At 43.0% G+C, this 118,339-nt stretch overlaps 3 protein-coding genes across 3 annotated transcripts; 2 read left to right on the forward strand and 1 right to left on the reverse strand.

The window, feature by feature from the left end:
• Positions 1–33,660: 33,660 nt before the first annotated feature.
• Positions 33,661–40,248, forward strand: ercc4 (excision repair cross-complementation group 4). Its single transcript, XM_014179670.2, has 11 exons — positions 33,661–34,139; positions 34,422–34,602; positions 34,857–35,052; positions 35,194–35,401; positions 37,176–37,356; positions 37,535–37,660; positions 37,864–37,968; positions 38,115–38,685; positions 38,797–38,889; positions 38,991–39,103; positions 39,232–40,248. Exons 1-11 carry the CDS (start codon positions 33,963–33,965, stop codon positions 39,963–39,965), a joined length of 2,685 nt encoding a protein of 894 aa, XP_014035145.1. The 5' UTR covers positions 33,661–33,962; the 3' UTR covers positions 39,966–40,248.
• A 3,183-nt stretch (positions 40,249–43,431) lies between these two features.
• On the forward strand, positions 43,432–99,298 carry mrtfba (myocardin related transcription factor Ba). Its single transcript, XM_014179672.2, is given in 16 exon segments — positions 43,432–43,587; positions 60,896–60,985; positions 66,637–66,844; positions 68,507–68,740; positions 78,747–78,812; positions 78,913–78,968; positions 79,066–79,303; positions 79,800–79,984; positions 81,026–81,166; positions 85,071–85,321; positions 88,063–88,337; positions 88,340–89,163; positions 89,352–89,510; positions 89,684–89,824; positions 95,951–96,011; positions 96,210–99,298. Coding segments are annotated over 13 exon segments (3,051 nt in total). The 5' UTR covers positions 43,432–43,587; positions 60,896–60,985; positions 66,637–66,844; positions 68,507–68,586; the 3' UTR covers positions 96,710–99,298.
• A 3,054-nt stretch (positions 99,299–102,352) lies between these two features.
• On the reverse strand, positions 102,353–110,406 carry LOC106589203 (cell death-inducing p53-target protein 1 homolog). Its single transcript, XM_014178926.2, has 5 exons — positions 109,899–110,406; positions 104,811–104,957; positions 104,457–104,567; positions 104,155–104,296; positions 102,353–103,629 (listed from the first exon to the last, which is right to left on the reverse strand). The coding sequence occupies exons 1-5, from the start codon at positions 110,248–110,250 to the stop codon at positions 103,521–103,523; spliced, it is 861 nt and encodes a 286-aa protein (XP_014034401.2). The 5' UTR covers positions 110,251–110,406; the 3' UTR covers positions 102,353–103,520.
• Between the last annotated feature and the right edge of the window lie 7,933 nt (positions 110,407–118,339).

A 118,339-nucleotide genomic window follows, 5' to 3' on the forward strand; every position in this document is an offset into this window, starting at 1 on the left:
AAAATGGCAGATTTTCTAAGGCCTACCTGTGATTTGGCCGGCGGAATGGGAGAAGGGAATATACTGTACATGCACAATGATCTGCATGTCAGTAGCTTGGTTTCCATCCAATTTGTGACAGATTTTCATGCAAATATTCTAAAATCTGCCTAAAACAATATGCACATTTTCCCACCAGAGCTGTGCTTCCATCAAAGTGACTTTTTGCGGATAAAAGACTGAGTAATGTTACCAGAATAACATACTCAATATTTATTGAAAAGGAGCATCAAGCTCATCACCTTGCACATTCACCACCCTGTGAAGTACATCATAAATTATTTAATATGTAGCCTAATAACCTGCATGCTTTCCCAACAAGTCATAGTGGGAGGACCACACAACATATCATATCATAGACTCCATGTCTACTTCGATATGATGGTTATTATACTGAACAAAAATATAAACGCAACATGCAACAATTTCAAAGAGTTTACTTAGTTACAGTTCAAATAAGAAAATCAGTCAATTGAAATTAATTCATTAGGCCCTAATCTATGGATTTCATGACTGGGCAGGGGTGCAGCCATGGGTGGGCTTTGGAGGGCATAGGCCCATCCACTGGGGAGGCAGGCCCAGCCAATCAGAATTAGTTTTTCCACCCAAAATGGTTTTATTGCAGACAGAAATACTTGAGAGAAATAATTTCTTTGTGCGTACGAAACATGGGACCAACACTTTACATGTTGCGTTTATATTTTTGTTCAGTGGTATATCAATATTTGAGCATAAAGGTGTTTCCACAGCCAATTCTAACATAGTACATTTTACCAACACAAAAAGATCCCACCATGCCGAATGAACAAATTGTCTGTTGGCATTTCATGTTTCCATCATCCCGGTTGTCATGTCCTGACCATAGAGAGCTATTATTTTCTATGGTAGAGTAGGTCAGGGTGTGACTGGGGGGTTTATCTAGTGTATTTATTTCTATGTTGTGTTCTAGTTTCTTTTTTCTATGTTAGGGTTTTTGTATGATTCCCAATTAGAGGCAGCTGGTCATCGTTGTCTCAAATTGGGGATCATATTTAAGTAGTTTATCCCACCTGTGTTTGTGGGATCTTATTTTGAGTTAGTGCATGTTGCACCTCTGTCGTCACGGTTTGTTGTTTTGTTTATAGTTTATTGTATGTCTTGCGTAGTTTCACATATTAATAAAGATGTGGAACGATACACACGCTGCGCCTTGGTCCTTCTCTACAAACGAACGTGACACCGGTTGTGATTTTTTTTTTTCATGCGTCAGGTAATTAATCTGCATGAAATTGTTGGATGGGAACACGGTTGGTGTGGCAGTAAGGAAAAAACACTGCCTGAAACCTGCTCACTTTCGCTCTCTCACTTAAAAACACACACACACCACTCTCTCTCCCACAAACACACTTCTCCCAACTTTAAAAACGTGACGTTAGACACCAAACAGAATGTAAGAAGCACAAGAAAGAGATTGATTTTGATATACTCATAAGTTAGGCTTACAGTGCTTTTGGGAAGTATTCAGACCCTTGACTTTTTCCACACTTTCTTACATTACAGCCTTTTTATTCATTAATTAAAAACAAATCCTCAGCAATCTACACACAATACCCCATAATGACGAAGCGAACAGTTTATTTTATTTTTTTTGCACATTTATTAAAAATCTAAAACAAATACCTTATGGAAATAAGTATTCAGACCCTTTGCTATGAGACTTGAAATTGAGCTCAGATGCATCCTGTTTCCGTTGATCATCCTTGTTTCTACAACTTGATTGGAGTTCACCTGTGGTAAATTCAATTGATTGGACATGATTTGGAAAGGCACAGGCCTGTCTATATAAGGTCCCACAGTAGACGGTGCATGTTAGAGCAAAACCATTCCATGAGATCGAAGGAATTGTTTGCAGAGCCCCGAGACAGGATTGTGTCGAGGCACAGATCTGGGGAAGGGTACCAAAAAATGTCTGCCGCATTGAAGATCCCCCAAGAACACAGTGGCTTCCTTTTCCTCTCTGGCACTGCTGCGTGACGGCGATCTTGCAAAGCCTACTCAGACTGGCCTGTGCACTGGTTATACCAGGGATGAATTTATATACAATGTATCATCTTTGCTCACTCTCCATGCTGCTCCTACAAATGTAACAGAATACTGATCAGGGTCTGCATCCCCACTCGCCAACACAGCTAAATTATATTTTAGAAACTGATGGAGGAATGGATGAGCAGGAAGAGTGGATGGAGAGAAGCAGGTGAGTGATGGCTGGAAGTGGATGCTGCTAGCTGATTACAGCTGCGCTGTGATATGCGCATGAAAGTGAAGTGGACGTTATTGGACCAGTGCATACAGGAGACTAGTTGCTGTTAAAATTTTTACTGAATTTATAAACAAAACTGACTTTAGAAAGAGCTAGTTCTTTAGACTAATTTATCTGAACGGGGAAAAACACATCACCCAATTCACTGAGAATACATGGCATAGGATGAAAAAAACTACTCTGAACTGCAGCTCCATACTACTTGTCAAACATACAGAACTGATACCATATACTCATTGTTGGGGTGGGATTGATATGGGTGTGGTTGGTGGCTTGCATGACATGGAACACACCTTATGTCTTACAAAGTCACTGTCTGTAACACTCATTATGCAAACTAATCCAATGACCATGTCTTGTGTTGTCATTTGTCTGTATTTTTAATATCAAGCCTGAGAAATCGCTTGGGGGAGGGGGGGATATTGTTTGTCTAGTCTAGTAGCAGCACTGAATGTCTTTACTGATGAGGAATACTAGTCAGTGGAGGCTGCTGAGGGGAGGACAGCTAATATCATACTAATGGCTGGAACGGAGCGAATGGAATGGCATTAAACCATGTGTTTGATGTATTTGATCATTCCACTAATTTTGCTCCAGACATTACCATGAGCCCATCCTCCCCAATTCAGTTGCAACCAACCTCCTGTGGTAATATTATGACTCTCTATAGCCCTGAGACGACTCCCTGTATGGCTCTATCTTCAACCCCACTCATCCAATCCTCAACTCAACAAATCATCATGGCAACAGCCGTTGTCCTCCTTGAATGGGTTTGATGGTGGTGCTGGGTGGGGCAACAACTACTCATGACCTCTGCAATGAAAAGACTGTAGTAAGATAAACAAGACTTTTTAGTTCCCTTTACAGCAATGTCCTGTCTGTGAAAGTGATGTTCTGTACTAATTATTTTTTCAAGTCTTTCCTCTTGACCTCATTGAAAATGTGTTATAATTAGATTTGTGAATTGATTTACTACTTAATAAGATGGGGTTTGGTCAGGATAATTCCATTACAAGTTCGTTTACTCGCACTACAATTACATTTAATGTTCTGTTGTATTTTTATAAATAAACATTGGAGTTTAACTATTGCAATGATTATGTAATTGATGTTGCTGAATTGTTGATCATCAGTCCATATCTGCTACACACATACACACACGTTTTTTGCACCGTCCCCTCCCCAGTGCACCCACATATCCCCTCCCAATAAAGGTATTGTACTGTGTTTTGTATTGATCAGGACTGGCCTGTCTCTGTGCCCCAGACCCCCTAAACACATCACACATGAATCACTGGACCAAAACATCACAGCAGCTTTTACCTGAACCTGTTAGGCAAATTGCAAATGATGAACCTAAGAGCAGACTCGGACAAGGAGACGGGGATGAAGTAACCAAGGTATTTATTGGAACACGGGGGAAGATGGAGTGCAGGTCAGGGGAATTTTGGGCGGGTTTCTGGAGATCAGGTGCGGAGGCTGAGGCTGGAGCGAGAGGGGTTGAGACAGGGTAAGCAGGTCCGGGGATGAATCCAGGGGAGTAGTGGAGTGGGGAATCCAGGACAGAGTAGCAGGATGACGAGACGTGGGACTGGAGACAGGGACCAGAGTCAGAGCAGGCAGAACTGTAGTGGAGAGGAAAACAGCGTCAGGCAGGGAAACAGGATCTGAGTAGTAACAAATAGCTAGATGCGTAGACTGACTGAGCAGAGATTACGATCTGGCAGTGTGGAAGTGGCAGAACTGAGTATTTGTAGAGGTCTTGATTATGGAACGGGTTGCAGCTGGTGGGGATCTGCTCTGACTCCAGCACACCTGTCTCCGCCCACACAATCACATACACAGAGAGAGGGAAAGAGCACTGGGGGAGGTGGCAGGTTAAAAGCGACAGAGGATGACCAGTAGAGGGCGTTGCAGGAGTAGATGTGACAGTACCCCCCCCCGACCAGGCTTATCTGGGTGTGAGATATAGAAATCCCATAAGAGGGAGGGGTCCAGAATGTGGCGGCGGGGCACCCAGCAATGCTCCTCAGGCCCGTATCCATCCCAGTCCACTAGATACTGCCAGCCACGACCTCAACGGCGCACGTTCAGAAGCCGCCGGACAGTATAGGCAGGATGGTCATCGATGACCTGGGGGGATGGAGGAGCTGCAGCAGGAGGAGACAGGGGACTGGAGCAGACAGGTTTAACCTCTCTGGGACCACCTCGCCAACAGCAAGTGAAATTGCAGGGCGCCAAATTCAAACAACAGAAATCTCATAATTAAAATTCCTCAAACCTACAAGTATTATACACCATTTTAAAGATGAACTTCTTGTTAATCCAGCCACAGTGTCCGATTTCAAAAAGGCTTTACAGCGAAAGCACACCATGCGATTATGTTAGCTCAGCGCCTAGCCACAAAAAACCATACAGCCATTTTCCAACCAAAAGTCAGAAATAGCGTTAAAATTAATCACTTACCTTTGATGATCTCCATCTGATGGCACTCCCAGGTCTCCATGTTAGAAAATAAATGTTGATTTGTTCGATAAAGTTCATCTTTATGTCCAAATACCTCCTTTTTGTTCGCGCGAGCACAAAAAAAGTCCAAAAAGTTCCATTACAGTTCGTAGAAACATGTCAAACGATGTATATAATCAATCTTTAGGATGTTTTTATCATAAATCTTCAATAATATTCCAACCGGACAATTCCGTTGTCATTAGAAAGGAAAGGGAACGGAACTCGCGCTCATGGCCGCGAGCGATAAACAACTAAAGGCTTTCAGCTGAGCCACTTACTGTGAGTGGTCTTATTCTCTCCCCTTTCACAATAGAAGCCTGAAACAACTTTCTAAAGACTGTTGACATCTAGTGGAAGCCTTAGGAAGTGACCCCATAGACACATTATATTGGATAGGCAATCACTTAAAAAAACTACAAACCTCAGATTTCCCACTTCCTGGTTGGATTTTTCTCAGGTTTTTGCCTGCCATATGAGTTCTGTTATACTCACAGACATTATTTTAACCGTTTTTGAAACTTTAGAGTGTTTTCTATCTAAATCTACTAACTATATGCATATTATAGCTTCTGGGCCTGAGAAACAGGCAGTTTACTCTGGGCACGCTTTTCATCCAAACTTCCCAATGCTGCCCCCTATCCCAATGAAGTTAATTAGGGAGATGTGGAAGGTAGGATGGATCCTGAGAGAGGCTGGGAGTTTCAGGCGCACCACAGAAAGGTTGATGACATGGTCAATCTCAAAGGGACCAATGAATCGGGGGTAAAGTTTCTTTGATGCCACCTTCAATGGCAGGTCCTTCGATGAGAGCCATACCTTTTGCCCCGGGGTGTAGACTGGGGCTGAGGCCCGGCAACGGTTGGCTTGGGACTGAGTCCTGTCAGAGGCACGAAGCAGGGCAGTCCGGGGCTTCCTCCAGGTATGGTGACAACGGCGCAGATGGTCCTGGACAGAGGGAACCACAACCTCAACCTCTTGGGCGGGGAACAAGGGGGGTTGGTAACCCAGAGCACACTCGAAGGGTGACATACCTGACGAGGCATTGGTGAGGGTGTTGTGAGCATATTCCACCCAGGGTAGCTGAGCGCTCCAGGAAGAAGATTGGCAGAGGTCACGCAGTGTAGTCACGCAGCCCGTTCGGTCTGGGGGTGATATCCAGAAGAAAGACTGACATTCATACCAAGAACTGAACAGACGGATCTCCATACCTGGGAGGTAAACTGGGGTCCTCTGTTGGAAATTATGTCAGTGGGGATGCCATACAGATGAAATACATGGGCCGCAGTCTCCCTGGAGGACGGTAGCTTGGAGAGGGGAATGAAGTGAGCCATCTTGGAAAACCTGTCAATAATGGTGAGGATGACGGAGTTACCGTTAGATGGGGGAAGGCCAGTGACGAAGTCCAGAGCTGTGTGTGACCAGGGGCGACTGGGTATGGGAAGAGGGAGGAGCAGACCGGAAGTGGGTTTAGTGGAGGTTTTGTTCCGGGCACAAACCGAACAGGCTGAGACAAACTCCCGGACATCTCTCTCCATGGTGGGCCACCAAAAGCGCTGATGCAGGAAGGCGAGGGTCCGGTTCATACCAGGGTGACAGGTGAGGTGGGTAGAATGGCCCCACTGAAGAACATTAGAACAAACACAATCTGAAACAAACAGAGCATTACTAGGACTGTTACCCCGGTCAAGCTGGTTCTGCTGAGCCTGGCGGATACGGGACTCAATCTCACAGGTGACGGCGGCAACGATGCAGGTAGATGACACAATGGATTCTGGCTCAGTATCCGTGTTGTCGGTGGTGAACTGGCGAGAGAGGGCATCAGGCTTGGTATTCTTCGAACCGGGGCGATAAGTGAGTGTGAAACTGAATCTACCATAGAACAAGGCCCACCTGGCTTGCCGGGAGTTCAGACGTTTGGCGGTCTGGATGTAGGTCAGGTTTTTATGGTCAGTCCATACGATGAAGGGGGTTACAGAGCCCTCCAGCCAGTGACGCCATTCCTCCAGAGCCAGCTTAACTGCTAGGACACCCCGGTTTCCAATGTCAAAATTCCTCTCTGCAGGTGAAAGCTTACAGGAAAAGAACGCAGAAGGGTGGACCTTCTGATCAGAGGGTGAACGTTGAGACAGAACAGCACCTACCCCGGTGTCAGAGGCATCCACCTCCATGATGAACTGGAGTTCTGGGTCGGGTTGAGTAAGGACCAGAGAGGAGGTGAAGCGACGCTTGAGTTCCAGGAAAGCTGTCTCTGCCTCAGGAGTCCAGTGGAACGGAGAAGAGGTGCAGGTGAGAGTGGTGAGAGGTGCTGCTAGATGGCTGTAGCTGTGGATTAAACGTCTGTAAAAATTTGCAAACCCCAGGAAACGCTGTAGCTGCTTCAGGTTGGAGGGCGCAGGCCACTCTGTGACTGCCATGACCTTGGCGGGGTCCATACGTAACTGTCCCTGTGCAATAATATAACTCAGGAAAGACACTGTGGCAGCATTGAACTCACATTTTTCAGCTTTAACAAAAACGCCAACAGCCCATGAAGAACTTGGCGAACGTGTTGCTGGTGAGCCTCAGAGTCCTTGGAAAAAATCAGGATGTCATCTAAATAGACAAAAACAAAGTGTCCAATCACATCCCTTAGCACGTCATTGACTAGGTTCTGGTAACCCAGCGTTGTGTTGAACGCAGTATTCCGCCTCGTCCCCCTCTCTTATGCGGACAAGGTGGTAGGCATTCCAGAGGTCGAGTTTGGTAAACACTGTGGCACCACTGTTCTTAACAGTGATATTATTCAGCCCACGGAAGTCTATGCACAGCCTCAGTGACCCATCCTTCTTTACAAAGAAAAACCCACCATCAGTTAAACTGGCCTGACACTAGTGGTGATGGGTGGGATAAACAAGACTCTTCAGTTCAGTTTTGTCCTGTCTGAGAACTTGATGGTCCCTATTACTTATTTATTTATGTCTTAAATCTTCTTGACCTAATTGTGAACGTGTTATATGAAGCCCTGTTAGGCTTTAACTAGTGCTAGCATGTGTCCTTTGTCCTGATCTTGTCCACATTACATGCTGACTACACGTGCGCCATCACACATGTTGATTTTATCCATCCACACCAGACGCCATCTTAACACGCAGATTAAAATATCAAACCAACTGTGAACCAACTATATTAATTTGGGGGCATGGTGAAACATTAATGGACCTTTATCTTGCTATTGCTAACTAATTTGTCCTGGGAGATGAACATTGTGTTATTTCACCTGTAATGTATATTGTCCTTTTTTAGCTGGATCTTTGTAAAAGTTTGACCCAAAGTCATACAAAATTGTGTGTTTCTCTACTCCAACTATTTTAACACTAGAAAATATGGAAACTGAGCAATCCCGTTCTGAACCAATGCATTCTAAAAATATAATAAATATAATCATTTGGTTGTGTCATTTGGTTGTGTTTATGTTAATGAAGGTCTTAGGTAACATTATAATATGAAGAAAAATGCATTTTCAATCATTTATGTTACTGTAGGTGGGGTGACCAAATGTCAAGGATTGTGTGGGACAATCTAGCATTTTGGCCCTTTGTCCCAGAACCAAACAATAATTTCCCTCATTTTATCAACAAATTCAAACCCCTCATTTAGAACAAAAGTTTGATTTGTCCTGTATTTCAGTCAGACAGTCCGACCTGTCTTTTGCAATAATGTTGCATTTATTAAAATATATACAGTAGCCTATATCATAAGGATGTGGTAGCCTAAGCCTACTGGTGATGTTAAACACTTCTCCAATGGTTGTTGAGATCTGATATTCTGCGCAGCGCAAGACAAAATGTAGGCCAATGTCATAGGCCTATTCAACCAATCATATTTCTCAAATCCTTTCGGGCAAAATTCCAGTTATATCTAACTACTTACATGCTTTTGATGAAGAGCTACAAAAGTAAGTAAATAGCAATATTAGACTGAAATATATAAGTTAATTTCGTCAAACTTGTGAGGCTCTCCACGTTCATTCATTAGCTGCACATTACAACATATTTTCTGCTACTTCAGTCAATCTCGTTTTAAAAGTGTCCCTTCCTGTTTTACATTCGATGAGACCAACTCCAGGGGTGTAGTGCTGCCAAAGCTTCACCCAGCCACTTCTAACAATGGTGCTGAATCAATGTCTTCGACGGTCACATAATGATTAATTAGTATTTTACATAACATAACAAAATATTATAGCATAACGTTACTGTTATTCCAAAAACACAACTAGGCAGAATGTGTTTTGATTGAAACAAAAAATGGGAAGGCTATATAGTTTCTTAACGACATCTGCTCTAATTTGCTCACGAAAGAGTAATTCAAACAGGTCTAAATGCATATTCCATGAAACTGATTGAGATCAAATGATTGGTATGTAGACATAGTTTGGACATTTCACTGGTAAAATGTGAAGAATTATCATTCATGATTGACAGTGATGTTGCCATGGCCTGTTTTGAAATTAGGTATGCCTAACTTGGTGTTTGAGGGTATTAAAAATATTAAATGTTCTGAGACAATATCTGTGGGCATATCAGACGTTGCAATTGGAGAGTGCATTTTTATGCACATTCTATAATGATATTCAATAGACCCCTTTCCACGACACACTGACGTCACGCACAGATGCGCACAACTCTTGGCAGCAGTAAGAAAACCATTGCCATCTGCACACTTTCAACATAGCCTAGATTCACGTTTTTATTACTTCTAAACAAAATTACTTTTTAGGTTCTCATACGCAGTGGCGATTTTAGCATGTAAATCTTGATGGGGCAAAAAAATATAGATTGTTTTTGATGCATGCCAGCAAAGCCACTACACAACTCAACACTAAACAATGAATGAATTGCACTAAAAGGTAACAAACGGTGCCCACAAACTGTTTGGGCCTACATAAAGCTGTCCCAACAGCAGAGTCCCAACAGCAGTCCCAACACCTTACCACTGCTGGAAGCAAAACCGTTCATTCTGCCTCATTTACTGCCTTTTGAAAAAAAAACAGCTGATATGGCTGACTTGCTTAAAACCTCTTATGGACAGGCGTTCCGCTAGCCAATATCCAATGGTAGCGCCTGGCGCGAAATACGAAAAACCTTAAAAATGCTATAATTTCAATTTCTCAAACATATGACTATTTTACACCATTTGAAAGATAAGACTCTCCTTTATCTAACCACATTGTCCGATTTCAAAAAGGCTTTACAGTGAAAGCAAAACATTAGATTATGTCAGGAGAGTACCCAGCCAGAAATAATCACACACCCATTTTTCAAGCTAGCATATATGTCACAAAAACCAAAACCACAGCTAAATGCAGCACTAACCTTTGATGATCTTCATCAGATGACACTCCTAGGACATTATGTTATACAATACATGCATGTTTTGTTCAATCAAGTTCATATTTATATCAAAAAACAGCTTTTTACATTAGCATGTTTTGTTCAGAACTAGCATACCCACCGAAAACATCCGGTGAATTTACTAAATTACTCACAATAAACGTTGACAAAAAACATAACAATTATTTTAAGAATTATAGATACAGAACTCCTTTATGCAATCGCGGTGTCCGATTTTAAAATAGCTTTTCGGTGAAAGCACATTTTGCAATATTCTGAGTAGATAGCCCGGCCATCACGGCTAGCTATTTTGACACCCACCAAGTTTGGCACTCACCAAACTCAGATTAACTATAAGAAAAATTGGATTACCTTTGCTGTTCTTCGTCAGAATGCACTCCCAGGACTTCTACTTCAACAACCAATGTTGTTTTGGTTCGAAATAATCCATAGTTATATCCAAATAGCTCCGTTTTGTTCGTGCGTTCAGGTAACTATCCGAAGGGTGACGCGCCGGCGCGTTTTGTGACAAAACATTTCAGAATATTCCATTACCGTACTTCGAAGCATGTCAAACGCTGTTTAAAATCAATTTTTATGCGATTTTTCTCGTAAAATAGCGATAATATTCCAACCGTGCGACGACGTATTCGTTCAAAGAGAGAAAGAAAAACATGGAGTCGTCACATACACGCGCGCGCCAGTGTCATTATTCTCAGAAGGACCACTCTCCAAAACCCCTGCTGTTTTTCGCCCAGAGACTGCAGAGCTATCATTCAACGTTCTGGCGCCTTCCTAGAGCCAATGAAAGCCTTAGAAAATGTCACGTTACAGCAGAGATCCTGTATTTTCGATAAAGAGGCTAAAGAAGGACAAGAAATGGTCAGACAGGGCACTTCCCGTATAGAATCTTCTCAGGTTTTGGCCTGCCATATGAGTTCTGTTATACTCACAGACACCATTCAAACAGTTTTAGAAACTTTAGAATGTTTTCTATCCAAATCTACTAATTATATGCATATTCTAGTTACTGGGCAGGAGTAGTAACCAGATTAAATCGGGTACGTTTTTTATCAGGCCGTGAAAATACTGCCCCCTATCCCAAACAGGTTAAACAAATGTGGTTTCTACTGACATATGAGATGTGCAAACTATGGCAAAAGAGGACGATGAGCGCATACGAGGCGATCAGTAATTTCGATTAAGACATTAATGAGCGAGCTAGGACGGACATAGTCAATAGAACTATTTGTTCAGCACATTTGTTCAGCACTTTGTAAATGTAATGCAATAGAATTCAGAACATGGGCCGTTCTTACTGTATTCTCCCGGTACACCAAGTCAGAGCCCTAGGATAAATAAAGGGGGCATATAAGCAGACAATAAAAGCTCTTACAATATTCAATGATTACATTTCTCTAAAACAGGCCATAGGTTACATGTGCACCACCAAGTCAGAACAGTAGGCTAAATTATGAGGGGAAAACTGACCAAATGATTAAGGTGAAGGACATGGGCTACTAACCGCTTACTACACAACATACACTTAGTATTACTTTCCTAGCTTCGGTATACATATCTCCCTGGCATATTACATCATTTGTGCAGCAGCATACAAGACACTTTTGGACTCACCTTGTTATGCTGTGCTCACTTGAACAGGAAGGTGTCGCAGCGGTCCTTCGTTGAATCATGATGACGTCAGGGATCTTCAGATCGGAGCTCTAGAAAGAGGCCCGAGTTACCGAATTGCAATTCTGAGATGGATGACAGTTGAAAATATATTTTCCCAGTCAGAGCTCGTTTTTTTTCCGAGCTCCCAGTTGTCTTGAACTCACTGAGGTCTGAGATTTCCCAGTTCCTGGTTTCCAGTTGTTTTGAACGCGGCAGAAGCCATGCTGGATTGACAGCATGGCCAATGTTGAATGTTTATCCTTTTAAGCTTGGAAAATAGACCGTTAAACCCAGACTTGGACCACACACCCAATCTACTGAATAGCAGGCTAGTGATTGCTTTGAAATGCTTGCAGTTAGCCACTGATTCCTTCCAAACCACTCATTGTTGAATTTGAGATTTCCAATTCGTTGTGTAATGTTTATGTCCAATGGCTGATTGATAAGTTTTACCTATAATTTCTCTTCATTATTTCCCTTCATATGACAAGGATCAAAAATAATTTGCCAGTAGATTGTCGACTTCATTCATGATGATGACTGCTAGCTTGCTAGCTAAGATTTTTAAAGTATGATGTTGACATGATCAGTCCAATCAAAGCTACTGTAGATATAACGTGATCATTTTAACTGTGGCCAATGACCTTGAGCCTTCTTGGATAGGAATTTCTAATGTAACCTTATGGCAGCACCCAAGGGGCTTGAATGTTTTTGCTCTACCCGTAGATTTTGCGTTCACGTGGTGTCCTCATGAGTGACAGAACACTGAGCCAATCACGGCGCAACTAGAGAACATTACCAACCCCTATGCTCCGTATTTTACGCTGGCTGCCCCACCACCGCCACAGAAAGCACTGAGCTAGGCTGAAACACCTGCATTTTGGAGCAGCCTTACTCAAGAAAGCAAAAATGTATGCGGCTTTATTAACTCAAAGATTATTTTAAAAATTACATTGTATGCACACTGATATGTGGCACATATTAATGCCAAAATAACGTGCAAAACAGGCAAAAGAAATATGTATATACAGTGCATTTTGAAAGTATTCACACCCCTAGACTTCTTGCACATTCTGTTATGTTACAGCCTTACTCTAAAATGGATTAAATAGTTTTTTCCCCTCATCATTCTACACAAAATACCTCATAATGACAAAGCAAAAACAGGTGTTTAGAAATATTTGCAAATTAACTCAGTACTTTGTTGAAGCACCTATGGCAGCGATTACAGGCTTGAGTCTTCTTGGGTATGACTCTACAAGCTTGGCACACCTGTATTTGGGGAGTTTCTCCCATTCTTCTCTGCAGATCCTCTCAAGCTCTGTCAGGTTGGATGGGGACTGTCGCTGCACAGCTATTTTCAGGACTCTCCAGAAATGTTCGATCGGGTTCTAGTCCAGGCTCTGGCTGGGCCACTCAAGGACATTCAGAGACTTGTCCCGAAGCAACTCCTGCGTTGTCTTGGCTGTGTGCTTAGGGTCGCTGTCCTGTTAGAAGGTGAACCTTCGCCCCAGTCTGAGGTCCTGAGCACTCTGGAGCAGGTTTTCATCAAGGATCTCTCTGTACTTTGCTCCATTCATCTTTCCCTCAGTCCTGACTAGTCTCCCAGTCCCTGCTGCTGAAAAACATCCCCACAGCATGATGCTGCCACCACCATGCTTCACCGTAGGGATGGGGCCAGGTTTCTTCCAGATGTGACGCTTGGCATTCAGGCCAAAGAGTTCAATCTTGGTTTCATGAGACCAGAGAATTTGGTTTCTAATGGTCTGAGAGTCTTTAGGTGCCTTTTGGCAAATTCCAAGTGGGCTGTCTTGTGCCTTTTACTGAGGAGTGGCTTTCGTCTTGCCACTCTACCATAAAGGCCTGATTGGTGGAGTGCTGAAGAAATGATTGTCCTTCTGGAAGGTTCTCCCATTTCCACAGAGGAATTCTGGAGCTCTGTCAGAGTGACCATCGGGTTCTTGGTCACCTCCCTGACCAAGACCCTTCTCCCCTGATTGCTCAGTTTGGCAGGGTGGCCAGCTCTAGGAACAGTCTTGGTGTTTCCAAACTTCTTCTGTTTAAGAATGATGGAGGCCACTGTGTTATTGGGGACCTTCAATGCTGCAGGCATTTTTTGGCACCCTTCCCCAGATCTGTGCCTCGACACAATCCTGTCGCGGAGCTCTACGGACAATTCCTTCGACCTCATGGCATGGTTTTTGCTCTGACATGTACTGTCAACTGTGGACCTTATAGACAGGTGAGTGCCTTTCCAAATGGCCAAGGAATTGAATTTACCACAGGGTGCCTCTAATGAAGTTGTAGAAACATCTAAAGGATGATCAAAGGAAACAGGATGCACCTGATCTCAATTTCTAGTCTCATAGCAAATGGTCTGAATACTTATGTAACAAGTATTTAAAAATGTTTTTATACATTATACTCCAGGGTTTTTCTTAATTTGTACAATTTTCTACATTTTAGAATAATAATGAAGACATCAAAACTATGAAATAACACATATGGAATCATGTAGTAACCAAAAAAGTGTTAAACAAACAAAAAATATTTTATAGTTGAGATTCTTCAACGTAGCCACCCTTTGCCTTGATGACAGCTTTGCACATCCTTGGCATTCTCTCAACTAGCTTCATGAGGTAGTCACCTGGAAAGAATTTCAATTAACAGGTGTGCCTTAAAAGTTAATTTGTGGAATTTCTTTCCTTCTTAATGTGTTTGAGCCGATCAGTTGTGTTTTGACAAGGTAGGGGTGGTATACAGAAGATAGCCCTATTTGGTAAAAGACCAAGTCCATATTATGGCAAGAACAGCTCAAATAAGCAAAGGGAAATGACAGTCCATCATTACTTTAAGACAAGAAGGTCAGTCAATACGGAACATTCCAAGAACTTTGAAAGTTTCTTCAAGTGCAGTCGCAAAAACCATCAAGCGCTATGATGAAACTGGCTCTCATGAGGACGGCCACAGGAAAGGAAGACCCAGAATTACTTCCTGCTGCAGAGGATAAGTTCATTAGAGTTAACTGCACCTCAAATTGCAGCCCAAATAAATGCTTCACAGAGTTCAAGTAACAGACACATCTCAACATCAACTGTTCAGAGGAGACTGTGTAAATCAGGCCTTCATGTTCGAATTGCTGCAAATAAACCACTACTAAAGGACATCAATAAGAAGAAGAGACTTGCTTGGGCCAAGAAACACGAGCAATGGACATTGGACCGGTGGAAAGCTGTCCTTTGGCCTGATGAGTCCAAATTTGCGATTTTTGGTTCCAACCCCGTGTCTTTGTGAGACGCAGAGTAGGTGAACAGATGATCTCCGTCAGTGGAGGCTCCTCAGAGGAGAAAGGGGAGGACCATCCTCCTCAGTGAAATTTAGTTTTTTTAAAATAGTGAAACATTAAAAAAGTTATCCTTTTTAGATAAAACTATACTAAATATATTCATATGTCACCAAATAATTGGTTAAAATACACTGTTTTGCAATGAAGGTCTACAATAACTTCAACAGCACTGTCTGGGCTAGCACTATGGCATAGCCGGAGGACAGCTAGCTTCCGTCCTACTCTGGCTACATTGACTTCAATACAAAACCTAGGAGGCTGGTAGGCCTGACCCCCTTCCATAGACATAGATGGTAATTATGACCACTTCCGGAGGACGTCCTCCAAACAATCAAAGCTTTTGCAGTATGAACTGACATGTTGTCCATCCAATCATAGATATAGGATCAGAGAACAAACCTAGTGTGTTGTATTGGGATTGTGCCACAGAGCATTATGAGGGTTCTATGTGTTGAGAAGCTTGGGGACATTGTTGGATATAGATTAAGAGTGAAAAGTGATAGTTGAGCATTTTTGGGACAGTATTCAATTCAAATTAGTTTTTTCAAATTACAGGAGATGGAGGGGGTACATTATAAGTTGTTTTCTTGGGTTTAGAACTTTATTTTTGTGTCCAGTTAGGGCAATTTATTTAAAGTTGCCTTGCTAACTTCAGTAGCTCACTAGCTACCAGTGCGAGTGTGTAGTTTTCTCCGCCAGAATGGTAGAATGTCCAACGCTGCCAAAGATGTTGGGGACTTTTTGTTGAAGAACCCCTTCCATTCTCTTGGGTAGACGGAAAAGGTGTGAATTAAAAGCGAGGGTCGACCTCTGCCAAAGATCAGTTTCATGAAGAAGGATGAAAAGGTGAGAGCGTTCAATACCAACTGGTATCAAATGTATAGCTGGTTAACAGGGAGCCTATCATCAAGCCGCCTGTAATTGCACGTTACAATGCTTTACATGCTGAACATCTTTTCTGGGATGTCAAAAACAATTCCGAATGATTTGATAGCATCCATCGCATCATCCATTAAACGTTAGATTAAAGAGAGAGGTTGACGCAGCACATTGTTTCGCGTGCGCTGTAGTAGGATTGTCACAGGGGTCGTATTGACTGGACCAAAACGCAGCGGGTAAAGTGCTCATCTTCTTATTTTATTAAAGAAAACACTTAATCAAAAATAAACAAACAACAAAAACAGTCCAGTAAGGTGCACAGACTATACTAGAAACAACCACCCACAAACACAAGTGAAAACAAACACAACTAAATATGGCCTCCAATTAGAGTCAACAACAACCAGCTGCCTCTAATTGGAGGTCATTGCCAAAACTCACCTAGAAATAGAAAAGCTAGATTAAACATAGAAATAAGAAAACTAGAACCTAAACCCAAAATACCCAAACACACAAAACAAACACCCCCCTGCCACGCCCTGATCAACTATAATGACAAATAACCCCTTTTACTGGTCAGGACGTGACAGTACCCCCCCCCCAAAAGGTGCAGACCCCTCCCCCAAAAAAACAACCCCAAACTTAAAGGGAGGGAAGGGAGGGTGGCCACCATCAACGACGGCTCCCGTGCTACACCCCCCCCCAATCCTCCAACTACGGAGGTGGCTCTGGCTCCGGGCTTAGTCCCCATTCTGAAAACTCTGGGCTGCGCGGCGCCGCTGGAGACTCCGGGCTGAGGGGCGTCGCTGGAGACTCCTGGCTGAGGGGCGTCGCTGGAGACTCCTGGATGAGAAGCGTCGCTGGAGACTCCTGGCTGAGGAGCGTCGCTGGAGACTCCTGGCTGAGGAGCGTCGCTGGAGACTCCTGGCTGAGGAGCGTCGCTGGAGACTCCTGGCTGAGGAGCGTCGCTGGAGACTCCTGGCTGAGGAGCGTCGCTGGAGACTCCTGGCTGAGGAGCGTCGCTGGAGACTCAGGGCTGAGGAGCGTCGCTGGAGACTCTCTGCAGGTTCCGGACTGTAGGCCGTCTCTGCAGGTTCCGGACTGTAGGCCGTCTCTGCAGGTTCCGGACTGTAGGCCGTCTCTGCAGGTTCCGGACTGTTTGCCGTCTCTGCAGGTTCCGGACTGTAGGCCGTCTCTGTCGGTTCCGGACTGTAGGCTGTCTCTGTCGGTTCCAGACTGTAGGACGTCGCCGGAAGCACAGGACGGGGAACTGTCGCCGGAAGCTCTGGACGGGGAACTGTCGCCGGAAGCTCTGGACGGGGACTGCACGCTGGAGGCCTGATGCGTGGGGCTAGCTTAGGAGGCGCCAGACTAGTAACCCGCACCACAGGGCTAGTGCGAGGAGCAGGAACAGGACGTACTGGGCTGGGCAGGCGCACTGGAGGCCTGATGCGTGGGGCTGGCTTTGGAGGCGCCAGAACAGTAACACGCACCACAGGGCTAGTGCGAGGAGCAGGAACAGGACGTACTGGGCTGGGCAGACGCACTGGAGGCCTGATGCGTGGGGCTGGCTTTGGAGGCGCCAGACTAGTAACCCGCACCTCAAGGCTAGTGCGGAGAGCAGGAACAGGACATACTGGACTGGGCTGACGCACTGGAGGAAGAGTACGAGGAGCAGGAACAGGATACACTGGGCCATGATCCCCTCACTGGCGGTCTGATGCTTGCAACTTGCATCACCGGTCCTGGCTCGATGCTGGCTCTAGCATGACATCTGTGAGGAGCTTTCACCAAGCGCACCGGGCTGTAGCTGCACACTGGCGATACCGTGCGTATCTCCGCATAACATGGTGCTTGCTTGATCCGTCGCTCCCCATAGTAAGCACAGGTGCTCCTTCGTGCCCTTTCCACCAGTACCTCTCTCCGGAATTTCGCGTCAAGCTCCTCGTTTGATTCCTTGACTGGCTCCTTTTTGCTCCACGGCTCTCTCCTGTACGCCCGGGAAGTTAGGTCAGGGCTCCCCCCTGACTTAGCCCAACTCCCCGTATGCCACCCCCCAAAGGTTTTTGGGGCTGCCTGCTCACCTCCTGAAATGGAGGATATATTTTGTAATAGAGCCCATGCCTTAATTGTTTGGCAAATGTGTGTGTTTTAGAAACCTTAGAACCTGCTTTTTCTGATAGGTTATGAAACTAAAATGTCTTACCTGCATGAAGGATGATTTGAAAAAGTTGCTTTTTGGTAAGCTCCATTCCCATCATACAAAATGCCGCCGACAGAGATGGTCGCCTTGCTTTGAGTTCTTAGGAAACTATGCAGTATTTTGTTTTTTTATTGTTACTCCAGGAAATCTTAAGTCTTATTACATACAGCCAGGAAGAACTATTGGATATAAGAGCAACGTCAACTTACCAACATTACGACCAGGAATACGACTTTCCCGAAGCGGATCCTCTGTTCGGACCACCACCCAGGACAAGGGATCTAATCCCAGTAGCCGACTCAAAACAACGGCGCCGCAGAAGGGGCAGACGGAGCGACCTCCTGGTCAGGCTCCATAGACGTGCACATCGCTCACCGCTCCCGAGTATACTACTCGCCAATGTCCAGTCTCTTGACAACAAGGTAGACAAAATTTGAGCAAGTGTTGCCTTCCAGAGAGTCATCAGAGACCGTAACAATCTCTGTTTCACGGAAACATGGGTCTCTTTGGATATATTGTTGGAATCGATTCAGCCACCGGGCTTCTCCATGCATTGCGACGACAAAGATAAACACCTCTCTGGGAAGAGGAAGGGCAGGGTGTATACTTTATGATTAACGGCTCATGGTGTAATCATAACACCATACAGGAACTCAAGACCTTCTGCTCACCCAACATAGAATTCCTTACGATCAAATGCCGGCCATTTTACCTACCAAGAGAATTCTCGTCAGTTATAGTCACAGCTGTGTACATTCCCCCTCAAGCAAACACCAAGACGGCCCTCAAGGAACTTCACTAGACTCTATGTAAACTGGAAACTATATATCCGTAGGCTGTATTTATTGTTGCTGGGGATTTTAACAAAGCAAATTTGAGAACAAGGTACCTAAATTCTATCAGCATATCGATTACACGACACGCAGGGCTAATACTCTCGACCACTGCTACTCTAACTTCCGCGATGCATACAAAGCCCTCAGCGGCCCTCCCTTCGGCAAATCCGACCACGACGCCATCTTGCTCGTTCCATCTTATAGGCAGAAACTCAAACAGGATGTACCAGTGATGAGAACCATTCAACGCTGGTCTGACTATTCGGAAGCCACGTTTCAAGATTGTTTTGATCACGGGGACTGGAATATGTTCCGGTCAGACTCAGAGAACAACATTGACCTATACACTGACTCGGTGAGTGCATTTATAAAGAAGTGCATTGGAGATGTACCCACTGTGACTATCAAAACCTACCCTAACCAGAAACCGTGGATGGAAGGCGGCATTCGCACAAAACTGAAAGAGCGATCCACTGCATTTAACCATGGAAAGAAGTCTGGAAATATGGCTGAATATAAACAGTGTAGTTATTCCCTCCGCAAGGCAATCAAACAAGCAAAATGCTGGTACAGGGACAATGTGGAGTTGCAATTCAACGGCTCAGACACGAGATGTATGTGGCTGGGTCTACAGGAAATCACGAACTACAAATACAGAAACAGCCCTGTCACGGACACCGACGTCACGCTTCCAGACAAACTAAACATCTTCTTTGCCCGCTTTGAGGATAATACAGTGCCACCGTCGTGGCTCGCTAACAAAGACTACACCCCCCCTCTCCTTCTCCGTGGCTGACGTAAGTAAAACATGTAAACTTGTTAACCCTCGCAAGGCTGCTGGCCCATCCCTAGCCGCATCCTCAGAGCATGCGCAACAGCTGGCTGGTATGTTTACGGACATATTCAATCGCTCCCTATGCCAGTCTGTTGTCCCCACATGCTTCAAGATGGCTACCATTGTTCCTGTACCCAAGAAGGCAAAGATAACTGAACTAAAAGACTACCGCTAGGGAGCACTCACTTCTGTCATCACGAAGTGCTTTGAGAGGCTAGTCAAGGATCATATCACCTCCACCTTACCGGCCACCCTAGACCCATTTCAGTTTGCATACCGCCCCAACAGGTCCACAGATGATGCAATCGCCATCACACTGCACACTGACCTATCCCATCTGGACAAAAAGAATACCATGTAAGAATGCTGTTCATTGACTACAGCTCAGCATTCAACACCATAGTACCCTCCAAGCTCATCATCAAGCTGGAGGCCCTGGATCTCAACCCTGCCCTGTGCAACTGGGTCCGGGACTTTCTGACGGGCCACCCCCAGGTGGTGAAGGTAGGAAACAACATCTCCACTACGCTGACCCTCAATACTGGGGCCCCACAAGGGTGGGGCCTCATCCCTCTCCTGTACTCCCTGTTCACCCACGACTGCGCGGCCAAGCACGACTCCAACGCTATCATTAAGTTTGCTGACGACACAACAGTGGTAGGCCTGATCACCGACAATGATGAGACAAAGGAGGAGACAAAGGAGCAAGACAAAGGAGCTGATCGTGGACTACAGGAAAAGTCTGGCCGAACAGGCATCAACGGGGCTATAGTGGAGCGGGTCGAGAGTTTCAAGTTCCTTTGTGTCCACATCACCAACATACTATTACAGTCCAAACACACCAAGATAGTCGTGAAGAGGGCACGACAACACCTTTTCCCCTTCAGGAGACTGAAAAGATTTGGCATGGGTCCCCAGATCCTCAAAAAGTTCTACAGCTGCACTATCGAGAGCATCTTCACCGGTTGCATCACTGCCTGGTATGGCAACTGCTCGGCATCTGACCGTAAGGCGCTGCAGAGGGTAGTGCATATGGCCCAGTACATCACTACTGGCCATGCTTCCTGCCATCCAGGACCTATATACTAGGCGATGTCAGAGGAAAGCCCAGAAAATTGTCTAAAGACTCCAGTCACCCAAGTCATAGACTATTGTCTCTGCTACCGCACGGCAAGCAGTACCAGAGCGCACAGTCTAGGACCAAAAGGCTCTTTAACAGCTTCTACACCCAATCCATAAGACTGCTGAACAATACACCCCCTCCCCCTTTGTTTTTACACTCCTGCTACTCGCTGTTTATTATCTATGTATAGTCACTTTACAAATTACCTCGACTAACCTGTACTCCCGCACATTGACTTGGTACTGCCCTGTATATAGCCTTGTTATTGTTATTTTATTGTGTTACTTTTTTATTATTTTTTACTTTAGTTTATTTGGTAAATATTTTCTTAACTCTTTCTTGAACTGCAATGTTGGTTAAGGGCTTGTAAATAAGCATTTCATGGTAAGGTTGTATTCGGCGCATGTGACAAATAAAGTTTGAGTTGATGGTTGGCCAAAAATAACTAACCGAAAGCCACACCCCCAATAAGCCACGAATATGACCGCATTGCGGCATATGCCACTGTGCTTCTATGGCTATATGCACCATGCCAATGCCTACTTCATTTGTTCATTTAGCAAACAAAACATAATCACAGTCAACACACCTATATTTTAGCTTTAATAAGCTTTAGAAATGCCAAATGTTCTCTCACCCTCATGGCAAAATGTGTAGAATAGCATGAGATTAGCAATAAAACTGCATCTTTTTATTCTTTGCCCCATGACAAAATGTGTAGAATTTTTCCATATATATTTTTTGGGCCCACACAAATTTCAGCAAATTTCAGCACCAACAAACTTCTGCCTACGCTACTGGTCTCGAAAGCTTCCGTTTTCTCTGTGTGCTCTTTGTAAACAAACATACCATGTGACTGGCTCAATCAGCTGCTTTGGGGAACGGCTTCATAATGAACAAATAATGCAACAGGCAAAATTAACAACACGATCTGCAATATCTGCACAAGGTGACTGCAGGATTTCTTTTTTATCATACCGTGGGTATATATGGTATACTGCTCAAGCCTAGCTGGAGGTGGTCAGTAAGATCAGATCACAATCAGATCACAATGCGTCTTTTAATCGTCTACACCTGTCTAAAAATGTGGGCACAATCAGAATGTGGGCAAGATCAGGACAAAGGATACATGTTAGCACCAGGTATTAACAAGGCGTTTTATTTGCACTTTCCTCTTCACAGTGCGCCTACCCATACCCTCCCAACAGAGGTCTTGTACTGTGTTAATGTGTTGATAGGGAGCCTACTCTGTAGTGATCCATGGGATTATCTCTAACTGCATACCAAATGGCACCCTATTCCCTCCATAGTGCACTTCTTTTGACCAGTGCACATAGGGTTCTAATGATCAAAAGTGGTGCACTGTGTTGGAAATAGGTTGACATTTGGGATGCAAGCCCTCCCTTGGCAGATGAAAGCTAGCCGTTGTTTATTGATCAGACCTGCCCTGTCTCTGTGTCCCAGAGCCCCTAAACGCATCATGAATTACTGGACCAAACCATCACAGCAGCTTTTAGGAAACAACATGTCAATATGAAAAGGAAGCCATGTTTCATATCTCTGTGGTCATCATGGTGGAAGGTAAGTTGATCAGGGAGGGACTTACGGGGTGGACTTCTGTCAGGGAAGTACAAGAGGTACAGTGTAAGGAACAGAGTAGGGAGGGGTGACATGAATCATTCTGTCTCAGAAGTGATCCTGTGGTACCGCTGTTCACTAATCTCACGAGAATGATCTTACATTAGCTACAGTATTTGATTCCTTGTGAAATATAGGCCATTAACGAACAGCTTCCAAACCAAAAACACTTAAAGCATGAGGAGCTACAATACATTGCTGGAGAAGAGAAGTGTTCCAAATTATTTAATGTTACGGATTTAAAGCTGCAATATGTAACTTTTTGGGTGACCCGGCCAAATGCATATAGAAATGTGAGTTATAGATCTGTCATTGTCATTGAAAGCAAGTCTAAAATAAGCATCAGATCTATTCTATGTGCACTATTTCTATGCTTCCGGTTCTTAAAGTCACATTTTTGAATATTTTACCTTCGGTTGTGTAAACCAGCTTCAAACAGCTGAAAATCTGTAGCGGTGCCTAGGTAAAATCAATGAGGAAGCCAAGCCAAGCCAGTAAAAAAGGCATATTACAACCTATGTTGTGATAATTGTGTTTGCTCTATAACCCATTCGTTCATACGCCACCGTGATATACAATAATGCTGTGACAACAAAAAGACAACAGTCACACAGTAGCAGAATAAATTCAATACCACATACATTTGTTTCATCGCAAAACCGGAGAGCAACATCTGTCCAGTGAAGTCCACAACACAAATATTGCATATAACAAACAGTTACATCACCTGCAGCATGGTCAAGCAAGTTAATGTTTGACAGTTTACTAAACAACTACTGATTTAGAACAACAAAGTTACTGTAAGTCAGCACAAAGACAACAGGAGCAATGCCTCGACAATTCAAGCACCATTTCAACTTAAACATGTAAACATCATCAAATCAATAAGACTATATTTGCTCAGCTAGTTTAATACACTAAAAGCCAGAGCTATTTCTGCATAGTGCACCTTTAAGTGGTGGAAAAGAGGAACTCCTTTTTGTTAAATGATTCAGTCTGATAGGCAACATCAATTATCGCCTGTGTAAAATGCTAATGCATTGTTTCCCTCTTAAAATAACAAATGATAGTATCTCATCCTCTAATGCGTTGGCTACTGAAAACAGCAGTGACCCTCCTGGTTTGGTTCTAGACACAGCTGTTATCTCTCTGTAGAAGCTGCAGAAGCCAGAATGAGTGTGACACAATGCTCACCGGAACTAAAGCTCTTTATTTCGTTAAGTTCCACAGTTCTACATTGTACAAAAATATAAACGCAACAATGGATATTGACGGGAACTGGAACACACTATCATACAAGTCGATCAAGAGCATCCCAAACATCAAATCAAACTTTATTTGTCACATGCGCCAAATACAACAACCTTACCATGAAATGCTTACTTACAAGCCCTTAACCAACAATGCAGTTCAAGAAAGAGTTAAGAAAATATTTACCAAATAAACAATCAATGTAAATAGTCCTGGTGGCCCTTTAAGTAATTGTTCAGCAGTCTTATGGCTTGGGGGTAGAAGCTGTTAAGGAGCCTTTTGGTCCTAGACTTGGCACTCCGGTACCGCTTGCCGTACGATAGCAGAGAGAACAGTCTATGACTTGGTCGACTGGAGTCTTTAGACAATTTTTGGGGCTTTCCTCTGACACCACCTAGTATATAGGTCCTGGATGGCAGGAGGCTTGGCCCCTGTGATGTACTGGGCCGTACGCACTACCCTCTGTAGCGCCTTACGGTCAGATGCCGAGCAGTTGCCATACCAGGAGGTGATGCAACCGGTCAGGATGCTCTCGATGGTGCAGCTGTAGAACTTTTTGAGGATCTGGGGACCCATGCCAAATCTTTTTAGTCTCCTGAGGGGGAAAAGGTGTTGTCGTGCCCTCTTCATGCTCAATGGGTGGTGACATGTCTGGTGAGTATGCAGGCCATGGATGAACTGGGACATTTTCAGCTTCCTGGAATTGTGTACAGATCCTTGCGACATGGGGCCGTGCATTATTATGCTGAAACATGAGGTGATGGCGACAGATGAACGGCATAACAATTTGCTTCAGGATCTCATCACGGTATCTCTGTGCATTCAAATAGACATCGATAAAAGGCAATTGTGTTCGTTGTCCATAGCTTATGCCTGCCCATACCATAAATCCACCGCCACCATGGGACACTCTGTTCACAACGTTCACATCAGCAAATGAGCTTCCCTGAGACAGTTTCTGACAGTTTGTGCAGAGATTCTTCAGTTGTGCAAACCCACAGTTTCATCAGCTGTCAGGGTGGCTGGTCTCAGACGATCCCGCAGGTGAAGAAGCCGGATGTGGAGGTCCTGGTCTGGCATGGTTACACGTGGTCTGTGGTTGCGAGGCCGGTTGGACGTACTGCCAAATTCTCTAAAACGTCGGAAGCAGCTTATGGTAGAGAAATGAACATTCAATTCTCTGGCAACAGCTCTGGTGGACATTCCTGCAGTCAGCATGCCAATTGCACGCTCCCTCAAAACCTGAGACATCTGTGGCATTCTGTTGTGTGAAAAAACTGCACATTTTAAAGTGACCTTTTATTGTCCCCAGCACAAAGTGCACTGTGTAATGATCATGCTGTTTAATCAGCTTCTTGATATGCCACACCTGTCAGGTGGATGGATTTTCTTGGCAAAGGAGAAATTCTCACTAACAGGGATATAAACAAATTTGTGTGCAAAATGTGAGAGAAATAAGCTTTTTTTGCATATGGAAAATGTCTGGGATACTTTATTTTAGCTCATGAAACATGGGACCAACACTTTACATGTTGCATTTATGTTTTTGTTCAGTATAGATTAGACTCAGCGTATCCAATCATGGCCCGGTACTAGGGAACCACCCTCCACCCACTGGCCCCATGCCCACAGAGCGCACCATTTGGGGACCACAGAGCCCTCACCTCTACCCCCACCAGCCCCTCATCACCCTGCCCTCAGACCTTCATAGAAAACAGCCACTCAGGAAAAACCATGGTTCAAATTGGATAACAACATGGTTAAGATATGTAAACTCTGTTGATACTTTACTTTTTATTCTGTGTATAGTGTGGATCCATAAAACAATGTAACCATTAATTAAAGCTCTTCATATCTCTGGACAAATTCTGTACTAAAACACAGTCTGCAGGCTGAAGACATACACTCACTAGCCAGTTTATTTGGTACACCACCCCGTTCACGAAAATGGATCGTTCCTACAGACAGTGAGTCACATGGCCGTGGCTTGCTATATAAAGCAGGCAGACAGGCATCGAGGCATTCAGTTACTGTTCGATTGAGCATTGGAATGGGCATAACAAGTGACCTAAGCGACTTTGAGCGTGGCATGATCGTCGGTGCCAAGCACGCCGGATCCAGAATCAGCCGCCCTCCTGGGCTTTTCACACACAACAGTGTCTAGGGTTTCCCGAGAATGGTGCGACAAACAAAAAATAATCATGCAAGCTGACGTGCGGGCCACAAACAGCATGGACCAACATCCCTTTGGAACATTTCCAACTTGTAGAATACATTCCCCCAGAAAAATTCAGGTTGATCTGGAGGCATGGGGGGTCCGACCCGGTACTAGATGGGTGTACCTAATAAACTGTCCGGTGAGTGTACTGTACCAAAGTGTTGCGGCAGGAGAGGTGTTAGCGTTTTCCATTATTTCCTTCCCTCTACTTCCTCTGAATTGTCACAGTGCAGTTCCAGGGCTGATTGCCGCCGGTGGGCATGAACACAACTGACAGGGAGAGAACACACATCCATACACACACACAGGGAGTTAAAACTCTGTGACTTCATCTGTCTGGGTGGGTTGTTGGCCTCCTCCGTGTAAGCTGTAATTCAGTGTGTCATCGCCCCCCTGCAGCACGTACAGTATGACACACTGCACACACACACACACCACAGTGAGGTAAACAACTCTCTGACATGCCTGATCATCCCCATCTCCTCCTAGACTTAGGAGTGGGATGCAGGGCAGCAGAAAAAAATACATTCCATTTGCCGAGGGGCGTTGGAGCTCGCAATGTAAACAGTTTTTCACTGTCACTTTCTGCTCCCTGTCTGAGTAGTAACAAACAGGTAACTATTTGTGAGGTTCCCATATATGTATGGATAAAGGGCTGTCTAGTTGTGGATAAACAGGAGAAGGCATCAAGGGAGAAGGGTGTGAGTTTGAAATAAAGACCTGCCACTCACCTTGCACCAAAAGTTTCAGCAACACAGTTCTGTGCCTGAAGAATGTTCAGTGTTTGTTCAGTTAGTCGGCCTGGGAACAGAAGGCTGAGTAACATTTAACACGTTGTCGTCTTTCACACCACTGACTGGACTCCCACTCTTTGAAAGTCAGTGGGGCTTTTTAACAGCAAGTTATAACAACTTTTTTCTTGCCAAACAACCACCTGTTTACTTAGTTTCAATAACAAATTGTATTTATTTTATTTGAGCTTTTTCAATAGTTTGCTCTTTGTGACTGATTTATGGAAATTATATGGATGTCTTGTCTTGTCTTTGCCATTTCAACCAGCCTAACAAACTGTCACGACTTTCCCCAGTCTTGTATAGACTGCAGCTTCAATAGCCCTATAGCAGTTGGTTTTGCAGTTATGAACTCTTAAACTCTATTAAATGTATTCTTCCTCAGGGGAATAAAAAACACAGAAACAGAACAGGTAGCCTAGGTTTGTTTTTCTAAATCTGTCAGTCATCTCTGCATAACACATGGCCAGCTTGCTGAGTCGCCAGCCCATCTGCATGCCATTACTGTAGGCTTCTTCTGACACTAATGGAGCTATTTCAGAAAGCAATAAACTGTGGGGAACATTAGCTGAGATGCAGAGGGGAACACACTGAAATGAAGAGTAGCTGACGTGCGGCACATCGCTAAGATGTCTCCCCCAGGCCTCCAAGGGGAAATTATTATTCCAAATAATACTATTAAATTGAGAAGGGGGGAAAATGAAAGAAATAAACTACATGTATTCACCAAGAGATAGAGTAACGAGACGGAAGGCAACGGCTCATGTTGAAGACGTGAAAAAAACACTGTGTTGTGATGTAGCCAATCAGGCAGTCTCACCTGTCGTCCTTTATGGTGCTCTGTTTCTTTAATTCTCCCACATTCCCCCCCATCTATGGTGTTTTTACACATGATTGCATGTGCTTGGATGCTGTCACTGACAATTAATTCCTCCATATTATTAATTGAACGAGCAGAAATAGTAGCATGATTTAAAAACGGAAATCCAATCAAATATGCTTATTTAATGCAAGTCCACAGATGAGGTTAACTATTCAATAAAGACGTACAGCACACATTTAGAAATAAATCCCTCTCACTGTTCATCAAACAATCCCTTCAACAATGCTAATTAATCACACTATCTTTTCCCACACTGGATACATCAGCCCTGGCTCCCCTCTTCAATTAGATTTACCTTCATACTGCAATGTTAGTGTTTGGATTAAGTGGAATTACCCAGGAATACTAATGTTTTAAATCCTCCTTAGCCTTTGACTCATCGTGTATCAGCCACTTGACAGCTATCAGGGATTTAACATGCTGTGTTGTGGGGTTTTGTATAGTATGTTACCCAAAAATATGCCACAGATATTAGCAGGAGCTTCCCTGTTGGGTTGGAACCCTAGTCAGTCAGTTCTGTGTTCCAACTCAGAGCAGTGGAATGATTCCATTATTCTGTAGATTCTTTCCGAGTTCCGTCAGAGGATTTTTCTGTCCCTGAATGGTCTCCTTTAGAATCTCCGGATGGTTATTAAAACCAAAGAGTAATGGGGCAGAAGTGAGGAGGCAAAGGAGAAAATGAGGATATCTGGGAGAAGGAAGAAGAGAGAAGAGAAGGAGGGGCGGAAGGGCTATTGTTCTCTGCCTTCTCCATCCTCTCCTACATGATAGGGCTTGATTTTCAAAAGGCAGCTTTGTTATAAAATGGGTCCAAAGAGAGATGACATAGGGACCCAAGTTGAAACACACATTCAACATTTTCCTAGAGCTGGTTGATTCGTCGTGAGAGGAGAGTGACTGTGGAAATATGTAAATGTTCCCTGATACTCTCCCTGAGCGTCTTGCCTCACCCTCACCCCCACCACACACACTCTCCCCCCATTGTAATGAGTCATTGACAAACTGTAGTGTGTAAAGTGGCTCCCATGTAATCCATCATTGCTAACACCCTCCAAACCTTCCCACTCTTGTCTCTTTTTCTGTCTGTCTCTCTCTCCAACTCTGTCTGTCTCGCCATCTCTCTGTGTGTCTGTCTGTCTCTCTGTCTCGTATGTGGCAAGCCTTACTGAATTATTCATACAATATGCTTTCTGATTAGTCCCATCACTGCAGTATTTCAACACTCACTGTATGTATATTCCTTTTTTTCTGACTGGTTTTTCTTTCTCTCCCCTATTCTATGCCCCCAAACACCATATTTCATTCTCCTTATTGCCATTCACTGTCACACAGATTTGCTAAACTGGATGTGACAGGGGAGAAGCTTGTTCATGCCTCTTATAAAAGCCATACATTTGGTTTAATGGACATTTCTCTTCCCTTTCCATTTTCTCTCTCTCCGGTTTTCATGCATTTGTCTTGACCATGAGGATGCTTCTTTTAGTAAGATGTTTTATTTTAGTTTGTCACAGGGATTCAAGGGCTACCATTTGCATATACAGTACCAGTCAAAAGTTTGGACACACCTACTCATCAAAGACATCAAAACTATGAAATAACACATATGGAATCATGTAGTAACCAAAAAAGTTTTAAACAAATCAAAGTATATTTTATTTGAGACTCTTCAAAGTAGCCACCCTTTGCCTTGATGACAGCTTTGCACACTCTTGGCATTCTCTCAACCAGCTTCACCTGGAATGCTTTTCAAACAGTCTTGAAGGAGTTCCCACATATGCTGAGCACTTGTTGCCTGCTTTTCCTTTACTCTGCGGTCCTGTAGGCCAGGTCATCTGATGTAGCACTCCATCACGCTCCTTGGTCAAATAGCCCTTACACAACCTGGAAGTGTGTTTGGGTCATTTACCTGTTGAAAAACAAATTATAGTCCCACTAAGCGCAAACCAGATGGGATGGCGTATTGCTGCAGAATGCTGTGGTAGCCATGCTGGTTAAGTGTGCCTTGAATTCTAAATAAATCACTGACAGTGTCACCAGCAAAGCACCCCCAAACATCACACCTCCTCCTCCTCCATGCGGAGATCATCCGTTCAGCCGAATACAACAGGTGTAGACCTTACAGTGAAATGCTTACCTACAAGCCCTTAACCAACAATGCAGTTTTAAGAAAAATGCCAACAAAAAAAAGAAATAAAAGTAACAAATAATTAAAGAGAGACAGTTTTATCATAGCGCTTGATGGTTTTTGTGACTGCACTTGAAGAAACTTTCAAAGTTCTTGAAATGTTCCATATTGACTGACCTTCATGTCTTAAAGTAATGATGGACTGTTGTTTCTCTTTGCTTATTTGAGCTGTTCTTGACATAATATGGACTTGGACTTTTACCAAATAGGGCTATCTTCTGTATACCACCCTGACCTTGTCACAACACAACTGATTAACTTTTAACAAGGCACACTTGTTAATTGAAATGCATTCCAAGTGACTACCTCATGAAGCTGGTTGAGAGAATGCCAAGAGTGTGCAAAGCTGTCATCAAGGCAAAGGCAAAGGGTGGCTACTTTGAAGAATCTCAAATATAAAATATATTTTGTTTAGTTTAACACTTTTTTGGTTACTACATGATTCCATATGTGTTATTTCATCGTTTTGATGTCTTCACTATTATTCTACAATGTAGAAAATGGTAAGAATAAAGAAAAACCCTTGAATGAATAGGTGTGTCCAAACTTTTGACTGATACTGTATATGTGCAAATGGTAGCCCTTGAAAAGTAAGTATCTTCGTTTTTTGGTAATCAGCTCCTGTTTACATAAACAAAGCAATTAACTTGGAGTGTATCATTGTTTCCCAGCAGCTACTCTCAGGCTGCCTGACTTGTTTGAGCAGCCTAACTCTGCCAATATGCTTTCTCCTCATCTATATTTTAGTGTACAGAGAAAGCAATAAGCTCAATGAATGAATTATAGGGACTTTTTGGTTTGTAGGCTACCATTGTTGAACCAGAGAGGGAGAGTCACTGTGCTTGATACTGTATGTCACTGTGCCCTGAAAAAGTGGGCTGCTTGAAAATTCTAAATCTTCTGTCCTATTTTTCTTTTTTAGCCCTCTCTCTCTCTTTCTCTCCCTCCCTCTCTGTCTCTCTCTCTCCTTCTCTCTACATGAAACATCTACTATAAGTAGCCCAGTATATTTTGGTCCCTTTATCTAACAATGCTCTGCCTATTCAAGACCTACACATCTCTCCTTCTCTGTTGCTCTCATAGAAATGACATCCGATGATCCATTTCTTCACAGGTACTATACATGAAGAAACCTAAAAATTCCCCAGGCATTAGTCATAATGCCTTATAATAACTAGACAGATCTGGAGGCAATACAGTTATAATAGTCCTCAAGACTTGGGGTGCTTCCAAAATGGTACGCTATTCCCTATATAGAGCACTGTTTGACCAGAGACCTATCAACCCCGGTCAAAAGTAGTGCACTATATAGGGAATAGGATGCCATTTGGGACAAACACATTTTCAGACACCCGTTTTAAATGTCTTCCAGTCATATGTGGAGGAAATAATGTAAAATGCCCTATAAAAACCAGCCAGTTCTGAAGGCCATACCGTTATCAGACTTGTAGAGCAGTAGACACCCGTTTTAGCCATCTCCCACAGCTGCGACCTTCCTAATGAGGGTTGGAGGGGAGTGCTGCTGCTGTTTACTCCATCTCTCTGTCTCTCTCTCCCCCTCTCTCTAGTCATCATTAAATATCCTCTTACTTCCCCCTCCAGCCTGCGTGACTTACATTTTAAGCTGTTCCCGTGTCATTTACACTGGCACACAATCAGTAATGATCTCAGGAAACTGCAAGGTACGAGCTGACAAATAGTATTTTTTTTTACTCATCCTATAGGGAGATAAATTTGAGTGGAAAATGGATGTGATAGATGCATCTATCACATCCATTTGCATCTATAACATCCCCTGGGACCTGGGGACCTATACAGTCATAAGTAGCATGTTTATGGATCATTTGATCCCACTTCATGAAACAGGAAGGGAAATGTAATCAAGATGTGATCAGCTGCCTAGTTTTCCCTAGTCTTTCTGTCTCTTTAATCCTAATCACTTTTTGCTCTCATCAAACCCTCATCAAGTCTCGTCATGTTTGACATTACACACTTGAATACATCCTCAGAACAGGAAAAGGGCTTTTAGAGAAGTGCAGACTGTAAACATTAGAGTTCTACAGTACATCGTGGAACAAAGCGGTAGACTAGAGAACTATGGAGATTGAGCAACAGTAAAACAGTGCTCTAGTGCTCTCTAAAGGCCATTCTGGAACAGGGCATGACTTCTCTTACTTTACATACTGTATGCTTTCTATACACATTGCTTACATTGCCTGCTGCTGTATGACCTGGAATCAACACTGAATAGTGATGAAATGGAGTGATATTCAGTTTAGTTTCCAGGTTAACTGCTGACTGAAGCTGACTGAATTTCAATGATGTCATGCGAGAGAAGGATCTCCTGCCAGAAGAGGCCCACAATGACAGTGATGTAACAGACTTTTAGGACACAGTCAGGCAGCAGATAGTTTGTTTACCCTGGAGGATCATATGTTTGACTGCACCACGGAGATTAACCTACTGAAACATTGATGCCTGTGATCCATTGAAGTATTCCACAAGCACAGTTTAAGCCTCACACCTGCCTAAGTTCCGTCTCTGTGGCCACTTCACTTTAAGAAAAACAAGAGAAAGGAACTATCTATTTCTGTGTTGTTAAGTGGAAGTGCTTCACAGCTATTTACCCATATTTTATGGTGAAGGTGAAACAAACTGACTATTCTGAGGATAAATCCTTTTCTGTAGGTCTCACCGTGCACCAAAATGTGAATACCGGTACGAATGTAAATATTAAAGCATGTAAATGCAGGTCACAGTGTTAAATAGCTACAGTACTGAGGTGAGTCATGTCAACAACATCTCCATCTGACTAGGAGAGCCAGGGTTGGAGGAGCAAGAGCTGTGTGTGTGTGTGTGTGTGTGTGTGTGTGTGTGTGTGTGTGTGTGTGTGTGTGTGTGTGTGTGTGTGTGTGTGTGTGTCTGAAGCAGACAGAACCCTCCCCCACTCCTTATCCTCCTCCTCCAGTGCCATTTACAAGCCTGTCCTGTTCTGAGCTACGATTACACACTGCCTCTTCACTGATTATGGAGAAACGTGGGTTGGCAGGACATTGCACAGAACATAGCCCGACTGGGTACAATTTAGCAGCACAACATACACACACTTATGCAACCACTCTACCTTGTCATTGTCTTTTCACTGCTGTGTTCCCCTATGCCTCCCCAGAGGAATCATTTGTGTTTTGTTATTGGTAAATATTGTAGATTTTGTCACCTGATTGCATTTCCCTGCTGGCTCTCAAAATCCCCTGAAGGTGGACACTATGCATGATAATAAGGTGGGTTGTACAGTACATCACAGGTGGCTGGTGGTACCTTAATTATGGAGGACAGGCTCATTGTAATTGCTGGAACGAAATGAATGGGATGGTATCAAACACATCAAACACGTGGTTTCCATGAGTTTGATACCAATCCATTTACTCCATCCAAGACATTTATGAGCCGTCCTCCTCTCACTAGGCTCCTGTGCAGTACATGTCCAGTATGTATGATGGATAATGTACACATTCCTACTGTATATAGTTACTATTCCACTACAGCAGATGGCGCTAAAGATCCTGTAGCTTGTTCCCGCTTCACCGTTACGGTGACCGGATATGCGATTTCCAAAACATTGGTGGGATGTGCAGGCTAATACAATGAAGCTCCGAATAACTCCTCATTTATGCACATGTGGTTACTTTCTTACAACTGATGATATGCAGGTTTACCGAAAGCAGGTTTAGTTAGCAAACAAGTTAAATATATTTTCTTTACCGACTCGTTCTTGCATAATACTTCCATGTTGTATAGCTAGCAAGCTAGATAGCATTCAAGCTATATTGTCTGACTGACTGAGCAACATTATTACGGACAACAACTCACAGTACACGGAGGGAGATGGCTGGTCAACTACTTGAGTTTGAGACGGAGATGTTCCTGAGTTTGTTTGGCTCGGACGGGCTGCTGGTGACTGCGGAGGGCATGGGGATAGACCGCATCCTGCTGCAGTTCATGCGGGTGTACTCCGAGGAGGGGAGTCTGGTGCTGCTGCTGAACACTACCACGCCCGAGCAGGTGGGTGAATAATAGCGGTGCTAGGGGAACGATTGGTCAGGGGCCCAGTTCAGGAGGGGGCAACGTTACACAACGATCATAGGCGGCTACTTGTCATCACCTGCTTGACTTTCAAGCTTGCATCAGGAGGGCTTCAGCTATGATGGAGATCTTGGTTGCAGATCTTGCATGAAACGAACTCTAGGTGAAGTTTGAATAACGTTACATGTCTTTCTATGTAGAACGTTTGTAACAGTAACCAATAACCCATGTTCCTATTTGTGCTTCTATTTCCTCTGCTAGGAGTTCTTCACAGAGCAGCTGCGAGCTGAGGGAGTGAGCCACCTGCCCCAGACAGTGACCAGTGATGTCCAGAGTACAGAGCGCTACGAAGTTTATACACAGGGAGGGGTCCTGTTCGTCACCAGCCGTATCCTAGTGGTGGACTTCCTCACTGACAGGATACCTGCACACCTCATCTCGGGTAAGTATATAGTGTAGGCAAAACTAGAGTTTTGACATACCAGTTATGTTATATTAGTATGGATAATGGTACCAAACGGTCCTGGATACAAATCAGACTGGGATGGGTGAAAATAATGCCCTACGATGGAGTTGCTCAAAAGGACACTCGTATTGCTCTCTCTGTATAAGCACTATCCTTTCTCTGTTTGTGCTGCTTCACTTTATTTATTTACCTTGTTTACATCGACCCACAACTTTCTCTGTTTTCCCCAGGTATACTGGTGTACCGGGCTCATAAGATAATTGAGTCTTGCCAGGAGGCCTTCATCTTGAGACTGTTCAGACAGAAGAATAAGACAGGCTTCATCAAGGCCTTCACAGACAAGGCCACCTCCTTCTCCTCAGGCTTCTGTCAGGTGGAGAGAGTCATGAGGAACCTCTTTGTCAAGAAACTTTTCCTCTGGCCCAGGTAGGTGGGGGAGCCCATTTTATGACATTTTTTTACTCCTTTGTGTGGTAACTTCTTGGATTATTGATGATGATGGATAGTTCTCTCTCTCTGCTTCCACCTCTCTCTCTTTTTCTCTCTCTGTCTCCCCGCCTCTCTCAGATTCCAGGCGTCAGTGAACTCAGTTTTGGACAGACACAAGCCAGAGGTGGTGGAGCTGCATGTGTCTCTGACCCCGGCCATGAGGGCCATCCAGAGCTCTGTCCTGGACATCATGAACGCCTGTCTGAAGGAGCTGAAGCGCTACAACCCCACGCTGGAGGCAGAGGACCTCTCCCTGGAGAATACCCTTGGGAATGCCTTCGAAAAGGTCAGACTTGTTAGCTACATAGGAATTAAGCATCAATACCCACTGGAGTAAACTAACTACAACGTCTTGCAGTTCAGCAATAACCATTGTATACATAACACAACTCAATGTGAATGTACATTTAGCGTTCTTCATATTAGCGTTAGTGATATAAAAATATGACTGCACACTGCTCGTCTCCAGACTAGAGGTCGACCGATTCTGATTTTTCAACGCCTATACCGATATTGGAGGACCAAAAAAAGCCAATACCGATTAATCGGCCGATATTTGTACTAATGACAATTACAACAATACTGAATGAACACTTTTTTATTTTAACTTAATATAATACATCAATAAAATCAATTTAGTCTCAAATAAATAATGAAACATGTTCAATTTGGTTTAAATAATGCAAAAACAACTGTTGGATAAGAAAGTAAAAGTGCAATATTTGCCATGTAAAAAAGCTAACGTTTAAGTTCCTTGCTCAGAACATAAGAACATATGAAAGCTGGTGGTTCCTTTTAACATGAGTCTTCAATATTCCCAGGTAAGAAGTTTTAGGTTGTAGTTATTATAGGAATTATAGGACTATTTCTCTCTATACCATTTGTATTTCATATACATTTGACTATTGGATGATCTTATAGGCACTATAGTATTGCCAGCCTAATATCGGGAATTGACAGCCTTGAAGTCATAAACAGTGCAATGCTTGAAGCACAGCGAAGAGCTGCTGGCAAATGCAGGAAAGTGCTGTTTGAATGAATGCTTACGAGCCTGCTGCCAACCACTGCTCAGTCAGACTGCTCTATGAAATATCAAATCATAGACTTAATTATAATATAATAACACACAGAAATACGAGCCTTAGGTCATTAATATGGTCAAATCCGGAAACTATCATTTCGAAAACAAAACGTTTATTCTTTCAGTGAAATACGGAACCGTTCTGTATTTTATCTAACGGGTGGCATCCCTAAGTCTAAATATTTCTGTTACATTGCACAACCTTTAATGTTATGTCATAATTATGTACAATTCTGGCAAATTAATTACGGTCTTTGTTAGGAAGAAATGGTCTTTACACAGTTCGCAACAAGCCAGGCGGCCCAAACTGCTGCATATACCCTGACTCTGCTTGCACAGAACGCAGGAGAAGTGACACAATTTCCCTAGTTAAAAGAAATTCACGTTAGCAGGCAATATTAACTAAATATGCAGGTTTAAAAAGATATACTTGTGTATTGATTTTAAGAAAGGCATTGATGTTTATGGTTAGGTACACATTGGTGCAACGACAGTGCTATTTTTCGCGAATGCGCATGTTAAATCATCACCCGTTTGGCGAAGTAGGCTGTGATTCGATTATAAATTAACAGGCACCGCATCGATTATATGCAACGCAGGACAAGCCAGATAAACTAGTAATATCATCAACCATGTGTAGTTAACTAGTGATTATGTTAAGATTGATTGTTTTTTATAAGATAAGTTTAATGCTAGCTAGCAATTTACCTTGGCTCCTTGCTGCACTCGCGTAACAGGTAGTCAGCCTGCCATGCAGTCTCCTCGTGGAGTGCAATGTAATCGGCCATAATCGGTGTCCAAAAATGCCGATTACCGATTGTTATGAAAACTTGAAATCGGCCCTAATTAATCTGCCATTCCAATTAATCGGTCGACCTCTACTCCAGACATTACTTAAATCAAGGCATTCACTGTACTCTATTGACCACTTGCAGATTTCCTCTCATATTCTTGTTTGTTTTGCCTGTTTGACCCCCAGACCATCCGTCACTACCTGGACCCTCTGTGGCACCAGCTGGGAGCCAAGACCAAGTCTCTGGTCCAGGACCTGAAGATCTTACGTACTCTGCTGCTCTACCTCACCCAGTATGACTGTGTCACCTTCCTCAACCTCCTCGAGTCACTCCGCTCCAGCCAGAAACACTTTGGAAGCAACTCTGGTAAGAAGTTGTAAGAACTGTCCTTGGAGAGTAAGCGAATATGAATAACTAACTGCATTGCTTAGTTTCATTGGAGAGCTATCATATTAAGGTCTCTGTGTTTCCCCTTCCATTATGTTGGTAGCCCTAGATGCTGATTCAAGGAAAAATGTCACTTGACTGTGGTTCATTTCAACAGGCTGGTTGTTCCTGGACTCCAGCACCTCCATGTTTATTAACGCCAGGAGTCGGGTGTACTGCATTCCTGAGTCCAAGAAGAAACTCAAGGTGGGAGCTGACACAGAAAAACAACAAAGCACTTCAGGTAACTAACTGCTCTCAAAATATACATTCAAGCACAGTCTCTATGGCTATATTATATGTAATTCTATTTCTTTCAGAGGAAGAGCTTCATGAACATTTCGCTACACCCATGATAACATCTGCAAAAAATGTGTATGCGAACAATACAATTTAATTTTATGCTTTCTGGAGCTGAGGAAAATGATTTTTGTGCGTCTGCCCCAGAGGTGAAGAGGGTGCTGGTGCTGGAGCAGAACCCAAAGTGGGAGGCTCTGACAGAGGTGCTGCAGGAGATAGAGAAGGAGAACAAGAGCTCTGAACTCAAACCAGGTCAGCCACTAGCAGATTACAATCTAGATAAAGTATTGTATAGGGACACAGAAAGCGTAACATATTCCTACCAAAGCTATGACATGCGTTGGTAAACTGTTCAGTCCTTGGTGGTGAATCTCACTGTTCTTTGTCTGATTCCCCAGGCCACATCTTGATCTGTGCCAGTGATGACAGAACCTGTGCTCAGCTTCATGAGTACATCAGTCGTGGCTCAGACTCCCTACTCAATAGACTCTACGCTCGCACCATTGGCAAAAGAGATGCCCTGTTCGACCCAGACGCACACAAACAACAGGGCCAGGGTTGGTCCAGGAAACAACAGCCTGAGAAAGAGACCAAAGGCAAAAAAGCCAAAGGGAAGGTGGCAACCAAGCCAAACTCAAAGAGTAAAAAGAGGCCGTCTCTGACCCTGACTCAAATGGTTGGCAACAGAGAGGGGGATGAGGGAGAAGTGATGGGCAGCAGTGGGGATGAGGGAGGCCTGTTGGAAAAGGAGGAGGAGCTAAAGTTAGACTTGTCGTCTGACGCCTACTACGGTGTTCTGAAAGAGCCATTGACGGTTATCCACCCTCTGAGGGGTTGCACTGACCCCTACAGTCTGACGCGGGTACTGCACGAGGTGGAGCCCAGTTTCGTGGTGCTTTATGACGCCGAGCTCAGCTTTGTTCGTCAGCTGGAGATTTACAAAGCCTCCAGACCGGGGAAACCACTGAGGTAATCAAACAAAACCTTTATCCCCTTATTCATTTTACACAGATCTTGTGAATTACATGTTGTTGTTTTTCCAGATGAAGTCACTCATGAAGCATTTCCTCCTCCTCTCAGGGTGTACTTCCTGATCTATGGTGGCTCCACAGAGGAGCAAAGGTACCTGACTGGTCTGGCTAAAGAGAAACAAGCCTTTGAACACCTCATCAGGTCAGACATCTGCTGCATTATATTATGATCATCCTGCAGTTTCCATACCATGTGTTAGTTTGTGAGCTGTGCTGACTGACTGGGTGTCTGTGTGATTGCAGGGAGAAGGCCACTATGGTGGTTCCTGAGGAGAGAGAGGGAAGAGAAGACACCAACCTCGATCTGAGCAGGAGTCAGGAGCCTGCTTACTCTACCACCAACACACGCAAAGCAGGTAAGTGATGTGATGACATTTTATCTGATTCATTACACTGTGGGCAGCTTAGGTCTTACAGTCCACATCATCTATCTGAGTCTGATTGGTTGATGTAATTTAAAGTCATGTCATGTCTCTACAATCAGGGGGCCAGGAGCAGCCCAAGGAGCCGTCCCGTGTGATTGTGGACATGCGTGAGTTCCGCAGTGAGCTCCCGTCCCTCCTCCACCGGCGCGGCCTGGACATCGAGCCTGTCACCCTGGAGGTGGGCGATTACATCCTCACTGCCGACACCTGTGTGGAGCGCAAGAGCGTCAGTGACCTGATTGGCTCGCTTCAGAGCGGACGCCTCTACACCCAGTGCCTGTCCATGACGCGGTACTACCGGAAGCCCGTCCTGCTGATCGAGTTCGACTCGGCCAAGCCCTTTTCCCTGGTGGCCCGCACCGACTTCCGCCAGGAGATCTCAGCTAACGACGTCACCTCCAAGCTGACCCTCCTCACCCTGCACTTCCCCCGCCTCAGGATCCTTTGGTGCCCCTCCCCACACGCCACCGCAGAACTTTTCCAGGAGCTGAAGAAAGGTCGACCCGAGCCGGATGCCGCCGCCGCCCAGGCCATTACGGCCGAGTCGGACACAGTGGCAGAGTCAGCTGACCTCTTCAACCCTGGGCCATACGACTTCCTTCTTCGGATGCCAGGGGTTAATGCGAAGAACTACAGGGCTCTGGTTAAACACGCAGATAGCCTGGCACACCTAGCCAAAATGAGCCAGGAAAGGCTAGCACAGATTCTGGGGCATGCTGGCAATGGGAAGTCGCTCTATGAGTTCCTGCATAATACTGTGGACATCCCTGCCCCTGCACAGAAAAGTAAATAGTCATACACTTAAAAGGATCAGAGGCTATGTGATATCATTAATTTTCTAATTTTGTTATCGAACTTTGACTTTGTAAATCTTTGAATATGTAAATAGATGTTTTGCTTACATGAGCTATATTTAGGATCCTGCTGTGCTCTGTTGTGGTGTTGGATTTGATACTTGCAGTACTGTAGTGGAAAACTGCTGATACAGAGAAGTCAGTAAGCAGAAAGTGTTTTAAATCAGGTGTGAAACATCCGGTCTGTGGCTGGTTTCATAAAAATAAAAACAATTAAATATTTTTTTTTATTTAATTTTTTATTTCACCTTTATTTAACCAGGTAGGCTAGTTGAGAACAAGTTCTCATTTACAACTGCACCTGGCCAAGATAGAGCAAAGCAGTTCGACACATACAACAACACAGTTACACATGGAATAAACAAACATACAGTCAATAATACAGTAGAAAAAGTCTACAGTCGTGGCCAAAAGTTTTGAGAATGACACAAATATTAATTTTCACAAAGTCTGCTGCCACAGTTTGTATGATGGCAATTTGCATATACTCCAGAATGTTATGAAGAGTGATCAGATGAATTGAAAAGTCCCTCTTTGCCATGCAAATGAACTGAATCCCCAAAAAACATTTCCACTGCATTTCAGCCCTGCCACAAAAGGACCAGCTGACATCATGTCAGTGATTCTCTCGTTAACACAGGTGTGAGTGTTGACGAGGACAAGGCTGGAGATCACTCTGTCATGCTGATTGAGTTCAAATAACAGACTGGAAGCTTCAAAAGGAGGGTGGTGCTTGGAATCATTGTTCTTCCTCTGTCAACCATGGTTACCTGCAAGGAAACGTGCCGTCATTATTGCTTTGCACAAAAAGGGCTTCACAGGCAAGGATATTGCTGCCAGTAAGACCTAAATCAACCATTTATCGGATCATCAAGAACTTCAAGGAGAGCGGTTCAATTGTTGTGAAGAAGGCTTCAGGGCGCCCAAGAAAGTCCAGCAAGCGCCAGCAACGTCTCCTAGAGTTGATTCGGCTGCGGCATCGGAGCACCACCAGTACAGAGCTTGCTCAGGAATGGCAGCAAGCAGGTGTGAGTGCATCTGCATGCACAGTGAGGGGAAGACTTTTGGAGGATGGCCTGGTGTCAAGAAGGGCAGAAAAGAAGCCACTTCCCTCTGGGAAAAACATCAGGGACAGACTGATATTCTGCAAAAGGTACAGGGATTGGACTGCTGAGGACTGGGGTAAAGTCATTTTCTCTGATGAATCCCCTTTCTGATGTTTTGGGGCATCTGGAAAAAATCTTGTCTGGAGAAGACAAGATGAGCGCTACCATCAGACAATGCCTTTTCCAGCATGATGGAGCACCTTGCCATAAGGCAAAAGTGATAACTAAGTGGCTCGGGGAACAAAACATCGATATTTTGGGTCCATGGCCAGGAAACTCACCAGACCTTAATCCCATTGAGAACTTGTGGTCAATCCTCAAGAGGCGGGTGGACAAACAAAAACCCACAAATTCTGACAAACTCCAAGCATTGATTATGCAAGAATGGGCTGCCATCAGTCAGGATGTGGCCCAGAAGTTAATTGACAGCATGCCAGGGCGGATTGCAGAGGTCTTGAAAAAGAAGGGTCAACACTGCAAATATTGACTCTTTCCATCAACTTCATGTAATTGTCAATCAAAGCCTTTGACACTTATGAAATGCTTGTAATTATACTTCACTATTCCATAGTAACATCTGACAAAAATATCTAAAGACACTGAGGCAGCAGACTTTGGGAAAATTAATATTTGTGTCATTCTCAAAACTTTTGGCCACGACTCTATATACAGTGTGTGCAAATGAGATACGATAAGGGAGTTAAGGCAATAAATAGGCCATAGTGGTGAAGTAATTACAATATAGCAATTCAACACTGCGGTGACAGATGTGCAGAAGATGAATGTGCAAGTAGAGATACTGGGGTGCAAAGGAGCAAAATAAATACAGTATGGGGATGAGGTAATTGGATGGGCTATTTACAGATGGGCTATGTACTGGTGCAGTGATCTGTGAGCTGCTCTGACAGCTGGTGCTTAAAGTCAGTGAGGGAGATATGAGTCTCCAGCTTCAGGGATTTTCTGCAGTTCATTCCAGTCATTGGAAGCAGAGAACTGGAAGGAAAGGCGGCCAAAGGAGGAATTGGCTTTGGTGGTAACCAGTGAAATATACCTGCTGGAGCGCGTGCTATATGTGGGTGCTGCTATGGTGACCAATGAGCTGAGATAAGGCTGGGCTTTACCTAGCAGAGACTTATAGATGACCTGGAGCCAGTGGGTTTGGCGACGAGTATGACACGAGGGCCAGCCAACGAGAGCATACAGGTCGCAGTGGTGGGTAGTATATGGGGCTTTGGTGACAAAACGGATGGCACTGTGATGGACTGCATCCAGTTAGCAGAGTAGAGTGTTGGAGGCTATTTTGTAAATGACATCGCCAAAGTCACGGATCAGTAGGGTAGTCAGTTTTACAAGGCTATGTTTGGCAGCATGAGTGAAGGATGCTTTGTTGCGAAATAGGAAGCCGAATCTAGATTTAATTTTGGATTGGAGATGCTTAATGTGAGTCTTTAAGGAGAGTTTACAGCTTACAGTCTAACCAGACACCTAGGTATTTGTAGTTGTCCACATATTCTAAGTCAGAACCATCCAGAGTAGTGATGCTGGACAGGCGGGCAGCGATCAGTTGAAGAGCATGCATTTAGTTTTACTTGTATTTAGGAGCAGTTGGAGGCCACGGAAGGAGAGTTGTATGGCATTGAAGCTCGTATGGAGGTTAGTGTGGGAGGAACGAAGTCAATATACTTTGAAATTACTAAAACCAAATAGAAACTGGAGCATCAGAAATTCCAGTTTTGACAGCAAAGAAATATAATACATTTTCAGTGCGGCCCTCCGAACCTCAAAGGTCGAATGTGGCACCCGGGGCAAAATTTGTTTGACACCCCTGTTTTAAAACAAATTAAAGTTTATTTGTTGCGTTTACAGCATACAACAGGTATTACAACTGTCCGGGGAAATGCTTAGTTACAAGCTCTTACTCAACAATGCAGTGTTCAAATGCTAGGTTTTGTTATGATGAATTGTCTGATAATGTTGGTATTGAAACATATTTATACTGTTTGTCAAAACTAGACTAGGGCTCTATTAAAATATTCAGGCATTGAACATCGGCTCTACATACGGTCTCATCGTTTGGTCTTATCTCTTCCAAAATAAACTTACCAGAAAGTGCTTTATGATTTTTAATTCTTTGTTTGGTCAGAGTTATAGGCTATATTGCTGCCAACGATAAGTCTTTATTTACACATTAATGTATGGCTTTGGGGTGTAGAATGATTTGCCATGTAAATTGAAGACTTGAGCGCCCCCTGTGTCCTGAATGCAAGTGAGGTAACACAAAGCTTCGGCTTGACTACGTCACCAAATGTATCGGAACATGTCAGCAGGAGCCATTTTATTCCGGGAATGAAACTTCGATTTCCTAAAAAACACTAGCGATTCTCCTCGACATCAATTGCAGTGTGTCGTTGAATCGAATGGTGAACCTTTTCATAAGGCAATGCGAAGGAATTGGGTAAGACATTTGAACTGGGTAGGGCTGTCTTGTTTTTAACGTGCGAGCAGAACTAGCAGCATGGCTAGTAGCATAGTAACGATGGTGACTGCAGAGGTTGTTGATGCAGTCATGCCATGCAGAACACAGCGAGCTAGTTAGCTACCAGTGCGAGTGTTAAAGCCACAGTAGACAATGTGTAAACTGATTTAAATTACAAGATGACTATTGTTTCTTGTCTTTTCCTTCACCCCCCCCCCCCAGTTTCTTCTGTTTACGTGCTATCTTGCCAGTCAGATAACACCACTGACACGCTGTCTCTGATGTTGGTAGCTAGCTAACGTTAACTTCTCACAAATTAAAACCAACGTCTCGCAGTTAACTGTAGTGCCTTCCCTTTAATCAGTCAGCCTACCAGTAACCGCTAGTGAACTGAACTCAATGTTTTTTTGGTGTATACTGTGTCTCTAGACCTCCCAGTAATGCCACCTGTTACAATGTAACGTTAGCAGTTAGCAAGTCAACTCTTTGATATCCTACCCCATTTGCTTCATCATCAGCAAGTATATCTGTTAAAGGGCTGCCACATCTTTTGTCAACTGTTAGCACTGGGAATGCTTGACTCTGCACAGACACAGGTAACTCGGTGAGGTCAACTTAGGTCTCAGTCATAAATGGGTGAGTGAGGATGAGCCAGCCCCTTGGGATATGTCCTTGGGATAACTAGCACCAAAGAGAGACTGGCAGATCAAAGAAGCTAAAGATGAAAGTGAGGCTGAGAGTGAAGTGGTTGCTGCCTGCAACACATCACTGGATGACACACACAACACAAACACCTCACCTGACAACAGTCTTGCTTGAAATGGGATAAGGTAGATTTGAGATTTTGGCATCGGACTTCGTCAGAGCCACATATGGCTCTGCCTTATGAAGCTAACAGATGGTGAGGAAAACAATAGTGAATTGTTCTGGCATACTACATTGTGATTATAATCTGTCTTGCCAAACGTTTTACTTCTAACTGATGTTGCCAAGTTTTTAAAGCTCCTCTCCTCATCTTGTTTGGTGGTTCATCAGTTGCCAGAGTTAGGTTATGTTTTTCCTGCACACAAAAACATCTCATCCGGTTCTAACCTTCACACCAGAGTAACCTGAACCATCCACCCAATTTAAACCTCTTATGATGTCTCAATGAACTGTAACCTTCGGTCTATATATTAATATATGCCTTCTCCTCTTGGATTTCTGCCTATTTTCTCTGTTTGTTGTGGTATGGCCTCATGGGTCACAGATTAGGTTTGTTGTGCCTGTCTCTCTCTAGAAGTCGGTAGAAGAGTCACAGTCAACTGTCACGTTCCACGCAATAACCTTTTTTACTCTAAACAAAATTACTTCAAGGAGTATGCGGGACGTGAGTGTGCTTTGGTATTTACATTCGTCATTTTACTTATTTGCAGATGATCTTATCCAGAGCGACTTACGGCAGTGAGTTGTACTAGTCCATTGTGGGAGTCGAACCCACAACCCTGGAGTTGCAAGTGCCATGCTCAACCAACTGAGCTACATGGGACCTTTTATCTTGTCTGTATTGATTTGGTGGTGGGGGGGGTGAAAGCAGCTGTCTAGCAGGAAATGGTCTGTCTGGCCAGCTGGCTGAGGTGATAGAGCAGACTTCCATTGTAGTGAACTTTATGCAGTAAAATACTACTTGAGAAAAAGTCTAAACGTATTTGGATTTAAATATACTTATAAATATTAAGCAAACCAGATGCCTCCATTCTTTAAACATTTTTTATTTATGGGTAGCCAGGGGCACACTCTAACATAATTTACAAACAAAGCATTTGTGTTTAGTGAGTCCACCAGATCAGAGGCAGTAGGGATTACCAGGGATGTTCTCTTGATAAATGTGTGAATTGGACCATTTTCCTTGCCTGCCAAGCATTCAAAATGTAATGAGTACTATTGGGTGTCAGAGGAAATGTATGGTTTAAAAAGTACATTATTTCCTTTAGGAATGTATCGAAGTAAAAACGGTCAAAAAGACAAAGATGCCCCAGAAAACTATTTTTACTTAAGTACTTTACACCACTGACTCTGACATCAAATGTATTTATATAGCCCTTCTTACATCAGCTGATATCTCAAAGTGCTGTACAGAAACCCAGCCTAAAACCCCAAATAGCAAGCAATGCAGGTGTAGAAGCACGATGGCTAGGAAAAACTCCCTAGAAAGGCCAGAACCTAGGAAGAAACCTAGAGAGGAACCAGGCTATGAGGGGTGGCCAGTCCTCTTCTGGCTGTGCCGGGTGGAGATTATAACAGCACATGGCCTAGATGTTCAAATGTTCATAAATGACCAGCATGGTCAAATAATAATAATAATAATAATAATAATAATAATCACAGTAGTTGTCGAGGGTGCAACAAGTCAGCACCTCAAGAGTAAATGTCAGTTGGCTTTTCATAGCCGATCATTGAGAGTATCTCTACCGCTCCTGCTATCTCTAGAGAGTTGAAAACAGCAGGTCTGGGACAGGTAGCACGTCCGGTGAACAGGTCAGGGTTCCATAGCCGCAGGCAGAACAGTTGAAACTGGAGCAGCAGCACGGCCAGGTGGACTGGGGACAGCAAGGAGTCATCATGTCAGGTAGTCCTGAGGCATGGTCCTAGGGCTGAGAGAGAGAGAGAGAGAACTTAAATTCACACCGGATGAGACAGGAGAAATACTCCAGATATAACAGACTGACCCTAGCCCCCCGACACATAAACTACTGCAGCATAAATACTGGAGGCTGAGACAGGAGGGGTAAGGAGACACTGTGGCCCCATCTGATGATACCCCCGGACAGGGCCAAACAGGAAGGACATAAACCCACCCACTTTGCCAAAGCACAGCCCCCACACCAGTAGAGGGATATCTTCAACCACCAACTTACCATCCTGAGACAAGGCCGAGTATAGCCCACAAAGATCTCCGCCATGGCACAACTCAAGGGGGGGCGCCAACCCAGACAGGAAGACCACGTCAGTGACTCAACCCACTCAAGTGACGCACCCCTCCTAGGGACGGCATGGAAGAACACCAATAAGCCAGTGACTCAGCCCCTGTAATAGGGTTAGAGGCAGAGAGTCCCAGTGGAGAGAGGGGAACCGGCCAGGCAGAGACAGCAAGGGCGGTTCGTTGCTCCAGAGCCTTTCCGTTCACCTTCACACTCCTGGGCCAGACTACACTCAATCATAGGGCCCACTAAAGAGATGAGTCTTCAGTAAAGACTTAAAGGTTGAGACCGAGTCTGCATCTCTCACATGGGTGGGTAGGCAGACCATTCCATAAAAATGGAGCTCAATAGGAGAAAGCCCTGCCTCCAGCTGTTTGCTTAGAAATTCTAGGGACAATTAGGAGGCCTGCGTCTTGTGACTGTAGCGTACGTGTAGGTATGTACGGCAGGACCAAATCGGAAAGATAGGTAGGAGCAAGCCCATGAAATGCTTTGTAGGTTAGCAGTAAAACCTTGAAATCAGCCCTTGCCTTAACAGGAAGCCAGTGTAGGGAGGCTAGCACTGGAGTAATATGATCAAATTTTTTGGTTCTAGTCAGGATTCTAGCAGCCGTATTTAGCACTAACTGAAGTTTATTTAGTGCTTTATCCGGGTAGCCGGAAAGTAGAGCATTGCAGTAGTCCAACCTAGAAGTAACAAAAGCATGGATACATTTTTCTGCGTCATTTTTGGACAGAAAGTTTCTGATTTTTGCAATGTTACGTAGATGGAAAAAAGCTGTCCTTGAAACAGTCTTGATATGTTCTTCAAAAGAGAGATCAGGGTCCAGAGTAACGCCGAGGTCCTTCAGTTTTATTTGAGACGACTGTACAACCATCCAGATTAATTGTCAGATTTAACAGAAGATCTCTTTGTTTCTTGGGACCTAGAACAAGCATCTCTGTTTTGTCCGAGTTTAAAAGTAGAACCTTTGCAGCCATCCACTTCCTTATGTCTGAAACACAGGCTTCTAGCGAGGGCAATTTTGGGGCTTCACCATGTTTCATTGAAATGTACAGCTGTGTGTCATCTGCATAGCAGTGAAATTTAACATTATGTTTTCGAATGACATCCCCAAGAGGTAAAATATAAAGTGAAAACAATAGTGGTCCTAAAACAGAACCTTGAGGAACACCGAAATTTACAGTTGATTTGTCAGAGGACAAACCATTCACAGAGACAAACTGATATCTTTCCGACAGATAAGATTTAAACCAGGCCAGAACTTGTCCGTGTAGACCAATTTGGGTTTCCAATCTCTCCAAAAGAATGTGGTGATCGATGGTATCAAAAGCAGCACTAAGATCTAGGAGCACGAGGACAGATGCAGAGCCTCGGTCTGACACCATTAAAAGGTCATGCACCACCTTCACAAGTGCAGTCTCAGTACTATGATGGGGTCTAAAACCAGACTGAAGTGTTTCGTATACATTGTTTGTCTTCAGGAAGGCAGTGAGTTGCTGTGCAACAGCTTTTTCAAAATTTTTTGACAGGAATGGAAGATTCGATATAGGCCGATAGTTAAAAAAAAAAATTCTGGGTCAAGATTTGGCTTTTTCAAGAGAGGCTTTATTACTGCCACTTTTAGTGAGTTTGGTACACATCCGGTGGATAGAGAGCCGTTTATTATGTTCAACATAGGAGGGCCAAGCACAGGAAGCAGCTCTTTCAGTAGTTTAGTTGGAATAGGGTCCAGTATGCAGCTTGAAGGTTTAGAGGCCATGATTATTTCCATCATTGTGTCAAGAGATATAGTACTAAAACACTTGAGTGTCTCCCTTGATCCTAGGTCCTGGCAGAGTTGTGCAGACTCAGGATAACGGAGCTTTGGAGGAATACGCCGATTTAAAGAGGAGTCCGTCATTTTCTTTCTAATGATCATGATCTTTTCCTCAAAGAAGTTCATGAATTTATTACTGCTGAAGTGAAAGCCATCCTCTCTTGGGGAATGCTGCTTTTTAGATAGCTTTGCGACAGTATCAAAAATAAATGTTGTATTGTTCTTATATTCCTCAATTAGGGTGGAAAAATAGGATGATCGAGCAGCAGTGAGGGCTCTTCGATACTGCACGGTACTGTCTTTCCAAGCTAGTCGGAAGACTTCCAGTTTGGTGTGGCGAAATTTCCGTTCCAATTTTCTGGAAGCTTGCTTCAGAGCTCGTGTATTTTCTGTATACCAGGGAGCTAGTTTCTTATGACAAATGTTTTTAGTTTTTAGGGGTGCAACTTCATCTAGCGTATTGCGCAAAGTTAAATTTAGTTCCTCAGTTAGGTGGTTAACTGATTTTTGTCCTCTGATGTCCTTGGGTAGGCAGAGGGAGTCTGGAAGGGCATCAAGGAATCTTTGGGTTGTCTGAGAATTTATACCACGACTTTTGATGCTCCTTGGTTGGGGTCTGAGCAGATTATTTGTTGCGATTGCAAACGTAATAAAATGGTCCGATTGTCCAGGATTATGAGGAAAAACATTAAGATCCACAACATTTATTCCACGGAACAAAACTAGGTCCAGGGTATGACTGTGGCAGTGAGTAGGTCCAGAGACATGTTGGACAAAACCCACTGAGTCGATGATGGCTCCGAAAGCCTTTTGGAGTGGGTCTGTGGACTTTTCCGTGTGAATATTAAAGTCACCAAAAATTAGAATATTATCTGCTGTGACTACAATGTCCGATAGGAATTCAGGGAACTCAGTGAGGAACGCTGTATATGGCCCTGGAGGCCTGTAAACAGTAGCTATAAAAAGTGATTGAGTAGGCTGCATAGATTTCATGACTAGAAAAATTGAAATTTGCTATCGTAAATGTTAGCAACACCTCCGCCTTTGCGGGATGCACGGGGGATATGGTCACTAGTGTAACCAGGAGATGAGGCCTCATTTAACACAGTAAATTCATCAGGCTTAAGCCATGTTTGTCAGGCCAATCACATCAAGATTATGATAAGTGATTAGTTCATTGACTATAACTGCCTTGGAAGTGAGTGATCTAACATTAAGTAGCCCTATTTTGAGATGTGATGTATCACGATCTCTTTCAATAATGGCAGAAATGGAGGAGGTCTTTATTCTAGTGAGATTGCTAAGGCGAACACCGCCATGTTTAGTTTTGCCCAACCTAGGTCGAGGCACAGACACGGTCTCAATGGGGATACCTGAGCTGACTACACTGACTGTGCTAGTGGCAGACTCCACTAAGCTGGCAGGCTGTCTAACAGCCTGCTGCCTGGTCTGCACCCTATTTCATTGTGGAGCTAGGGGAGTTAGAGCCCTGTCTATGTTCGTAGATAAGATGAGAGCACCCCTCCAGCTAAGATGGAGTCCGTCACTCCTCAACAGGCCAGGCTTGGTCCTGTTTGTGGGTGAGTACCAGATAGAGGGCCTATTATCTACAAATTCTATCTTTTGGGAGAGGCAGAAAAGAGTTTTCAACCAGTGATTGAGTTGTGAGACTCTGCTGTAGAGCTCATCACTCCCACTAACTGGGAGGGGGCCAGAGACAATTACTCGATTCCGACACATCTTTCTAGCTGATTTACACGCTGAAGCTATGTTGCGCTTGGTGACCTCTGACTGTTTCATCCTAACATCATTGGTGCCGACGTGGATAACAATATCTCTATACTCTCTACACTCGCCAGTTTTAGCTTTAGCCAGCACCATCTTCAGATTAGCCTTAACGTCGGTAGCCCTGCCCCCTGGTAAACAGTGTATGGTCGCTGGGTGATACGTTTTAAGTCTAATACTGCAGGTAATGGAGTCGCCAATGACTAGGGTTTTCAATTTGTCAGAGCTAATGGTGGGAGGCACGGCGTCTCAGACCCCACAACGGGAGGAGTAGAGACCAGAGAAGGCTCGGCCTCTAACTCCGACTCGCTGCTTAATGGGGAGAACCAGTTGAAAGTTTCTGTCGGCTGAATGAGCGACACCGGTTGAGCATTCCTACAGCATTTCCCTCCAGAAGCCATGAGAAAGTTGTCCGGCTGCGGGGACCGTGCGAGGGGATTGATACTAACGTTACTATCTGTACTTACTGGTGGCACAGACACTGTTTCATCCTTTCCTACACTGAAATTACCCTTGCCTAACGATTGCGTCTGAAGCTGGGCTTGCAGCACAGCTATCCTTGCCGTAAGGCGATCGTTCTCCTGTATATTATAAGTACAGCGACTGCAATTAGAAGGCATCGTGTTCATGTTACTAGTTAGCTTCGGCTGTTGGAGGTCCTGACGAACCATGTCCAGATAAAACATCCGGAGTGAAAAAGTTGAATGGAAAAAAAGTTGAGCGAGGGAAAAACTAAAAATATAAACGGTAATTAGAAAGTCAAAACCGTAAAGTTGTCAGGTAGCAAAGTAAGATCGGCATCAAATACGCACAGCAGCACATAAACAAGTCTGTAAGTTGTGACATGAACCATAATAACATCAGCATTGGCCTTATCTCAAGAAAAAGCTGTAATTTTTGTTGGATCAGACTTGTGGGCTATTTCAGTCTCTGAGAAACCAACTTCAAATCGCTAGGATTGAGGGGAAATAATGTCCACAGTACAAGATACTGTTTTCTGGGCTGTGACTTGCTGCAAAGGGACTGGTTTTATATCTGACACACACACACACACACACCAGGAGATTGTGTGTTTAAGTCTGCCAAGAGAGACTAGACCACCCTGACTGAACAGAGAGGAGAATACTGGGTGGGTATTTACCTAAAGACGGTGTGAGGAGGAGTTCCTCCCTGTAGTGAATATGAAGCATGTTACCACTGCAGTAGCCTGGAGTAGCATAACCCCTTTACAGACTGGAGAGGGGCTTGTGTTGTGTATAGATACTTAGCTGACCTATGACCTCTTCTTTGTGATGATGAGGAAGGGGCAGTCCCCCAGACCCTGTGGGGAGAAAGTGTTTAGCTCATCTGTGCTCTTGATATACAGGCCAAGCTGACTTATTGTTTCTTTGATATTCTGGGGAACTATGTTATCCCAGGCTGTAGACTGCTATTATGCAATATTACAATATATTAATTGCAAAGTTATGTTTACTGTTAGGTGTATGTCTCCATCCTGTGTCTGTATGCCCATAGTTGGTGATATGGACCTTGTATCGTTCCTTTAAGACTGCTGGGTCACCACATACTGGATCAGTACGATACTACTAGGCAGGAGCAGAAGGTCATCGATCTGTCATACACACCCTCGTGCATTATCATGCACAGCACACTTAGACCCTTGTAGACTTTGCACCCAACAACCTTCAGTTTTATGAAAACGCAAAACAACAGTATTTTATAGCTGAATTGTAAACACCAGCACATTTACGTACACCTATAATCTCCAAAGCCATCTACCATTAAGCCTAGCTGGGCACCACCTTGTCCCTTCTGTGGGTTTCCCTTGGATGAACACATGGCACTCGTTGCTAATGCCTATAGCAGGACAGAGCAGTTGGGTAGGAGCACGGTTGATATTTACAACACATTGTCTAGTCATGCATGATGTTTGCTCTCCCTCTGAGGGGACCAGGTACTTCCCTCTGTTTGAATGTAAACAAACCTGTTGACCTCGATCTTCAGTGGTCAGTCACCAACTGTGCTCCTGGAGAGCAACAGGTTTTGTGCATGCTCACTGTTTTGTTCCAGCCCAACAATAAAAACTCCTCCTGATTCAACGATCACCAATACCTTGATGAGTTGAATCAGGTGTTTTAACATGACGTGTGCGCGCGCGCACTATGTGTCCTGGGTGCATTGATTGTGGCCATTGGCAGCCCAGGACCTGAGGAGAGTGCACTAGATCCTCTGTAGCTTAGAAACTGAGTTCTGAGGTGTTGTGTATCTTGTTTGAACTGGTTGGTGCTACTGTCACAGTTTGCCTTTCAGTAAAGAGCCCCTCGTGTAGGTGAGAGCTTGTCCCGCTAGTGTGTCTCCTTTCTGTCTCTTTCAATTTAAGGGGCTTTGTTGGCATGGGAAACATATGTTTACATTGCAAAAGCAAGTGAAATAGATAATAAACAACAAACGTTAATAGTAAACATTACACTCAAACTCTGGCTCCCTGTCTCTCTCCCTGGTTCTCTGACTCTCAATTTCAATGTAAGTCCTTTATTGGCATGGGAAACATATGTTGTCATTGCCAAAGCAAGTGAAGGAGATAATAAACAAAAGTGAAATAAACAATAAAAATGATCAGTAAACATTACGCTCACAAAGCTCTCAGGCTCTCTCTCTCTCCCCCCTCCTCCAGAACACCCCTTCATCCCATCGCCACAAAGACTGCAGCATGCTGTTGCTATAGCAACTGTCGCTTGCCGCTGCAGTCCCGGTGTTTCTTTGCAATACCTCTTTTTTTTTTCTTCTGGTAGCCTGGATGCTTTGGTACTTTGGCGACTAGTAAGTCTTTTTTTAAACCCCCCCACTTTGGGCTGGGTGTGTCAATGTCTAGTTTGTACATGCAGAATTACAGTTACCTCAATTAGTCACGAAATCCCTAGTTTGAAGCGTCTGTTTTCAGTAAACTGTGCTGTGCCATTTCTTTTCCTTCATTTCCCCCCACATGGGCCAGCACCCTAGCAATTCAAGTTCCAGCCAATCAGATTCAGCCCCTCGCCATTTGAGTGACTGCTAGCAAGAATCACATACAACAGAGCAAGAGCGCAATGACGTGGTGCACATGGCTGTACCAGAGAATCCCTTTGTCCTTCTTACTTGTGAGTTTCAAATATCTCTTAACGGTCCCCCCAGCATGAGTTTTCTTATGCGCGTGATGTCAGAATTGACTCACTGTTCCTAAATGTGATTGTGACGCAACAGGACAACTGCCCTCAAACCAAGACACGCTGCCTGCTAATTATCAATAGGGTGTGTTTCAACTTGTCAATTTTACAGTTTGAAATGAGGTACGCTCCGCCTCATTAATTCACAGAACAGTGGTTCCAAAACTTTTTATAATCCCGTACCCTTTCAAACATTCAACCTCCAGCTGCGTACCCTTTCTAGCACCAGGGTCATCGCACTCACAAATGTAATTTTTTTGCCATAATTATAAGCCTGCCACACACACTATACGATACATTTATTAAACATAAGAATGAGTGTAAGTTTTTGTCACAACCCAGCTTTTGGGAAGTGACAAAGAGCTCTTATAGGACCAGGGCACAAATAATAATATAATAATAATAATCTTGCTCTTTATTTAACCATCTTACATATAAAACCTTATTTGTTCATCGAAAAGTGTGAATAACTCACCACAGGTTAATTTGAAGGGTGTGCTTGAAAGGATGCACATAACTCTGCAGTGTTGGGTTGTATTGGAGAGTCTCAGTCTTAAATCATTTTCCACACACAGTCTGTACCTGTATTTAGTTTTCATGCTAGTGAGGGCCAAGAATCCACTCTCACATAGGTACATGGTTGCAAAGGTTATCGGGGTCCTAACAGCGTGATTTGCCAAGGAAGGACACGCTCAGAGCAGCCCAATCCAGAAATCTGGCAGTGGCTTCTGATTTAAATTCAATTTTCACAGAACCGCTTGTTGCAATTTCGATGAGGCTCTCTTGTTCAGATATCGGTAAGTGGACTGGAGGTAGGGCATGAAGGGATAACGATTCCAGTTTGTGTCGGCCATTTCTGGAAAGTACCTGCATAATTGCGTATCCAACTCACTCAGATGCTTCGCAATCTCACATTTGACATTGTCTGTAAATTTGAGTTCATTTGCCCACAGAAAATCATAGAATGATGGGAATACCTGTGTGTTGTCCTTGTTAATGCAGACAGAGAAGAGCTCCAACTTAATCATAGCCTCAATTTTGTCCCGCACATTGAATATAGTTGCGGAGAGTCCCTGTAATCCTAGCTTCAGATCATTCAGGTGAGAAAAAAACGTCACCCAGATAGGCCATTCATGTGAGAAACGTGTCATCATGCAAGCGGTCAGACAAGTGAAACTTATGGTCAGTAAAGAACTTTAAGCTCATCTCTCAATTAAAAAGAAAACGTGTCAATACTTTGCCCCTTGATAACCAGCGCATAACCAGCGTATGTTGTAAAAGCGTTACATGGTTGCTGCCCATATCATTGCATAGTGCAGAAAATACACAAGAGTTCAGGGGCCTTTCTTTAACCTCTCTGGGCCAGTGGGACGCTTGCTACTCAACAGCCAGTGTAATCCCGTGGTGCGATATTGAAATACCTTAGAAATGCTATTACTTCAATTTCTCAAACATATGACTATTTTACACCATTTTAAAGACAAGACTCTCGTTAATCTAACCACACTGTCCGATTTCAAAAAGGCTTTACAACGAAAGCAAAACATTAGATTATGTCAGCAGAGTACCCAGCCAGAATTAATCAGACACCCATTTTTCAAGCTAGCATATAATGTCACATAAACCCAAACCACAGCTAAATGCAGCACTAACCTTTGATGATCTTCATCAGATGACAATCCTAGGACATTATGTTATACAATACATGCATGTTTTGTTCAATCAAGTTCATATTTATATCAAAAACCAGCTTTTTACATTAGCATGTGACTAGCTCCCACCAAACACTTCCGGTGAATTTAGTAAATTACTCACGATAAACGTTCATAAAAAACATAACAATTATTTTAAGAATTATAGATACAGAACTCCTTTGCACTTGCTATGTCCGATTTTTAAAATAGCTTTTCGGTGAAAGCACATTTTGCAATATTCTGAGTAGATAGCCCAGCCATCACAGGCTAGCTGTTTTGACACCCACCAAGTGTGGTACTCACCAAACTCCGATTTACTATTAGAAAAGTTTGATTACCTTTGCTGTTCTTCGTCAGAATGCACTCCCAGGACTTCTACTTCAATAACAAATGTTGGTTTGGTTCCAAATAATCCATAGTTATATCCAAATAGCGGCGTTTTGTTCGTGCGTTCAAGACACTATCCGAAGGGTAAAGAAGGGTGACGCGCCCGACGCGTTTCGTGACAAAAAAATTCTAAATATTCCATTACCGTACTTCGAAGCATGTCAACCGCTGTTTAAAACCAATTTTTATGCGATTTTTTTCTCGTAAAAAAGCGATAATATTCCGACCGGGAGTCGTTGTTTTCGTTCAAAGAGAGAGAAAGTAAACATGTTGTCGGCTCGTGCACGCGCCTCCAGTCTCATTGTCCTCAGAACGACCACTATCCAAATGCGCTAATGTTTTTCAGCCATGGCCTGCAAAGCCACCATTCATCGTTCTGGCGCCTTCTGAGAGCCTATGGGAGCGTTAGAAAATGTCACGTTATGCCAGAGATCCCCTGTTTTGGTTAGAGATGATCAAGAAGGCCAAGAAAAAGTCAGAGAGCGCTTCCTGTTTGGAATCTTCTCAGGTTTTGGCCTGCCAAATGAGTTCTGTTATACTCACAGACACCATTCAAACAGTTTTAGAAACTTTAGGGTGTTTTCTATCCAAATCAAACAATTATATGCATATTCTAGTTACTGGGCAGGAGTAGTAACCAGATCAAATCGGGTACGTTTTTTATCCGGCCGTGCAAATACTGCCCCCTATCCCCAACAGGTTAACAAAGTTAACCATTTTCAATGTAGTGTCCAAGACATCTTTCAAGCTGTCAGGCATTCTTTTGGCAGCAAGAGCCTCTTGGTGGATGCTGCTGTGGATGCTGCTTGCACGTGCGTTACCACTCCACTATGTCTCCCCGTCATGGCTTTTGCGCCATCAGTACACATACCATCACATCTTGACCACCAAAGTCCATTTGATGTCACAAAGATGTCCAGTACTTTAAAAATATCCTCTTCTGGTTTCCAGTGGTTTGCAGAAGAGGATGTCTTCCTTAATTGACCCCCCCCGTAAATGTAACGGACATATACCAGGAGCTGTGCCAGGCCCGCCACATCTGTTGACTCATCCAGCTGTAATGCATAGATTTCACTGCCTTGTATGCGAAGCAGGAATTGTTTCAAAACATCTAATGCCATGTCACTGATGCGTTGTGAAACAGTGTTTGTTGAAGGCATTGTCTGTATAGTTTAAAAAATATATATTTTCCCCCCAGCATTGTCCCAGCCATATCCACGGCAGCAGGAAGAATTAAGTCCTCCATAATAGTATGGGGCTTGCCTGTCCTAGCCACTCGGTAACTCACCATATAAGACGCTTTCTAGCCCCTTCTTATTAATGGTATCTGTTGCTTTTATACATGTCATACTACTTGAAAGTAGTCTTAATTCTCGCTCAAAAAAACTCCCGTGGCTTATTTCAAATTGGCATGTTTTGTTTCTAAATGTCTGCGCAAGAGTGAAGGTTTCATCGAGTTGTGAGAGAGTACTTTTGCACATATAACACACTGTGGCTGAGGAAAGGCACTACTCCCAATATATGTGAACCCCAAATCAATGTGGTTCTCATCATATTTGCTCCTCTTTGATGGTCCAACGTCCCTGTCTGTTGTTCGGTGCTTTCCCGGGTAAGGGGGCAGTAACTCTTTGGCTGCATCAGATTCACAACTGTCAGTGTCCATTCTAGCCGGGCTAACAACAAATGTAGAAATACTGATGTTAGCATTGGATGTGCTCGTGGAAGCAGAACAACTTGTGTCGTCGACAGGTGCAGGTGTAGTACTGCTGGTAGTAGCAGTACTGCCAGTAGAGCTGGTATGTGTCTCTATGGACATGGGCCTTTTATAAAATAAAAATAAAGTATTTTTATTTTTAACCATTTATCAATTTTCGAGCAAACGGAATGAGCAGCAGTTACGTTTGGCTACATATAGACCGTTAGTGAAATTCCCGCGAGAGAGTAATGGTTAATGTGATCGGATGTACATGATTTGACTAGCCTACCAGTATTTGACATTGTGTTGTTATTTCGCTGAACACTAGATGGTTTAGTTTTACAAGGAACTGATTTCACACAAGGAACTGATTTCATAACCTTCATACATTTTTCTAATAGTTCTGTAAAACAATGCTAATGGCGTCAAATAAGTATTAGCTTTTGTTGTATCCTTTGAAAATGTCCTGGTCGTATCATGACCATTGCATTGACCTGTGTATTAATTTGGCCTGCGTATCTCTGCCCTGCCTGCTTGTGGAGCCATTGTGGAGCTCTTCAGTTATGTTACTTGTAATATTGTTTTATTTCTTTATCCTGATTTACTTTCTAATTACTAATAATTCCTCTTTATTCTGTACTTTCAGAAACCACTGCAGTGTTGATCAGATGAAGAAAATGTATTCTTATACCACTTGGTGGTTTTCCCGAGTCCCCATTTTTGCGATTATAGTCAAGCACATAGTCTGGTTTTATCTTTCTCTCACCCTGATTCCTCACTGTCATACTCGGATTCATTGTCAGAATTTGCAAAAGTCTCCAGAATTGTGTCATTTGTGAGTCATCTCCTTTTGAAAGACATTGCTAATGCTACAACTTAGCCCGCTAGCTACATACATAAACAACAACCACTGAATGGCCCCAAGTGAGTATCAGGGGCGATGTGATTGGCTACCGGTGTGGTTATACTGATGATTTGTCTCTACAGATGTTTGTTTACGTAGCAGGTTAGGATAATTAACGTGGCAGGTTAGGAGAACTAACAAAGCAGGTTAGGTGAATTAACGTAGGATGTTAAGGTTCCGAAAAGGGTTAGGCTTAGCTATAGTGCTGTTGTAGGACTAGCTACTCCATCTAGCCACAACGGTAGAAATGTAAACAAACCATCTGTGGTGACAAATCCTCAGTATCACCGGCCACTTGTATCAATAAATCACTATCAGAAAATGGTTTGTGTGGTAGTCATTTCATTTTTTAAATGTTTTATTCACGTTTTCAAGTAGTGGTGATAAATCTTTCATTCCGATTCTTGCGTAGATTGCAATGGACGGGTGTTTTTTTTTTAAATACACTGAACAAAAATATAAACGCAACATGTAACAACTTCAAAGATTTTAATGAGTTACAGTTCATATAACGAAGTCGGTCAATTGAAATGAATAAATTGGGCCATAATCTGTGGATTTCACATGACTGGGAATACAGGTATGCATCTGTTGGTCACAGATATCTTGAAAAAAAAGGTATGGGCGTGGATCTGAAAACCAGTCCGTATCTGATGTGACCACCATTTGCCTCATGCAGCACGACACATCTCCTTCGCATAGAGTTGATCAGGCTGTTGATTGTTGCCTGTGGAATTTGGCCATTCCCCTTCAAAGGCTGTGCGAAGTTGCTGGCTATTGGCGGGAACTGGTCCCGTGTGGCTCAGTTGGTAGAGCATGGTGTTTGCAACGCCAGGGTTGTGGGTTCGATTCCCACGGGGGACCAGTACAGAGGAAAAAAAAGAAACAAAAATATGAAATGTATGCATTCACTACTGTAAGTCGCTCTGGATAAGAGCGTCTGCTAAATGACGACTAAAATGTAAAATGTAACTGGGACACGGTGTCGTACACGTTGATACAGAGCATCCCAAACAAGCTCAATGGGTGGCATGTCTGGTGAGTATGCAGGCCATGGAAGAACTGGGACATTTACAGCTTCCTGGAATTGTGTACAGATCCTTGCGACATGGAGCCGTGCATTATCATGCTGAAACATGAGGTGATGGCAGGTGATTGGCACGACAATGGGCCCCCCCATTATCTCTGTGCGTTCAAATTGCCATCAATAAAATGCAATTGTGTTCATTATCTGTAACTTATGCCTACCCATACCTTAACCCCACCGCCACCATGGGGCTCTCTGTTCACAACATTGACATCAGCAAAACATTCGCCCTCATGACGCCAAACACGCTGTCTGCCGTCTGCCTACAGTTGAAACTGGGATTCATCTGTGAAGAGCACACTTCTCCAGCATGCCAGTGGCCATAGAAGGTGAGCATTTGCCCACTGAAGTCGGTCACGATGCCGAACTGTGGTCAGGTCCTTGTGAGGACGACGAGCACGCAGATGAGTTTCCCTGAGATGATTTCTGACAGTTTGTGCAGAAATTCTTCGGTTTTGCAAACCGTTTCATCAGTTGTCAGTGTGGCTGGTCTCAGACGATCCTGCAGGTGAAGAAGCCGGATGTGGAGGTCCTGGGCTGGAGTGGTTACATGTGGTCTGTGAGGCTGGTTAGACATACTGCCAAATTCTCTAAATTGACGGAGGAGGCTTATGGTAGAGAAATTAATATTCACTTGTCTGTCAACAGCTCTGGTGGACATTCCTGCAGTCAGCATACCAATTGCACGCTCCCTCAACTTGAGACATCTGTGGTGTTGTGTGATGTGCATTTTAGTGGCCTTTTATTGTCCCCAGCACAAGGTGCACCTGTGTAATGATCATGCTGTTTAACCAGCTTCTTGATATGCCACACCTGTCAGGTGGATGGATTATCTTGGCAAAGGAGAAATGCTCACTAACACAACATTTTAAGAGAAATAAGCTTTTGTGCATATGGAACATTTCTGGGATATTTTATTTCAGCTCATGAAACATGGGACCAACACTTTACATGTATCTATTTTTGTTTGTCATTTTTTGAAGGTTGTACTGATTATGATGAACTAATGCTAAGCCATTTGCTGTCTGTGTGGAGCCTTGTTTGTTGACATCATTCAATGCGTTCTGTGTGTCACGTAAATGTCTCAGACAAACAATGTTTAAAGCAAAACGAGAAGGGATGGTTCACTCGTCTTTCAAGTAAACTTCCGTAACTGAATGATGGTAGATGACGCACTCCCTTCAACAGGCATACTGCAAACAGACCCAACTCATCTTGTCACCTCATGTTTGGTTGACGCAGAAAAACGAACATGGCGGCACGCACAAGCTACTCACCGTGGGAAACTACTCACTTATGGTTTCTCAGCCGATAGTTGGCTATATATGACCGCTAGTGTTAGCTCACTCTTTACTCAGTTAGCGTTAGGATTATTGTAGCCTACATTTTCAGATTTGGATGAGAATTGTGTTATGCTACTTCGGTGACTGTCTGAACATTGCATCCATAATAAACTGCTCACATTGAGGACATAACATTGTAAAGACTTTGTGAAAAAAAAGTGTGGCCAGCTCAAATGCTGTCTGTTGTGACTACACGTTCTAATCACACCGGTTTGAGTCTACACTGCAGGGACCACTGTGTTCATATGCGTTCATGATTTTCTGATCTGATACAAATCTTACAAAGGTTGGTGGTCAATGTCTTTGACATTCAAATTTGCACAAAATGCTTTGTTAATTCTGGTAGAGCATTTAATTGTGGTTTGTAGCAGAATGTAATTTTAAATAGTCTCTGTCTTCTGTTCCCAGGTCTGTCTCCATGGCTTAGTGTGCTGTAGCAGCTGGACCCAGGCAGAAGTCTCTCTTCCTCGTTCTCCTTCATCCCTTCTTCCAGCGGTGGTAAGGAATGGCATTATGAGAGAACGTTTCCATACTGAATGTTACTAAATCAACAACTTTTTTTTTTTTTATTATGACTCCTATTATGCTATATAAACACATTTTGGCCAACATTCAGTTGTCTAGCAATAGTAACAGGTAGGCCTTTCACTAATAAAATTAACAATCCATGGTAGAAAAGGTACCTACACCATTCAAACAGAAAGATTAGGCTACATCAACCTACATTTAAATGTATTTTACCTTTTATTTAACTAGGCAAGTCAGGTAAGAACAAATTCTTATTTTCAATGACTGTCTAGGAACAGTGAGTTGGTTCCAATGATATTAGGCCTAAGTCTGATATTAAGGGCCAACTACTTACATCTGGAAGAAACGGGAGTTCGGGTAAAATTTAGGAGCTGAATCTGAGACTCAACAGCCTCTTTTGAAATGTCCTCTTTTAGAAACTCAGAACCGGCTGTGGCGGGCTGCACTCCCCTCACTAGAGCACAACACTGGAACTTTCAGACTCATGTTGTGTAGAACAGACCAGAGCTGTTGCAGTGACCGTATTACCGCCACAGCAGCAGTCATGACCACAGTAAAATTCCACATGACCGTTGAGTCACGGTCATCTCTTATACACTCTGGACATGTGTAGATAGTAGCCAACTTGCTAACGACCATCAGGTCGCTAATGGCCTGGTACTCAGGGCTCTATTGTCCCTCTAACCACTCTGACATCAATGTAAGTGTTTGACATGATTTTTCATTGCATTTAACTGCAAAACAATATCAGGTTTTTAACACTCACCTCACTGTGATTGATCAATTTGAAGAAGTTCAACAACATTTTTATTTTTATTTAACCTTTATTTAACCAGGTAGGCCAGTTCAGAACAACTTGTTCTGAACTGGCCTACCTGGTTAAATAAAGGTTAAATAAAAATAATTTTACAACATTTACAACTGCGACCTGGCCAAGATAAAGCAAAGCACTGCGACAAAACAACAACACAGAGTTACACATAAACAAACGTACAGTCAATAACACAATAGAAAATCTATGTACAGTGTGTGGAAGAGTAGGGAGGTAAGGCAACATGGTCGTTGTGGATGTTGTTTCAAAGCCTAACACAATGAAATGGACCCTGCTCTCTAAGGTGATGATTCATTCGAAACACCCAGACACATAAGCTCTAATACGCATAGTCCTATACAGTGCAGACTCCAGCCACCCTAGTCATAGACTGTTCTCTCTGCTACCACACGGCAAGCGGTACCGGAGCACCAAGCCTAGGTCCAAGAGGCTTCTAAACAGCTTCTACCACCAAGCATAAGACTCCTGAACATCTAGTCAAATGGCTACCCAGACTATTCACATTGTCTCCACACCACTGCCACTCTCTGTTGTCATCTATGCATAGTCACTTTAATTAACTCTACCTACATGTACATAGTACCTCAACTAACCGGTGCACACTGACTCTGTACCGGCACCCTCCTCTATATGTTATTTTTTACTGCTCCTCCTTTAATTACTTGTTACTTTTATTTCTTATTCTTATCTGTATTTTTTGAAACGGGTTAGGGGCTCGTAAGTAAGCATTTCACCTGTTGTAATCGGCACATGTCACTAATAACATTTTATTTGCATTCGGGAAGTATTCAGACCCTTTGACTTTTCCACATATTGTTGTGTAACAACCTTATTCTAAAATTGATTAAATGAGTTTTCCTCATCAATCTACACACAATACCTCATAATGACAAAGCAAAAAAAGGTTTTTACAAATGTATTACAAATTAGAAACAGATACCTGAAGGGGTCCTAAAATTCTAAATCCAATAGCTAAATGATCCATGGTATAACCATCTAAAACAATTGTCTTTTACATGACTGACCGGCTGACAAAGTCATGACCACCACAACCCTAGAACACACACAACTTAGTTGGGGATCATGTGGTGTGGAGTTGGGGATCATGTCAGCTCTATTCATTGAATCTCTAATGGGTTTTCTGCTACGTTCAGAACCTTGCACCCTCTTCAGAGCAACCCTAATATCACAGTCGGTCTCCAGCCCATCTTTCCTCCACCAGACAGACTGACTTTATTGTTCTAACCTGGGTCCAGTCTCCAGTGACATAATACGTTGAATACCCAGAGCCTCAAGATAAAGTAATATTTAATTTGAACTGAACTGTATTTTAACTGGCTCATGTGGTGGGCTCGACTTCCTCTCAGTTTGGCTGAGGAGAGGTGGAAGGCGAGTGCTGACTGACCAGATTAAATAAGTTGCTGCTCTTGCCTCTTGAAATGTGAATATTTGTGTGTTTAGATGTACTTGTTGGGGACACTTTGGTCAGTACATATGATCTGAAATAAAGACTGCTGTAGATTGGCGGTCATGTAAACCAATGGATAAGGCATAGAGTGGTTGATGGCTGCTTGGTTACTCATCGACGTCTGTAGTATCTAGTGTCCCCACTGTCACCAGTTTTTCTTCTTGGAAAAGAAATCATAACCGTAGATACTGATAATGGATATTTGTCTCTTGAGGCACACTAAAGTCAAACATGGCAGAACAGTGGTTGTGTCTTCTGTATCTGTACACACTGACTCTTGTATTTGTGTGTGTGTGTGTGGGTGAGACTGCTGGGTCTCTTAGCAACAGTGGCCATTTAAGGAGTGGCTGAGCTCAAATCACTGTAAGATGATGTTTATTATCCAACAGATGTAACAATGAAGTTATTGAAAGGATTGGACTACAGCAACGGAATGGCAACAGTAATGAACGAAGAGAGGAATGTTTCTATGTAGAGAATCAACAATCCTCAAGGGATTCACAGAAAATCCCAGATATGGTCTCAAGTATTGTATTCTGAAGTTGGTTACAGATAACTTTTGTTCACAACCACATTTAAAAAAATTATGAAGTGTGTGTGTGTGTGTGTGTGTGTGTGAGGCCATGTACCTAGACGCTTTTAAAATCTTTGACCTTTAAGTGGTACATTGGTTGGAATGTTGGTGCTGCGTCTTGAGTCCAGAGGCGAGGCAAAGTAAGAACGTAGCTGCATGGTGCCATGCCAATACCAACATGTCAGGATTGTGCCCCTTAGCCCTAGATGGATGTGGTTTGAATGGCTGAATGGAGCTGATGGTGGGACCCGGAGCCATCATCATAAACCGGTTATTAGGAACTATAGTTGCCAAACTGTTTGTTTTGCTCCCTTAACACTAGAACCGCCTGGCCTTTCAGCCTATAAGTACCCGCTAGAGAACGTTGCTGGGCCACCCATTTAGCATATGCATCAGATCAGTGGTGTAAAGTACTTCAGTAAAAATACTACTTAAGTAGTTTTTGGGGGTATCTGTACTTTACTAATTTTATATTTTTGACAACTTTTACTTCATTACATTCCAAAAAATAATGCTGTACTTTTTACTCCATACATTTTCCCAGACACCCAACAGTACTTGTTACATTTTTAATGCTTAGCAGGACAGGAAAATGGTCCAATTCATGCACTTATCAAGAGAACATTCCTGGTCATCCCTACTGCCTCTGATCTGGCGGACTCGCTAAACACACGTTTTGTTTGTAAATTATGTCTGAGTGTTGGAGTGTGCCCCTGGCTATCCTAAATAAAAAAACAAGAAAATTATGCCATCAAGTTTGCTAAATTTAAGGAATTTGAAATAATTTATACTTTTACTTTAAAACCTCTTAAGGATCGTATCCCCCTTTTTTTTTAATCATTTCACCTAAAATGACATACCCAAATCTAACTGCCTGTTACTCAGGACCTGAAGCAAGGTTATGCATATTGTTGATACCGTTTGAAAGGAAACAGTTTGAAGTTTGGGGAAATTTTGAAATTAATGTAGGAGAAGAACACATTAAATCTGGTAAAAGATAATACAAAGAAAAAAACATGACTTTTCTATTTATTTTTTTGTTCCTTCTTTGAAATGCAAAAGAGAGGCCATTATATGACTTAGGAGTCTAGCCACAATTTATATTTTGGCCAATAGATGGCAGCGTGTGTGTGTGTGTGTGTGTGTGTGTGTGTGTGTGTGTGTGTGTGTGTGTGTGTGTGTGTGTGTGTGTGTGTGTGTGTGTGTGTGTGCAACATTTTAGACTGATCCAATGAACCATTGCATTACTGTTCAAAATGTTGTATCAAGTCTGCCCAAATGTGCCTAATTTGGTTTATTTATATATTTTCAAGTACATAACTGTACACTCTCGTCAAACAATAGCATGGCATTCTTTCACTGTTATACCTACTGTAAATTGGAGAGTGCAGTTAAATTAGCAAGAATTTCAGCTTGCTGCCCATATAATACATGTCTATCTCCTGGAAAGTTAGCTGTTACAACTGTCATGCTAATCACATTAGCTCAACTGTCCCGGTATAGGGACACTGATCCTGTATATTTGAGCAGTTACATTTAATTTTGATTCTTAAGTATATTTAAAACCAAATACTTTCAGACTTTTACTCAAGTAGCAAAATACTTTTACTTGAGTCATTACTCAAATATAACAATTGGGTACTTTATCCACCACTGCATCAGATGCATATCGACCTGCAAGGTGTGCAAACATAAGCACCAACACTTGATAAATAGTGCATAAACTATTAGAAATATTTGTGCAAATATATAATTAAATAACAATAGTTTTGTTTAGGTAGTCAAGGATATGTTTTGTATAATTCTACAAAGGGCTCCCGAGTGGCGTTACGGTCTAAGGCACTGCATCTCAGTGCTAGAGGTGGCACTGCAGACCCTGGTTCGATCCCGGGCTGTATCACAACCGGCCGTGATGGAGAGTCCCATAGGGCGGCGCACAATTTGGCCCAGCGTCGTCCGAGTTAGGGGAGGCCGGAGTAGGCCATCATTGTAAATAAGAATTTGTTCTTAACTGACTTGCTAGTTAATTACATTTTTTAAAGTTCCTAGAAAAAAAGTAGGCCTATAGACTGTTTTTGTTTCCCTTACAATAAAAACAGTGTAATCCTTTATTTGTTGATTTGATTACTTATACATTCCACTCAGTTTATTTTGACAGGTGAAATTATTTGCCATATTCCAAAACAGAAGCACCAGTGCATGAACAGTTGTAAAGGATGAATTGCATAAATAAATATTAGTGGAAATATATTCATAAGTCATTTATTTTATCGGACACTGTATTGTGCTCGTATACGCATGCCTTTAGGCATGAATCAATCTGGTCTTCTCTTTATACTTTATACAGTCAGCACACAGCTTCAGGGCTTTGTGTGAGCAAGCCCCACAAACAAATAGTTTGCATTGCACACAGTTTTCATTAGCCTTGTTTCGTGTGCACCTGCCGCAGGTGTCTCATCTCTGAAGCGGTTGCGTGTCATGGTCTCTCAGAATTGTCCACCCCGTACCTATCAGACCAAAAATACCCCACATCCATGCTCTTTCTGCCGTATGCCCTGCGGACATACAAAAGTGCAATAAATGCTTCGAGTTCATCCATAGACATGTCCCACGTACTGTTTCCTTTTCTGTGCCCATGAGCAACAGTACAGTCTCTGATGTGCTGCGACATCTGAATGTCACAAACTCGTCACTCTTTTCTACCCAAAATGTGCCATCCCTCCCAGACTGCTTTCTCTCCTTGGCAGATCACCGTCTCCGTTGGCTCTGTTCTGGTTTCGCTGTGGCGAGGCTCGAAGTCAACATCAGAGTCCGATGAAGACTCTTCATCAGCAACGTCGATTTCAAGCTCAATCGCCAATCCAACTCCAACTCTGCTATTTTCTGCAGCATTTACAATGCTGTCAGTGCGTCCATTCGTTTTGGTTCGGCTTGCCATTGTGAACTACACACATTGTATGTTGTACTCAGTGTCTGATTTGCCTCTCCAAGGGGAAATTATATACCATTTCCAGCCTTTCATTATAAAATAATTAGACCACCCACAATTCTTCATTACACTATTGTTCTAAATTCAATCATCCTATTCACTCTCATCATTCAAATCAATCAATCACCCTCATCATTCCGTTCATTGAAGTAACATGCACCACTGCGTTTCTATCTCCTGTTCAGCCATTGACGACAGAATAGCATATTTACATTTTAAGTTTGTTACTAGTGTTTGCGTAGTAGCCAGATCAATGCTGCTGCGCGAGTGGTCATGTGCTGAATGCATGGATATTCTTGGAAAAGGTGACATTTGGAAATCGAGCTGCGCCTCTTAATTTTGAGCACTTTCTGATACTATATAGAAATCAAAATGTTTAGCTGCATGTGAATCGGAAGGAGGATTTCATAAAGTTATGCTCCTTTCCCTGCATCTCTCAATTACAAGATGCACCCATCTATTCATGTACAATTTGATAACTGATAGGCCTAATATAGTCACTCATCAGATTGTCACTTTAATCTAGTCTATAGGCTAACTCTTGTGTGTGAAAATGTGTAGTTTTGATGTGCAGGCTGACTGGCATCGTTTTCTTCCCGCTCATCAACTTGTTAAAGGATATGTTTTGCATTATTCTAAAGGCCTACTGCAACACAGCATGTTTTAGTTTCCCTTACAATACATTTGATTAGTAATATTTATAGTAAATGTAACACTTCCATAACAGCTTCTTTTTACAAAGTAAAACATAAGAGAATGGTACGAACCCGCAAGGCGCGTGGACAAATGATTTGCTGATGAATAGGCATACACAAACTCCTCATTACACTATTGTCTTTCTAAATGAAATCAACCTCTTTACCCTCATCATTCAGTTAGGCCAAATGTACATTTAATTCTGAATTAAGGTGCACAATTATCGTCCATTCATCCGTTTTGTCATTCAGTGAGGAGAGAGAGAGAGAGCTCATTAGCGCCTGGCTGGGTACCAATGTCCTATAACACATTGTCATGGGGGGGTTAAGTTGGGAATAGGTGTGAAAACTGGTAAAAAGGCTCAATGCTTTTCTGTTTGTGATTTCAAAATTCAGACAAATGAGCAGTGTAAAATACAAACATTTAGGAAAAGTCCATGGAAGGAGCAGGACAGCTTATTTTTTTGGGGCAGATGTTTTTCAGTGGCCTATGGCAGTTCTAGTGTTAAGTCTTTCCATTCCCACTGTTTCAAACCACCATCAGTTAGGCAACTCTGGACACGATTCATTCATCTTAGTGACTGAGCTTCTTTCTTATGTTGGTTAAAACGGGTATTTTACTCACACACACATCAATACCTCCTAAATGAATAATATGGTTAGAACTCTTCCAGGTGGTTGGTTCTATATTAGACATTACACACCACCACTCCCAGTAGGTTGAGGAGTCATGCCATTGATGTTAACCTGGAAATCATGTTGAGTTTAGAAGAACACTCTTATCCCAGGGCATGTTGTAACATTCTTTACTCATTTATAAGTGTAAAAGTTGATTTAGCCTTTGAACACGTCCCTGTTCTGTTCTTTGTGTCTTGCATTAAAAAAAAAAGATGGGGGGGGGGGAAAAATATCCTATTCTCTCTTCCCATGCAGAGATCATCGTGACATCACACCGGGACGGTAACTGCCCCTGCTGGTTACTAGGGAGCCCCCTGATTTCCTCCCCTGTGGAGATGGAGCCCCAGGGGCTGCCCAGAGCAGAGGGGGATTATGAGATGTTGGGTCTGCTGGTGCCCAGTCCCCAGAGTGAGGCGGTCACCCATGAGCTGGAGGAGCTGACCCTGCAGCCCAGCAGCAACCTGCCCCCCCTCAACGAACGCAAGAACGGTGAGTGGGGAGGAGAAACAAGCACACACTATGGTGATCGTCAAATTGATTGTTGCTTTTGGTTTTGAGTTGTGACCATCTGTACTCACTGGATGTTCTCAGCTGACTCACAGTGAAACAGACTGGTAATAATAAGTAATCAGCTTTCTAGCATGCAGGCAATCTACTCACATTGCACAGTTGTTGTTCTGGCAGCTCTATGCGTATGGCTATGGCACTGATGAATGAACACATGATTACTGGTTTGAATGGGGCTTTAGAAACGCCATTCTGTTTGCCAGTTCCTAATGACAGCTTAGATGGCTTAAGGAAATCAGTCCGACTGATTTTATATTGGTCACCCTACACAGGAAGTCTGTTTCTCATACATAATGATCATTTTGTTTTGCTCCACTGTGATAGATGTGGTTGATTGGTTGGTCACTTGAGCAGTGCTATGCTTGAAAAGACCTTCTTACTCAAAGCCTGGAAGATGGAACTCCAGTGAACCTGCCATAATCATGTTTATAGTGTATGTGTTTACAACTGTGATTGGTCTTTTAACCCTTAACACTCGTATATGGGTTGAAAATAGCAGATGTGGGTACTGATAAAAGCGTATAAATTGGAACCCTCCAGCTCAGTAACATGCTATATATTACGTCATAGCTCAGGCTCTGCACTTCACAGCGTTGTATAGGTTTTGACTGACAGCCGTCCTGAACTTGAGCACTGCACGCGACAAGAGGTTGACCCCCTCCCTCCCCCAATTGGGTAACTTTGCTATTTTTTTGGTAGTCTGAGTGAGGTAAATGGTTTAAATTAAGAGGACTTTATGCATTTACCAAAGAATGGAGTTTCCCTGAGCAACTATCATCATTACTGCCCTTACAACCGGTATGTACTTCCAAAAATTGTCTAAATAATAAGTTACATACAACCGAGGGGGAAAAAATGCCTTGTTTGGAAAAAATCTGGTGTTATTTGAGGTGCAGAAGAGGTGGATTTGGCTCATGTGAACTTAGTCTAAGTAATGACTATAGTTGCTCAGCAAAACCCATTCCTTGGTAACTACCAAATGTATTTTGACATTATTTAGCTTGAAATGCTGGTGAATGGTAGATTTAATGGCTGCTTCCTAGGCTTAAAGCAGAATCTCCATATTCAACGTCTCCTATAAACCCAGATTCTGATTCACCAACAACACATCCCATGCACTTCAGACGTTGTACTGTTGAAAGTTTAATCACAGGGGAGTGGTGAAAGTGTCAAGCATGTCAGACTCCTTGGAATCCTAGTCAGAATCTCTCACGAGCTGACCTGAACTGTGGTCACTGAGCCGACCCACAGCTTAGGAACCACTGCTTAGTGTGTCTCTGTCTCTCTGTGTTTGTGTGTGTGTGTGTGTGTGTGTTCGGGCTGGGAATTTCCAGGAACTGCAGGAATACGATATTACGATACTTACACTACTGTTCAAAAGTTTGGGGTCACTTAGAGATTTCCTTGTTTTTGAAAGAAAAGCAAAAAAAATGTTTGTCCATTAAAATAACATCAAATTGATCAGAAATACTGTAGACATTGTTAATGTTGTAAATGACTATTGTAGCTGGAAACGGCTGATTAAAAAAATAAAATAATAATAATTTAAATGGAATATCTACATAGGCGTACAGAGGCCCATTATCAGCAACCATCACTCCTGTGTTCCAATGGCACGTTGTGTTTGCTAATCTAAGTTTACCATTTTAAAAGGCTAATTGAGCATTAGAAAACCCTTTTGCAATTATGTTAGCACTGCTGAGAACTGCTGTGCTGATTAAAGAAGCAATAAAACTGGCCTTTAGACTAGTTGAGCAACTGGAGCATCAGCATTTGTGGTTTCGATTACAGGCTCAAAATGGCTAGAAACAAATAACTTTCTTCTGAAACACGTCAGTATATTCTTGTTCTGAGAAATGAAGGCTATTGAAGATCTGACACAACGATGTGTACTACTCCCTTCACAGAACAGCGCAAACTGGCTCTAACCAGAATAGAAAGAGGAGTGGGATGCCCCGGTGCACAACTGAGTAAGAGGACAAGTACATTAGTGTCTCGTTTGAAAAACAGACGCCTCACAAGTCCTCAACTGGCAGCTTCATTAAATAGTACCCGCAAAACGCCAGTCTCAACGTCAACAGTGAAGAGGCTACTTCGGGATGCTAGCTTTCTAAGCATAGTTCCACTGTCCAGTGTTTTTATTTTTTTGTTTTATTTTTTTCCCATCTTAATCTTTTTTGGGCCAGTCTAAGAGATGGCTTTTTCTTTGCAACTCTGCCTAGAAGGCCAGCATCCCCGGAGTCGCCTCTTCACTGTTGACGTTGAGACTGGTGAGTAATCGCAGTCCTTATGTCTAGAAGCCTTTTATTTTTTTATTTTAATTTATTTGACTAGGCAAGTCATTTAAGAACACATTCTTATTTACAATGACGGCCTACCAAAAGGCGTCCTGCGGGGGACGGGGTTGGGATTAAACATTTTAATAAATGTTTAAAAAAAATATATAGGACAAAACACGATTCAACACAACACTACATAAAGAGAGACCTAAGGCAGCAACACAACATGGCAGCAGCACAATATGGTAGCAGCACAAGACAGGGTACAAACATTATTGGGCACAGACAACAGCACAAAGTGCAAGAAGGTAAAGCCAACAATACATCACGCGAAGCAGCCACAACTGTCAGTAAGAGTGTCTATGACTTAGTCTTTGAATGAAGAGATCGCGATAAAACTGTCCAGTTTGCGTGTTTGTTGCAGCTCGTTCCAGTCGCTAGCTGCAGCGAACTGAAAAGACGAGCGACCCAAGGATGTGTGCTTTGGGGACCTTTAACGGCATGTGACTGGCAGAACGGGTGTTGTATGTGGAGGATGAGGGCTGCGGTAGATATCTCAGATAGGGGGAGTGAGGCTCAAATGCATTAAGAAGGAAATAAATTACACAAATTAACTTTTAACAAGGCACACCTGTTAATTTAAATGCATTTCAGGTGACTACCTCATGAAGCTGGATGAGAGAATGCCAGGAGTGTGCAAAGCTGTCATCAAGGCAAAGGGTGGCTACATTGAAGAATCTCAAATATAAAATATTTTGATTTGTTTAACACTTTTTGGGTTACTACATGATTCCATATGTGTTATTTCATAGTTTTGATGACTTCACTATTATTCTACAATGTAGAAAATAGTGAAAATAAAGAAAAACCTTTGAATGAGTAGGTGACTGGTACTGTGTGTGTGTGTCTATGTAAACCTGCCTGTGTGTGTTTTTATCTCCAGCATGTTAACTCAACCCAACAGAAAACAGTGTTTACATATCACTATGACTGACAGTCTGGCCAGTCCCGCCCCCCCAGGGGTCAGTGTTACCACATGGAAATGTGAATCAGCTTAAGAAAACAGACCCCAGTGTCACTCAGCTAGTGTTTTTGTGACTTTTTCTCCTAAAAGATGCTGTAAGGTGTTAACTTGAACTGGTCCGCCCTCCTGTCCTGGTGGGTCGGTTGCGATTGACGAGGACATGCACAATCCATCTACTGAAGCTTTAGATACAAATAGGAAGAGTCTTAGAGAATGTGCAAGAGAGGGGGCATTGGTTGATCTACCTACAAGAGAATAATTGTGAGCAACACAAAGATGAAGAGAGTGTAGTAGAGTAGAGCTTTGAGAGAATATTGAGGCATGGACATCCAGGCAGACTTGGTGGTTCATCTCTCCTGTAGCTCTCTGTGTCAGCTAACAGACTGACTGACAGATAAACATATGGGACAGTAATTAGTCAGTCCTTCCAGAGCAGACCTTCCAGAGCCTCCTCAGCCCTGTCCTCCGTGGCTGATATTGACTATGGCTTGTCTGGATGTGGAGACCCCCTCGGTCTGCAGGGACAGTTTGGGATCAGGTGATTAGCTCTTTCAGCACTCGCTACAATGCCTGCCTGTCCACTTTTCTTGTTTATCAGTTGGTTGGCACATGGTGCTTGCAACACCAGAGTTGTGAGTTTGAGTTCTGCATGGGCCATAGACACAAAATGCATTTGTTAGCTAAATTAACAGAGAGATGTTATCGTATTGTATCATCAGTTACAGACAGTATTGTGTTAGACTGGCGATTCAGTGAGGGAGTGGAGGTAGTTTCTCAGGGTCGGATAAGGTTTCTGTCTGCTCAGAATGACTGAGGTCACAGGCTACATACTTTAATGTGACGGATGTGTCACATAGAGGGTTTAGCCACTAATGGTACAACTCAAAATGCATGTTCTGAATTCATCTAGTAGACTGTTTTTGTCTGGCTAATCAATTTGGTTTCCAGGTTGCAATAATGTTGTCGTTATTGTAACAGGAAGGAAACACTAAGCTTGGGTGGCATACCGTATGCTGGGTTATTTGGAAAAAGACACGGGATGGTTTTTCAATACTGCCAGGGGTGTTGCCACAGGGGTGTTGCCACAGGGGCGTTGCCAGCTGTAATCTTGTACCCATTCGTTTGAACCCCACTCTTAGATCTGCTATTGTTAGCTCAAAAGAAGAGCCCACTGTGGTCTGCTCACCCAGTCCTTTTAGTTCAAATGTGAATTCCATAAACTTGAATACCCCTGGGTTTTCAAATCACGTAGAGTGCTTGGGCTGTTACATGGGCTTCGGTTGCTATCATGCAAGTCAGTTTATAACATTCCATCATTGGTTACTGAGTTCCTCGTATTGACATTGGCTGCAGACTTAGGACCTAATGGTGCTAACCTTAAATTCAAAAAGTAATTCAAATGTCTTCTTCCTTTTACTAATAGGGATAGACCAAATGGTGCAGTTCTGTGCAATCTTATAGCCATACCAACTTTATCAATATCAACCATCCGACAAGGCCCACAACCGCCTATTGAACGTAGCTTGTTGGAGTTTCCATGTGACTTTAAAAATCATAAAGGACTTGGGTTGATGCATCTGAACATTAGGAGCTTACTTCCTAAACTAGATTTCATTCAGAAATCTGGGCTATGCAGAAAAATCTGGACGTTCTGGTATTGACTGAAACCTGGATATCTGGGGACATTCTGGACTCTGATATTAATGGTTATCATGTGTTCAGAGCTGACAGACAGAGTAGAGGTGGTGGAGTGGCCATTTTTATCCAAAAAAATCTGTCTCTTTGGTGAAATCCATTTCCCTTGCCCAAAAATTGTAGCTACTATCTTTTAAGCCTTTGTCTGGAGAAGAATGCGTCCATAACTGTTATAGGAGTCTGTCCTCCCTCGGCTAACCTTTTGTGCACTCGCGGAGTTAACTAGTTTGCCTTCTTTTACTAAATCAGAAGTTATTATTCTGGGTGACCTGAATTATGATTGTGAAATGCAGGCTTCAGACGATCTAAAAGATGTTTAATGAGCTAAACCTCACTCAGCTGGTGGCTAAGTCTACACGGCCCAACCCTAAAGATCCTTCAAAGTCAAATCTGATTGGTCTTATTTTAACCAATACACCAGAGAAATCTGTCTCTACTAGTGTCTTCGCCCAAGACATTAGTGACCATTGCCCAGTTGTTTGTGTCATACATGTGAGAATACTAAAATCTAAGCCTTGTGTCATCACAAAGAGGAACTAAAAAGAATTCAGTGAACAGGCTTTTTTACACTTTATTTTAGTGAACTTGATTGTATTTCAGCTATCCCTGAAACTGATATAGCATTTAGCCTCTTTGCAGAAGTCGTCAATACTATTGGGGATAATCATGCTCCGTTCCAAAAATGAAGATCGAATGCCTTGTACACTCCGGATTTATCAGAAGTCATTCATAAGAGATGACGCTTGTGTCAAGGCCGGGTACACAGGCTTAGGTCCAGACTGGCAAGCTTTTAAGAAACTGAGGAATCAAATCATTGTGCAAAAAACCCCCCCAGAAAGGCTAATGATTATTATGTAACCGCTCCTTCAAATTGTAATAGGAATCCGGCTAAATTCTGTAAAACTGTCAAATACCTGAAGGGTTCTACTTCCTCCTCTACCAGAACAAATGAATTTAGATACTGGCCTCATTACGGAAAGAAATGCCGTCATTGATGCGTTTTATTTCGGCAGGCTATCTCTTTGAAAGAACTTCTACGCCTGTTCACAATGTTATTGGTCTGAATGCTGATAAAGGAAACATGCTGAATGATCAGAGAAATTATATTCTCAGCTTTTCTTTTAGGCTATTTGCAGAATAATAAGTCCTGGATGCTTTGCTAGCAATAGACAACAGGAATTCCACACGGGCCAACCAATTGGATCCTGGTCTGCTTAAGTGCGTAGCGCCCATCATTGTTGGCTCAATAACCCACATTTGTTTTATTTAACATTGTTATCAGGAAATATTCCAGAAGTCTGGTAATCAGCTCTTGTTCTGCCACTCCATAAGGGTGGGGATAGTAGGAATCTTAATCATTATCGCCCCATTTCAAGGCTTCGTTGTCTAGCTAAGATTCTCGAATCGTTGGTAAATTTACAACTTTGCTCTTTTTTTATCTGCATCGAATGTAAACCAGTTAGGGTTTGGGCCTGGACATAGCAATATAACAACAACCACTTTAGTTGTTAATGATCTTGTCAATGCTTTAGACACTACAATGAAATGTGCTGCTTTGTTTGTGGACCTGTCAAAAGCGTTTGATAATGTTCATCATGCTATTTTATTTAATAAGTTGTCCTCTATAGGCCTGAGCTCTGACGCCTGTTCATCATTTCTTGATTATCTTAGTGACAGAATTCTGGCCATCGTGATTGATGGGTTAAAGTCTGAATTTCTTGAAGTGCATAAATGTGTACCACAGGTCTTTTTTGGGACCTGTTCTCTTCACTATTTATACAAACACCATTGGTCAATCTGCTAAAAATGGTCAAATTCATCAATATGCGGATGATGCTATTGCCCCGACTGTTGATCTAGCTTTTTCAAAACTACAGTCAGATTTCATAGCTATGCAGAAATCCTTTGCTGATTTAAAACTTGTACAAAATGAATGTTGTGTTTAAACTCACGTAAGAATGTTTCAGATGGATTACATGTTCACTCATTAGATGGTTATCCAGTGGAACGTGTTCGCTCATATAAGGGCTGTCCCCAATTTGTTTTAAATAATAATCTTGGTTGACCGATAGTTGTCTGGTTTTTCAGACAATCGATTGGTCGAAATTCTAAAACGTATGTTTTTCCATATAAAGACACACCCTACAGTGCATTTGGGAATTATTCAGACCCCTTCCCCTTTTCCACATTTTGTTACGTTACAGCCTTATTCTAAAATTGTTTAAAAGTAAAAAAATGTTTAAAAAAATATCTTATTTACATAAGTATTCAGACCTTTTGCTATGAGACTTGAAATTTAGCTCAGGTGCATCCAGTTTCCATTGATCATCCTTGAGATGTTTCTACAACTTGATTTGGAATCCGCCTGTGGTAAATTCAATTAATTGGACATGATTTGGAAAAACACACCTGTCTATCTAAGGTCCCACAATTGACAGTGCATGTTGGAGCAAAACCAAGCCATGAGTTCGAAGGAATTGTCCGTAGAGCTCCGAGACAGGATTGTGTCGAGCCACAGATCTGGGGAAGGGTACCAAAACATTTCTGCAGCATTGAAGTTCCCCAAAAACACAGTGGCCTCCATTCTTCTTTAATGGAAGAAGTTTGGAACCACCAAGACTCTTCCTGGAGCTGGCCGCCCGGCCAAACTGAGCAATCGGGAGAGAAGGGCCTTGGTCAGGGAAGTGACCAAGAACCCAATGGTCATTCTGACAGAGCTCCAGAGTTCCTCTGTGGAGATGGGAGAAGCTTCCAGAAGGACAACCATCTCTGCAGCACTCCACCAATCAGACCTTTATGGTAGAGTGGCAAGACGGAAGCTACTTCTCAGTGGCAGGGACTGGGAGACTAGTCAGGAGCAAGGGAAAGATGAACGGAACAAGACATTGCTACAAGTCTCAATGTCTTTGAGTGGCCCAGCCAGAGCCCGGACCTGAACCCGATTTGAACATCATCTCTGGAGAGACCTGAAAACAGCTGTGCAGCAACGCTCCCCATCCAATCTGACAAGAGCTTGAGAGCATCTGCAGAGAAGAATGGGAGAAACTCCCGAAATACAGATGTGCCAAGCTTGTAGCGTCATACCCAAGAAGACTCAAGGCTGTAATCACTGCCAAAGATGCTTCAAAGTACTGAGTAAAGGGTCTGAATACTTACGTAAATGTGATGGCTTGGTTTTTGCTCTGACATGCACTGTCAACTGTGGGACCTTATATAGACAGGTTTGTGTCTTTCCAAATCATGTCCAATCAATTGAATTTACCACAGGTGGACTCCAATGACGTTGTAGAAACATCTCAAGGATGATCAATGGAAACGGGATTCACCTGAGCTCAATGTGGAGTCTCATAGCAAAGGGTCTGAGTACTTCTGTAAATAAGGCAATTCTGTTGAAAAAATGTATACATTTGCTAAAATTTCTTAAACCTGTTTTGCTTTTTCATTATGGGGTATTGTGTGTAGGTTGATATTTTTTGTATTATTCCTTTTTAGAATAAGGCTGTAATGTAACAAAATGTGAAAAAGTCAAGGGTCTGAATTCTTCCCCAATGCACATTATATTGTTTCTATATTTTCATATTTTATTCTAGAGGGTACATTTGGAAAAGAGAGACCTAGGTATCTTTGTCTACCCTGTCAAAATAAAAGTTAAATATAAAAATACTGTCAAAGATTTCTTTGAAGTTTTTCTATAAATATTAATATTTGTAGCTACTTTTTAAGTTAATACCTGCGGTCAACTTGTGCATACGTTAGGAGATTGAGCATACTGCGTTCTTCATTCCACCTGTCACATTACTTTACATCTCAGATGAGCCAGTCACACGTTTGTTTGTAAATAGCACAACGGGAGAAAGCGACCTGGTGAGTCCGTAGCGTTCTATGTCTATTGGCGAATCTCTGTTGTGCGGTGCACATGAGGTGATTTTACATTTGTATGTAATTCACTACTAAATGTAGATGGCCTATGTCTTCATGCCAGAAGTCAAAAAGCTCTGGATTAGTTATTTCTTCCCTGTGCTTCCTAATAGTGTTTTTTTTTCTTTTTAATAGTGTTTTTTTTTCTTTTCTTCTTCTCCCATCTGTGCCTTGTACACGCATGCTTTTCTGAAGAGCAGCACATCACAACTTTGTTCATTTGCACAATTTCTCTCATTCACTTTCGCATGTAAATGTCCACACTCACCGAAAATGACATTCGGTAGCTATTGGCTATGCTTGTATAACTTTATGATCTGGATTTTGCTCTCTTTGCAATTAGTTTATGTTCGTTTTCACTCGTTAGCATTTAGCTGATAGCGTCTATGTGATCTCGCTATTAGTTTGTGCTAATTATGTTAGCTTTCTGGTACTAGAGGCCCAATGGGCTTTTCTTGTGTGCTATGCCGGTAATACCATAAATCCTGGGATGAGAGAAGGACGGTATGAAAATCTAGATACCGCCCAAGCCTAGTAATCAAGTACATGTAGGCTAGCTGATTTATCTGTTTGAAATCATGTTTTGCCTGTTTAGCTATTTGAGATAATTCACAATTCCCCCTGATATCTGTTCCTGTACAATTTTCCAATGCTTTTGATTATTGAAATTAGTTTAGGCTGGATTTGATTAGCCTTGGCTGCAGCTAAAAGGAACAAAGAATGAAACCGTTTTAAGTAATTCAATTATTGTTCAGAAAAGGGATTCAAGTGAAACCAACCAGGCTTGTTAATGATTTGACGGACATTCCATTGTTGTCACACTGCTGGTGGTAAAGGAAGTGAATTGTGGTGGCTGTGGGAGTCCAAACTCTGCTGGTCTGTGTGTCTAGCGTTCTAACAGAACCTCAGATTCCTCAGTTACTCATGATGACTTTAGACCCGCAGATGCAGGCAGTTTCTGGTTGTGTTTACTGAAGAGTCTACATTTCTTTCTCGCTCTCCCCCCCAACAGTCCTTCAGCTGAGGCTACAGCAGAGACGTACCCGTGAGCAGCTGGTAGACCAGGGCATCATGCCTCGTGAGTATGGCCACTGCCACTTCATGTAGTCATAATTGAGTTATGTGTTAGAGTTAGAGGTGTCTGTTGAGAAGCTGACAATGTGTTTCTCTCCATGCAGCTCTAAAGAGCCCAGCGGCATTTCATGAGCAGATACGCAGCCTAGAGAGAGCCAGGGTAAGAGCTCAGCCTTGCAAATACATTCCCCAATATATTCAGTATTCTTGTATGGACATTTCTTGAAAATGCCCTGTCCCCGTCTTCCCTTTCCCAGACTGAAAACTTCCTGAAACACAAGATCCGCAGCCGACCAGAGAGATCTGAACTGGTCAGAATGCACATCCTCAAGGAGACTGGGGCAGAGCCCTCCCTGCAGGCCACCCAGATGAAGCTGAAGAGGGCCAGGCTGGCTGACGACCTGAATGAGAAGCTGGCCCAGCGCCCCGGCCCCATGGAACTGGTAGAAAAGAACATTCTGCCTGTAGAACCCAGAGTCAAGGAGGCCATCATTGGTAAGGCCTGAGAGAGAGAGAGAGAGAGAGAGAGAGAGAGAGAGAGAGAGAGAGAGAGAGAGAGAGAGAGAGAGAGAGAGAGAGAGAGAGAGAGAGAGAGAGAGAGAGAGAGAGAGAGAGAGAGAGAGAGAGAGAGAGAGAGAGAGAGAGAGAGAGAGAGAGAGAGAGAGAGAGAGAGAGAGAGAGAGAGAGAGAGAGAGAGAGAGAGAGAGAGAGAGAGAGAGAGAGAGAGAGAGAGAGAGAGAGAGAGAGAGAGAGAGAGAGAGAGAGAGAGAGAGAGAGAGAGAGAGAGAGTATCAGGAGTCTGAGTGTAGGAGTGCTGAATTAGGATCACTTTTGTTTTTTAGATCATAATAAATACGATTAGATGGACAGCCTGAACCTGCCTAAATCACAGAATTCTGAGGCCTGTTTGTTCACCTTTACCTCGTTCTAAACTTGATGTGGACCTTTTGGTTAATGTGCTGTGTTAATGTTGAATGTGTTGGTCCCTCAGTAAACTACCCCAAAGCGCTGGACGCGTACGGGTTTGAGGAGGACAGCGGGGACGCCCTGTCTCCAGAGCAGCCGGCCAGCCATGAGTCCAAGGCCTCCACACCCTCCCCTGGGGAACCTCGGGCCCTGGAGGCCCCCTGCCCACCACCGCTGCCCACAATAACCAACAATCACACAATCCTACAGGTAGGACTAGGGAGGTTCTTTATCCACTTGAATTTCCTTTTGAAGGACAATACATATGCTTCATCATACCTAGAGTTGCGAAGGGAGGGTATATTACTTGAAACTTTCAGAGTTTACCAGTAAACTACCAGAATTTTGGTAGCTTTCAAGTTTGGGGGGGAATTTTATAAGATGACATCTAGTGGCCTTTTTGGGTACTACAGATTATCACAGGTCTGGTCCTCTGTGTAAAATATAAAAAAATTATCCATTTAATGACATAGCTGTAAAACATCTTATATATAAACCATCAACTTAGTGAATACCATTGGTGTTTTAATATGAGGGCTTCAGCATGAAATATATTGTATATTTCTTTAGTTATTTATTTTACTATGTCAATGTCTTTGTTATCAATGTTTTGCCACCAAACTGGTGGCAGTTGTGAAAGATTTATAGTTGAAAGACTCAGTTAATTTAAAATAATGCTGTTGTTGATTTTAGATGCTTTTTTCATTACTTAGGCTATTTTCTCTTGAACAATATGGTCTATCCACTAGAGCAGTGTTTCCCAACTCCAGTCCTCAGGTACCCTCCAAAAGTACACATTTTTGTTGTAGCCGCAGACAAGCACACCTGATTCAACTTGTCAGTGAATCATCAAGCTCTCAATGAGTTGAATCAGGCGAGTTTGTCCGGGGCTACAACAAAAATGTGTGCTGATGGAGGTACTTGAGGACTGGAGTACTTGAGGACTGGAGTAGGGAAACCTGGACTAGAAACTCATGGAAAATATGGACACACGTGTATAAAAAATGTGTATGTATATGAATACATTTTTTTATTTTTTATTATCCAAGTATAAATGACCAAAGTAACTTTGGTAAATTACCAGTAGCTTTGCAACCCTAATCATACCTCTCTTTCTTTGTCTACCCCTGAATGTTTGTAATAATTTAGGTAAATGTTCAGAGAAATGCAAATTATTAACAAGAAACTTAGTTATGTAAGTTATAGGCTTACAGTTATGACTGAAATCTGTTCTTCTGTCTTCTGTCCCAGCCCTTTCCTGTTGTCACCCAGACAACGGCAGACTTCCTCAAAGCTCTCTCCACCAAAGAGCTGCCAGTCAGTCGCCCAGCACCCGCGTCTCAGCCAATCGTCACTGTCGTTCCTTCAAAGCCAGGGCCCACCCTAGTGAAAGTAAGCAGACACATTGTTCTGTCTACTGTTTAGGAAAGTATACTTTCTAAACATCAAACTTCACATTGAAACAAAAGCTCAGTCTTTGAACTAGCATTGAATCCAAATCGCTGAATAAATAAAGGTAAATATATCTTTCTGTACTAAAATCTGGATTGTCATCTTTCAGTCATTGAAAAAAAACAGTACTTGAGTCACTTCTGAACACAGATTGTCAGACCTGTCCCTGTTCATTAAAACAAGTCTGTAAAAATCAAATGTATTTGTCACATACACATGGTTAGCAGGTGTTAATGCAAGTGTAGCGAAATGCTTGTGCTTCTAGTTCTGACCATGCAGTAATATCTAACAAGTAATATAACCTAACAATTCCACAACAACTACCTAATACATACAAGTGTAAAGGAATTAATACGAATATGTACATAAAAATATATAAATGAGTGATGGCCGAACGGCATAGGCAAGATGCAGTAGATGGTATAGAGTACAGTATATACATATGAGATGAGTAATGTAGGGTATGTAAACATTATATGAAGTGGCATTGTTTAAAGTGGCTAGTGATACATTTAATTACATCAAGATGGCAAGATGCAGTAGATGGTATAGCGTACAGTATATACATATGAGATGAGTAATGCAGGGTATGAAAACATATAAAGCGGCATTGTTTAAGGTGGCTAGTGATACATCTAATTACATCAAGATGGCAAGATGCAGTAGATGGTATAGAGTACAGTATATACATATGAGATGAGTAATGTAGGTTATGAAAACATTATATAGAGTGGCATTGTTTAAAGTGGCTAGTGATACATTACATCAAGATGGCAAGATGCAGTAGATGGTATAGAGTACAGTATATACATATGAGATGAGTAATGTAGGTTATGAAAACATTATATAGAGTGGCATTGTTTAAAGTGGCTAGTGATACATTACATCAAGATGGCAAGATGCAGTAGATGGTATAGAGTACAGTATATACATATGAGATGAGTAATGAAGGTTATGAAAACATTATATAGAGTGGCATTGTTTAAGGTGGCTAGTGATACATTACATCAAGATGGCAAGATGCAGTAGATTGTATAGAGTACAGTATATACATATGAGATGAGTAATGTAGGTTATGAAAACATTATATAGAGTGGCATTGTTTAAAGTGGCTAGTGATACATCTAATTACATCAAGATGGCAAGATGCAGTAGATGGTATAGCGTACAGTATATACATATGAGATGAATAATGTAGGTTATGAAAACATTATATAGAGTGGCATTGTTTAAAGTGGCTAGTGATACATCTAATTACATCAAGATGGCAAGATGCAGTAGATGGTATAGCGTACAGTATTTACATATGAGATGAATAATGCAGGTTATGTAAACATTATATAATATAAATAGTATAAAGTGGCTAGTGATAAATTGATTCTATCAATTTTCCCATTATTAAAGTGGCTAGAGATTTGAGTCAGTATGTTGGCAGCAGCCACTCAATGTTAGTGATGGCTGTTTAACAGTCTGATGGCCTTGAGATAGAAGCTGTTTTTCAGTCTCTCGGTCCCAGCTTTGATGCACCTGTACTGACCTCGCCTTCTGGATGATAGCGGGGTGAACAGGCAGTGGCTCTGGTGGTTGTTGTCCTTGATGATCGTTTTGGCCTTCCTGTGACATCGAGTGTTGTAAGTGTCCTGGAGGGCAGGTAGTTTGCACCCGGTGATGCGTTGTGCAGACCTCACTACCCTCTGGAGAGCCTTCCGGTTATGGGCGGAGCAACTGCCGTACCAGGCGGTGATACAGCCCGACAGGATGCTCTCGATTGTGCATCTGTAAAAGTTTGAGAGTGTTTTTGGTGACAAGCCGAGGCGCTGCTGCGCATTCTTCACCACGCTGTCTGTGTGGGTGGTCCATTTCAGTTTGTCCGTGATGTGTACGCCGAGGAACTTAATACTCTCCACCTTCTCCACTACTGTCCCGTCGATGTGGATAGGGTGCTGCTCCATCTGCTGTTTCCTGAAGTCCACGATCATCTCCTTTGTTTTGTTGACGTTGAGTGTGAGGTTATTTTCCTGACACCACACTCCAAGGGCCCTCACCTCCTCCCTGTAGGCCGTCTCGTCATTGTTGGTAATCAAGCCTACCACTATAGTGTCGTCTGCAAACTTGATGATTGAGTTGGAGGCGTGCATGGCCACGCAGTCGTGGGTGTACAGGAGAGGGCTGAGAACGCACCCTTGTGGGGACCCAGTGTTGAGGATCAGTGGGGGGGAGATGTTGTTACCTACCCTCACCACCTGGGGGCGGCCCGTCAGGAAGTCCAGGACCCAGTTGCACAGGGCGGGGTCGAGACCCAGGGTCTCGAGCTTAATGACGAGTTTGGAGGGTACTATGGTGTTAAATGCTGAGCTGTAATCGATGAACAGCATTCTTACATAGGTATTCCTCTTGTCCAGATGGGTTAGGGCAGTGTGATGGCGATTGCGTCGTCTGTGGACCTATTGGGTCGGTAAGCAAATTGGAGTGGGTCTAGGGTGTCAGGTAGGGTGGAGGTGATATGATCCTTGACTAGTCTCTCAAAGCACTTCATGATGACGGAAGTGAGTGCTACAGGGCGGTAGTCATTTAGCTCATTTACCTTAGCTTTCTTGGGAACAGGAACAATGGTGGCCCTCTTGAAGCATGTGGGGACAGCAGACTGGGATAAGGGTTGATTGAATATGTCTGTAAACACACCAGCCAGCTAGTCTGCGCGTGCTCTGAGGACGCGGCCGGGGATGCCGTCTGGGCCGGCAGCCTTGCGAGGGTTAACACGTTTAAATGTTTCACTCACGTTGTCCACGGAGGAGGAGAGCCCGCAGGCTTTGGTAGCGGGCCGTGTCAGTGGCACTGTATTGTCCTCAAAGCGAGCAAAGAAGTTGTTCAGTCTGTCTGGGAGCAAGGCATCGTGATCCGCGATGGGGCTGATTTTTCTTTTGTAGTCCGTGATTGACTGTAGACCCTGCCACATACCTCTCGTGTCTGAGCCGTTGAATTGCGACTCTACTTTGTCTCTATACTGACGCTTAGCTTGTTTGATTGCCTTGCGGAGGGAATAGCTACACTGTTTGTATTCGGTCATGTAAAAGTTTGCCCTGATTTAAACTATTACACTTTTACTTTGCCCTGATTTAAAAGCAGTGGTTCGCGCGTTCAGTTTTGCGCGAATGCTGCCATCAATCCACGGTTTCTGGTTGGGGAATGTTTTAATAAATGCTGTGGGTACAACATCACCGATGCACTTGTTAATGAACTCGCACACCGAGTCAGTGTATTCGTCAATGTTGTTGTTCGCCGCAATGCGGAACATATCCCAGTCCACGTGAACGAAAAAATCTTGAAGCGTGGAATCCGATTGGTCAGACCAGCGTTGAACAGACCTGAGGGCGGGAGTTTCCTGTTTTAGTTTCTGTCTATAGGCTGGGAGCAACAAAATGGAGTCGTGGTCAGCTTTTCCAAAGGGAGGGAGGGGGAGGGCCTTATATGCGTCGCGGAAGTTAGAATAACAGTGGTCTAGGGTTTTGCCAGCCCTGGTAGCACAACCGATATGTTGATAGAATTTGGGGAGCCTTGTTTTCAGATTAGCCTTGTTAAAATCCCCGGCTACAATAAATGCAGCCTCAGGATATGTGGTTTCCAGTTTACATAGAGTCAAATGAAGTTCTTTCAGGGCCGTCCATGTGTCTGCTTGGGGGGGGATATACACGACTGTGATTATGATCGAAGAGAATTCTCTTGGTAGATAATGCGGTCGGCATTTGATTGTGAGGAATTCTAAGTCAGGTGAACAAAAGGCAGACTGACTAGTTTTCAATCATGTGCATCTTCTTTATCTTGATGTTTCTCCTCTATCCCACAGCAAAGCCAGCCCAAACAGCCGGGAGAGAGGAATCGCAGTAAGAAGGGCAAGGAGCCAAAGCCCCGGGTAAAGAAGTTAAAGTACCACCAGTATGTCCCCCCAGACCAGAAACAGGAGGCCAGCGATGCCCCCATGGACTCATCCTACGCCAAGATCCTCCACCAGCAGCAACTCTTCCTCCAGCTGCAGATCCTCAACCAACAGCAGCAGCAGCACTACAACTACCACACCATCCTCCCAGCACCCTTAAAGTAGGATATTACTGTCATATCAGGGCAAAAAAATAACACTCCTGGGGTCAAATCGAAACTTTGTCAATGGGAGGCTAAGTAAAAATGTGATTTAAGTTAGCATTTGCCCCAGAGGCTCAACAGACCTGAAATTCCGAGATCTGAGCGGGTCCGGGTAGGCTTGGGCTATACCCTGGTTTTGCGGTATAAACAGTATATTTAAAAAATACAGATGGTATGATTTTCAATACCGGGGGGTTGGCGGCACCCCCGCCTCGCTGGTGTGCGTGCTACGCCACTGCTTGTAACTTATAGGAAAATTCCACCTAAAAACTATATTTTGGTATTTGTTTCTTTAGTCCATTGTTGACATAGTCACAAAATGTTTTGCTTGTCAGCAATCAAGTTTTCAAGATACTGTATGTAACTTTCAAAATACAGAAATCATCCCTGTATGATGCATTTATCATCATATGATGCTGTGTTTTACATCATATTGTAACTTTCAAAATACAGAAATCATCACCAAATCTTGAAAACTAGATTGCTGACAAGCAAAACATTTTGTGTTTATGTCTATAATGGACTAATGAAACAAATACTAAAAGATAGTTTTTGGGTGGAATTTTCCTTTAAATGAAGTATAACTATAAGAAATCTGTCAAATGATATCCAGCTCAGGGCTCCAGCTATGTATTTGGTTTGCTAAATTGCTAGCGAAGTGGCTAGATTTCAAGATTAACCTTGGTTACAGCAGAGACATTCATTCCCCTCTTGGATCAAGATCCCGGTTGCCTAAATTGTTTTGGGCATACATTTTTTTGAAATACCGCCCCTTGTGTGCATATTTAGTAATACCTTATACCCCAGTAGGGTACAAAAACAGTATGACAGTATGAAAATCTGGATGCCGCCCAACACTAAGTCCGGGTCCTAAATTCAGACTTTTGTCTCGTATTGGGGTCGGGTCTGATATAATTGCGTGTGAAGTGATTAGAACTGTGCAAGCTTGTTATTTGTGTCAGCCAATTGCAACTCAATCAAATGTATAGCTCAGGTCCATTTGAAACTGGTTCCGGCTGCTCACCTCACATGCCCCTGCTGCTGAGGGGAGAGAGAGAATGTGAGTGAAAGGAGCCTTGGTCTAGGCCAGTGGTTCCCATCATTTTTCAGTTACTGTACCACCAACTGTATTTGGCTCTGCCCGGAGTACCCCTAAAGTAACCCTGTCATGTGCCTAGTAAGCCTATGGTCTCATGAGTCCTGGTTGGGAACCACTGGCCTAGGCTACTGTTGATTGCTAAGATGGAGGCCTTTTTCATTGAAGTAAAACGAAAGTTAGAGGAGAAGGAGTATAGTGAAAAGAAGCCGCCAAGTTTTAATATTATAGTGGACAAAGATGAGGAGAACGTTGGCGCGGCCAAGTGGACTGTGTGCAACTCGCTATTCAGGTTTCATGCAATTTTCTGACTTTGATGTATTTATTTTTTGTATTTTTCATTTGTTTGATCATTATTGTTGTTTATTATTATTGCCGGCCTATTTACGAATCTAAACCAGCTGTTTTAAAAATAATTTACACCAGTTCACTTAAAAGAATTGGAAACATCATAAAATACCTGATTTACTTCTTATCCCTTGCACAAATAGCTTACAGCTGTGTCAGTTGATACAATGTTTCAAGTTCATTGCAGACAGGCCATGCGTAGCCAATGTGAGGTGGACATTTATGGCTATAAAGTTTTGAATATGCTACACATCGAAATGCAACGAATAGTTAAAAAAATTAGTTCTAGGCAGTTAAGGACACGTAACTGTGGATTATTTGCCCAATATCACTTGTTTATTGATTGCGCTGGCAGCACCCAGTCGGAGGTTTCTTCCTCCCTCTCTTTCTACTCTCGGATCTGAACGGATCTCTCGGATCCAAACCAGCACGGGTCTGTTTTTACCACAGGTTTGTTTTTCCACGGGCCTTTTCGGAACACGTCTGACTGTACTTTGTTAAAAGAAAATAGATATATTTAAGCATGTCAGGTGGGAAAGCCATGGATCCATTTCAGAACGAGTCCAACTATTTGGACCCGTGAAGACCTCTAATTTCCCCCTACTAGGTTAATAACCTCTGACGTAATGACGAAATCTGTCTACCTGTTGTTCAAACAAAGGTTTACAAGAGAGCATTATGTTAGCTGGAAAGTACCTAAAAAGCAAACCAACTGTTGTTGTTTCCAATGGTCTCAATGGCAAACTGACAATTAGCTAGTTTCCAATAACAAATCCTCTGTAATGATATTAATAACCTGTAGGATGTTGTTTTGGCCTTTTCTATATTTTCCCTGTTAGTGGGAGTTGATCCAAGGCCCATTAGAACTGTGTATGTCAGTTATTGTTGGAACTCTGCATTGTTCTGTTGACTGATTGTGTACTAAGGTGCATGGCAGAGGAAGCTTCTTATTCCTTTCATATTGCTAACACATTTCCCTTCTCCCTCTCTTTCCCCCACATTTCCCTTCTCCCTCTCTCCACCCCTCTTTCCCCCACATTTCCCTTCTCTCCCTCTCTCCACCCCTCTTTCCCCCACATTTCCCTTCTCCCTCTCTCTCCACCCCTCTTTCCCCCACATTTCCCTTCTCCCTCTCTCTCCACCCCTCTTTCCCCCACATTTCCCCGCTCCCTTCTTTGCCATATCTCACTCCACCCTCTTTACACTCCCTTTTCCTCTTGTTTCTCTCTCCATTCACCTCCCTCTCCTCCTCCAGGCCTGTAGCTGAAGGTCAGAACAGCGGCGTGAGCGGCCTGCCAACCTCTATAGTGCTGTCCCTGCCTCCTGCCCCCCATGTCACTGTCCCTCCTCCCGCCCCTGTCCGTCCCAACAACAGCCTGTCCAACCGCAAGCCTGGCCACCTGCCTCCTAACCTGGAGGACATGAAGGTGGCCGAGTTGAAACTGGAGCTGAAATTGCGAAGCCTCCCTGTCTCGGGGACCAAGACTGATCTCATCGAGAGGCTGAAGCCCTACCAGGAGAGTCCCAGCACCCCCCTACCACAGTCCCAAGCCCTGGCCCTAAAACCCTCCCCTCCTCAGTTCCCATAGAGGTTGGCTCATCCCCTGCACTTCTCTTACCTGCCCACCAGGTGGCACCAGAGAGCATGAGCGCCACACCCCCAGTGTCCCCAATCCCCACAGACCTCGCCACCTTCAGAGACGATGGAGGGATGCCCAGGGTATCCACGCTCCTTTGCGACCCCCAGAGGGTGAGCCTCTGTCGGACAGGCACTGGGATGTCCCACCTTGGGCTGGGTGTTGTCCCGGAGGAGAAGGACCGGCGGCTCCATGAGAAGGAACGTCAGATCGAGGAGCTGATGAGGAAGCTGGAGCAGGAGCAGAGGCTGGTGGAGGAGCTCAAGATGCAGCTGGGGGTGGAGAAGAAGACCCAGGGACCCTCAGACCCTGTCCCCATGATCCAGACCTCCAACGCAGTCAAAATGGAAGGCAGGGTCCTTCCTAACTGCTCAGCCATGGTTAACTCAACCCTGGCCCCCCAGACTATCCCCACTGTGGTGAAGGTAGAGGATGTCATTTGTAACTCCAGACCCCATTCCCAGCCCAATCCGGCCCCCAGCCTGCCCCAGTTCTTCATCAGCCACCAGGGGAGAGTGTCCCAGGTTCTAGGCCAGCCTGTTTCCCAGACCCTACTCACGGCCCAGGATGGCTCTACTCAGATCCTCCTTCCTGTCCTCCAGGCTACGTTGTCAAATCAAGCCCCAGGTCTGATGCAAGCCTCCATCTCCCAGCTGCATACCACCAAGATGGAGACAGCCTCCACTCAGCAGATAACTAATCACAACCACATTTTGCAGGTGATTTCAAGTCACGGTGCTCATACACTGATTTCTCACATTGATGCACATCTTAAATCAGGTTACAGACCAGTTAACTAGGCGTAAGACCCCTAGACTTAGCAAGTGCGTTGATATTAGCAGGCTAGTTAATTGGTTTCTTTAACACTACGATCCTGTATTTTTACCCCCTTCTGTCTTTTCTACAGACTGTTACAGTTTGTAACAGCCCTGGCTCTGGGATGGTGGAGAACCAGACTAGGCCCGACATGCCTCCCCAGTGTTTCCTGAGCAGCTCCCCAGATAACAGGCTCTCTTCCCGTGGGGCTTCACCCATCCACAACCTTTCCAATGGGCCTGTTAACAAGGTACGCTTTCTCTATTTATCATTAGGAAAACATCATACTCTAACCTAAATGTGATGCAAAATACATATTGCAAACCTACCTTTCTCTTTCAAATCTTACATTCAGTATATGAGTCTTTGTTACAGACCAGGTAGGTTGTGTTAAATGTTTTCCTATTCTCTCAATTCCTCCAGTCCCCCTCTCCATCCCAGCCCGCCTTCATCCTCCACCCCTCCTCCCTCGTTACCCAGCCCCCCAAGACCAGGGAGCCACCCCGCTACGAGGATGCAGTTAAACAGACCCGCAACCTGCAGCAGGCCAACAACCTCACACAGGTGAACACTAGGGTTGAATGGCATTTACCAAGATTTACTGCCCAAAACCACGCCCTTTTCCCGGCATAAATAACTGCGAGAAACCGGTAAATTATAATCAAATTTGTATGAACAGCATGAAGTTAAATTATATGCAATGTCTACATCTGAGTTCTCTATGGCCCTCTCTCTGGTCAATGCATGATGAATCATCAAAGCTTAGGTCGGGGACAGACAGCCCATCTACGTAAAGACCTATCATCTCATGGTAACATTTTATTGTGACCGGTAGTCCTACATTTGCTGCAGTAATATAAAGCCCGAATGAGCATCTCATTTACACATCTCCATCTGGCTTTCGGGGATCAACTTATTTTTTAATTGTATCGAAGATTATTATTTTTTATTTTATTGCAGCTGCAGAGTTTTAAAACAGGTCTAAGGCACTGCATCTCAGTGCTAGAGGCGTCACTACAGACCCTGGTTCATGCCAGCAGCATACCACCCTGCATTCCACTGCTGGCTTGCTTCTGAAGCTAAGCAGGGTTGGTCCTGGTCAGTCCCTAGATGGGAGACCAGATGCTGCTGGAAGTGGTGTTGGAGGGCCAGTAGGAGGCACCCTTTTTTTTTTATCCCAATACCCCAGGGCAGTGATTGGGGACATTGCCATGTGTAGGGTGCCGTCTTTCGGGATGGGACGTTAAACGGGTGTCCTGACTCTCTGTGGTCATTAAAGATCCCATGGCACTTATTGTAAGAGTAGGGGTGTTAACCCCGGTGTCCTGGCATACCATCATGGTCACTTAATCATCCCCAGTTTGCAATTGGCTCATTCATCTCCCCTGTAACTATTCCCCAAGTTGTTGCTGTAAATGGCAATGTGTTCTCAGTCAACTTACCTGGTAAAATAAGGGTTAAATAAAACAAATAGATATCAGGCTCTATCACAACCGGCCGTGATTGAGAGTCCCGTAGGGTGGCGCACAATTGGCCCAGCGTTGTCCGGATTATGGTTTGGCCGGGGTAGGCCGTCATTGTAAATAAGAATTTGTTCTTAACTGACTTGCCTAGTTCAATAAAGGTTAAATCAAATAAATTAAATATAAATATTATTGCTTTAAGTCAGTGCACATGCAAATACTCTCTTGCAGTCTTGATCTCTCCAACTCCATTGAAATTGCATCCAAAACAGATCATCCTGTTCAAGATTGATATATAGATATCCTAGCCTACCTCTTTCAGGTTTTATTTTTATTTAACTAGGCAAGTCAGTTGACAACACATTCTTATTTATAATGACGGCTTACCAAAAGTCAAAAGGCCTCCTGCCGGGACGGGGGCTGGGATTAAAAATATAAATAAATGAAATACAAATATAGGACAAAACACGCATCACTACATAGAGAGAGACCTAAGACAACATGGTAGCAACACAACATGGTTACAGCACAAAACAGGGTACAAACGTTATTGGGCACAGACAACAGCACAAAGGGCACGAAGGTAGAGACAACAATACATCATGCAAGCAGCCACAACTGTCAGTAAGCGTGTCCATGACAGAGTCTTTGAATGACGAGATTGAGATAAAACTGTCCAGTTTGAGTGTTTTGTTGCAGCTCGATCCAGTCCCTAGCTGCAGCGAACTGAAAAGACGAGCGACCCAGGGATGTGTGTGCTTTGGGGACCTTTAACGGAATGTGACTGGCAGAACGGGTGTTGTATGTGGAGGATGAGGGCTGCAGTAGATATCTCAGATAGGGGGGAGTGAGCCCTAAGAGGGTAGGATGGTCGGATGGTCATCTGAATCAGGGTCAGTTTGGCAGCTGGGTGATTACGATAGAGGAAACCAAATCTAGATTTAACTTTAGACTGCAGCTTTGATATGTGCTGAGAGAAGTACAGTGTACCGTCTATCCATACTCCCAAGTACTTGTATGAGGTGACTACCTCAAGTTATAAACCCTCAGAGGTAGTAATAACACCTGTGGGGAGAGAGGCATTCTTCTTACCAAACCACATGACCTTTGTTTTGGAGGTGTTCAGAACAAGGTTAAGTGCAGAGAAAGCTTGTTGGACACTAAGAAAGCATGGTTGTAGAGCATTTAACACAAAATCCAGGGAGGGGCCAGCTGAGTATAAGACTCTGCATATCTGCATATAAATGGATGAGAGAGCTTCCTACTGCCTGAGCTATGTTGATGTAAATGGAGAAGAGCGTGGGACCTAGGATAGAGCCTTGGGGTACACCCTTGGTGACAGGCAGTGGCTGAGACAGCAGATGTTCTGACTTTATACACTACACTCTTTGAGAGAGGTAGTTAGCAAACCAGGCCAAAGACCCCTTAGAGACACCAATACTCCTTAGCCGGCCCAAAGAATGGAATGGTCTACACTATCAAAAGCTTTGGCCAAGTCAATAAAAATAGCAGCACAACATTGCTTAGAATCAAGGGCAATGGTGACATCATTGAGGACCTTTTAAGGTTGCAGTGATACATCCATAACCTGAGCGGAAACCAGATTGCATACCAGAGAGAATACTATAGACATCAAGAAAGCCAGTCAGTTGATTGACAAGTTTTTCCAACACTTTTGATAAACAAGGCAAAATAGAAATAGGCCTATAACAGTTTGATCTCCCCTTTTAAATAAAGGACGAACCGTGGCTGCCTTCCAAGCAATGGGAACCTCACCAGAGAGGAGAGACAGGTTAAAAGGTCAGAGATAGGCTTGGCGATTATAGGGGCAGCAACCTTAAAGAAGAATGGGTCTTAACCATCTGACCCAGATGTTTTTCTGGGGTCAAGTTTAAGGAGCTCCTTTAGCACCTCGGACTCAGTGACTGCCTGCAGGGAGAAACTTTGTAGCGGGGCAGGGGAAAAAGAGGGAGGAGCATCGGGGCTAGTCGCATTATAAGGGGTGGGAGATGAGGAAATTTTGGACGGGCAAGGAGGCATGGCTGAGTCAAATAGGAATCCTGATTAATGAAGTAGTGATTAAAAAGCTCAGCCATGTGCTTCCTGTCAGTAACAACCAAACCATCAACTTTAAGGGACATGGGCAGCTGTGAGGCGGAGGGTTTATTCTCCAGGTCTTTTAACCGTTTTCCAGAACTTCTTGGGGTTAGACCCAAAGAGGGAGAACTGCTCCTTAACCTCTATGGGCTAGGTGGGACGCTAGCGTCCCCCCCGTGGTGCACTCCATCAACAGCAGGTGCATTTCAAGAGCGGCAAATTTGAAACCAAATAAATGTCAAAATTCAAATTTTTCAAACATACAACTATCTTACACCCTTTGAAAGATAAACATCTCCTTAATCTAACCACGTTGTCCGATTTCAAAAAGGTTTTACGGCGAAAGCATAAAGTTAGATTATGTTAGGAGAGTACATTGACAATAGCTGTGTGTAATGTTTTGTCAATTCAAAGACAGGGTCACCAAAACCATAAAACCAGCTAAAATTATGCACTAACCTTTTATAATCTCCATCAGATGACACTCCTAGGACATTATGTTAGACAATGCATGCATTTTTAGTTCTATCAAGTTCATATTTATATCCAAAAACAGCATTTTACTATGGCATTGATGTTGAGGAAATCGTTTCCCTCCAATAACCGGCAGTCAAGTCAGCACCACAAATTAAATAATTAAAATTAGAAAACATTGGTAAAATATTATATTGTCATTTAAAGAATTATAGATTTACATCTCTTGAACGCAATCAACTTGCCAGATTTAAAAATAACCTTACTGGGAAATCACACTTTGCAATAATCTGAGCACTGCGCCCAGAAAAATATGCTTTGCTATACAGACAAACGGCCATGTTGGAGAGATCTAAAATCGAAAATACTATGTAAATAATCCATTACCTTTGATTCTCTTCATCAGATGTCACTTCCCGGAATCCCAGGTCCATAACGAATGTAGTTTTGTTCAAAAAAGCTCATCATTTATATCCAAAAAGATCCGTGTTGTTAGCACATGATCTAAGCCAGCCGGACTTCTCGTCATGAACGAGGGGAAAAAATATATTTACGTTCGTTCAAACATGTCAAACGTTGTATAGCATAAATCATTAGTGCCTTTTTTAACCAGAACATGAATAATATTCAAGGTGGACGAATGCATTCTCTTTTATAACGTATTGGAACGAGGGTACCCAACATGAACTCGCGCACCAGAGTCTAATCGGCCATCACCGTTCCATGGCTCTTGTTCGGTCAGATCTCACAGTAAAAGACTCAAAACACTTTGTAAAGGCTGGTGACATCTAGTGGAAGCAATAGGAAGTGCCAAAACATTAATCAACCCCTGTGTGTTTCAATGGCATAGGCTTAAAGGTAATTCAACACATCAGGTATCCACTTCCTGTCAGAAAATGTCTCAGGGTTTTGCCTGCCAAATGAGTTCTGTTATACTCACAGACACCATTCAAACAGTTTTAGAAACTTTAGGGTGTTTTCTATCCATATATAATAAGTATATGCATATTCTAGTTACTGGGTAGGATTAGTAACCAGATTAAATCGGGTACGTTTTTTTATCCAGCCGTGAAAATACTGCCCCCTAGCCCCAACAGGTTAAAGTAACTAACTTTGGCCTGCCAGACAGCCTGAGTGCACTTATTTCTCATTTGCCTGAACAAGAGTATGCCTGAGTATGCGTGTGCCGAGCCATTCGCCAAATGCAATTCTCGTGGTGGAGTAACTCTGCAAGATCACGATCGAACCAGAGGCTGAACCTGTTTTTAATTCTCATTTTCTTTATGGGGGAGTTTTGTTAACGAAATCACTTACAATATCGAAAAATAAGGTCCAAGCGTCTTAGACAGAGGGCGATCAAGCTGATTCTTCACCAATTTACAGAGGCCAGGTAATACAATCAGTGCCTTATATTTAGGTAATTAATGATGGGTTATGCATAATAAGCTTCTAATTTATAGCCTTGTCTCTTGCGCAATACGCAAGCATCTGTGCTCCGTTGGACTCTCTGTAAAAAAATGCTCCTTAGCTCTTGGAGTCCCATGCAAAAAAAGCTAGACTAGAATAGCTTTCTGGACATTATGCTTTTAGCATTTCTTATACGTATAGTCTATTCAACGAGGGACGGAAGCTCTTTTTTTCTGAATGTTAAATATAGCAGCCCAATAGAACTCCCAGGTAGTTTGAAAGAAGCGTGAACTCTCGATGGCGGTAGGCTATAGCAGTTAATTATTCAGACCCATAACCATTCAATGCTCGTGAAGAGAAGTGAAAGCCGTCTGCATCTAATTCTAGTCATACATTATTCAAGCATGTCATTAGAATGATGAAGATGAGGACAACAAAACGTATTTAATTTCACTGTTGAAAGCGAGGAAGGAATGAAAGAACACTAAAGAGAGAGAGAGGAGGTAGGCTAATAACGTGGAAATATTATGAGAAATGTAAATCCAACACGCTAGCCTGTACTTGTGACTTTATAGGCCTCTTGTGCTGCACCAGAATTCAATGTTCTCGCTCTGCTTTATCGTGGTTTGAACGAGGTGTGTAATTCCAGGCCATATAATACAATACAGTGATAGTCTACACTCAAAAAGATTAGCCTACTGGAGCTAGTTTAATTTATTTACCCAAGAGAGCATATAGCTAGCTACATCTGTGCTTTTATGTTTTTCTGTCGTGTATAATGTGGAGTAGCCTATATCATATAGGCTATGTATTGGATAACGGCACAGTCATTTGAGTTTTTTGGGCTTGGGCTCATTAAATGTCTTTTTAGTGTAGGGCTCATGAATGTATTTAATCGGGCTCAGGTTGCATCAGGTTTGAATTTTCAATCAAAGCCCTAATCAAATCCAGACCTAGGCCTATTTATATATTTTCTAATGCTTTTGAATGACACTTCTGGTTTTGGCGGGAAATACCGGGTTACATGGGAGAAAGGTGATTTTATTCTCTGGATGAAACATTTTGTAGAACACTGGGAAAGTATTCAACCCTAGTGAACACACACGCTCGTACAGTAAGACACACACACACACACACACACCAACACATTCACAAATGTATCATGTGTGCTCTGTAATGCAATTGGTCACACCCGAGAGAGTCATGTTATTGGTCATGCATCTCCACCCCCTTATTGGCTTTTTCTCAGGTTTCCACGGCAACCAGCCAGCAGATGGACGACCTGTTTGACATCCTGATTCAGAGTGGAGGTGAGAACTTACAGCATGAAGAAACATTTACACCTTTTAGCTCCTTGTCCTAACCCTGAAGTTACTGAGTTACAACGATCTGGTCTTTTCATGTCTGCAAACAGTGATAAGGTTGGAGTTTCTTTTTGGACTTCAGCCTGTGTTATAATACAGGTGGATGATCTTTGCTATCCTATTCCTGTCTCTTCTCTCCTTCAGAGATCACTCCATTCATCCAGCAGGACCTGCCTTCTCTAAGCACTAAGTCTGTCCCTGTGACAGCCAACATCACTACCCTCCCTGTCAACACCGCCCTGTCCAGAACCCCTCCACAGATCCAGGTAGCTCCCCCTCCCACCCCTCCCTTCGACTCCCTGCCCCTCCCCAGCCTGGCCTCCGACAACCAGCTGGAGGCCTTCCTGGAGGGGACTCTGAACAACCCGTCCCCAACCACGGACCCCCGCACCCTGGGTCTGATTGAGGAGTTGCAGTCCCAGCTCCTTGATCAACCTTACTCTCCCATGGACACCTCAGAGCTGTCCTTCTGCGACTCCACGTCTCCCCCTTCCTCCCTCAACATGGGCCTCTCCGACACAGCCCTGGACAACATGGAGTGGCTGGATCTAACCATGCCGTCCGACCCCGCGGGGGGGCTCACACCCCTTGGGATTCCTTCAGACTTCCTGGATACACACGACCTGCAGCTGCACTGGGACTGAGGGAGAAGGAGATGGATGGAGTGAGTGAGGAAGGAAGGGGAGGAGTGGTGTAGGGATAGAGGGACTCAAGGTAACAATTGCAGACCTGGTGAGGTTAGTCCTCCATGTGTATTTAAAACGTAAAAAAAATGTTAAAAAATTATGCCATATAATAAGATTAGCCAGCTGGTGATCAGGGCATTGGATGTTTCATAGGAGTACTGGGACCAGAGCCAAATGAACAAGGAGGCAGACGGTATGTAAATATCCTGTAAATGAGAGTTATTTGAACCAGAACAAGGTTAATGTTCCCTCAGCACTGCGGGAGTTTTTATTGAGTTGGGCAAAGCTTTCACTACACGACACATGGCAGTCAGCCTTACGCTGTTCAGCTTTCCTTGCTGTGAACTTGGCATGCGTTTCACATCGGTCATGCTACAGGGTCTGGATCTACAGCCACTGCTCTGTGGAAGCATGCTGCTGTGCCATACAGTCAGTCTGAGAATGTGGTTTGTTTATTACAGATCTGTTGTGCACAAGCCACGACAAACAGCATAACTGACACAAGTAAAACTGACAGAGTACAAGGCTGTTTTACACTGGTCTTTTTTTTGCGACATACCTATATTTGGTATTGCGACATAGCTACATATTGTATTGGATGAGACTGTTTTTTTCCTGAACTAAACAGACGCTATGGTCAGTTGGACTTTTTAAGCTATGAACTGAACTGACACTGAGAACAAAGACTCACTCCTATTGGATGAGGAGGAGTGGACTCCTCCCACTATGAGCTATGCACTAAGGAGGCGGGCCTTACACTTGCACCTCACACAAGGAAATCTGAATCACAGATAAAGATTTTAATGAACCGTTTCTTGACAAAATGACGATCCACGTGTTGGTTATCTTTGTGTACTTTCAATTCAAAGATTCCAAGTTGATCTGTCTGAATGAAAATGGAGACTTTACATTGTTGGCAGCTTTATCTTCTGAAAGACAACTGACGTATCAGTGGCAAGGGAACAATTATGCTATCACACAGGTACACTACATAGAGGTTAATGTGTGTATACTTACTGTATGCTAGCCTGGTCCCAAGTCTGTCTGTGCTCTTGCCAACTCCATTGCTCATTGCCAAGCATGTTTGACATGACAATGAGTGACAAGAAGTTGGCATGATAGTCTGAGTGCCAGTTGTTTTGTATCCTACAAGTGTTTGTGACATGTTTTAATGTGGCCGCATGACCTCTGGCAGAAAGAGGTGCTATACTGTAATCTTCTCTGTCTGTCCTGAAGTCTCTGTCAAATCTCTGCATTTGTCTCTGTCTCTCACTGTGTGTCTGTGGTTCTGTCTGAGAAATTATGCATGTGCCTGTCTGCATGTGTGTCTCTATGTGCCCTTTCTGTAAGTCTCTGTGTTGTTGAATGCACGTTTTAAACAATGTCTGATATCGGGCTATATTTGTCTCTGTCACTGAGTTGGCTGCAACTCACTTGAGGAGTCTTTATTTTGATGAAGTTGGACGTTCATAAGACAAATGAACAACTTTCATAGGCTGAGTTTTTAAAAGGTTTGTCTCACAGAACAGCTTTGTATGACTGTTCCATCTGTCCTGTTTGGTTTGTGTTATGTGGTAAAACGCATAGTAAACACCCACAGTGGTGTGACCAACAGAGTTAAACTAAAAGGGATGACATTAAGCTTCTGGTATAGCTACCATTTTGTGGCTGAATTTGATGATGATGTTTATACGTATAATGCCTTTTTAAATGTGCATTGTGTAGTTCTACCTGGCATATCATGTCAAACGAGTTTAGTAGTATTCAGCATCTCAATCCAAATATTATTCTGATCAATATTGTATAGAACTAATACAGTTGTACTGTACAGCACTTTGGAATATCATGGCTTTATTTTTATGTTTGAACAATCATTCTTATCCAACAAGTCAAACACTAAGGAAAACCTATAGGCAGGTAATAATGCCAAATACTGTACACACTCTGTTACCATTAGGAACCAGATGCTTTTAACTGTGGTTTAGGGCTATCAAGGAATTATTTGTTTTTCAATTGTTGCCTAATAAGGCAGTGAAACATTGGTGAATATCTATTGTTGCCACTTTTTTAAAATTGTATTTATCACATTTTTGTGTTTATAAAATCAATCGTTTTTTCTGTATATATGCAAGAGGAAGATTACTGTAAATGTTTTTTACCACCCATACCAGAAATATATGGCCAAATGCATCTATATACATGGGTATGCTGTAAAATATCATAGTTGGATTCTAAAACATTCTGAATCATGTCAAACCTGTGTACTACTACTGTTAATAGGATGTTAGTGAAGCAATAGGGCCATAGCCTTACACTTACAGTACTGGTGCATTTGTGTTGTCACTATCTTATAACAAGATGTCATCATGTTGATCATTGCAAGCAAATATTGATTTGGGCCTTACCTAATTCTGTGGCTTCTGAATGGTACGGTCTCCCGTTCAACCCTGGTTCTTAGTCTGAAACGTAACTACACTGAACAAAAGTATAAATGTTATAGTTCATATAAGGAAATCAGTCAATTGAAATAAATTAATGTGGGCCTAATCTATGGATTTCACATGACTGGGAATACAGATATGCATCTGTTGGTCATAGATGCCTTTAAAAAAAAAAAGAAGTACTGGCGTGGATCAGAAAACCATCAGTATCTGGTGTGACCACCATTTTCTTTTATTTCAACCTTTATTTAACTAGGCAAATCAGTTAAGAACAAATTCTTATTTTCAATGACGGCCTAGGAACAGTGGGTTAACTGCCTGTTCACGGGCAGAAAGACAGATTTGTACCTTGTCAGCTCGGGGATTTGAACTTGCAACCTTTCGGTTACTAGTCCAACGCTCTAACCACTAGGCTACCCTGCCGCCCGAGGCAGCGCGACACATTTCCTTCACATAGAGTTGATCAGGTTGTTGATTGTGGCATGTTGTCCCACTCCTCTTGTCCCACTCCTCTGGATATTGGTGGGAACTGGAACATGCTGTCATACACATCGATCCAGAGCATCCCAAACATGCTCAATGGGTGACCTGTCTGAGTATCCACCAGATCCTGTAGCTCCTGTTCTATGGCCTGCAGCTCTGTAGGCCATGGAGGAACTGGGACATTTTCAGTTTCCAGAAATTGTGTACAGATCTTTCTGACAGGGGCTGTGTATGCTGAAACATGAGGTGATGGCGGCGGATGAATGGCACGACAATGAGCCGCAGGATCTCTGTGCATTCAAATTGCAATCAATAAAATGCAGTTGTGTTCGTTGTCCATAGCTTATGCCTGCCCATACCATAACCCCACCGCCACCATGGGGCCCTCTGTTCACAACGTTGACATCTGCCATCTACCCGGTACAGTTGAAACCGTGATTCAACCATGAATAGGACACTTTTCCAGCGTGCCAGTGGCCATCGAGGGTGCGGATTTGCCCACTGCAGTCTTTACGATGCCCGAACAAGACTCTGGTGAGGACAACGAGCACGCCGATGAGCATCCCTGAGATGATTTATGACCGTTTGTTCAGAAATTATTCGGTTGTTCATGGTAGAGAAATGAATTGGTAGAGAAATTAATGTTCCATTCTCTGACAACAGCCCTGGTGGACATTCCAGCAGTCAGCACGCCAATTGCACAGTCCCTCAAAACTTGACTGCAAATTTCAGAATGGACTTTTATTGTCCCCAGCACAAGATGCACCTTTGTAATGATCATGCTGTTTAATCAGCTTCTTGATATGCCACACCTGTCAGGTGGATGGATTATCTTGCAAAGGAGAAATGCTCACCAACACAACATGTGAAAGAAATAAGCTTTTTGTGCGTATGGAACATTTCTGGGATATTTTATTTCAGCTCATGAAACATTGGACCAACATTTTATATGTTGCGTTTTTTATATCTTTGTTCAGTGTAGTAAGACATCTAACCCCCCCTCCCACACGCACACTGTCAAGTCTCTGTCATCATCTGTACGCCATACATACAGTGCCTTGCGAAAGTATTCGGCCCCCTTGAACTTTTCGACCTTTTGCCACATTTCAGGCTTCAAACATAAAGATATAAAACTGTAATTTTTTGTGAAGAATCAACAACAAGTGGGACACAATCATGAAGTGGAACTAAATTTATTGGATATTAACTTTTTTAACAAATAAAAAACTGAAAAATTAGCCGTGCAAAATTATTCAGCCCCTTTACTTTCGGTGCAGCAAACTCTCTCCAGAAGTTCAGTGAGGATCTCTGAATGATCCAATGTTGACCTAAATGACTAATGATGATAAATAGAATCCACCTGTGTGTAATCAAGTCTCCGTATAAATGCACCTGCTCTGTGATAGTCTCAGAGGTCCGTTTAAAGCGCAGAGAGCATCATGAAGAACAAGGAACACACCAGGCAGGTCCGAGATACTGTTGTGGAGAAGTTTAAAGCTGGATTTGGATACAAAAAGATTTCCCAAGCTTTAAACATCCCAAGGAGCACTGTGCAAGCAATAATATTGAAATGGAAGGAGTATCAGACCACTGCAAATCTACGAAGACCCGGCCGTCCCTCTAAACTTTCAGCTCATACAAGGAGAAGACTGATCAGAGATGCAGCCAAGAGGCCCATGATCACTCTGGATGAACTGCAGAGATCTACAGCTGAGGTGGGAGACTGTCCATAGGACAACAATCAGTCGTATACTGCACAAATCTGGCCTTTATGGAAGAGTGGCAAGAAGAAGATATCCATAAAAAGTGTCGTTTAAAGTTTGCCACTAGCCACCTGGGAGACACACCAAACATGTGGAAGAAGGTGCTCTGGTCAGATTAAACCAAAATCGAACTTTTTGGCAACAATGCAAAACGTTATGTTTGGCGTAAAAGCAACACAGCTCATCACCCTGAACACACCATCCCCACTGTCAAACATGGTGGTGGCAGCATCATGGTTTGGGCCTGCTTTTCTTCAGCAGGGGCAGGGAAGATGGTTAAAATTGATGGGAAGATGGATGGAGCCAAATACAGGACCATTCTGGAAGAAAACCTGATGGAGTCTGCAAAAGACCTGAGACTGGGACGGAGATTTGTCTTCCAACAAGACAATGATCCAAAACATAAAGCAAAATCTACATTTACATTTAAGTCATTTAGCAGACGCTCTTATCCAGAGCGACTTACAAATTGGTGGATTCACCTTGTGAATGGAATGGTTCACAAATAAACATATCCAGGTGTTAGAATGGCCAAGTCAAAGTCCAGACCTGAATCCAATCGAGAATCTGTGGAAAGAACTGAAAACTGCTGTTCACAAACGCTCTCCATCCAACCTCACTGAGCTCGAGCTGTTTTGCAAGGAGGAATGGGCAAAAATTTCAGTCTCTCGATGTGCAAAACTGATAGAGACATACCCCAAGCGACTTACAGCTGTAATCGCAGCAAAAGGTGGCGCTACAAAGTATTAACTTAAGGGGGCTGAATAATTTTGCACGCCCAATTTTTCAGTTTTTTATTTGTTAAAAAAGTTTTAAATATCCAATAAATTTAATTCCACTTCATAATTGTCTCACTTGTTGTTGATTCTTCACAAAAAATTACAGTTTTATATCTTTATGTTTGAAGCCTGAAATGTGGCAAAAGGTCAAAGTTCAAGGGGGCCGAATACTTTCGCAAGGCACTGTACGTTTTGCACATTGTGTACACATTAATGTCATGCATATTTTTATACATGTGTAGCACATCCATTATATCTATTTTTTAAATAATATAAAAAAATATGTATATGTACTGAATGCCTTTTGTGTCAATAAAATGTGGTGAATTGTGAAAGTCTCTCCTAACATCTGTGGCTGGAGGTCAGCGCTCCACGTGAGGTTTAGTCCTGGGCTGCTGAGATTATTGTTAAAGTAAAGTTTTATTGTGAATATCTTTTGAAATGATGTTAAGCTGTCAAAACAAACACAGCATCATACTCCATTGTATAATTGTACTATATAAAAGTAGTAAGCATTTGAGGCATTATTAGATTTGATTTTATGTAGTTCCACAAGATTAATCAAAACACTTGAAAGGAAAATAGTCCTAGTCCAAAACATTTGCCAGGTTAATTCACTTACGTTGACCTTTGTCACTGTAAAGAAAGAGGGAAGTAGAATATAAAGGCTATTGTTGCTTGCTGGTATATATTTGTCTTCATTTTCATAAATCCTAGGTGGTTGTGTGGTAAATGGCTTACTGTCAGTGCATCACCTGCTTTCCCTTTGACATTTGCATGACCAATGCGTTGATTAGGCTTCAATGATCATGTTCTCATACGGTCTCTGGTGAGTAGAAACATTTTCTCTCTTAAGAATATACAAACATATGTTCTAAAAATAATGAAGCAAGGAATGCTATATTCTTTCAGTATGTGTTATTCCAGTCCATAATTTTGGTCAGAAAGTCTTCTCAGGTTCTGTTGGTATCTGCACCGTTGATGGAACCAAATGCTGTCACAGCTGGACACGGCTTGAGATTCCCAGTGCTTTTTAGGATCATCCTCCCAACTTTTTCAAGAAAAAAACTATCACCCCAACAACAGTCAATCTCCATCCCCCCCAAACTGTGATCATAACACAGTACTGTACAGCATCAGCCACCAGGTGTCATAAGAGCCGTGTCCAGTCTCTCGCCTTCTAATGTCCCACAGGTCAGAGGGCATAACGCCCATCCAACCACTCCATTCACTGTCCCTCTCCATCCAACACCAGAGAAACAGTAGCCAGTGATATAGTATCTGTAGAAGTACCATTCTGTCTTCACATCCGTTCTGCGGTGTAGATGTTGCCGTGACACTCAGGGCATCGATGTCTGACGTCCTTTAGGTTGTCCAAGCAGAATGGGATGAGACAGCACCCAGCCACACACCTGGCAGAGGGGGTTTATACAGTATTATAAACTGGGTGGTTCGAGGTCTGAAGCTGATTGGCTGAAAGCCATGGTATATCAGACCTTATACCACAGGTATGACAAAACATGTATTTCTACTGTTCTAATTATGTTGGTAACCAGTTTATAATAGCAATAAGGCATCTCGGGGGGGTGCAATATACCACGGCTAAGGGCTGTATCTATTTACTCTGCATTTTTGTGCATAAAAACAGCCCTTAGCCCTGGTATATTGGCCATATACCACACCCCCCCGGGCCTTATTGCTTAATTAAGACAGACCAAAGTGAGCGCACATCTGGTTTCTGCTTATCTGGTTGTAGGATAAAGTTGCCCCTAGACTTTGATCTAAGGTCGGATGTTTTAGAGGAGTGCTGACCTATGGTCAGTTTTGCTTTTTATATAACAATGAATACGACCACATGAACATGGGGGAGCAGCTCCTAAATCATCACTCCTACTCTGTGACATTTGATACTAGAACTAGACTCACCCTAGACTCACCCTAACATGCCTGACACGAGGCATAGCATCCAGGCTGCCCCGCCTATTTTGCGATACGTTTCCGTGGTGACGACCTGCTCGCAGATAGGGCATTGGACGATCGCTGGGTCACTGTTGAGTTTCTCCACCTCCACTATGGCCTCTGGAGGAGAGGAGAAAACAGGCATTGTAGTTGCCATCTATGCTCACCTGGACATACTGTAGATGGACAAATTGCAAGTACTGTAGAGCTTATGTCAGAGCTTCTCTCATGCATCTACTCTACCTAATTGTTCATCCTACCAATGCTCACACACACATACCTGGCGCAGCAGGAGGTGTAGCCTGTTGTGTATATTGTGTCATGTTCTCTGGTGTGTTACTCGGTAGGACATACACTCCTTGATAGGGGGCCATGAGTTTCTCTGTATAGTCTATAAAGAAAATGTGTGGTCAGTCATGAGGAAATAAAGTTATGAAACATCCTATTGACATCTACCCAAACATGAATGGAAAGCATAAATCAATACCGGTAGTTTGTTTTTACGGACAGGACAAAGATCTCTCCTGCACTTTAGGCTCAAGCAAACGATCAAGCTTAAAATATCTAGGATACGGCAGCTTGTTTCAAAATGTATTTGCTGTGTACAGGACTGGTATAGTGAGCAGGTGTGTACCTGACAGTGGGGTGTGATCAGGTCCAATGTCTGTCTGTATCTGTAGTAGCTCCTGTTCTCGATCCACCAGATCCTGTAGCTCCTGTTCTATGGCCTGCAGCTCTGTAGGCTCGGACTCCTCTGGGAAAGAGACTGTAGGGGACAGAGCTGGGCGATGGAGGGAGACAGTGGAAGATGTGGTTGAAAAGCTTTGGGATAGCTTCAGAACACAAGAAACCAACACTACTTTTCAGTTCCTCAATAAGTAGGGGAGACCGGGGTTGGTTGTCTCCCTGGGTTGGTGTTCACAGTGCTAGTTACTCACAATCTAAATGGCACTGTCTAATTTAGATTTCAACCTGGACTCGGGTACACAACATAGTAAATGTCTGGGAGACTCCAATTAGTATATGTTATGTTTCATATGGTATGTATTAATTACGTGGATGTCCATCCATTTTGTATATGTTACAAATTACAATTCCTACAAATAGGTTTAGCAAATGTGTAACATATGTTATGAATTCCAATATGTTGTCGCTAATGTTAACTAGGTGGCTAACGCTAATGTTAGCGAGGTGGCTGATGTTAGGTAGGCTAGCGGATAAGTTTAGGGGAAGGGTTAGCTTATATGCAAAGTTGAAAATTAGCTAAAGCTGTCCGTGATGAGATTCAAACATGCAACCTTTGGGTTGCTAGATGTTCTAACCAGCCAACCACCCTGCTTTCATATTTACCTAAAGTACCTTGTCTTATGTAACCATACCAAATGTAATATATCATACTGATTTGATTGCCCCAGATTGATGTTTACTATGTTACGTCTAGTCTGAGACCAGGCCGACTATTTTGAAAGTTAATGTGTGAATTCTTTGAAAGAACTCATCCACTTGGTCAATTCATGTCAGCATGAAGTGAGGAGAATGTATGTGTTTCTCATAGGTTAAAGTAATGTGTGTGCGTGCGTGCCACACAGACATGCAGTACACTATATATACACAAAAGTATGTATACATACACCCCTTCAAATGAGTGGATTAGGCTATTTAAGCCAAATCCTTTGCTGACAGGTGTATACAATCGAGCACACAGCCATGCAATCTTCCTAGACAAACATTAGCAGTAGAATGTCCTTACTGAAGAGCTCAGAGACTTTCAACATGGCACTGTCATAGGATGTCACCTTTCCAACAAATCAGTTCGTCAAATTTCTGCCCTGCTAGAGCTGCCCCGGTTTATTGTGAAAACATGGAAACATCTAGGAGCAACAACGGCTCAGCTGCGAAGTGGTAGGCCACACAAGCTCACAGAACGGGACCGCCGAGTGATGAAGCGCTTAGCGCGTAACAATCGCCTGTCCTCGGTTGCAACACTCACTACCGAGTTCCAAACTGCCTCTGGAACCAGTATCAGCACAAGAACTGTTGGGAGCTTCATGAAGTGGGTTTCCATGGCCGAGCAGCCGCACACAAACGTAAGATCACCATGCGCAATGCCAAGCGTTGGCTGGACTGGTGTATAGCTCGCTACCATTGGTCTCTGGAGCAGTGGAAATGCGTTCACTGGGGTGATGAATCGCGCTTCTCCATCTAGCAGTCCGACGGATGAATCTGGGTTTGGCAGATGCCAGGGGAACGCTACCTGCCCCAATACATAGTGCCAACTGTAAAGTTTGGTGGAGGAGGAATAATGGTCTGGGGCTGTTTTTCATGGTTTGGGCTAGGCCCCTTAGTTCCAGTGAAGGGAAGTCTTAACGCTACAGCATACAATGACATTCTAGGCAAATCTGTGCTTCCAACTTTGTGGCAAAAATTTTGGGAAAGCCCTTTCCTGTTTCAGCATTACAATGCCCCCGTGCACAAAGCGAGGTCCATACAGAAATGGTTTGTCGAGATCGGTATGGAAGAACTTGACTAGCCTGCACAGAGCCCTGACCTCAACCCCATCGAACACCTTTGGGATGAATTGGAACGCCGACTGCGAGCCAGGCCTAATCGCCCAACATCATTAATGCTCTTGTGGCTGAATGGTAGTAAGTCCCCGCAGCAATGTTCCAACATGTAGTGGAAAGCCTTCCCATAAGAGTGGAGGCTGTTATAGCACCAAAGGGGGGACCAACTACATATTAATGCTCATGATTTTGGAATGAGATGTTCGACAAGCAGGTGTCCACATGCTTTTGGTCGTGTGTGTATATTTGTGTGATATATATATATATCACACACACACTATATAATCTATATCACATATTGTGTGTGTGTGTGTGTGTGATTTACAGTCAGAAGTTTACATACACCTTAGCCAATTTCAACTCAGTTTTTCACAATTCCTGACATTTAATCCTAGTAAAAATTCCCTGTCTTAGGTCAGTTAGGATCACCACTTTTATTTTAAGAATGTGAAATGTCAGAATAATAGTAGAGAGAATGATTTATGTCAGCTTTTATTTCTTTCATCACATTACCAGTGGGTCAGAAGTTTACATACACTCAATTAGTATTTGGCAGCATTGCCTTTAAATTGTTTAACTTGGGTCAAACGTTTCGGGTAGCCTTCCACAAGCTACCCACAATAAGTTGGGTGAATTTTGGTCCCTTCCTCCTGACAGAGCTGGTGTCAGGTTTGTAGGCCTCCTTGCTCGCACTCGCTTTTTCAGTTCTGCCCACAAATGTTTTATAAGATTGAGGTCATGGCTTTGTGATGGCCACTCCTATACCTTGACTTTGTTGTCCTTAAGCCATTTTGCCACAACTTTGGAAGTATGCTTGGGGTCATTGTCCATTTGGAAGACCCATTTGCGACCAAGCTTTAACTTCCTGACTGATATCTTGAGATGTTGCTTCAATATATCCACATAATTTTCCTTCCTCCTAATGATGCCATCTATTTTGTGAAGTGCACCAGTCCCTCCTGCAGCAGAGCACCCCCATAACATAATGCTGCCACCCCCGTGCTTCACGGTTGGGATGGTGTTCTACGGCTTGCAAGCCTCCCCCTTTTTCCTCCAAACATAACGATGGTCATTATGGCCAAACAGTTCTATTTTTATTTCATCAGACCAGAGGACTTTTCTCCAAGAAGTACGATCTTTGTCCCCATGTGTAGTTGCAATCCGTAGTCTGTTTTTTTTATGGCGGTTTTGGAGCAGTGGCTTCTTCCTTGCTGAGCGGCCTTTCAGGTTATGTCGATATAGGACTCGTTTTACTGTGGATATAGATACTTTTGTACCGGTTTCCTCCAGCATCTTCACAAGGTCCTTTTGCTGTTGTTCTGGGATTGATTTGCACTTTTCGCACCAGAGTACGTTCATCACTAGGAGACAGAACGCGTCTCCTTCCTGAGCGGTATGACGGCTGCGTTATCCCATGGTGTTTATACTTGCGTACTATTGTTTGTACAGATGAACGTGGTACCTTCAGGCGTTTGGAAATTGCTCCCAATGATGAACCAGACTTGTGGAGGTCTACAATTTCTCTTCTGAGGTCTTGGCTGATTTCTTTTGATTTTCCCATGATGTCAAGCAAAGAGGCACTGCGTTTGAAGGTATACCTTGAAATACATCCACAGGGACACCTCCAGTTGACTCAAATGATGTCAATTAGCCTATCAGAAGCTTCTAAAGCCATGACATCATTTTCTGGAATTTTCCAAGCTGTTTAAAGGCACAGTGAACTTAGTGTATATAAACTTCTGACCCAATGGAATTGTGATACAGTGAATTATAAGTGAAATAATCTGTCTAAACAATTGTTGGAAAAATTACTTGTGTCATGAACAAAGTAGATGTCCTAACCAACCTGCCACAAACTATAGTTTGTTAACAGGAAATTTGTGGAGTGGTTGAAAAAGGAGTTTCAATGACTCCAAGTATGTAAACTTACAACTTCAACTGTGTATATGTGTATGTATGTATGTATGTATGTATGTATGTATGTATGTATGTATGTATGTATACATACTACCATTCTAAAGTTTGGGGTCAATATCCTTGTTTTTGAAAAAAAATCTAATTTTTTGTCCTTTTTAAAATGACATAAAATGTATCATATACACAGTGTAGACATTGTTAATGTTGTAAATTACTATTGTAGCTGGAAACTGCTTTTTTAATCTTTTTTTTTATGGAATATCTGCATAGGCGTACAGAGGCCCATTATCAGCAAGCATTTCCCCATGTGTTCCAATGGCACGTTGTTAGCTATTCCAAGTTTATCATTTTAAAAGCCACATTGATCATTATAAATCCCTTTTGCAATTATGTTAGCACAGCTGCAAACTGTTCGCTGATTAAAGAAGCAATAAAACTGGCCTTCTTTAGACTAGTTGAGTATCAGGAGCATCAGCATTTGTGGGTTCAATTACAGGCTGAAAATGGCCTGAAACAAAGACTTTCTTCTGAAACTTGTCAGTCTATACTTGTTCTGAGAAATGAATGCTATTCCATGTGAGAAATTGCCAATAAACTGAAGATCTCGTACAACGCTGTGTACTACTACCTTCACAGAACAGCACAAACTGGCTCTAACCAGAATAGAAAGAGGAGTGGTGCACAACTGAGCTCAGTCCATGTTGGATTAAGATAGGAGGATAAAACAGGTCCCCCATTTCAAATTGAATCAAATTTTATTAGTCACGTACGCCGAATACAATAGGTACCTTGCAGTGAAACGCTTACTTACGAGCCCCTAACCAACAATGCAGTTTCAAAAAATACAGATAAGAATAAGAGATAAAAGTAACAAGTAATTAAAGAGCAGCAGTGAAATAACAATAGCGAGACTTTATTCAGGGGGGTACCGATACAGAGTCAATGTGTGGGGGCACCGGTTATTTGAGGTAGCATGTACATGTAGGTAGAGTTATTAAAGTGGCTTTGCATAGATGACGCATTTCAACCCAATACCTTGATCTTTCTCCTAATATTGAAAATTGTCTTGTAAGATATACTGGTCCTGAGAAATACACATGAGTAAAAAGTGACAACCAACCCTGGTTTCCTTGTATGGTTATTATGTTAGTGTATGCACACGTGTGTGTGTGTGTGCTGTCTGTCTGAGTTTGATTTCCCCATAGCCCCACTATTATGATTGTCTTGACCAGACCACTCACCTTCCCTGTCTTTTCTCTTATTTCTGAACTGCTGCATCTTCAGCAGCATGATCCGCCGGTTGTGGAGGAGCTGCCTCCGGAAGGTGATGAAGGCCAGCTGAGAGGACACCCTACCCAGGTCTGCGGAGACCTGGTTGGGCTCAGAGGAGACGCTCTCAGCCTCTTTGGAGATCTGCTCTGAGTCTTCAGAGATTGTCTCTACCTGCTCTGTGTCAGGCTGCCAGTCTACCCCTGATCCAGCTGATGAAAGGAACTCTGGGTCCTGAGCAGAAAAACTCTCCTCCATTTCCATTCTAGTTTCAGTAGTTTCAGTGTTGCTCCATTGATTTAAGAAGAGAATGCTTGGTAGCATCAAGATGGAAAAAGACCTAAGGTGCTTCTAGCTAACATGTTCAACTGACCTCTGTTAGATGCCACCTAGTGGGAAGAAAATAACCAGATATCAGCTTATGAAGGGCAAAACATAGGCTTTCATGCATTTGCATGTTTTATTACTCATGATGACACAAACCATTCCAGTGAAGATGGTGGATGGGCACCTGTTTTGAATAGCCGCATGCACACAAGCAAATGAGACTAGCGTTGGCACAGAAACCACTTTATGTCACACATTTTTGGGGGGGTGACAGTAGTCTTGCTGAACTTACAATTTTATCTGTCTCATTTACATTTATTAAGTCACTCCAACTGAATTGGGCGGAAATTCAACGAACTGACTTGTTGAAAAGGTGGCATCCTATGACGGTGCCACATTGAAAGTCACTGCGCTCTACAGTAAGGCCATTAAGTAAGGCCACTGACAATGTTTGTCTACGGCGATTGCATGGTTGTGTGCTCGATTTTATACACCTCTCAGCAACGGGTATGGCTGAAATAGCCAAATCCATTAATTTGGAGTGTCCACATACTTTTGTGTGTGTGTGAATATATGTAGGTACAGTTGAAGTCGGAAGTTTACATACACTTAGGTTGGAGTCATTAAAACTCGTTTTTCAACCACTCCACAAATGTATTGTTAACCAAACTATAGTTTTGGCAAGTCGGTTAGGACATCTACTTTGTGCATGACACAAGTCATTTTTCCAACAATTGTTTACAGACAGATTATTTCACTTATAATTCACTGTACCGCAATTCCAGTGGGTCAGAAATTCACATACACTAAGTTGACGGTGCCTTTAAACAGCTTGGAAAATTCCAGAAAATGATGTCATGGTATTAGAAGCTTCTGATAGGCTAATTGACATCATTTGAGTCAATTGGAGGTGTACCTGTGGATGTATTTCAAGGCCTACCTTCAAACTCAGTGCCTCTTTGCTTGACATCATGGGAAAATCAAAAGAAACCTGCCAAGACCTCAGAAAACAAATTGTACACCTCCACAAGTCTGGTTCATCCATTGGAGCAATTTCCAAATGCCTGAAGGTACCACGTTCATCTGTACAAACAATAGTACGCAAGTATAAACACCATGGGACCATGCAGCTGTCATACCGCTCAGGAAGGAGACACGTTCTGTCTCCGAGAGATGAACGTACTTTGGTGCGAAAAGTGCAAATCAATCCCAGAACAACAGCAAAGGACCTTGTGAAGATGCTGGAGGAAACCGGTACAAATGTATATATTTCCACAGTAAAACGAGTCCTATATCGACATAACCTGAAAGGCCACTCAACAAGGAAGAAGCCACTGCTCCAAAACCGCCATAAAAAAAGCCAGACTACGGTTTGCAACTGCACATGGGGACAAAGATCGTACTTTTTGGAGAAATGTCCTCTGGTCTGATGAAATAAAAATAGAATTGTTTAGCCATAATGACCATTGTTATGTTTGGAGGAAAAAGGGGGATGCTTGCAAGCCGAAGAACACCATCTCAACCCTGAAGCACGAGGGTGGCAGCATCATGTTGTGGGGGTGCTTTGCTGCAGGGGGGACTGGTGCACTTCACAATATAGATGGCATCATTAGGAGGAAGGAAAATTATCTGGATATATTGAAGCAACATCTCAAGACATCAGTCAGGAAGTTAAAGCTTGATCGCAAATGGGTCTTCCAAATGGACATTGACCCCAAGCAAACTTCCAAAGTTGTGGCAAAATGGCTTGAGGACAACAAAGTCAAGGTATTGGAGTGGCCATCACAAAGCCCTGACCTCTATCCTATAGAACATTTGTGGGCAGAACTGAAAAAGCGAGTGTGCGCTAGGAGGCCTACAAACCTGACTCAGTTACACCAGCTCTGTCAGGAAGAATGGGCCACAATTCACCCAACTTATTGTGGGAAGCTTGTGGAAGGCTACCCGAAACGTTTGACACAGGTTAAACTATTTAAAGGCAATGCTACCAAATACTAATTGAGTGTATGTAAACTTCTGACCCACTGGGAATGTGATGAAAGAAAGAAATCATTCTCTCTACTATTATTCTGACATTTCACATTCTTAAAATAAAGTGGTGATCCTAACTGACCTAAGACAGGGAATTTTTACTATGATTAAATGTCAGGAATTGTGAGTTTAAATGTATTTGGCTAAGGTGTATGTAAACTTCTGACTTCAACTGTGTATATTGTGTGTGTGTGTGTGTGTGTGTGTGTGTGTATCTAAGATCTATAAAATGTGTTATACACTGAGTTCACAAAACATTAGGAACACCTTCCTAATATTGAGTTGCACCCCCTTTTGCCTTCGGAACAGCATCAATTTGTCAGGCCAAGGTGTCGAAAGCATTTCACATGGGTGCTGGCCCATGTTGACTCCAACGCTTCTCACAGTTGTGTCAAGTTGGCTGGATGTCCTTTAGGTGGTGGACCATTGTTGAGACACATGGGAAACTGTTGAGTGCGTGAACCCCAGCAGCATTGCAGTTCTTGACACACTCAAACCGGTGCGCCTGGCTCCTACACCGTACCTCGTTCAAAGGCACTTAAATGTTTTGTCTTGCCCATTCACCCTCTGAATGGCACACATACACAATCCATGCTTAACTTTTATTTTTTTTACCTGTCTCCTCACCTTCATCTACACTGATTTTAAGTGGATTTAACAGGTGACATCAAGGGATCGTAGCTTTCAACTGGATTCACCTGGTCAGTCTGTCATGAAAGGTGCAGGTGTTCCTAATGTTTTGTATACTCAGTGTAGACTCCCATACCTTTTAGCCTAGGTATTTGAAAATTGTATTTTAAACTGTTTGAAAATACTTTGAAATACTATTTGGTTTTTACAAATAACCATTAAAATACTCAAATTAAAGTACTTGTTTTGGGCTGTGTATTTGAAAATACTCAAATACACAGAAAAAGTATTTTAAATAACAAATATTCAAATGCATACGCCTAATGTAGAGTAAACAATAAACATCATACTGTACCCAGTGAGACTGGCTCTGTTTGAACCCAGCCAGCCACCATAATCATAATCAAGTCAATAAAACATGCAGCCACTTCATCAGAATAGAACAGGAAGTGAGCTCATTCCATCCTGACCTATATTCACATTAATAACTACTGTACACAACTTCCCATTCATATTGCAACACAATCACCAGCTGCTTTAATCATAATCATTGTAACTAATCAGTTTATGCAGATAAGAATAGCAGTTGCTGTAGCCTTATCGTGTTGGCCTTATTTATTTGTATTGAAACCTATTTTCTAGTTGTATAGAGTGGGTGCCTTATGATACTGTATATGCTGTGGTTTTTACCACCACTAGAGGGCAGCCTCTCATAGATGCCAATGCGGCCTACGGCATGTCATATTGAAGAGTTCTCTGGTATGTCTTAAGTAGAACAGCTATCTGTGTTACATGCCTCCCTCCCTCTGCCTTGCTGCATCATACAGAGATGGAATATTAACTACCAGACAAAGAAGTCTGCCCCCTCTTCTCTACCTCCTCCTTTCCACTCCTCCCCCACACCCACTCTCTACCAATCCTCCTCTCTTTCTCTCACTCCCTCTCGCTCTCATTCCAACTCTTCCTTGATTCTCTCTCCTCCTCTGACTTCATTCTCTTTCTCTCTCCCAGGTGACATGAGGGATCCTAGTTCAGGTATCCTCCCACAGGGTGTCTGCTAATCGCCATTCATTACCAACAATTACACACGCACGCGCACACACAGACACACACAAAACCTATCTTCATGGGTGATCTGTCCTGCTGCTCCCTATACCCTCCTGTGAGATGTGACACAGATCGAGTGACAGGGAAAGAGCATCCATGTCAGTGATGCCAGCTGTTTGTGTTACCTCCCATGGACAGTGGCGTATATTCATGGATGTCAAAGGAAGCAAGGGCTTCCCCAAATATTTTACCAATAAAAAAAATACAATTTAAACATAATTAGTCTTTCGTCTCGTTTTCATAATTTTCTTTCAATTCGCAAGTGGCTGAATCTCAGATAAATCATCCGAGCGAGGGAAACAGCGCCCCTCTGTCTCATTATGTGTAGCCCATGTATCTGATGATGTCTGGACCAAAAGAGTATGACATGTTGCTGCTGTATCATTTGATTGATGCCAGAAAGTATTTGGCTTCCCTTGATCATTTTTTCAATAAAATAATTCGCCAATCAGCATCGGACTGAGCTCAACTGTGGGTTGTCCTGGCGCGGCAAAACGCCCCCTAAGGGAGGTCAGTTTGGATTCGGCTTCACACCAATCAAATCACATCCTGAGCAAAACATAATTGTCAGATAAACATGTCTGTTTCTGGTCAATGTCCTGCGGTAGCTATCTTGCTAAATCAGCCTTTTACTAACCCATGGATGGAGATGGGGATTTGAGACTTGTGGTTTTGACTGACTTATTTCTCTGTACAGGCCCAATGATTATGACGGCGATTCTGATCTAACCATAAATTCATATTTTGAGGCACTGGACTGAGATGATTGAAGTTCAATATGTAGCGTAGATGTAGCCTACTAGACTCACGTTAATTAGCTAGCTAACTTAGCTGGTTCATTGTTGCTCATGCGAGGAATTTAGGCTAGCAAGCATTTTATCTAGGTAGCCAAATAAAATAAAAACTAAAAGCGTACAGAGACACAGACCATTTAGCCAACATGGAAGAGAGGAGGACGGCATTGGTGTTCAACAAGTCTACAAGTAGAGTGAGTCCCCCAAATTATTTTTACTTCCACGTACACACAGACAGAAAACAGTTCCATGGACAGCCACATGATATTTAGCAACATTGATTGGACTAAATTGTTTTTGGTATCTTTTTAAGTCTGTTTTCAGTGTAGTAAACTAAGAATATATACAGTGCATTCGGAAAGTATTCAGACCCCTTGACGTTTTTCACATTTTGTTATGTGACAGCCTTATTGTGGGGTGGCAGGTAGCCTAGTGGTTAGAGCGTTGGGCCAGTAACCGAAAGGTTGCTAGATCGAATCCCTGAGCTGACAAGGTAAACATCTGTCTTTCTGTCCCTGAACAAGGCAGTTAACTGTTGCTAGGCCGTCATTGTAAATAAGAATTTGTTCTTAACTGACTTGCCTAGTTAAATTAAGGTAAAAAAAAAACAATTCTAAAATGCATTCAATTGTTTTTTTCCCCTCATCAATCTAAGTTATCCCAGTTACCCCATAATGACAAAGCAAAAACAAGTACATTTGTTTGTTGCAAATGTATTAAAAATAAACTACTGAAATATCACATTGACATAAGTATTCAGACCCTTATCTCAGAACTTTGTTGAAGCACCTTTGGCAGCGATTACAGTCTCGAGTCTTGTTGGGCATCACGCTATAAACTTCGTACACCTGTATTTGGGGAGTTTCTCCCATTCTTCTCTGCAGATCCTCTCAAGCTCTGTCAGGTTGAATTGGAAGGGTTGCTGCACAGCTATTTTCAGGTCTCTCCAGAGATATTCGATCGGGTTCAAGTACGGGCTTTGGCTGGGCCACTCAAGGACATTGTCCCGAAGCCACTCCTGTGTTGGCTTGGCTGTGTGCTTAGGGTTGTTGTCCTGTTGGAAGGTGAATCTTCGCCCCCAATCTGAGGTCCTGAGCGCTCTGGAGCAGGTTTTCATCAAGAATCTCTCTGTACTTTGCTCCGTTCACCTTTGCCTCAATCCTGACTAGTCTCCCAGTCCCTGCCGCTAAAAAAACATCCCCACAGCATAATGCTGCCACCACCATGCTTTGCTGTAGGTTTCCTCCAGATGTGATGCTTGGCATTCAGGCCAAAGAGTTCAATCTTGGTTTCATCAGACCAGATAAACAAGATTCTGATGGTCTGAGAGTCTTTAGGTGCCTTTTGGCAAACTCCAAACTCTGACAGAGGAGCTCTGTCAGAGTGACCATCGGGTTCTTGGTCACCTCCCTGACCAAGGCCCTTCTCCCCCGATTGCTCAGTTTGGCCAGGTGGCCAGCTCCAGGAAGAGCCTTGGTGGTTCCAAACTTCTTCCATTTAAGAATGATGGAGGCCACTGTGTTCTTGGGGACCTTCAATGCTGCAGAAATATTTTGGTACCCTTCCCCAGATCTGTGCCTCGACACAATCCTGCCTCGGAGCTCTGTGGACAATTTCTTCTACCTCATGGCTTGGTTTTTGCTCTGACATGCACTGTCAACTGTGGGACCTTTTTATATAGACAGGTGTGTGCCTTTCCAAACATGTCCAATCAATTGAATTGACCACAGGTGGACTCCAAGTTGTAAAAACATCTCAAGGGTGATCAATGGAAACACGATGCACCTGAGCTCAATTTCAAAACTCATAGCAAAGGGTCTGAATACTTCTGTAAATAAGGTATTTATTTTTTTATTTTTTGACACATTTGCAAATATTTCTAGAAACCTGTTTTCGCTTTGTCATTATTGGGTTTTGTGTGTAGATTGCTGAGGATTTGTATTTATTTAATCCATTTTAGAGTAAGGCTGTAGCGTAATAAAATGTGGAAAAAGTCAAGGGGTCTGAATACTTTCCGAAGGCACTGTAGCTTTGTTTATTTGATGATATATAAATGTTTAAATTGAAATGGTGCTGGATTAGCAGAGGCAGTGTTCCTGTTGTCTTTGTGATGATTTGCGGTAACTCTGGGGTTCAAAAACAGTAGTTGTTTAGTAAACTGTCAAATATTAACTTGCTTGACCATGCTGCAGGTGATAGATGTTTGTTACATGCAATATTTGCTTTGTGGACTTCACTGGACAGATGTTGCTTTCCAGTTTTGTGATGAAACAAATGTGTGTAGTTTAATTTATTCCGCCACTATGTGACTGTTGTCTTTTTGTTGTCATGGGCTTATTGTATGCTATATCATCTTAGCATAGACTGTTCTCTCTGCTACCGCACGGCAAGCGGTACCAGAGCGCCAAGTCCAGGTCCAAGATACTTCTATACAGCTTCTACCCCCCATGACATAAGACTCCTGAACCTCTAATCAAATGGCTACCCAGACTATTTTCATATTTTACTGACGCACCAGGGAGGAACACATAAAACACATGGAGAAAAGGTACACAAATATGATATGGTTAGGGTTGAGGCTAGGGTTAGGATTGAGGCTAGGATGGGGACATGAAGCTAGGGTTAGGATTGAGGCTAGGATGTGGACATGAAGCTAGGGTTGAGGCTAGGAAGGGGACATGAAGCAAGCGTAGGGTTAGGGTTGAGGCTAGGATGGGGCTAGGATGTGGATAAGACATGAAGGGTTTAGCAAGGTGGAGGTTGAATGTTTGAAGGGGTACGGGACTATAAAAAGTTTGGGAACCACTGATCTGGAAGATTGCATCATGGCCGGATTACGCCACAGAATTCTGTTCCTATTCAGCCTCTGAGTTCTCATCAATAAACTCCTCTGTACTCTGTGTGTGTGTGTGTGTGTGTGTGTGTGTGTGTGTGTGTGTGTGTGTGTGTGTGTTACCTCCCATGTAGCACTAAGCAGCTGGCCTCTGGAGGTGAGTAATGCCATGAGAATGAAAGAACTGACGCATAACATAAGAGACTCACAGCCACTAGTCACTCTTCTGCTCTCTTTCTTTCTTTCTTTCTTTCTTTCTTTCTTTCTTTCTTTCTTTCTTTCTTTCTTTCTTTCTTTCTTTCTTTCTTTCTTTCTTTCTTTCTTTCTTTCTTTCTTTCTTTCTTTCTTTCTTTCTTTCTTTCTTTCTTTCTTCCCCCCTGTCTCCTCTTCCTTTTCCCCTCTCTCCACTTCTCTCCTGCTGCAGCATATTCAGGAAACAGAAGAGCAGCTGTCTCCCCTACAACACATCATCACAGTAGGACATACTTGGTGTTGGACTGGTCCATTGCACCACACACACACACACACACACACACACACACACACACACACACACACACACACACACACACACACACACACACAAAAATAAATATCAATAAATTAGATGTCAGAACGAGCATTATCAGAATGAGCAATGTCAGGAGATAGAAGCTGTTTCTCAGTCTCTCGGTCCCAGCTTTGATGCACC

Source organism: Salmo salar, chromosome ssa28 (assembly GCF_905237065.1).
Source record: "Salmo salar chromosome ssa28, Ssal_v3.1, whole genome shotgun sequence".
Classification (NCBI taxonomy): domain Eukaryota; kingdom Metazoa; phylum Chordata; class Actinopteri; order Salmoniformes; family Salmonidae; genus Salmo; species Salmo salar.

What these genes read in the sequence shown, in the direction of transcription:
- ercc4 (XM_014179670.2), top strand. Translation starts at nt 33,963, where the DNA reads ATGGCTGGTCAACTACTTGAGTTTGAGACGGAGATGTTCCTGAGTTTG. An exon ending in AAACTTTTCCTCTGGCCCAG is followed by an intron (nt 35,053 to 35,193) that starts GTAGGTGGGGGA and finishes CGCCTCTCTCAG; the next exon opens with ATTCCAGGCGTCAGTGAACT. An exon ending in ACACTTTGGAAGCAACTCTG is followed by an intron (nt 37,357 to 37,534) that starts GTAAGAAGTTGT and finishes TCATTTCAACAG; the next exon opens with GCTGGTTGTTCCTGGACTCC.
- LOC106589203 (XM_014178926.2), bottom strand. Translation starts at nt 110,250, where the DNA reads ATGCTACCAAGCATTCTCTTCTTAAATCAATGGAGCAACACTGAAACT. An exon ending in TAAGAGAAAAGACAGGGAAG is followed by an intron (nt 104,958 to 109,898) that starts GTGAGTGGTCTG and finishes TCCATCGCCCAG; the next exon opens with CTCTGTCCCCTACAGTCTCT. An exon ending in TACACCTCCTGCTGCGCCAG is followed by an intron (nt 104,297 to 104,456) that starts GTATGTGTGTGT and finishes CCTCTCCTCCAG; the next exon opens with AGGCCATAGTGGAGGTGGAG.